This window comes from Carassius auratus, chromosome 2, assembly GCF_003368295.1.
Source record: "Carassius auratus strain Wakin chromosome 2, ASM336829v1, whole genome shotgun sequence".
Lineage (NCBI taxonomy): Eukaryota > Metazoa > Chordata > Actinopteri > Cypriniformes > Cyprinidae > Carassius > Carassius auratus.
Genome location: NC_039244.1, coordinates 17,943,941 through 18,088,119, shown reverse-complemented (window position 1 = coordinate 18,088,119; position 144,179 = coordinate 17,943,941). Strand labels below are relative to the sequence as shown.

Below are 144,179 nucleotides of genomic sequence, written 5' to 3'. Positions count from 1 at the left end.
CTAGAGTAAACATAAAAATTTGATTTAACTCATCTAACAACTACGTGGTAGAACATCAAAAACACAGCCAAATAATGCTTTCAGTACAGGCCAGTCTTTAGTTCATCGTCTTTTGAATTAATTCTAGACATGCACATAAAAAAAACCCAGCCCCATTCACTCGTGGTTTTGTCTGGTGAATTAATTGAACTGAAGTGCCTGATTGCTCATCTTAAATTAAAAGAATCAGGTAAGAGGAGAGGCTTTAGCTCTTAGATGCAACAGGTGTGAACAAAGAGCTGTTCCATCCCATCATCTTTTGTGCAAGGTATCTAATGATTAAACAAAACAACAGCAAAAAAATGTGTGCTTAGCCTCAATCTGAGAAGGCCTGTGTGTCTGAAAAGATATGATTCACAGAGCTTTGGACCAAACCTGTACAAAGAATATAGGATTAGGAAAATTCAAACCCACAACTGAATTTATGCAGTTATTCCTCCCACAGGGACTATTTGATGTTTGTGTAAGATGTTCGTTCGTTGAGTAATTAAACACAGCTATGAAGAAAGACTTGTAAATTAGCAGCAGAACTTTTCATTTCCATGTACATAACCAGCAATTCATTTAGTTACAAGCACTGCAACTTTGCTTATTTAAGTGAATTTACTTCAAAGTACAGCTGAAACGATTAACGTCTCGGTTACATGTGTAACCCTCATTCCTTGAAGGACAGAATGAAGACATCACATCGGTGACTGACGAATTGTGATCTAGCTTCGAGAGACCAATCTACTTTGAGTGTAAACCAAACAAGCTATTGGACATTGGCATGCGAAGATTGCATCCAGCTGCTGCTGATCACAGCATGAGCATAAAAAGGCAGCTGGTGCAATGCATACCAGGTTTTTCCCTGAGGAGCTGACCCAGTGAACCGGTCACACAGTGGTGGTACAGCAGCCGTGGCGACGGGACGTGATGTCTCCTTTTCCTCTTTCAGGAAACGATGGTTACATACAGTACAGACTAAAAGTTTGGACACACCTTCTCATTCAAAGAGTTTTCTTTATTTTCATGACTATGAAAATTGTAGAGTCACGCTGAAAGCATCAAGGGCTATTTGACCAAGAAGGAGAGTGATGGGGTGCTGCGCCAGATGACCTGGCCTCCACAGTCACCGGACCTGAACCCAATCGAGATGGTTTAGGGGTGAGCCGGACTGCAGACAGAAGGCAAAAGGTGCCAACAAGTGTTAAGCATCTCTCGGGGAACTCCTTCAAGACTGTTGGAAGACCATTTCAGGTGACTACCTCTTGAAGCTCATCAAGAGAATGCCAAGTGTGCAAAGCAGTAATCAAAGGAAAAGGTGGCTACTTTGAAGAACCTAGAATATGACATATTTTCAGTTGTTTCACACTTTTTTGTTATGTATATAATTCCACATATAATTCCATGTGTGTTAATTCATAGTTTTGATGCCTTCAGTGTGAATCAACAATTTTCATAGTCATGAAAATAAACAAAACTTTTTGAATGAGAAGGTCTCCAAACTTTTGGTCTGTACCCTATGTATCCAAGAAGTTACCTTTCAGTCAGTCACTCTCAAAATCACATTAGTTTCCCAACGAATTGGGATCCCGACCAAAGCACCATGGATGCTGCCCCTTCCAGTGTCCTGTGCAAGTCTCCTGTGCCCCTTTTTGGTGTAGACTGGGACATGCATCAAGAAAATCAGTCACTCTGGTTGTAGCACTACCCTTTCAGTGAGATTGGATAACACTGGGAAAACATAACCATTCCACATTGAACATGAACATTGAAGAAGCCCCTTCACAAAGGAGGTTTCGGAAGTACTTACACATATGAACAAGCGTTTACATGCATATGGAAGAACAGAGGTGATTGTAAACCTCTTGGAAAAAGGTAGAAAGTCTGCCGACCATAAACTTGGTCCTTTCTGCGCTTCTATTCATTTGAAGTGAGAACGCAGGAGGATACCGCCTCCACACGAAGGCTATAGAATCTAGCGAACGTGTTTGGGGTCGCCCAGCCCGCAGCTCTACTAATATCTGTCAACGAGGTGTTACGGCTGGCTTGTAAACCATAGCATAAACACAAAAGAGACCAAACCCAATTTTTCAACCATAAGCCAATTTATTTTCAAAATATATAAATTCAATAATTAAACAATCACAAACAAACGTCTAGAGGAAAACATGTGTGTTGATAGACACTTTGTGACGGTTGGGTTTGGGAAAAACACAAGGAGAGGGTAGGATCCAATAGCAAGGTATGGGTTTATTAAACAGAAGGAAAAATACAAAATAAACAGTCTTGAGAGACAAACAAAACCAAAAAGGGAACCCGATGAAAACGGGAACTCGGAGGAATGAGAAGGTAGGTGAAGTCTCGGGAGACGAGAGCATAGACACATAGGGTAAGGACTCCATACAGATGACAGAGAAAGACAGCTATACATAGACTAATGACAAAGGATTGTCAGCACCTGTGCGATTTAATTGGAGTGCAATTACTGTGAAGACAGAACCAGACTAGAGGAATTTAAGTGCCTATGGTGAAGGAGCAGTGTTGTGGGTAACGCGTTACAAAGTAACGCGTTAGAGTACTCTAATTACTTTTTTCCTGAAATTTGTAACTTAACGCGTTAGTTCCGTGCGTAAGTAATCAGTAACTTCGTTATTTTTTTTAAAAAAAGTAATCCGTTATTTTAAGGAAAGGAAAATCCCGACTGCAGCCTGCTTTTTGTCAGACAGTAGTCCTAGGTCTACTGTGCCACCTGCGGATGTATCAGCGGAGCCGAAGCTCTGTGTCTGTGATCGTAAAGTCAATGGCTGTGATGCGTCTGTGCCCTGCGCCTGACCCTGTGTGTGTGGGGTTTTTTTTTTTTTTTTTTTTTTTTGAACTCCCGGCAAGATGGCAGAGAGGACAGTGTTTGGTTTATGGAAGTACGCACATTATTTTAAATTTGTCAACGAAAAAGAAAAGAACATAACGGTAAAATGCACACTCTGCTTTGGTGAAAAGCTTCTGTCGACCGCCAAAAATTCTACCTCAAATTTAACGCTACGTTTTAATCACTACTTTGAAGAGTAAATGTAAGAGGACTGTGTTAAAGCGAATTTAGGCTTGTGACTGTGAGTGACACTAATAATAATTAGTTCGGCTATTAAGCGATTTGTCATTTGCCTGTGTGGCAGTGAAGGATTTAATTCAGTTTGTTATCATTTTTGTTTGACAGGCAGCTGTTAATTTCTGTTAGATCGTTGGCTGGCTGGTTGTTCATCATTTCTAAATGGATTTAAATCTGCAAGCCTGTTTAAGGTTGTGTTTACAAGTAAGCATACTTGTACTTTGATAACTGCATTATTTAAAGTTAAAGAAAAATCAGGAGTTATCTTGTGGTGCTCATAATATACAGTAGCCTAGGCTACCCGGGCTGGGTAACGTTAGGTGCGAATTTTGATTAATAATATGTTCTGTGATAATAAATAAATAAAACGCCATGTGGAATAGCCTATTGCTGACTGTCTTTCCTGTTATTGTTATCCTGCAGTGTTAATTTAGTCGGATGACTGACGTTATTCATTGTCGGGAGTCACGACTTCTAGGTGCATTTAAAGGGGCCGGGGCTGTGTCTGTCATGTGTGAGCCGCTGCGAACTGCTTTTAATTTTTGGTAACGCATGAGTACTCTAACGCGTTACTTTTATGAATAGGTAACGCTGTATCATAACTGATTACTTTTAATTGATGGTAACGTTGTAACCTAACTAACTACTTTCCAAAGTAACTATACCCAACACTGCTAAGGAGAAGTGAGCTCACTAGGGAACACCCAGGAAAACAGAGACTGACAGCGTGACACACTTCAGCTCAACAGACTGCAAAGGCTCAAATGGGCCCTGATATAGTTTTTTGATCACCAAAAGGTTGTGGAGGAGGGCCAGGTAGGATTTTACCTTCTCTCCCCTCTAAGGAACCTGATGACCAGGTCACACCTCCCTACCGACTTCCCCTCCACGGGGTCATGGTTTGCAGTAATCGCAGCACAAAGACTTAAAGGGGGGTTGACATGCTCGTTTTCACTCAATATCCTGTTAATCTTGAGTACCTATAGAGTAGTACTGTATCCTTCATAACTCCAAAAAGACTTCAGTTTTATTATATTCATAAGAGAAAGATAGTCTGTACCGTTTTTTCCCGGAAAAACCCGATCGACTGGAGGCGTGACGTGTGGGCGGAGCTAAAGAATCACGAGCGCGAGTAGGCTTTTGCGTTGAGAGCATGTGGAAACTGTGACATTACCGTGAGGAAAAAAAAAACATCATCCAAAACAAACCATGGCTAACAGTCAGATTCAGTCGTATATTTATGATCCAGAAACAGATCCAGAGGCTGAAATTTAACAAGAGCAGCAGCAGCAACGACTACAGCAGGACGTCTCTATGAAGTATGTATTGAAACTATATATATATTTGCTTAGCGGTTTTGGAAAATGACTAAGTTCCACTTTATGTCGTCTTTTTTTCTTTTCTTTTTTTTTTTAAGGTGTACATGTGGAAAGTGCAGTTTGATGACAACATCACATGTTGTTTACTTGATGTGCTTACGCGCCGATAGCTAAGTTAACAACACAGAGATATTTGAAGCAGTTTTACTCACCACATGCGGTTCCAACACACGATCGTGACCCTTTTTCGTTGGGACTGCATTATCCTTAAGAAATAAACGATATGCCAATCCGGCATCAAACTGGGCCTTGTTTGTAAAACAAGCATCTTCGAAATGAAGGGAACAAACAAAAACACTTGCACAACTCCGTTGATGCTCTGTAAAAATAAACTCCATCCACTGGTCCCTTAATGCTGTTTTTCTTTTGTGACATTTCGGTCTCTCGCTCTGATCAGTGAATGTCTGTGCTCTCAGTGCTCTGCTCTACGGGAGCGCGCGCTCTTCCGGCAGACGTGCCCTCAGGACCCATATAAGGAAATTCCGCTCCATCTAACATCACACAGAGCCATACTCGAAAAAAACTTTCCGAAACTTGTGACAAACCGCAAGGAGTATTTTTGGAACAAAAAATACTCCTTCAAACGTACAACTTAATTTTTGAAACTTTGTCCATGTTTAGCATGGGGATCCAACTCTTTAACAGTGTATAAAACTCAGTATGCATGAAATAGCACCCCCCCCCCCCCCCCCCTTAATGTGGAGAGAGACAGCCTTCGCTCCAACCCTTGCTGCAAAAAGGAAAGTACAACTCTGATCAGGCATCTCTGGGGTCTTCTCTGCAAAACGAAAACCACTTGATGAACAGCTTCCACTTCAAGGTGTAAGCGTGTCTTGTAGACAGTGCTCTTGCCAAAGTGATGGCGTCAGCAACCTCTTGGAGTAGACCACCTAGAAACTCTGTGTCCAGTCCAGGGATCAGATTCATTTCCAGAGGTCTGGACGCAGGTGCCACAGGGTATCCCATCTCTGAGTCAGTAGATCCTTCCTCAGAGGTATCTGTCAAAGAGGGGCTTTCACAAGGAGCATTAGATCGGGGAACCAGGTGCGAGTTAGCCAATACAGTGCCACAAGCAGGACCTGCTCCTCCATGTAGAACAACTGGCAGTGAGAGGTTTCTGGAGAGGCAAACGGGTCTACCTGAGTCTCCATTCTCCTGGGAGCGTAGCTCGTGACAGCTCGTTGGCTGTACAGTTGGGCAGACCCAGAATGTGAATGGCACGGAGTGACCTCAGAATTTTCTGACTCCAAAGGAGGAGGTGGCTGAATGTTCTGTTCTGTTCTGTTGGCACTCTTGCCTGGAGAAACACAAGGTCTGAACACATGGTGAAGGTTCGGTGACAGGCTTGTGTAACTTGAACCTTGTGAGTGCCGTGATGCGATCCTGGAGGGCGGCAGCGCAGGTGAATCTTCCTCTCCAGAGAGCTCTCCCTCCGATGCAGTGATCGACATCCAGTCGTCGGGAGGAGCACCGAAGGATAACACTGGTACGTTCTTTGAAGAGGACCCATCACAAAAACTATAGCATAACTTGTTACCCTTTTGGAAAAAGTAGTTAGCTATGCTACAGTTTGCTAATAGAAAGTAGCTTGCTATATTGAAACGAATTAACTAGGCAATATCTATCTTATATTCATAACAAATATATCATATTCAATATCATTTAATCAGAGCTGATGCATAAGGGACAAAAAAGTGGAAACACTTAAGGAGTGTTGAAGTCGTTATCGTATTGGTTGAATTCTACAGGATTTCTGTGAGACGTGTGTCGTGTTCTTAATGTTCCACCTGGAAACAAAGACACCGTGGCGCCAAACCCCCTCACGAAAGAAAAAAGCCATCTTGTTTACAACTGTGATGACGAATGCTTATCAGGATCAACTAAATGCTGGATTTTCAAAAGTATGTGAAATATTTAATGTTTGCGGCATATAATCTTTAAAATATGTCCAAGAGTTTTACACACTGGTCTGTTATTGTGAAATGAACTGTGATTGGTTGTTTGACATGTCTTGGACACCGAAACCTGCCATGAATTCCAGACCTTCAGTCTAAAGGTCTGGTTACGCAAGACTACTGACATTACTTATCTTGAAACACTATGGGCACCAGCACTTTTAGCCCACATCCTCATTGGCTAGTATTCAAATATTTTGCTTTGGTTACTTGCATTAAAAGTAAACTTGTGACAGTCACAAATAGTTTTAGCACCTAATAGCATTTTAGGATAGATACTCTTTCTTTTTTCTTTTATTTACCCTTTCACCAGCCTACATTCCTGGGTTTTTTTGCTCAGTTTGCTACATTTTTAATGTGAAATGTCCAGTGAGGGGTGCTAAAAGTGTGTTCAGTTTTATCTGAAATAGATAAACATGAATCTGGCAACATTATGACACCTGTTGGTTGTACCTATCACTGGAGTACAATAAAATGTCTAGTAAGTGGCACTAAGTTTAATGCTCTCATGCATTCCAAAATAAGTTACCACCTACAGTAAACACTGCCCTAAACCTAACTGATAGTGTTAACAAAAGCAAAGGTGATAATGAAAAACGTATTTGTTGATTGTACCTGATGAACTATCAAGCAAATTTACTTAATCAGAAAAGCCATACATATGGAGCTTGCTATGTGATGCAAACGCCAAAATATATTACCTTACAAATCAAACACTGTGGTAAAGTGTTTTAAGGTCATAACATTATTATGGAACCACACAAAAATAAGTCTATATTAATTGATAATCTGCCTGTGAAATCATAATGTGCACAATTCTGGCATCACTGCCCTAAGCTGATTTTCTATGAGCATAGGAACTATATATTAGGTCTTAATCAGTGTACAAATCCATTTATTGCTATTGGGTGACAGTTTTGGGTACTATACTGAAGTCCAGAATCCTGTCAGCATTGATCTTAACACATTTATTCCTCTTACTTTTCATTTCATAGTGACTTTCTTGGTATGGCCACTGTCATCAAAAACATTCTGAGATGACGCAGCAGAGACACATTTATACTACAGAAACGAAAAAAATTGCTTATTTATAACAATATGTCTTGTGGAGTATTGTTCCCTGAGGTGCTCTGCTTACCTGTTGGAGAAAAGCGACAAATTTACACATGAAGTCCCCAAATATCCAGCCAGGCAGAGGGTAGAGGGTAGCAGTGAATGGCACACAGCACAGCAGGAAAATGATGTCAGTAGCAGCCAAGTTAGCTGAGGAATTAAGTGCATGTGTTAAGGTATGGAAAAGGTGAATGTGTAATGTGAGGTGCTACTGTTCATATTACTTTTATCTCCTAGGGGTATACAGGGATTCTGTCAATGCTTGAAATATTGTGAAGTCAAAAAATAGTTGAAGACAGAAGTGGTGGAAAATGTGAATTGAAAATGCAGTGAATTGAATGCAAGCTCTGACAGCAACACTGAAAATCAATTTGAGCCACTGTGGATGATCTGACTTTATTACCTTCCAAAATTCAATACAAGTACAAATACAGTAAAATTACTACTACTAAAATGCCAACATATAGGCTGTGGTCATATAGCCATATTGTGGCAATGACTTTTTTCATCAGTACTTCACTCAAGATCCATCAATGTTAAGGTATTTTCTAACCTCACAATCTTGCTCAAGAGGTTCCTGTGAAGCGTTCCTCGAGGGAATGCAATAATTCTTACAGTTACATGACAGTACATCATTCTGTGACTAATGATGAATCATTTACCACGAATATACTAACACAAACTCCAGTTTGCTTCTTTACTTCTGATAGAGTACTAAATAATCATATGAACTACTTAAATAATACTTTAAATAAGAATAATTTATTTGTTGCAGCTTAATATATAAGGTGCAGTTCAAAATGCTTTGTTGGTCTGAGCATAAAAAACATTTACAAAAAATAAAAAGAACCAAAATGATAATAAAACAATTAAAATAATGAAACAAAGATATCTCATAACAAACTAGAGAGAGATAGATAGAGAGAGAAAATACATTGACAAAAAAATACTTAAATATATTATTTGAAAGCTAAGAATGTTTTATGTTAAAAGTGCAAGTGCTTAGAACTTGTCTAATGTGAGAAAAGGTTTCAGAGGTTTTGTGCAGAATAAAAAATTGTCTGCCACTCACCAATGTAAAAGTTAGTGGCGGTCCTCATCTGTCTGTGCTTGGAGATGACATAGATCACCAGTGAGTTTCCGATCAGCCCCACTAGCATGATGAGAGAGAAGAAAAGTGGCACAAGCCAAGCATCCGTCAGGAAAGGGTGCTCCTCGTCCTCCATATCCTCCATAGAGGAGTTTCCTATGGAGCTGTTCAGCAGCTCACTTGAGTTCCGGTCTTCACTCGGAAACATAATTTTAGGCTTGGGAAAGACCTTAAAATAAGATTAAAAAAAGCCAAATTTCTTCTTTCTGACAGCGACAAAATCCTCATGCCCACCAATCCAATTAATTTTAAGAACACGCCATTAGAATCTGGTGTCTTTTCATTAACTTCCTGCTACTGAGGCAGTTTTTCAGATAGATCTGTATTTGGAGGAGACGGCTGCCGCAATTTCTCTTCAGCTCTTTGAAAAAGGAGCCCTGCGAGCAGGATCCACTCAAAGGCAGAGTGGATCCGCTCTCATTGGTTTTATACACAGCCCGCACACACGTGGGCAACAGAAAGATTGTAGAATGAAAAACTGATGTCAGGTCGCTTAGCAACAATTTTAGGGCTCTCTCTCTCTTATTCTGTCGCTATGTGTGTGCAGAGAGAACGAAATATAAATGTGGTATTTACCCTGCAGTATACACATAGCCTAAAGTTATGCAAACCTGCGGAATCAAAAAGATCAATGTGATTCAGTTTGTTCTACTATCACTCCACCTAGAAATTACTGACCACAACATGGAAAGACACAATTACTGCTTCTTGAGACTGTGTATCACCACAAATTGCCGTATGGGATCTCCTTTGTTGAGTCCAGGTTACTTTTTTCTTACTAAATGCTATATGCAATCTTGGAGCAAATTGAACCAAGTTCAGAGTATGATCGAGCAATGCAATCAGACCTTAAGTCTGGGAGAATGAGCTCACAATCATGGTTGAATCACACACTGACTGCTCAGATAAGAGCACAGTGGTACTGCTGAGCACTGATGAAGGCATGGAGACCGAGCTCTCCCACAGTCTCCATTCAATTTAATTCAACACTTCAGTCTGCTTGCTCTTTATTGCGTTCTTTGACCCCTACACAATGAAGCCTTTAATTGCACACATTTAATGAAAAAAAAATGCTTATTATTATCAGCACTTTGTTTGTTTGGAAAAGGTAATAATTAATTTTCCAAATTGATTTGAAATTTTAATAGGGTGTTTAAGTCGTGTTGGAAAGATTGTATTTTGAATGGCACCACAAAGTCGTAATCACAAGTAGTAAACTCAGAGCTTTCTTTAAGCTCAGAGATTCTGAGTCGGATGCAATGGATGCAGCTTCTGTATAGATGGTAAATTTGCTAAAATGAAGTTGCATGCACAAAATATGATGATGTATAATTACAATAGAAAAAAAAAAAGGTACATCGACAGTTGTACATCATTCATTGACCTGTGACTTGCACACAATTGGTGTGAAAATTATGACTGGAACACATCATAACATTTTCATTGATTGTACTACTTGATTAATGACTTAGACACACTTTCTGTTACATACAAATTCAAGTAATGCCATTGTGTATCACAGTTATCAATTGTCGGGACATTGGAGGACTTTAGAGTTTTTATATTACTGTTTTACTTTAATATTACTTCTATGTTTGTCTTAGGCCATATGCTTTGTTTATTGTAGTCAACTACTTTTTTTCTCAGCATAAGCTTTAAAGTGTTAGGCTAAACTATTTAACCTCAAAATTAAATATCCCCATATTTATTTATTTGGTGAGTAGTCATGATAATGTGCACAGTGATTCCTGATCACCTTGTCACAGTTAATTTAGTGATAATGATGGGCTAATTGCAGTATCTTTTGCACGTCTTTTTTTTTTTTTTTCAATAAAACAGAATACTAGAGTACATTTTACAAGATAATAGTATTTCAGTTTTTCTCATTCAGAATTTCATGTTTAATTCAATGTTTTATTTGCTGTTTCATTGTAATTGTTTGAGAAACTTACTAGCAGTTTCAGAGTGATAATTGTTTAAAAAAATTTTTTTTTTAAATCTGTGTACAGTGGTTTAATAAAAAAGTGGTTATGCTGCCTGCTTCAGAATCATCCACGTTGGGCATTTAATGTTACAATATTTCAAACATTCAAATCTATGAAGTAGTTATTTTTGTGATATATTTTTATACTGTATTTAAAAAAATTTTATCACTCCATATTACAATAGAAAAAAATAGGTACATCGACAGTTGTACATCAATCACTGACCAGAGTGACTTGCACACAATTGGTGTCAAAATTATGACTGGAACACATCATAACATTTTCATAACATACATTATATACAGTATGCATGGTATCAAAAAAAAGTATATATATATATATATATATATATATATATATATATATATATATATATATATATATATATATATATTCTGCATAAAACAAATCATGAAAGGTAAGTGATTAACATCAGCTGGCTGGTATATAGTGCCTTATGTTATTACTGAAATACAGAACATTGAAAATGTACATAACTTTACACAAGTCGCAACAGACTTGTTCACCACCATGTTTTACATTGTCATACCCCATCCAACGTCACATTTTGAGATCTACAGAATCAGATAACTTTTTTTCTTAAATAGTTCGGTCAGATTAGATGTTTTCATAGTGATAGTGTTTTACAGCACATTTTTACCGAAACCCTTTAGCACACACCATCAGACTCACAATGAAAATGAAATGAATCATTCATGTGATAAGTCGATTAATACTTTAATCACTCTTGCTCTGAACATGGCAGAATGGTACACCTTACAGCACCTGAGGTTTAGTTGAACATTCAGGCTTTAAAACTTAGTATGCCTGTCTGGTGCTTTTGAAGGTCATAGGAAAGCATAAATTTGTATTCTGCCGCTGGCATTCTCTGAGGACTGAGGCCTGCTTCAGCTCAGCATTCAGATGTACTGGACAGCTCGGATTCAAATGTGTCATGTTCATGGGCCATGTTCACAAATCCCCTGGGAGGCCAACCTTCAACACTGCACGGTGCACAATATATCAGTTTCACTGCAGGGGTGGAGTGTATTATTTGTAAATACCTGAAGGTAGAAATAATTGGCAAAGGCATGGCTGCATCGACACAGTTTTTAGTCATCCAGTCATGAAATATATATAGCCTGCGGCAAACAAGACAATCAAAATATATCAAAGATGTCATATTGAGCACATACAGAGCAGAGCCTAAGGCTGGAAATTTACCCAAAGCACACTTTAAACTTGAATTATCTTGCACATGAACATTATATTTTAGACTTTTTTTTATTTATTTTTTTGCCCATTATTTTAACCTTTGTAAGAAAGAGCACTGCTCTGACCTTTTCTCAGTCAGTAGTTGCACCCTGGCAGTGGAATCTAATCTAAAATGTGTCAGTGGTTATAACAGCTGTGGAAATACGCTCTATAAACACTATGTTCTGCTTAGTGCCATTGCATAAACACTATATTTCATTTCTCTGTCCTGCAGTTCGCCTGGCATGGCGCAGATGTCAGAAGGAAGTCACTTAGCTAAGACTTTACATGGGATTGGTGTGCTTTTCAATTTGTCATTCAGAGGAGCCTGTGGTCATGGTTCATGGGACAAAACAATTAAGAAAACTGTGGGGGAAAGTAATTGATGCTCCACAACTTTTTCATTTTATAACAAACTTATGTGTTGGCACTGATAGGATGACAAATATTTGTATGGTGGTAACTGAAGCGAACAAACCAAATTCCTAAGGCTATTTAAAATGTACATTTTTTAAAGCATGTATCTGCTAAAAATGAACTTTGTCAATATTTTGTTGTATATTATATATGTATATGGCCTCAAAGGTAATACACATGAAATACAAGAAAGAAAAATATAATTTTCGATTTAGCAATTCCACAGGTTTGAAATTATAAGAAATATAGTGCACATGCTCAAACAAAAAAGAAGAAAGAAAAAATAAGCCCAGGGAAGGTGGAATGAACACAACATTGTTAATAAATGTGTGTGTGTAAATAAATAAATAAATAAATAAAAATGCATGTTTGAGTAGTGGGATATTTATATATTTTTCATATGCTCACCAAGGATGTGTTTATTTGATCAAAACTACAATAAAAAACAGTAATACTGTGAAATATACTTGCAGTTAAAATAACTGTTTTCTATTTTAATATATATTTAAAAAGTTATTTATTCCAGTGATAGCAAAGCTGAATTTTTAGCAGCCATGACTGCAGTCTTCGGTGTCATATGATCCTTTAGAAATCATTCTAATATTCTGATTTTGTGCTACAATAAATATTTATTATTACCAATGTTGAAAAACTTTGTGCTGCTTGATATTTTTCTTGATACATTTTTTTTTTTAGGATTCTTTGATGGATAGAACGTTCAATAGAGCATTTATCTGAAATAGAATTCTGTTGGAACTTAACTTGATAATGTATTTTATGTCTTGGCCTTTGAACTTATCTTTGTTATCTAGGCTTAATGTCTCACATGGAAAGCAGCATTAAAGGACTGGAAGGGCAAAAAAATAAATAAATTAAGAAAATATGTTGCTTAAAATAGGTGAATAAATTATGGCCATTGTGGTCACTTAGCAACCACTGCCCCTAAGTATATTCTATCTAGTTCAATCTTTATTAACACAGCTCTGCAAAAGTGCACATCCCTCATAATATTTGTATCTCTCTGTTGTGTTTTTCTCCTCCATTGGTGAGATGGCAGCTTCCAGAGTGCTCCAATTTACAGAAACATATATATATATATATATGTTTCTTTTAAAAATATCCCCCAGAGTCTCCTCTGTAACTATGGTTTGGAGAAGACAAATACATCCCCAGACAACAGTAATAACACCAGCTACTATTCCTTAGTGAGTCTCACTTTAATCTCAAAGCCATTGCGAAAGGAAAATCTATCCACCCCATTAAGGCTAAACCCCTGCTTCCAGCTTTTCCTAAACTTACTCATCAGCATCTCCACATGCTCCCCACTGAATTCAATCATGCTGTTTATGATGAGGCTAGCAGACTGTTGGAATATCTGTGGGATTTGTGCAGCCAGCACCATGAGTACAATGTTGATGGATGAGGTGATTCAGTGCTTTTTACATTCTTCTTACTGCTGTGACATAATGATTGGTGAGAAAATATACTATGAAGAAAGGTGATGTCACTTGAATGTCACATCACCAACATATGTGGATACGAGCTCCCATTATCCTTTTGTATGAATTCACATAATTCACATGACAAATGTTTGTCCTAGACTACACATATTATCTAAGATTAACCCTCTACTGCACATATTTTAATGGTACATGATAAAAAAAACACCCCTCAGCCCCTATCCCAAAATATTTTTTGTTGCCTTAGGGCAATATTGTGCAACAATGGTGCAGAATTACAGAGAAAATACTCATTAACAATACTCATATGACAATGTACAGGGAGCAATAAAAAAAATCACAAATCAGTCGAAAAATGCCAAGAAATCATTAAGTGAAAAGGAAAAAACACATGAAACACATTGATATAATGCATTTGATACAGACATAGGTTTGTGCCATAGTGCAGGGCTGAGAAACTTCGAGAGTTTATCTCCAACGCTAATTAAACACTCCTCCTTTTGCAAGCACACATGTACAAATGTGAGAATAATCAACATGCTCCTGAACACTAGTTGTTTCTCTTACTTTCATTTTTTTCCATTCACTTTATTCAAAATATTTATTATTTACAAAAAAAAGCACTTGCAAGCAAACTTCCCGATTAAACATTAAAGCACACTAGTGTGATCAACAGTGCATTTTACATATTTTTTTTGTTTATCTCATATTGTGAAAATATAGCATTATGAGAGATTTATAAGCAAATGATTGTAGGCGAGTCATTTTTGACAAGGAACACCATGAGTATGACTTTTTGCAATTGTTTTTTACAAAATAAATGCATTTAAAACCAAACTTGTTGATTAAACATTAAAGCACACTAGTGTGATGAACATTGCAAATTTTCATAATTTTCTCATATTTTCTCATATTATGAACATTTTACATAAAAAATGCTTTTATCACTCAAAAAATTAGGTGCAGTACCTGATCATAAATAAATGAGGCCAATGATTAACCAGATGCAAACAGAAACACAAAACAATTGAATCCAATCTTTGGATATAAACAGACCTGACTCTCTCCTACCATTCATAGCATAACCCTCGAAAGAGTTGTTTTAAACCAGGTATCATTGTTTCTTTTACAAAACAACAAACTGGACGATAACCAGTCAGTTTCCAGGATTGGCCATTTAACTAACACTGTGCTACTGTCAGTCACGGAAGCCCTGCGGATTGCAAAAGCTGATTCCAAATCATCAGTTCTTATTCTGCTGGATCTATCTGCTGCTTTTGAAAATGTCAATCATTAGATCCTCCAGTCTGCCCTCTCATCACTGAACATCACAGGGATTCCACTTCGCTAGTTTGAATCCTATCTCATTGGTAAGTCTTTCAGGGTGGCCTGGGTAGGGGAGGTATCCAAAACACATCAACAGGTCACTGGAGTACCTCAGGGATCAGTTCTTGGACCCCTCCTCTTCAGAATCAGAAAGAGCTTTATTGCTTGTGCATACAAGGAATTTGTTTTAGTTACATAAGCTTCCAGTACAAAGAGACAACAACAACACACAGACAAAATAATAATAATAATAATACACATATGTACATATAAATAGACAAATATTGTAAAATAAAAAAAAAATAATGAATTGTATGAACAGTTGTGCTATGGATGATAATGGAATAGAATAGAGTGAGATGCAGGGATTTACTAGGATGGAGGTGGTAACAAATACATATAAGGATATTGCAATTTTATTTGTTGCATAAGTGGGGAACATTTAACTGTTCATGAGGTTGATTGCCACGGGGGAAGAAAGTGTTCTTGTGCATGGCTGTCCTGGTATTTGCGGCTCTGAAGTGCTGGCCAGGTAACAAAAGTTCAAGAAAGGGATAACTTGAATAAGAAGGTTCTAGAGTAATTTGAGCCATTTTTCTCACTCTGGATGTATACAGTTCTTGAAGGATGGGCAGGGGAGCACCCATAATCCTTTCAGCAGTCTGAACCATTCTCTGTAGTCTAATGTCTGATTTTGTAGCTGAACCAAACCAGACAGTTATTCCCTGGGTGTCATCTAGTGGTCTCACTTCCCCATATAGTCACCCAAACGCAGGTACTACATTTCCCACAAGCCTTTGTCTGGATTCATCACTGTTAATTTCTCACCTGTTACTTGCACTCAGTTGTTCCCAATTTCATTGTTTTTTACCTGTCCATACATACCATGTTTGTTTCTAACAGTCCTTGTTTTATGTCACCCTGTATTCTCGTCTTCCCTGGCTTGTTCTTGTTTCTTGTGTTGGATTGATTACCCGGATTTTGACCTTGGCCTGGCTGTTTTCTGATTCTGGATTACCCAATTAAAAACACTGCTATTGGCTCTCTCTGTTTGTGTGTGCGTTCGTGACATTGTCCCACTTAATGTCCAGAGATGGTGGTTCCCAGGAATCTGAATGACTCCAATGCTGCCACAGTTCTGTCTATGAACAGTGTTCAGCTCTGGGTTGTTAAGACTGCACCAGACCTCCAGCTGCTCAAACTCTTGAGCAGCTCTATAAGCAGACTCGTCACTGTCCTTTATGGAACCAATCTCATCTGCAATTTCAGGAGCTTGACAAAGGGGTATTTAGAGGTGCAGACATTGGTGTACAGGGAGAAGAGCAGTGGGGAGAAAACACATCCCTGAAGGGCACCAATGTTGGTGGAGCGGCTGTTTGACATGAATTTCCCCAGTCTCACTAGCTGTTGCCTATCTATCAGAAAGCTGGTGATCCACTGACAGATAGAGCTAGGAACAGAGAGCTGGGTCAGTTTGGTCTGGAGGGCTGTTGGGATGATGGTGTTGAACTAACATCCACAAACAGGATCCTCACATAAGTCCCTGTTTTGTCCAGATGTTGCAGGATGAAGTGCAGTTCCATGTTTACTACATCATCTACAGACCTGTTTGCTCAGTAAGTAAATTGTAGGTGGTCCAGTAAGGGTCCAGTGATGTCCTTCAGATAAGCCAGAACCAGTTTATCAAACGACTTCATGACGACACAAGTAAAGCCACCTTTCCACCTCTGGAACTTTACCCAGGAACTAGGGACTTTGGGCTGGTACTCGGTGTGTTTCCACCGCAGGAACTAAAAGTTCTGGGTAAAAAAATGCCCCTCAGAAAGTCCCTGCTGGTGAGGTAGTACTTTTTCAAAGTTCCGGAACTTTCGGGGGTATTTTCACTGATTTCAACCACCATTTATTTGGATCATTTTCAAAATATTACGGTTATTGTGTCATGAAATGTAATTATAAAGACAGCACCTATTTAAAAATGTGTTTGCTGATTTCAGAGATGTTCAGCTCCATGCGATCAGCAGGAGCTCAGTGCTCATGTATCCACTTAGAGCAGTCTCAACTCGGCTAGTCCTTCTGACATTTGCCCCTGGCTCTGATGTCTCTTTAGTGGTTAAACATAAAATATAATTAGTTTTGGGTAAATCTAACAGGTAATCTTTGGTCTGTATTCAATGTATCTACACTGTAAAACCCGACAAGTTAACTTAACTCAAACCGTTTGAGTAAACCGATTGCCTTGACTGTAATACCCGACAAGTAAACTTTACTCAAACGGTTTGAGTAAACAGATATCCTTAATAAGTTATGTTAACTCAAACGGTTTGAGGAAACTGATTGCCTTAAACCATTCAAGTAGAAAAAACTAACAGTTATGAGTACTCTGAACTTAATTCAGTTGAGTTCACTGAAAGAAGATATGCATTGCAATTAAGTAATTAAGCGATTAACTAAGTGCTGATTGAGAATTAGTGATGAACAGCTGCTGTTAACAAACAGAATCACTGAAGAAAAGAGAAACACAAGAACTACTACAACTGACTTCAGACACAGACTTAGATGAAATCAACTGAAATAAAATACATGAAATCTCTCAAGATCTGATTAAACAACCCCACAAACAGCATCACCAGCTCCACTTATTAATAACCAGACTGACTTTATTTCTGTCAGACGTCTACAGAAGATCTTATTGAGAATGAACTAAGGTTTAGATGTTGATTTATTGTTTCATTTGAAGTAACCATGTTAGAGATCAGTGTTTGCTTTAGTTGGGCTCTTGACCCTTGATTTCTGTCTTAGTCTTTTCTCTGGCTGTTATAACCGTGTATTTCTAAAACATATTTGTTGTAACTCAAAAGCCCAGAAGAAAAGCCATCAGGTGTAAACCTGTACCTAGGTGTAGGTTGTTATACTTTATATAGGTGATGATAGTTATTAATTGTTATTCACAGATATTGATCTATATAATCTCTGATGAAACAAATGTGTAATTAGTAGAAGTGGACCTAATAAAAATGACACTAAGAGCCAGCAATTCTGTAATAATCAGTTAATATAAAAATAACTTCATAAACATTTTGTACACATACATTTTTCTTCTACGCCAGTAACTGGTCAAACACAGACATCAATTATCAGAATATGAACCTCAACAATGGTGACGAAAAAAACATGCTGCAATGCATGCTGGGTACTTTTGTAATACAAAACTCATCCATGACTCCCAGCATGCTCTGCAGCATTTTTTTTTTTATTATTATTTTATGGTCACCATTGTTGAGGTTCATATTCTGATTATTGATGTCTGTGTGTGACAAGTTGACACCATAGAAGACCACACTGTTTGAAAAGTCTTAGTATTAACTGATTATTACAGGACCACTTGCTCTTAGAATCACTTTTACTATAATCAATCAAATTACACAACACATATTTCATCAGAGATTAGACTCTGTACAGTTCCATAATTGATGATTATCATCACCAATATAAAGTATTACAACCTACACCTAGGTACAGGTTTACACCTGATGGCATTTCTTCTGGGCTTTTGAGTTACAACAAATGTGTTTTAGAAACACACGGTTATAACAGCCAGAGAAAAGACTAAGACAGAAATCAAGGGTCAAGAGCCCAACTAAAGCAAACACTGATCTCTAACATGGTTACTTCAAATGAAACAATAAATCAACATCTAAACCTTAGTTCATTCTCAATAAGATCTTCTGTAGACGTCTGACAGAAATAAAGTCAGTCTGGTTATTAATAAGTGCAGCTGGTGATGCTGTTTGTGGGGTTGTTTAATCAGATCTTGAGAGATTTCATGTATTTTATTTCAGTTGATTTCATCTAAGGCTGTGTCTGAAGTCAGTTGTAGTAGTTCTTGTGTTTCTCTTTTCTTCAGTGATTCTGTTTGTTAACAGCAGCTGTTCATCACTAATTCTCAATCAGCACTTAGTTAATCACTTAATTACTTGAATGCAAAGTTTTAGAACTTAAAGGGTTTAAATCAAGGCAATCTGTTTACTCAAACGGTTTGAGTTAAGTTAACTTGTCGGGTTTTACAGTGTATATGTTAAAATGAAAATAAAAATTTATAAAAGCAATTTATATGATATTTCGTTTCATTGTAATGGCTGTATATATACATATTTCTCTGAACTAAGTACATTTCTGCTGCTATTATTATTTTTAAATGAAAAACGAAAGGGGGTGGTATTTGATATCCTATTTTGTTTTATTGTAAATATACAGTGAAGAAAATTGCAGTAGCCAAGGCGAGTTGACTGATGTTAAAGTAAAGTAAAATAAAGTACGCTGCTGTTTGCAGAATTACTGGATTTGCATCATCACACTCCAGAGTCGAATGCGCAAAGTCTGAACTACCGAGGATGCAAGTCCAAAATTTGCATACTTTGTATTGAAAAAGGCCCCAGACCCACATCACCAGTCAATTTGCCTAATCTTCACTGTACTTTAGACCGTGGTAAAAACAGAGAAAGCAACAGGTCTGAGGGGAAAATAGTTTTGGGGGAAAAAAGTTCCTGGTACAATTGTTCCAGGTAATTTCGATGGAAACGTGGCATTAGAGGCACATGTCTGTAGTCGTTAAGTCCTGTTATCTTGGGTTTCTTTGGAACTGGGATGATGGTGGAGCGTTTGAAGCAGGACGGCACTTCACACAACTCCAGAGATCTTTTGAAGAAGGGCCAGCTGGTCAGCACAGGTTTTCAGACAGGCGGGTGTAACACCATCTTGACCTGGTGCCTTTCTTCTTTTGTTCTTCCTGAAGACATCATCCTCACTTATTTGAAGTGCAAAGAGGTGGGGAGAGGGGGATTGCAGGAAGTGTTAACGGTTGTGTAAAGAGGTGGTCAGAATGGTTGTGGTGGGTTTAAATCTACAAAAAAAACTCATTCAGGTCGTTAGCAAGTTGTTGATTCACCTCAGTGCAGGGGGATGGTGTCTTGTAGTTTGTGATGGTTCTCAGACCTCTCCACACTGAAGATGAATCCTTCGAAGTTAGTGAACAGATCTTCTAACTTTTTAGCGTAGGTCCTTTTAGCCACCCTAATCTCTTTATTCAGTGTGTTCCTGGCCTGATTGTACAAGACTCTATCACCAGTTCAGAAGGCATCCTCTTTGGCCTGACAAATATGTCTTGAGTTTTGCTGTAAACCATGGCTTATCACTGTTGAATGTTAAATAAGTCCTATTAGGAAAGCATGTATCCTCACAGAAACCAATAGGACAGTCTCTCTGAGTCCATCAAGATCAGTGGTAGCAGCTGAGTGATTGGAGTGTTCATATACACAACATCACTGGATCCCATCATACAGGTACATGGCTTCTCCTACCATTTCTATGCTGATGACACACAGCTATATCTTTTCTACATTTCAACCAGATGATTCAACGGTAGCTGCACGGATCTCAGGAAGACATCTCAGGCGAACATTTCAGCATAGATTCAAGAATATCACCTACAGCTCAACCTGGTAAAGACTGAGCTTCTCATCTTCGTGCCACTCCAACTCTAGAGAATGATTTCACCATCCAACTAGGTTATTCTACAATTACCCCATCAAATTCGGTCAGAAATCTTGGTGTAATCTTTGATGACCAGCTGACCTTCAAAGACTGCATTGCAAAGACTGCTTGATCTTTCAGGTTTGCATTGCACAACATCAGAAATATCAGGCCCTTTCTAACGGAGCATGCTGCACAACTTCTTGTCCAGGCCCTTGTCATTTCTAGGCTAGACTATTGCAATGCTTTTCTGGCTGGACTTCCATCAAGCATAATCAAACCTCTACAAATGATTCAGAATGCAGCAACACGACTGGTCTTCAACGATCCCAAAATAGCTCATGTTACACCTCTCTTTATCTCACTGAACTGGATACCGGTTTCGGCTCACATCAAGTTCAAGAAATTGATGCTTGAATATAGAACAGCCACAGGTTCAGCACCCGCCTACTTCCACCCACTACTATGAATCTACATCCCCTCAAGAAGTCTGAGATCCGCTAGTGAACAACACCTCATGGTACGATCTTAGAGAGGCTCAAAATCACTTTCCAGAACATTCTCATTCACCATTCCTGGTTGGTGGAATGATCTTACCACCCCTATCCGGAATGCAGCAAGTCTCTGCAAAATGATTAAATGTAACTTATAAAAACTTCATAATCTCCAGAAGAAGGAGGCGGGAACCGGCGGACATTCAAAATGCAAACTTTTATAAGAAAATAAACACAAAACAAAATCCAGTCCGGGTCCTCTCTTGTCCTTCAGTTTATTTTTATTTTCAATTTTTATAATTTTTTAGTTTCAACTGTTTTATCATACACCAACTGAAAATCTTAAATTTAGAAAAGTAAACAAATGTTTAACTCTAAATATGTGCTATAGTAATAGCGATGCTTACTGTATATGCCCCATGAATAATACATCAGACTTTGGAGCCTAATTTTCATATTAAAGACAGGCTGTGAATATCATTATTCATAAAGGTAATATGCATATTTAATTAATATCCTAAATTGCTTTTTTGTAATATTTGCAGTAAAGTCTGTGTGGAATTTTCCTCGTCCATATTTAAAGGTGACAAAGATAGAATAATCATTTAGTTCTACGTTGTATTTCTGAGTTAAAATGAAAGTTAGCCATTTTACACATCTATGCTTTCTGTTTGACTTCATTTGAGCTCTCAACAGCTCTTGTTCTGTGTGCTTCTCTTTATTAACAACATCAATGGCTGTATAATGTTCTAAAATCGTGCAGGAGAGCAGAGCCTTTGCTTGATTTTATATATTCTTTTAAAACATATCACAGTAAGGAATCAGAAATGCCTCCTGTCATTTTACTACAGTCCAGTGTGCTCAGTGTGGTTGAGAAAGCTGTGGACCTGAAGCTGGTAACCATGCCAACATTTTCTTTTTCATAAGCCCCACAGTTAAACCACCCAAGCTCATTTAAAAATAATAAAGAGTTAAGAACACCGTGTTTGGTTCAGCATGTTTTCTCTCAACTACAGAACATAAATAGTAACACAATGCATCCTTTGAGAATTCACTTTTGAAACAAAACATTTCAAGGTCAAAATCTAACCAGCTCAGCTATAGTTTGTATTAACAGACATTTCAGTTTGCATATAAATAGATATACACAAGCCATGGATCGTTTAGCAGGTTTTATCATACAAATACTGTATAAAACCTGCTCTCTTGAATACTCAATTTTGATTGGTCAGTCAGGGATTTGCAGGTTTAGATGTTACCTAATGTCTCCTTCGTCCATGGTAATGCTGTATATCAGGCCAACTTTTCTGTTTGCGAAGACAACAGCACACCCACCTTATGTTTCTGTGTGAAAGTAAACTTTTATTAATTTCTTTAATTCTTTTTTTATGTGCAAGACTTCTGATTCATTAGCCACTATAAGTAAATAACTACAAGTATAAAAAAAAGTAAGGTAAACAGTTTGCACTACAAGCCAGTGTGTTTACAATTATGACAATACATTAGAAAAGAATACAAAAAAGAAATACCTGTCTGCAATATAAGCAGCATACAAAGCGGATTTCTGTGTGAGAGTCAATCGCTGTTTGAAATGAAAGAGAAATGTCATAAACTGAATTCTACCTTTCAAAAAAATTCTCTGTGGTTTTTCTTATAAAACAGCATTTGCTTGATGTAAACTCAAAATACTGATCAATCCAAAATTAATGTTGAATATTAGCCAGTGCTGTTTTTTGGAGGCTTGCATTAAAGTCACTTAGTTCAAGTTCACATTTTCTGCACCTGCTTTTACATAAAAAAAAATAAGGTGGATAATGTATAATGGAAAATCTGTTAATATACTGGTGCCTTTAATATTACTGTAATATTTAACTGTATATCTTGTTTGTTTTTTTCTCCAAAATATTGGAATTGACTTTTTTCTTAACAGAAACTTGAATTCAACCTATCGATAAAATAATTTAATCTCAAATCATGCCCCCATATTAATTTAGCAAATAGCTTGCAATAAGTGCTTTTTGTTGGGGTCTTTGTTTTATTTTTAAATAATAACCCCTCCCCCTCCGATATACTGCATAAATAAGAAATAACAAGTTATCAATACACTAGTTAGTGCTCCGAAATAATTGCCAAATATATAATGTGTCCTTTATGATTTGGTGCACAGATTCTGAGGTCACCAGATACATAATGTTTGTTGAATCTGCCAGTTCATTCAACATTCATTCCCTACGACTACCTCTTTAAATTACCTCTTTATCATCCTTAATGACTAATATTCAATAGTTAGGCAAATATCACTCTTGTTGTTGCGTAAATAGTTCGACCTGTGAACTTCCATTCATCTGCATACTCAGACATCACCTTTGTTGAGGTATGTTGATATGGTTTCTATATACACAACACAATAGCAAAGAATTATAATTATTATTATTTATTTTTTTCAGCATACTGTGAAAATATATGCAGCTCATCTGTTTTCTTTTGACTATTCACGCTCAGTAGTAATGAACCTTTGTAGTTGTTCTTCTCACTCTCTGCCCACAACAAAGCGGATTTATTTCAGGCATCGCTTCTCTTTGCTTGTTAAGGTTTTTTCCCTTTCTATTCACTGCAGGAGTATTTCTTTAAATTTAACATAAAAGGAAAACTCAGAATCTACAAATGGAAATAGCTTATACAAGCAAAGAGAAGGTCTGCATCTGAGGTAGTATACGCAAACATTCAGGTGTTTTTTATGTTGTTCTTTCCTGTACAGAAATAGCAGATCATAAATTTCCATCAATTATCTAAAACAGCTCAGTACAAAAGGTAACAAATCTAATAATGATGGAGACATTTGCATTTCCTTTTTTCAACAAAGTAATCTTTAAAAAATAAAAAATAATCAATTTGCTATCTACATTTTGATTTTAGGAGCAGGGGATATCCACTCTAATCTAATGCAAGACACATGATCTGCTATGGAAAAGCGATCAGTGTACCTGTGACAAATAGTGCAGCTGAAATGTTCAATCTATACTCTCTCATTATAGGTTTTTTCTCAGCTGTTGCAAATACTATGCTGTGTCTTATAGCTGACTTTCCTCCTAAAGTGACAGTGAAATAATTGCAAGGAGCTTCTTGCAGCACTGTGATCTCAGACTGTGATCTCTGTGACAGTGTTCTCCAGATGGGTCACTCACATACTTGGGACTAAATCCACATCCTTTCAGTTAGCAGCCCATGATCCTTAATCATCTTGAACACCGCACCCAATTTAAAAACACGAGGCAGCTGCGCTGGCACCGTTTACCTGCAGCGCTGCAAGAAAAATGTCTGTCTGTTGAAATGAGGTGGTTAAGCTGGTTTTGTTTGTCATAAAACTATTACTGGAAAGAGCTGGCCAGCCATCCGAGTTCTCATTCAAGGACATGTCAAAATGCAAATCACATTCCTGGTTAAAATACTTGTCTCCTTACTGAATGGGAGAACGGGGTTCACAGCTTGTGATAAAAAGGCAATTTTCACGTGTCCTTAATTTTAATGTGTGATCAAAATCTCATTCTCCACCAACTTTATGATGTACTGAAGCTTGTTTCCACCACAGAATAAGAAACTAAAGAGGGTTATTGCATTTTTTTCATCTTACAATTTGTAGAAAGTCAGAAAGAAAAGATATACTGCAAATATATATATATTTTTTTTTGAGATTCTGAGAAGAAAAGACTTGAATTGTGGGATATAAACTCCTAATAGAAAGAAAGTCGTCAAAAGTTTGAGATAAAAATCTTTTAACCTTCATGGCGAAAACAGAATTGTGAAATGTAGGATCAGAATTCAGAGATAAATTCAGAATTGCCATATTTAAACTTCTTTAAAATTCTGAATTTATATCTCACAATTCAAGCATTTGTTCCTAGAATTGCGAGCTTATTTCACACAAATCTGATTCAATTCTGAATTGAAAGAACAAAAGTCAGACTCAAGAGTTATAAATGTACAATTACCTTTATTTTTTTTATTTATTTTTTTTATCCTGTGGCAGAAACAGGCTTCTGTAATAATACCTTATCTGTATTATTTTTTTCTTTTTTTAAAAAATCCAAAACAGGTATGAAAATTTTTACATGTTTAGATTTAAGATTAATTCTGGAATTGTGAGCCCAGATCAATTAAAACTTATCATACAGCTCATTACTGAGATGGTTTCTTAATTAATCAAGCACAAAAAGCTGAAGAATTGCATGACTTGATAGCACTGTGGTCTGACAGTACCTGAACACATGTACCATCCACTTGCCTCAGAATGCAGTGATATGACACGACAGCACTTCCGGATGAGCTGGAATAAAACGTCATGTTTGCATCATTCAGCCTTTTATTAATCTGCCGCTCCAGCCCTGCTGATATCGGACATATGTTCCTGTCAGGCAAGTGATGTTCAAATTATGACACATCATGTGCTCTCAGATGCACCCTTGTTTTGTGACTTTCACTCACATATGCCTCACAGGCTTTGACACTCATTAAGTCCTATTTACTAAAGCTGAAAAGCTTTTTACTTTCTGGTTTTTAGCTGTGGAGATGTGCCTAGAATAAATAAAACACACTTAGGACATTGATTTGGTTACACTGTTGTTTGCACTTCAATTTCCCTCACTTAACCCAGGGAGATATTTCATTTAAATTGTATCTCGTTCCCCATCCAGCTATGTAATGTTTTAAACTGATTATATAGGAGATGACTCAGGCTGTCTCTAAGACAAATGCAATCTTTTGGTTGGATGGAATTCAGAGCAAACTTACATAATCGCACAGCTTGCATTCAGTTGTGTGAGAAAGGAACACAATAATACAGCAATAATAGAAAATGAATCAGAAATCTTTTATCATGCCCTGAAGATTTGGAAAATTACCGTGCATTCATTAACAGGAGAATCACCTTGTGTGCTGTCAATCCTTTATTCTAGAAGACCTTTAGTATGAACAATGTTTTTTCATAACTCATAATTAAAGGTTCTGTTTATGCAGTGTACTTATTATTATTTATTTATTTTTTTTTAATACCAGACTTAAAATGGCCCTATTGCTAGACTGATATCACAGAAAAATATGTCCTGTTATTTTTATATTATTTATGTACTATTTAATTATTTATCAACATTTTTATTTTATTATTTTATTTTTATTTTTGGTTATGATTTTCATTTTCATTTATTTTACATTTTAGTCATTTTGTCATGTGTTTTTCTCATTTTTTTATATTGATGTTTGGCTCCATTTTTATTACAGTATCTTTCAGTATTTTTATTTTAGTAACTTTAGTACTTATTTCACTTAGTTGTCAAACTGCATTTCTAATTTTTTTTTTTTAATGTTTAATCTACTACTTAATATGTTCTATTTCAGTACAGAAAATCCATGTTTTTTTTTTTGTTTTTTTTTTTTGTTTTTTGCCAAACAAGAAAAACTCTGCTTTGAGAGTGCTACCTCTGAAGTGTTCGAGTTTGCTGACCTCCCTTTGGAGGACTGGCTTTTAAAGACAATGTCTGATTAGCAAAGTAGCTTTTACAGCACCTTTAATAGCTCATTTATAGCTCTAATTAATAAAACAAACACATTCACACTTAATTAGAAACTGAGGGCTCAATGATACTGTATGTAACATTGCCATTGCAAAATGATAAATTGCATAAATGGGACTGGCCTTAACCAATTTCAAAAGTCAGTTATTAAAATTCAGTGTGAAATAGGAGTCATATTTCAGTATATGAAATGTTTATTATATTGAGTATATTGAGTTTTCTGGCCCCCCAATGTAGAACAATGGATGGATTCCAGGCAGCCCACATGAACAAGGAACACTATCAATAGTAAATGAGAAAGCCTGACTTTGCCACAAGGAAAGAAATCTAATGAAAGCTTGGCCATAGATTTGACTGTTTGCTAAAGTGATGAATTTCTCAGGGACAGACAGGGAAGACAGAAAATGATGTGAAATCACAGTTTCCTCTAGCTCTGAAAATAAGACTCCCGTGGAGCCTATGTATTTACCATTTGTGGAACTGATAAGCTTATTTCAATGTGTGACTGACAAATCATCTGCATCAAAACAATCTCACACATATTTTATTTGTTTACCCACCATCTCACAAGAATTCACAGTTACGAGAGCACAGAGCTTCAGTAGTAATGTCTGATTGAAAAATATGCTGACCTCAGAAATGACATTTGCATCTCCAGTTAAGCATCATTAAACAGACTAAGTGGTGTTCAACTGGACTTGTGAGAATGTTTCTCCTAAGGTTTAGAATTATGTTGCAAGACATTAATGGATTTTCTCTCGACACTAAGCTTGAATATATATTTTTCGCATTATTGGTAATTTACTGCCATCGAATGGTTGAGAGATGAACTACAATAAATAAATAAAAAATCTGCCAGTTTTAAGGACAGAGGTGTCATAGAACCAGTTAATTTTGTTATTTTTCAGACAGTTATACAAAAATATTGTTTATTATATCTATATTCCTCTTATCTTTGCTTAAAATTGGTTTTATTGTAACGGTCATATTTTTGGCAGAACCAAAACAAATAGTCACCTTGCCTTTATTTTCTTTGCAAAATATCGCTAAGCAGAGCATTTAAATTCTATAAATATATTTAAATTGTACATCCTTGCTTTTTTAATTAGACATCGACCAAAACGTTTTCAAATTCAAATCAAAGAGAAGCCAATATATGACCTGAACGGAGATCAGCGCTTTAGATCGCTGAAGGAAGAGTGACGTTTTGAGTCACGTGTACAGCTCGAGCTCGTCACATGATCAGCTGATGACTCCTTCCTCTCTGCTGGATGCAGGATTTCCAGCCATCGCCGCTTTGAAGGGCTCACAGGAACCCATTTCTCTTCAAACCAAAACAGTCTAAGAAAAATAACACCACAGTAGCTTTAGGTTTATTCGCGTTAGAACCTTTAGATAGCAAAACTGGCGCTGTTGGTGGAGTGGATGATGAACGGGCACGCAGTTTTATACACCGGGGTCACTTTGGCCTTCTGGGCGACCATCCTGATCGTCGGTAAGTGCTAATGAGACCAGCTGACATAGGCACATAAATAACACACGCATCTTAACAGAATCGTGTTTTCTTGATACGTACATGGTTATGTTTCTAAATCTTTTCTTTTCTCATTTATCTTTAACCGGATGGCCATTTTATTTTTTTTGTTTTGTTTTTGTTTTTTTGGCTTGGCTAAAGTGACGTTAGCTGTCATTCACTATCACGACTGCGTAAAAAATATGAATTAAATGTCATTTTAATTGTGTTAAAGGCTGTTGTCATAAAGTATTCGTCTAAACAATTGAAAGCGGAGTTACAACGAAAATGAGAATTAGATTTAACTTCCTTCTCTGACGAGGACGTCTTTATTTTGTCAGTTGGAGTTGAAATGTTTTTCTGGAAGGCTGTCTGTATTTTCATCGGTTCTTCTCCACACACTGGCTGTAATCTCACAGGAGCACAGGAAAATTTAGCTCAATGTGTATTTTTATAGTAACATTAGTTATAATGTAGTTGAACATGGTTTTATGACCAAATGAGGAAGATGGCTCTCACATGACTGTGAGCTTTCACACATGCCCTCTGTAATTCTGCAGGAAAAAAAGTGTTTTCAATCCACATTATTCCATTTATTCAGATTATGGCAGTTTACAAGACCTAACAATGTGTTTAAATTTCCTCTCATTTAAGGTTTGAGTTTTTTTTAATTTTAGATGAAAATTGTCACTTTTAACCTTTTTAATTTCTGATTTGTCTTTAACCCCTAACTCAAACACTATTAATCCAGTCTTTTTTTCTTTTTTTCCACAGGTACTTGCTATACGATTTTTGACCTTGGATTTCGATTTGATGTAGCATGGTACGTGTTTTTTTTTTTTTTTTTTTACAACTAATTTTGTTCCCTACAGTAACATTTCTGATATCCACAATACCTAACTTAAGACATGAGATGAATGAAATGCTCCTGACGCAGTCTAGATAACCTAACCTTTTGTGTTGCAGGTTTTTAACAGAGACTTCTCCATTTATGTGGGCTAGTCTTGGAATTGGCCTGGCCATCTCTCTGTCTGTTGTTGGAGCTGCATGGTGAGGCTTTCCATTTCCTCTTTTTAGTCTCTTACAGAAGTTGGAAATTTTGACATTTTGTAGTTAGGGGTGGGCGGGTGTCAAAAATATCATATAACAATTCTATTGTGATACTTGGTTGATTTTACTATTTTGCAAGTTGTCTGAACATTACAGTTATACTATTTTCCCTATTTTAAATACAAAGCCTTACAAGGTAACAAAAAACAATATAAAAAAGAATTCCATATATTTAGGCCAATGAGTGTGAATATGAAAATCTGTCATTATTTTAGAATTGTAAAAACAAAAAAAGAACAAAGATACTCGCTACAAATACACATAATATACAAATAAAACAGTGATTGAGACATCACATTCAAGAAATTGAAACAAATCTAAAAATAAAACACTATATACACTTCACTGTATAAATTATATATTGAATCTTATTAAAGCAAATGTAAAATTATTCTCAAGTCGTTTTAAATTCTGATTGAGGTCCTTTCTTCTGCTGAAAATAAAAGTTATTTTGAAGAATTCAAAGACCAGAAACTGTTTGTTACTTGCATTCTTCAAAATATTTTATTTTGTGTTCAGCACAAGAAAAAAAAAATATTACAGGTTTGGAACAACATGAGAATGAGTAAATCATTTTAATTTTGGGTTGAACTTTCCTTTTAACAGCATGTTTGGTATAATTACTCTGTTTGCTGCTGTTAAAGTGACAGCAATGTACTTTTATGATTATGAAGTGCAGTGTAACATGAGTGTAACTTTACCGCAGAGTTAACACTGATGTGAATGTATGTTGCATTGTACAATATATTGAGATGGAGGTGTCAGAACTGCGACTGATCGAGTGTTCGCTGTAGCACAATACTATGATATTTCTTAAAAAGCAGAATGTGGAGACATTTTAATCATCCACGATCAAAAATCATCATATTGCACAGCCCTAGTTTTAGTACAGTTTTCCATATCCTCTTCTACACTGTTTTAAAGGGCTCCATAAATGCATGCATTCAGCTAGTCTTTTTATCAATAGCGCACTCACCAAAATGAATATTGCATTCTTCTTTTTTTGTATATCTGATATATATCTTGAAATGTGATAAACTAGCAGTCAGGTTAGAAAAAGAAAACAGGAATATTTATAATGCTATATTTTGTCCTGTGACTCTGCAGGGGGATTTACATCACAGGGTCCAGCATCATTGGTGGTGGTGTCAAAGCCCCTAGAATCAAGACCAAAAATCTGGTCAGGTATGTGCAGTTTACTTAATGGTTTAAAGTTTATTTATTATTATTTTTTATTTTTTTAACAAAAATATGCTCTTTTTTTCTATCACATAGAGACAATTTGGGTTCAGAATTAGTGTATATATTTATAAAATATTATTATTGTATTTCATTTATTTATTTATTTTTCAAGTTTTTGCATCAACACCAGTGTTGCCGCATTTATTCTGAAGTTGTCTATTAAAAAAAGGCTGAACTTCAGATGAAGTCACATTTTAGGAAAAATATTTTTTTTATTTGTTCATGCATGTTGCATACATGTACCATATTTTATATATATATATATATATATATACATACATTTTTAGTCAGGTGCGACTTATCAAAATTAATTTGACATGAACCGAGAGAAATGAACCAAGAGAAATGAACCAAGAGAAAACATTATCGTCTCCAGCCACCAGAGGGCGCTCTATGCTGCTCAGTGCTCCTGTATTCTACACTGAAGACATAGAGCGCCCTCACGCGGCTGTAGACGGTAATGTTTTCTCTTGGTTCTTGGTTCTAAATAAATGCTTCTAAATAAATAAATGACTTATCATGACATATTTTTGGACTTATGTGACTTATACTCCGGTGCGACTTATAGTCCGAAATAATATATGATCTCATCTGTCTGGAAACTCTGTTTTATTTGCTTGCCTAAGGCTTTTTTGGCTCACACTGGCACTTGTTGACAGTTTACTAATTTTTTTTATTATTTTTTATTTTTAGTATTATCTTTTGTGAAGCTGTTGCCATTTATGGGATCATCATGGCAATTGTCATTAGCAATTTGGCAGAGGTAAGTAAAAAAATATCGACCCATTTATTAGAAGGGTTTTGTTTTAGAGTGAGTCTTATGTTAAAGACAGTTGTTCTCAACTTTTTTTTTTTCCCCCATTTCATGTCATTTAGAATTTCACTGGTACAACTCCAGAGACTATTGGGGAGAAGAACTACCAAGCAGGTAAATTTTGCTTATAAATGACGTGATTTTAAGTGAAATATGTTCCTTGTCTCTGCCGAGTGGCTGGATGACATATTGGTGCTGTTCTTTCAGGCTACTCCATGTTTGGTGCTGGACTCACGGTTGGCTTTTCAAACCTCTTCTGTGGCATCTGTGTTGGCATTGTGGGCAGTGGAGCTGCCCTTGCTGATGCTCAGAATGCCAGCCTCTTTGTCAAGATCCTCATTGTTGAAATTTTCGGCAGTGCCATTGGACTGTTTGGAGTGATCGTAGCCATCTTGCAGGCAAGTCGTTTTATAAACTATTATTTATGTTTCTTCTAGCCTAGCAATATTTTAATGAGCTGTTGTGGTCATGGTTCACTAAATATAGTATAGCAAAAACAATGTATGTTCTGAGAATGTTTTCTTTGAATACAATGTTTTCTTTGAATACATTAAAAATAAAATAATCTGCCAAACGCATAAAAAGTTTTAGTACCAGTCATTCGCTTCAGCTAATCGTGAGCCCTGAATTGTTAGCATGACCCTTATCAGACTTAGTCAACTGATTTCTACTGACAGCAGAGAATATTTAAGTATAAGACATGTCAGCTTTTCGATTATTTAAAACATTTTGTTATTGTAGCATATTGCGGTTTTTAATTATGAATGTATTTTTTCTATAACTGTTTACTTTAAAAGCATTATGCCTTCATGAGTGGCCTTTATTCATTAAGATAACTCAAATGTCACTGTCATCTTTATGTTAAGGCTTTTTTTTATGCCAAGAGTGAATATTTGTTGTGGATATTGCAAACAAGAATTTATAAATTTCAGTTCAGTTGTTATTCCAACATCACTACTATCATTAAAGTACAGTAGTATTATTGTAATTAAACTTATTATTTATATATGACATTGTCACTGTCATCAGATAGCTTGTATTTTACGGAGTAAAATCTGTATTACCAGATGGATTACATCTTGCATTTAAGCATATCCATGGCCAAAATGCATTTACATTTTTATTTTGCTCTTTGTATGAATCAGCATTTTGTTTCGCTTCTTCATTTCATTCTTTGTGTGAACAGACCTTTAGTTTACCTAACAATAGGCATGGGCCAGTATTAGATTTTGATTGTGTGATAATAATACGATAATTTCATATACATCATTTGATGCATTTAATAACCCAATCTGATGGAAAGACAATGTTCTGACTAGCTTTGTGAAATTATACTACATGCCTGAATGAAACAAACAGCAGACGGGCTGAATGAGACGCAGATTCACTTTCTGACAGCAGGAGGTACTTCTGGACCTGCAGATACAGCGTTTCCTTGGTTACCGCTGTAAACAAAGCAGCGAAACACTGCTTTAATGTGAATTATGCAGAAAGAAGATGAAAATACCATTTACAATTTTCTGAAGACAGTTTAATAAGACAAAAAAAATAAATGGCTGGTTGCCGATTGCATATTTTCAAATCATGGTATACCGTGAAACCGTTAATGACCCATGCCTACCTATGTTGTGATGAAGCATATTCTGTATGATCTTTATTTATTTATTTATTATTTGTCATTGATACCCATCTAGCTACTTTTGGTCGCCCTCTGGAAAATGAATATTTTATCACAATTTCCAGTCGCCGCTGTAAATTGATTTGACATGCAAGCTTAAATTCAGATTGAGATTATTCAGCCACACAAGAGCAGCTCCTATTAAAACAGTCATTTAATTTGGGCTCTGCAGTTTTTGTATAAGACTGTGTGTATGTTTTCTTGACCTGTGTAATCATTAACATTATTTTTATTTTTTTTTCTTCTCTCCATTTAGACGTCGAAAGTAAAAATGGGAGATTAGATGACCACACAACCTACAGATCAAAGATGCTGTGTTGCTGGTGCAAACAGGAGGTGTAAATACATAGTAAATTATTTGAATGTGTTTTCCTTTTGTCTCTGTGTTTAACCATCATTTTCTGAAGATTGAAATCTTGTTTGTGCACCGATTTGTCTTAATACAGTGCATGATGATGTCAAAGGCAGACCTTTGATGACTTACACTTGGTTTAGCATCTCAATTTTTAAAATGAAAAAAATATCACTTAATGTTTTTGGCCATACCTTCATGATGTCATAATATCAAATTTAACTATTATTATTGTTTAAATCTAAATATATTTTATTTATTAAATCAGCTTAATAATATAAACCGTGATCGTGCATATGGTGACAGAACAGACTGTCTATAGATCCAAAGTCAGGGTCGGTTTTGACATGTAAGGCGTTATGTTTGTAATCATCTCAAAATCGAATTTATAGTTCGCTGTGATTGTTCTGTACAGTACAAGAAAAGTGATACATTGCATAAGTGTGGTTCTTTGCACTGGATGGGTGTAAATCATAAAGTATTCTCTTGATGGCTGTATGAAAGAGTGTTCTTGTGTATTTGCGTGATGACACCTGTTGTATCTGGTGTGCTTGACCTGATCTCACTCTCACGTGTTCTTTCATGTAGCTACTGAATTCAAATAACGCTATCTTTGAAAAAAAATGTTAATACCAAAACAATGATGTAAAAAATAATATCAGTCATCTCCAGTTGTATTTCTACCAGTGTAGGCCCTCACTTTGTAGTGCTCTCTTCAGATCTGGTTGGTTAAAAATGAGAGGATATAATAATCGGATGTGTGTACATATGTTTTTTGTTTTTAGGAGCATGAGGGTGTTTGCAATTCTGTATTTCCTATCTGTCGTGTGATTGTTTACCTTGTTTTTTTTTTGTTTTTTGTTTTTAATCCCATCACAGAAACAAGCTTCCTTAAATTATGTTATGACGGCTTAACTTTAAAAACATTATGTAACATTTTCTTTGCTGTTCATCTCAGGTAAACTTGAAATGATCATCTAAAAGCAAGTTCATAGCAGAACAGCACTGCAAACAGCTGTTTGAGGTGGACTTTCATTGGCCACAGATCTTGGATGCTATATTTAAACGCAAATAAAAACGAATCTGTAGATTTAACTGGATTTTAAGATCTCATTTTCACAACCAGTGATTTTGTTCAATTGATATATTTTAGGAAGATGTATTTTCAGTGTTTTTTTCATCTGAAAAATGTTAATGGTACATCCCTATTTATCCCTCACAGCCTCATTTTTGTACATATGGTGTTTTGCCCTCATTTAGGTTACCAATTCTAACGGTACTCAGTCTGAACCACTGTTTATATCCATAATCAAACTTGTAAGATCAGATTAACCCCACTGAAATGCTTTTGTATCTATGATGTTTTTGTGAAGTGGAGGTACATACTAAACATGATTTTACTAACTCCTAATTTCAGCTTCTGTTAAATGTCTGTTTATATTGCAATGATCAATGAAATCTCAAACTCATCTTTAAAACATTATGGTCTTGTGAAGCATTTCCAGTCTAGTGTCAAAGATCATCTGTTTTCTTGCACTGGATCTATAGAGAGATGCATTAATTTGATGTTGTTGTTGGTTTTTTTGATTTTTTTTTCTTTTTTTACATGGATGTTTATTTTTTTTATTTTTTTTTTAAACATTCCAACATAGACCGGGTTGTAATCAGCCCCCTCCTGATGGGTTATTCGTACTAAATTTGTACTAATTAGCCCCCTAGTAAAATATGTATGAATTTATGTGAGATCGGGTTGGTTGTGCTACTTAACCATTTCTCCCGTTTCGGTAAATGTTAAATATGTTAATGTGGTGATTCCATTGTTTTGATGTGTACAGGTGGATCCTCTAGACTAATTGTTCTTGAAGAAATAAAAAGAAATGTTAAAAACATTCCGTGCATTAATTTCAGATTTTATAGTAGTCGATAGCATCACCGCATGACCCAAGCATTAGACGACTAGTTCCCTATCATAGGTCACTTCGATGCTGCGGTGACGTCACCACGTATGGGAACACCTCTGGTGTGACGAATGTCTGAAGCCCTATACCATCCCGCCAATCCTATTGGCCAAATGGCGCATAGCACCACCCTGCGCATGCGCGCGCATGATATACCTGGGTGCAGCGCGCCATTTCGCTCAGATTTCATTCCTTCAGGAATAGCGAATCATCTGTGCCCTATCGTCTCGCGTTCTCCAGCGATCTCTTCGAGCAGTGTTAACTCCTCTTCGCGGACGCGATGAGCTTTCGAAAATGTAAGGAGCCATGTACCAGGTACATCACGGCGGGGGACACTCATGACAGGTGCGTAGTATGTCTTGGTTTACATCACGCACAGGCGGCGCTTAGCGGCCTTTCTTCCTGTTCCCATTGTGATGGCCTGCGGCTCAGAGTACTGCGCTCCAGGGTGGAAGTTTTCTCTAATGTCGCCCTCGAGTCTAACCCCCGTCAGGTCACCTCTGCGACTGCCGAGGCACCGCACGAGGCGAGGGCCTGGGGTGACACGTGCGACATGGATTTTGTGGACAGCGCAGCGCTGGAATATTCTCCACATCGCTCGCTCTCCCCTACCCTGCTGCAGAATAAAACTTATACTGAGCCCGTCGTCTTCTCTAATGAGGATTTACTTCCCACACCGGAGGCATGCACCGCCATCTCCTTCGGTTGTGGACGCTATGACGACGATGTTTTATCCACCGCGGCCTCGGGGTCTGAGGACTTCGCGACCGACACTAGCCCTCTTCCTCCTAGCGGACAGGAGAGGCGTGTTTCCCCCTCCTACAGTGAGCTGTTGGATGTGGTTTCTCGTGCGGTGGGTAAATTGGGGCTAGACTGGGAGGTTGACAAGGCCGAGGCCCAACCTTCTTCCAAGCTGGACGACCGTTTTTTAACCAGTCGGACACCTACACAGCCCCGGAGGCCTTTGCCTTTTTTCCCGGACCTCCACCAGGAGGTTTCGAGGTCCTGGAAACAGCCATTTTCGGCGCGGATTACTAACGCCGCGGCCGCGGATTTCGCCACCGTTTCTGATATGGCGAACCATGGCTATACTATGATGCCCCCGGTGGAAGAGACTCTCGCCGAACACCTTGCGCCTAGTTCGGCCGCGGCTTGGAAGTCTCGCCCCCTTCTTCCTTCGAAGGCGTGTCGAGTCACGTCTAGTTTGGTGGGTAAATCCTACATGGCGGCTGGTCAGGCGGCTGCGTCGCTCCACTCTATGGCGGTCCTTCAGGCCTACCAGGCGGAGTTATTGAAGGAATTGGATGAAGGTGAGGGCATCACACCGGAGGCAGTTAAAGAACTGCGTAGAGCTACGGATTTGGCGCTACGCGCTACCAAACATACCGCTCGTGCAGTGGGCCGTACTATGGCCGGTTTGATTTCGGTTGAGCGCCACCTCTGGCTTAATCTCACCGATATTAAGGAGAAGGATAAATCTTTCCTTATGGATGCCCCTGTCTCCAGGGATGGATTGTTCGGTGAGGCTGTCACGTCAGTAGTGGAGAAGTTCAGGGCAGCGAAACAGCAATCAGCCGCTTTCCGCCAGCTGATTCCCCGCAGACCCAGGGAGGTCGAACGCCGGCAAGCGCCCGTGCGTTCTCGCTCAACCTCCTCTCACCGCCAGCGAGCAGCCTCTCGAGAGGAACCTACACCCATGGCGCCTCCTCGTAAGGACTGGGGCCCTAGGGCTTTTCCTCCGGCGCACCAGCGTCAACGTAAGCGTTTGAACCTGACCTCGACGGCTAAAGCCTCTCGTTCTCGGGTGCCGAATAGCAGCTCCTGATCTTTTTGCTGCTTGCCAGGGACTGTGCCCTCCGCTAGAGAGCGCTGTCGGACCGCTTTCGCGCATCCCACACTCTCATTGCAGTCCCCATGCTCAAACATTGATTGTCTCGCCGCTAACAGCGCCTCGAGCAACATTGGATCGAGCTGTAATGACAGACGCTCCCTCAGACACTCTGCGCAATCCTGCTTTCGGAGTTCGAGGGACGACTCAAGGACCCTACACAAACGGCCCGTTTATGACGGCTCACACAGCCGCCGCTTTTTCGCTAGCGGCAGAGCCCGATGTTCCATCTGTTGGCCTAATTCCTGCCGTGGACACGTTTCAGGATTATACTCAACGGAACGCAACGACTCCGGCGCATACGCTTCCCCGGTGCACGAACACCACGGGTTTTTCGTGTCCGGTCGTTTTAACGCGTATGACGGCGTTGCTGGGAGCGGAAGCTTTGAAACCGTTAATATTGTTTCGGGCCGCGTGGGAACGCTTGCCCGGCATTCCTCAATGGGTGTTACGCACGGTTTGTCACGGATACACCATTCAGTTTCGGAAAGGCCCGCCTCCTTTCCGCGGAATTCTTCCCACTACGGTGAAGTCTACGGAAATGGCGGTGCTGCGACAAGAAATGTCAGCTCTGCTGAGCAAAGGGGCTATAGAAGAAGTACACCCCTCTCAGATGGAGACAGGTTTTTACAGCCGTTATTTCGTGGTACCGAAAAAAGACGGCGGGTTACGACCCATTCTGGATTTACGCCGTCTGAATCTTGCACTCAGACCGAGCAAATTCAAGATGTTGACGGTGAAAAATATTCTGTCTCAGATCCGACCAAGCGATTGGTTTATTACGATCGATCTGAAGGATGCGTATTTCCATATTCAGATCGTCAAGAGACACAGGAAGTTCCTCAGATTCGCTTTAGAGGGCAAAGCGTATCAGTACCGCGTTCTTCCCTTTGGCTTGGCTTTAGCGCCCCGTACGTTCTCAAAGTGCATGGACGCAGCTCTGGCCCCGTTGCGGCTCCAGGGCGTTCGTGTGTTGAACTATTTGGACGATTGGCTGGTGCTAGCGCAATCGCGGACTCAAGCACACTCTCACCGAGATCTTGTGCTGAATCATTTAAACAGCCTGGGCTTACGAACAAATTTCAAGAAGAGTGTTTTAACTCCCTCTCAACGGATAACTTTTCTTGGAATAGATCTGGACTCTCGCGCGATGACAGCGAAGCTTTCTCTCCCGCGCGCTCAGTCGATTGCGTCATGCGTGCGGCACTTCAAAGCGGGTCGCACGGTGACGGTGAGATTGTGCCTCAGGCTCTTGGGTCTAATGGCAGCAGCATCCCCCGTGATTCGTCTGGGATTGCTTCAAATGCGCCCTTTTCAGTGGTGGACGAAAAGGCGGAATATTTCACCCCGTTGTCTCCCGCATCGCACGATTTCGGTGACACGGCGGTGTGTGATGTCGCTGAAAATTTGGATGTCAACCGAATTTCTCCTGTCAGGAGTTCGATTGGGAATTTATGCTTTCCGAGAGACTGTCACGACGGACGCGTCTTTGACTGGTTGGGGAGCTGTGTGTCGAGGGCGACCAGCCCACGGAGTGTGGACAGCGGCTCAGCGCGGCTGGCATATAAACAGACTGGAATTACTGGCAGTTTTTCTGGCTCTCCAGTATTTCTCGGATCTGCTGATCGGCCGTCATGTGCTACTCAGATCAGACAACACAGCGGTTGTGTCTTATCTGAACCATCAAGGAGGATTGCGCTCTCGCCCCCTGTGCAGGCTGGCGAGGCGTGTTCTTCTGTGGTCTCGGGACAAGTTTCTCTCGATCCGGGCCATTCATGTCCCCGGACGATTGAATTTCGGAGCGGATCTGCTATCCAGACAGGCTCTGGAACAGGGAGAATGGCGATTACACCCCCAGACGGTGGATCTTTTATGGCGGATATTCGGCAAAGCGAAAGTGGATTTATTCGCATCGAGCATGACTACGCATTGCCCGCTATGGTTCTCCCTACGCTCCCCATCGCCCCTGGGCGTGGATGCGTTAGCTCACAGCTGGCCCAAGACCAGTCTGTATGCTTTTCCTCCGATTCGTTTGATCCCAGCGGTATTATGCAGATTACGCCGGGACAGAGTGGAACAGCTGCTGCTGGTGGCTCCGCGATGGCACACGCAGCCGTGGTTTGCGGATCTGATCAGTCTGCTAGCGGGCTCTCCGTGGGAGATTCCCATCAGACAGGATTTATTATCACAAGCACAGGGGCTGATTTGGCACCCGAGGCCAGATCTGTGGAAACTGTGGGCGTGGCCACTGAGCGGAGTGCGTTAGTATGTCCCGGTCTTTCTGCTGAAACTACTGAGACTATATTGAGTTCTAGAGCAGCTTCTACGAGACGCTTATATGCTTTCAAGTGGAGACTGTTTACAGCCTGGTGTGGTAATCATAATGTGGATCCAGTTTACTGCCCAGTGGCTTCAGTGCTGGAGTTCCTCCAGGAGCGTTTCTCGGATGGCGTTACACCAGCCACTTTAAAGGTTTACGTGGCAGCCATTTCAGCTTACCACGAATGCATAGGCGGTGCCTCTGTGGGGCGTCATCCATTAGTTTCTCGTTTCATACAGGGTGCGCGACGGCTGAGGCCTTTCCGCCCTGTGCGAGTTCCTTCATGGGATTTATCCATTGTGTTGTTAGGTTTATCAGGGCATCCGTTTGAGCCCTTGGAGACCGTATCGGATAAAATCCTGACATTGAAGACACTTCTTCTCATGGCTTTATCCTCCCTCAAGAGAGTTGGGGATTTACAGGCTCTTTCTGTTTCACCCTCATGCATGGAATTTGCACCAGGCTCTGTGAAGGTGCTGCTGCGGCCCAGGCCTAACTATGTTCCTAAGGTCGCATCTAACCCTTTTCGCTTTCAGCAAGTGGTTCTGGAAGCTTTTTCGCCTGCCGAGGCCGGGTCAGGAGATCTAAGTCTTTGCCCTGTGAGAGCTTTAAAGACTTATGTGGATCGCACAGCTCCTTGGCGTGGTTCTGACCAGCTGTTTGTCTGCTTTGGACATAAAAGTAAGGGCCATGCAGTTACAAAACAGCGCATGTCCCATTGGCTGGTGGAGGCGATTTCTTTGGCCTATGAGGCGCGCGGACTCGCTTCACCCTTAGGGGTTAAGGCTCATTCCACTCGAGCTGTAGCTTCTTCTCAAGCTTTTCTCAGTGGCTCTTCTATGGATGATATCTGTGCTGCGGCAGGATGGTCCTCACCGAGCACTTTTATCAAATCCTACAGTCTGGATGTGAGGATGGCCCCTGGCTCCCGGGTTCTCTCCGCTTGAGCAGTTGCTTCCTCGGATCTCAGTTATCAGGTACGTCAGGCGTTTTGGTATATCGTTCCCATACGTGGTGACGTCACCGCAGCATCGAAGTGACCTATGATAGGGAACATCTCGGTTACGTATGTAACCTTGGTTCCCTGAATAGGGAACGAGATGCTGCGGTTCTGGCCGTTCCGTACCTTGATAACTCTTCATCTTCAGTCATGAAATCTGAGCGAAATGGCGCGCTGCACCCAGGTATATCATGCGCGCGCATGCGCAGGGTGGTGCTATGCGCCATTTGGCCAATAGGATTGGCGGGATGGTATAGGGCTTCAGACATTCGTCACACCAGAGGTGTTCCCATACGTGGTGACGTCACCGCAGCATCTCGTTCCCTATTCAGGGAACCAAGGTTACATACGTAACCGAGATGTTAATCTGGTGCGTTATATCCTAAAGCAGACGTGTAACCGCATGTCCATGATCCATCAGCCACACTTTCATTACCATGTAGCAGGATGTTTTTGAAAGAAGTCTATTTTGCTCACCAAGGCTGCATTTATTTGGTCAAAAATACAGTGCAAAATAGTAATATTGTGAAATATTCTTACGGTTTAAATATTTCTATTTGAATGCCTTTTAAAATGTAATCTATTCCTCACTATTTTCAGCGGACATTCGGGTCACATGACTCTTCTGAATATATTAATCAGGATTCTTTGACATACAGCGTTCAAACAGTCATTTCATGTGGGTTCTGCAGTTGCACTGTGGCCTTTAATTATAATGATACATATGTATATTTTTTCGTGTATGCATTCAATATTAAGTCTATTAAGGAAAATAATTTTTTAGGACATCGGATTGTGTTGGTTAATTTTGTTTTAACAACGTGAAAGTCTTTATTGTCATTTGTTTAAAGCACATCAAAATAAAATCCATACAACGCATGGGACATTTCCAATGCAGGCAACGATTTGGTCATCCATGATTTATTAAATGCGGCATAGTTCAAGCATCAGCGATCAGGTGACAGCTTTAAATATCCATCAGATGGCGCCAAAGGACGCAACAGCAGGTGCATCGATCGTCTCAGCTGCTGCTTGATGCTCTCTCTCTCTCTCTCTCTCTCTCTCTCTCTCTCTCTCTACAACCATTTTTTAAATAAGGTAACCCTTTAAGAAAGACGAATGCACATTGAGCATCGCCTGCCAGTCATAATAGCTTTAAAGTGCGTTTCATTGCTGAACTGCAGTGAACAAAACATTTAACAAATAATGGACCACAATGGATGTTTTTCTCTCGCAATCAATCCTGCTCGTGTAAAACTCAAACTGTTTAACATTTGGAAATTAGCTGCTATTGGGACAACAACAACAAAAAAAGCTTACACGTAAAAGTCAATTTTATTTAAATGCTTGCATGGAAAGACACTATTGAGGCGATATTAACTGCGCCCTCTTGCGGCGAACAAGCAAATCTCCGTTTGAGCCCTCCGAGTCTCCGTACTAAAGAAAACCTGCCTCTCTATGCTTTCATTCGCAGTTCGCACACCCTTCATCTCTACTAGCCAAAACACAAAACGGACAGAGGAAAATACACGGCAAAATATTTAGTCTCATCACTGGAGTGTAGCTGTTGTCAAGGACCTTCAACAAAATGGAGATATATAACGGTCCTGCAATATGGCATAATCCTTTCATTAGTGTGCATTTCTTTCCGAAAAATGAATTGATCGGCGTTGACGGCAGAAAGAAATAACGCTATTGTGCAAGTAACTCCCTCGTTTCATATGGATGTTATGATAAAATAACTGTATTTCACACAGATGACACATTTATGGCTGAGACGGACAGTTCTTCTGAAATAGACAGTCAGCTGAAGTGAATACAATAAAGATGAATCTCTTATAGAGAAGCTCCCTGGATTGCAAAGGATCAAGGTAAGAAAATGGCATGTTTGTGTTCATGGTTTGCCAGTATAAAGCATTTATTATTATTGTTATTATTATCTCTACATGACTTCCTTTGAACGATGCTCTTTGTTTTCCTCTGATATCACATGCTATCTTTATTGCCTGCCATCTTTATCAAGGCGTAGAGATATTACAAAAAGAAATGCTTCCTATACAATCTCAACTTTTGGCCAAAACGCAATAACACAAAATAGTCTTTTTTTTCAACGACATGCACATTTCAGCTCCTCCCAGCGTTGGGATGATGCTGTGTTATGGTACCCACAGCATCCATGGACAGCATCTTGCCCGGTGTCTTCAGATAGGAAGCTGGCAGGACATGTGTGGCTTTGTGGCCAATGACTCGAAATAACAATTTTTTTCAAGTCTGTATGTGTAATGTATTATAATGGTATTTTAATGCATTCTTAATGCGTTGAGAATTCTATAAATCACATTATATTTAAATAACATTATAATACCTATTCACAGTACCTTAATAGAGTGATCTAAAACATGGATAAAGGACATTTTAAATTGATTGCTAATAATGGATAATATTTGTATTATGTATTGTATTATGTTTATAGACCTAATAGAAAGTGTTATTATTGTAAGCATTCTAGAGGTGGTTTATGAATCAAGGCTGGAGTAATTAAAATTTGTTTAATATTGACAAAGGTCAATTAAACATATTAAATAATTTCCTATTACGGTAACCTTTTGATTAGTAAATTATTGAGGAAAACACATGATGGAACTTTAGTCTCATGGTAACTGCTTTTTATGGGGTCCAATTAACATGCAGCTGTCTCCCCTATTTATTTAAGCGATGACTGCAGTATATCTTGTTAATTGCGCATATTATAGTACATTCTGTTTTTAAATAAATATCCGTTTTGCTTATCGTCAACTCATACAGTATGTGGCATTGAGGCAATTCCCCAAAACTTTAAAACATCACAATTTTGATGTTTTGCCGTGTACTGTTATGTTTAAGTTTTTTTTTTTATTTCTTTAGCCTTTCTGAATTCTTTATTAGGTCTGTTTCTGCTGAACATTTTCCATTTTAAAGTCTGTTTTTAGCACTTTAGCAGGTTTTGCTCCTAATTTGCTCTTAATTTGTTCCGCCTCTGTTTGTTGTAGTGTCTTTCTCTCTATCTCTTCATATAATAAAATAACTAGGCTGACTAGCATAGACAGTTATTTCCTATTGTTCTGATTGATTATATACATTTGTATATAGCATACAGTATGAAGGCTTTTCCAGTTGTTCTATCCAGCTTTAACAGTGTTATCATGGTGAAAATAAATACTACACATACTGTATAACTTACAGGATGGAAAGGTGGCAGTTGTGTTTCCGCTTTACTCATTTGCAGTCAATCACTGTGATGTGATCCATTATTTCTCATTGGCTCCAAGAGACTTTCCTCAGCATCTGTATCTGTTCTGTTCCTCTCATTCACCCACACAATCTGCTTTATAAGCTCTCTTTCTACAGCACAATACCTGAGAGTCCAAGGGCAGATTGTCCATTGGTCCATTTTACAGTTTGTTTTAAACGGGAGCAGCTCTGTTTGGCTAATCTACCTCCATCCACCAGAGAAACATGACCTTTCAAGTCAACTGCGATTCTTTTTCTTGCATTACAGGAGTGGTTTTGATTGGAAATTAGGGGCCGGTGTATATCGTGTGATATTGAACAGATGCTCTGTGCAAATTTAGACACTGGATTGCCGGTCATACAGATGAGAAGCGAAATCATTGGGTGTTGGGATTTGCTGTCATGGGAACAGTAAGACCCGTGACACAAAGGTGGCATGAAGTGAACTGCTTTGTTTTGAACAGCCGCTTCGTCTGATTTTTCGTCTCTAGTCTCTCTTAACAGTTTAAAGTCATGAGCATGAAAATAGCAGATTATTTATGATATCAGACAAGTCTAGTTGCATCCAGGAGTACAGAAAGTGTTTGTCATTTGTAGTTTATTTCTTAGGGAGTTGCAAGGGTATTTAGGTGAATGGGGATAATCATTTCTAAGGCTATCCAGATGACAAGTTAGGGGTCCGTCCAAACGAAGGCTTCAGCTGTGGCGGTTTAATTTGTCTCTTGGCTCGGAGTAGAGTGAGCAGCTGGACTTGAGGCAGGCAAAATCTGGGGCCACGGTCTGTGGAGCTTACAAGCTAACAGAGCTGGAGCGCAGCCACCCAAGACTTCTTTCAGCTTGTTTGTGTGCTGTGATATAGACTGTGTTGAGACAATGCTGTCTCATAATTAGCCGCTCGGGTTCATGTGTCAGCGCAATGATTTATCTTTGTGATATACAGAATTCAATATATTTCAAACTCTGAAACGCAGTAAAAGTACTCGATTATGTAACTGATTAGTGTTCATATAAGGCAGCCGAGTCTATGTCAAGCTTTAGGTAGTTTTAAAGGAATATTCTGGGTTCAGTTATGCTTAATTGACTGCGTTTGTGGTATAATGTTGATTACCACAAAAAAAAAAAAAAAAAAAATCAGACATGACTCATATTTTCTTGAGGTTGCAATTTCTGGAGGATTTGAAAGCAGAAATGTGAAGCCGCATTGTTACTGTAAAACAAATACTAGTAAAATGATTTTTGATTGTGTTATAAAGCTGAAATAAAATATTAATGGAAAAAACTTTCCTAAACGGAAATTTACATTGTCTAGGCAACTAGCTGACATAAAATAAGTTTAAAAACTAAAACAAAACCTTAAAATCCTTAAAGGTAAATAGAAATATTACAGTATTATATAAACAGTGCAAAAAAAAAAAAATGATGTGAAGCTTAAAGTTTTATATATGAATTATTTATAGCTCTTAGATTAATTCTTCTGTTAAAGCTTGTATATTATTTGCTCTTTAAAGTGAGTTTTTTACTTTTACCGACTGGCTCAAATCACTTGCATTGTAAGTTCCTCACTGTAACCAAATGTTTTGTTGTTTTCAAGACAAAGGCGGTACAGACTGAACGTAACTAAGAAATATTTATTTAATTTGTCTAGCTGCAAATATTACATTTGCATTGTTTTATCTGCAGTATAACTGACATCTGACTATCATATTATTTTATTTTTACACCTCCGCATTCAGACAGCACATTTTCTGGCATAGTCAGGCTGTTGTAGAGAAGGCAACACGACACAACATAGCACAGCACGGGATCTTGTAAGTGATGTTTAGATCACAGGAGCGAGCTGAATGTGTTTCAGAAAGTGTAGGCTATGCTCATCGTGAGATTGAAAGTGTAACTGAGTGGCACTGAGCACCATTCATTATAATCTGAAATTGATGTCACGTTTGCATCCCACTGAACAGGTGTTTGGCCACAGATTTCCAGCCAGAGGAGGATGGAAGCCTGCAGGCAGAAAAGCTCACTTTTAATGTGGAAAAATCGTCTTAGGTCAGGGAGTTTTAGGCATATATTTTCAATATGTGGGCTCTTAGCCTCCTGTAAGTCAATATGAAGCATCTAATTAAGCTCATTTTAATCTTCAGCGATTAGTGGGTGGGGTTTTTCTTCAGGGATGTTTCGCTGAGTCTGACTTTGTAACCCAATTTGAGCTTGACAGCTTTGACTAGTGTATTGCCAGAGCTGTTTGAAGCTTATGCAAAACAACTTATGTATGTATTATGTTTCTTTTTTTAAGGAAAATTAATTTAGGGTTTTTCCACTTATTCTAGTTTCTGTGTTTTAGTAGTACTCGTCAACTGTGCATTGTGAAAGGATGTTTTTTTGGTGTGCATTTTTCCACTAGTGTAGTTATTATAAAGTCTAGTAGTAATAAAGAGCAGGCAGTGTTCTGTCTGGATCTTGTTGTACTGTACATTTTTCCTAATCACTCCCTCTGTCTACCATTGGCCAGTGAAACAGATAGTCCTGTCCTCAACTAATATATCTGTGTAAAACCTACAGTGTTATACAAAACATTTTTACATGAAACAAGTAATTACATAATCTTAAATATACTTCACAAAATATTGGCAGAATGGAGAACACTTTAGGCTATTAGATTATATTGCTTGTCAATACGGTGCAATGTTCAACTCATAGGAGTGGGAACATGTCAATAAGCTTGACTAACTAAAGTATTTATGTCCCAGATCGATATATTCCTGTAGCAAATATCAATATCTTCCTCTGATTCATTAAGTTTTTATCAAGAGTAAAATTTAGTCACAAAAACGACCTCCTCTAGAGCTGAACAGGATAAAACACTCTTGATATTAATAGAAGAGTAAGTGTTTTATGAAGTGGGATGTAGCATGTGTTGTTTGCAGAGCTCTAGAGGCCAGGTTTAGGGATGTGTGCCAGCGTGAGGTGAATGGTGTCGTGTCACCAGGGAGGCTGATATTCAGAGTAATGAAATGGAAGCCAGAGGCCAGTGACTCTCAGCTCAACTCTCTTCACCTGCCGCCATGAGTGTTTATTAAATCTTTAGTCCTGTATGGGTCTGACATGTCATGCCACTGACCTCTCTCTCTCTCACATCCATGTGGCTGTGCTGGTGACTGAGTGGATGCAATCCCCTTCTTTCTTTTTTTTTGTCACTAGTTTGTGAAAGTGAAAATATAAACTACTATATAGGCCATTGGTATTTTTCACCAAAATAGTGAGTTATTTCTACCATTTATTTCTATCTTCTATATATAAATATAACAAAAAGCTATTAAGAAACATGATTATTTTAAACAAAATACTTTAAAATGTGGATTGTCAAGGTGGGATTTCTGGGAATATCAGTTTATAGTTTTTGAATTGTACATTGATTTGTTCTTTTTTACTTCTAATTTTGTTTTTGTTTTTATGTACTGTACAGTTTTTCCCTGTATATAGTACAGGAACTTACTGTTAGCCTATTAACATTTATATTATATAAGTATATTACAGTTAAAATTACTCTATTGTTTTTTTTTTTTTTTTACAGTGCAGTACTTCAGAGAGATCTGATCTCACTGTTGTTCTGGAATGACATGAAGAAACAGAAAAACCTGAGACAGATTAAATCCAGAAGAACTGTGGCAACGTCTCCAAGACGCTTCAAGAAACCTGGATGATAGTGAGATCAGATCTCTGCTGTTGGACTTCTTGTGCATACAAAAACCTCACTGGATTATTACAATTAATGGCAAAAGAACTGTTTGGAAATGTAAAGTGATATTTCCTACTGACACACTACAGCAAAACATATAAATAACTGGCTTTATATATATATATATATATATATATATATATATACACTAATGGACTTAAATTATTATTAGGGGGGGGGGGCTGCTTTCTTAAATGCAGTCTATAATTAAAAATAAGTCTATGGTGTGACTAATTATATTTGTTTATGGTGTGACATGACAGAGTTTATTACATTATACTCCTTGTGTAATGTCACACCACACTGTTATATGCTGTTATAATAGTCTGTAGGCTAATTGAAATCAACTACTGTCCTTGTGGCATGTCCACTTTCACAAAGCAACAATGCTTTTAATGTATCAATTTCAACACAGAGAGGGGAGAAACATGTTTTTATGTTGTACACTTTTTTTAAACTAACACATCAACAACTTAAAATAAGTTGGAATGGCATTTTTTGTAGTCTGACAAAATTATTTTTTCATATGTAGGATAAGTGTTCATGCAAAACAATTTGATATCAAAGGATTACTGTTTTATATATATATATATATATATATATATATATATATATATATATATATATATATATATATATATATATATATATATATATAATATATATATATATATATATATATATATATATATATATTTATTTATTTATTTATTTATTTATTTATTTATATATAAATAGAGGATAGAATATTATGGCTGGGTACCGAACTTCGATGCCTATGACTTCAATACTATGAGTATCGAAAAATTATTTATCTTTCGGTGCCAAATTTCGGTTCTAAAAGCCAAGCGGGCGGGTTTTTTTTTTGTTTTTGCCAAGCAGCTGTGTCTGTGTGAGCGTGTAGCATACGTGCATGTAAGGACCTAAATTCACTCTGATTGGCTGTCCACCACCACCTTTGGATCAGCAGTGTGCATATATGTCCTAAAATGTTCCCTCCAAAATATATATATATATTAGAAAATAAATAATTGTAATGTAATTGGTTATATTCACACCTCATCAGTTCATACATGCCTTCATGTGTGATAAGTTTCACACTCTTTAGTGTGAGATATCGCTTGGCTTGTTGCTGTCCTCGGAGTGAATTTAAGAGACTAAAAGTTTTACATGCCAGTGTTAAGAGAAAATGAGTGATTGCCATATATATTTTGTGAATAATCAGGTTTATGGTGTCTATGCCAATTTGTTTGTAAAATGTATAGCTAATTAACAATAAATATTTGACAGGTGCCAAATACAGTTTTAAATTTATGGTCAACTTTCTATACAGTTGGTTTAATTTTGCTTGGGAATTTGCTCTAAAACTTTGCACATATTGTATGAAACTAGCTGCTTTTAGTGACAGCCCAGAAATGTTTTCTGTTATTAGGTCACTGGTTTTGCAGCTCCGATTTCACTCTGTGAAGAAATGACCTGTCTTTAGTCATCTGATCAAGCCTAAATCAATTTACCAAAAAATGGAACTTAAGTTGAATTTAAACCACCGTTCTTGTCTTGACATCTCCAGTATATATCTTTTCCTGTGGTGGCAGGTCTCTTAATGGAAAATAATCTCAAAATGAACGTAAAAGCAAAATTGTGGATTGTAGTTCTCTATTTTCAGATATAATATGCTTGAGTAACCCTACCAATCCATTTTTTAAAAGTAAAGCGTTGGAGACAATCCCTTTCAGTTGTTTTGCCCTTTATACTGAGCTGATGATTTGTACTGATCATAGTGCTGCTGACAGTCGCAGTCCCTCACATGTGTATGGTGAAGTTTCCTGTCTGTTTGGTGCTACCATCCTATTTAACATGCTCTTGCTTTTAAACATCAAAGTCAGGCCTGATTGGCGTCTCTAGGCCTAATTAATTTCTCTTAGGAGAAGCTGGATGGGTTGAATCCCCTCATGTCAAGTCTTAACATGTTGTTTGAAAATGAGCCTGATAAGACAGCGCGAGTTTTTCCATCTTGAGGATGAGAAGAGCTCCGAGGTGAATTGTGTTTTCATCTACTGTATTTTGAATGAGAGCATGAGTGTGGCTATAGGCTTTTTCATGCATCCAGTACAGTTTGTTGGTTTGGGCCCAGTTTATTACTTTATTTTTGATTTTTTAAATGCTCCAAAATATGTGGTTTGAAAGTTTTTGATTGAAAATGGGTTAGTCTTCAATTAAGGGGCATTTTCTGTCTCTTATGTTGATTTTAGAGAAGAAATAAAATATTTTTGCCAGTTTTAAGCTTTTTTGTGTCTCTTTAATTAAAATTTTCTATGTTTTTAGCATTAAACAATTACTTTTAAGCAAAACTAAAAAATTGGTTATGATGAAAATCATAAGAGTAGTTTGTATTGGTTATTTTGTTAATATTTTAGAATTATAGTTAATTTTTTGTAGATTTAAACTGATCTGACTGCTAGCTAGTTAGCAAGTTAGCTAGTTGTGTTAGCAAGTTCAAGGCTTTCTTCTGTAAAAATGTCATTACCATCACAAACAGTGGCCATGATCGTGTTTTTATTCTTGGACATATGAAGTTTGATTTGTCAAGGTTTCAAAGGGTTCCCAATTGAATAATCACCCAAATGTATTATGGTACAATTTGTTTATCGATTATAGCTCTCAAAATAAGTTGTCTGACCAGAACCAGAATCTGTGGTTCCCGAGCCATTAAATCTCACAAATATGCCTCGATCTAGCTAGGCAGTTTGTAAATAGTTGACTGATGAGTATTTTGTGAACCGCAGCCATTAATGTCATTTTGAATTATGGAGAAACTGGAGAGGCTGCCCACCTAAATCTCCCAGAAATCTGCAGTCTGTCCATTTTAATGTCACAATAACATATGGAAGTTACAACTGTGTGCAAAAGACAGCATGAGAGAGTGATTAATATATTGTTGGAAAGTGCTTTAGGCAGTGGGAGACTTCTGAATCTGTCATTTCCTGATGCAGATGTGGTTTCTGAAGCGCAAGATATCACTCCCACTCCACCAGATGTTTTTTATGGAGTCACTCATGCTGTGCTTCACCTGTTTATTTTTCCATTCTAGCTGTTGCTTTGTCACTTTGTCTTCAGGAAGGACAAAACACAGTTCCTACATAACTATATCTTTAAATCATGAATAACAGCCTTGAATTACTATTCAGTGTTTAATTGGTGGCTCTCATAAAACTGTTTCTTATGAAAACTAGACTATGGTGTCAATGGACACTACCGTTCAACAATTTGGTGTTGTTTTTCTGTTGTAATACATAAAAAATATATATATATTATTCTGTGGTAATAAAATGTAAGCTGCTTAATATATTTTGACTGTCATTTAAGTCAACAACAAGCTTGTTAAATAACACAGTAAGTGCAATTAAAAAAAAAAAATATTTGTACAAGCATGTCCTGCAAATGCACTCTGATCTCTTCTATTTACTGTTTAGTGATTTGATTGTTTGAATGCTGGGTTGAAGGTCAACATAAATAATGCAAGTGCTACTGTTCAGTTGGTTGGTCATTAAAATTAAGCATGTAGATGCTGAACACATTTTGTTGCCAGTTTATTTGATGGATTCCCTTGTGTCAATGTAAAACCTTGCTCTTTTCACCCATTAGTTTATGGCAGGTGAGATGTAAAATATTAATTAGCCTCTATTTCTGGCCAAATCTGTTATGGGTCAGCCTGAGCTGCTTGAGTTGGTGCTGCTGTCAGTCTTTTTGTAGTTTAATAAGTTAGTCTAATGTGTGACAATATTTGATTCGAACGCTTGGCTTATTATTGATCCTGACTTTGAGACCTTTGAGAATTTTGAGAATTGCTAACTTCTGGAGTGCTCAAAAATGTAACCTCGTTAACATTGGCATTTTCAGCAGAGGCTTTGAAAACCAATGCATGCATAGTAAGTCCCTCTTTGATAAAATGAGTAATATTACAGTTAAGTGGATTTACTAAATTAATGAGCTCAGTCCTGTGGAATTTATTCTGGGGCATCTGGAAGTGTTCCATTTATAGAGGAATTGATTAGATAGCATTTGAAATGAGTGGCTGGTTTGATATTGCCTTACTAATTAATTTTATTCTCATTTTATATTGCCTTATTCCCACATTGACAGTTGAAATTTAGCTATAAAGTGCTTTGATAAAATAAAAAACTTTGTTCTCTCTTATGGCTAAGAGGTGAAGCTAAGGAAATTATGGTCTATGTGTGGTAGGAGCTTTGGAGAAAGTATTTTTGCTCAAACGGGGTCTTCTTCTTCTACAAGGCCTTTGGAGCTGTGTTTAATATTTTAGGAGCTTTGGTATTGGGACTTCAGCATACAGTATTCTTCAAGACAAACTTCTAGTTCATACTGTGGAAAAGAGTAAAGAGAAGGTACTGATGACAGCAAAAGCAAAGATAATAAGTTTGCAAATGTGATTTTGAGAGAAGACCATATATCAATGGAGTAGCAACTTAGAGTGACCTCAGTCTTATTGGGTTAGCGTTATATTGATGTCCTATATTAAGGACCATTACTGTGCTGAAACATCCACCCACAGCTCCAGCTCCAAAGATGCACATACTGCAGAATTTGCAGCCTCCATTGGTTTTCTTTGGCAGTTAACAGGAAATGTGATAATCAGAGAGAACCGTGAGTGAGGCTGATAGATTTCAAGTCTCTTGTTGGACTCTATAATATTAAGTATAATTTTTAGAACTATACTGTATCTTTATCTTTTTTCGTTATCTTTAGTTATGTTGTGAACAGGCCTTAGGTTCTGATTCAAGATGCTGATTAGACTGTATGATTATTGCTCAGGTGTGCCTTAGGCTGGCCACAATAAAAGGCCACTCTAAAATGTGCAGTTTTATCACACAGCACAATGCCACTGATGTCGCAAGTTTTGAGGGAGCTTGCAATCGGCATGCTGCCTGCAGGAATGTCCACCAGAGCTGTTTGCCTGTGAATTGAATGTTCATTTCTCTACCATAAGCCATCTCCAAAGGCAGTACATCCAACCAGCCTTACAACCGCAGGCCACATGTAACCACCCTAGCCCAGGACCTCCACATCCAGAATCTTCACCTCCAAGATCGTCTGAGACCAGGCAACAGGACAGCTGCTGCAACAATCGGTTTGCATAACCAAAGATTTTCTGTACAAACTGTCAGAAACCGTCTCCGGGAAGCTTATTTGCATGCTCTTCGTCCTCAGCGGGGTCTCGACCTGACTGCAGTTCATCACTGTAGCCGACTTGAGTGGGCAAATGCTTACATTCGATGGCGTCTGGCACTTTGGAGAGGTGTTTTCTTCACGTATGAATCCCGGTTTTCCCTGTACAGGGCAGATGGCAGACAGCGTGTATGGAGTTGTGTGCATGTATGGCAACATAAGCGTTTGCTAATGTCAACGTTGTGGATCGAGTGCCCCATGGTGGAAGGATCTGTACACAATCCCTGGAAGCTGAAAACACCAGTTCTTGCATGGACAGCATAGTCACTGGACATGTCACCCATTGAGCATGTTTGGGATGCTCTGGATCGGCGTATACAACAGCGTGTTCTAGTTCCTGCCAATATCCAGCAACTTGGCACAGCCATTGAAGAGAAGTGGACCAACATTCCACAGGAGACAATCAACAACCTGATCAACTCTATGGGAAGGAGATGTGCTGCACTGTGTGAGGCAAATGGTGGCCACACCAGCTACTGACTGGTTTTCAGACCCCCCGATTGTCACGGTTTTACGCTGCCGGAAGGAACACGGAGCCGAGGATAAACGAAATAAGGCTTTTAATATATCCAACACAGGGGATATCCAACATGGAGCACAGAGGTAGACACACGTAAGTAGCAAGTGAGTAGCAAGTGATCACAAGTGAGGAGCAAATGCACAAGTGAGAAGATCCGACAAAACAGAACTGAAGGGACAAGGCTTATGAACAACAGATAATTGGGGAAACACAGGTCGATGGAATCATTAAATTAACAGGGACATGGAACACATGAGGAAGATAATAGACACACCTGGGAACTAATCAAACTAGACACGGAAGACAGAAACTGGGTCACGGGCAAAAACACTAAGTGAGTCCAGGTGTGTGACAGTACTCCCCCCTCCCGGTAGGTGCGTCCTCGCACCGTAGAAACAACAGAGGGAGGCATGGGTGGGAACCTGGGAGGAGGTTCCGGTGGAGGACGGACTCCCAGGAGGGGGCCAGCAGACAGGGACCACAGAAGGAGGAGCCAGGGAGGAGACAGGAGCAGGAAGAGCCAGATGGTCCACCAGAGACCAGCCAGGACGGAGATCCAAGGTGGAGTCGACGGCGGGAGGAGCCATGGTGAAGGAAGGGTCGACGACACCAGGGGGCCGACAGGCGGAGACTGCACCGGTGGGTGAGGAGCCCAAGATGGAGCAGCACAGCCGCAGAGCCAGGGTGACGACGAGGTTCCGGAGGGCCTAGGTGGAGCAGAAGGCTCAGGCGACCAAGGCGGAGGCGGGGTCCTGGCAGACCGATGTGGAGCCGGAGCGACCGAGGATGGAGGTGGAACCGGAGGGAAGGAGGAGCCTGACAGAGCCGGAGGGATGGAGTGACGAGGTGGAACCAGAGGAGAGGAGTCCCGAGGCGGCGGATGGTCGACGACTGACCAAGGTGGAGCCGGAGGGACGAGGGAGCCCGGTGGAGCAGGTGGGATGACAGGCCACGGTGGAGACGAGGGAGCTAAGAGCCAAGGCGGAGCCGCTGGGTCGAAGGACTGAGGAGGAGTCCAGGGCTCGGAGGCTGGAGGCGGAGACAGGGCCTTAACACGCCAAGGCGGAGCTGGAGACTGGCAGTCCAGCGGCGAACCACCGCGCCCCGATGGCGCGGACTGAGGGTGAGCTGCGGGACTGACTGGCACCAGCAGGGATGGCGAGGAACTGGCTGGTCTAGGAGGAGGAGAGAGGAGAAGGATGGGAGGAAGGACAGGAGGATCAGGACTGGACGGAGCCAGCGAAAGAGGAGTAGAGGGACCAGCAGGTTTGGGAGGAGGCGGGAGAGGGAGGCTGGGAGGGAATACAGGAGACACAGAAGATTCAGGGCTGGGCGGAACCAGTGGTGAAACAGAAAAATCATGGCTGGGCGGAACCAGCGGAGACACAGAAAATTCAGAGCTGGGCGGAACCAGCGGAGACACAGAAAATTCAGAGCTGGGCGGAACCAGCGGAGACACAGAAGATTCAGAGCTGGGCGGAACCAGCGGAGACACAGAAGATTCAGAGCTGGGCGGAACCAGCGGAGACACAGAAGATTCAGAGCTGGGCGGAACCAGCGGAGACACAGAAGATTCAGAGCTGGGCGGAACCAGCGGAGAAACAGAAAACTCAGGGCTGGGCGTAACCAGCGGAGAAACAGAAAACTCAGGGCTGGGCGTAACCAGCGGAGAAACAGAAAACTCAGGGCTGGGCGGAACCAGCGGAAATGGAGCAGAGGAAATGACTGGAGGAGGTAGGAGTGGGAGACTGAGAGGGTATACAGGGGAATCAGGGCTGGACGGAACCAGCGGGGAAACAGGAATATTAGGGATTACCTCCGTAGACCAGACCATCAGATCCAGAACTTGCTCCATATGACTTTCAGAGACTGCATATAGCTCACCCTCAGTCGCAGGAGTGTGGGCAGGGCTTTCCTCCACGCCCTCGATCTCCACGAGGACTCCCACGATGCACGGTGTTGCCGGCTCACACACCTGGTCAGTCGCGCTCTCGAGTTCCGGCTCCCTGTCAGTGGATGGCTCGGGCTCTGCGGCTGCGGTGGGCTCTGGCTCCGTGCGGCGTGATGGTGGCTGGCTGGTCTCTGGGTCGGGAGTGGGGCTGGCGAGGTCCTCTATGGGGCAGACGGTGAGAGATGAGCCATTTCTCGCCAGAGTCCACTCCACGAATGCGGCGAAATCCTCTCGAGGACCATCTTCGGACGACAACGCTCTGCATTTGGAGTTCAGGCTGGTGTTGTAGAAGGTGCAGAGCGCGCCGTCCGGGTAGCTGGTGGCATTAGCTAATAGGAGAAACTGTCTGGTATGGTCCTCGAGAGAACGTCCTTCCTGCTTCAGCAGGAGGATGAGGAATTCAGGACGATAGAGGGGATCCATAGAACACTACGAAACAAAAAGACTTTGAAAACACAAAAACAAAACGGAGGGAAAAAAACACGCAGTTTTCTATTTTCTTCTTTTGGTCGGGTCTTCTGTCACGGTTTTACGCTGCCGGAAGGAACACGGAGCCGAGGATAAACGAAATAAGGCTTTTAATATATCCAACACAGGGGATATCCAACATGGAGCACAGAGGTAGACACACGTAAGTAGCAAGTGAGTAGCAAGTGATCACAAGTGAGGAGCAAATGCACAAGTGAGAAGATCCGACAAAACAGAACTGAAGGGACAAGGCTTATGAACAACAGATAATTGGGGAAACACAGGTCGATGGAATCATTAAATTAACAGGGACATGGAACACATGAGGAAGATAATAGACACACCTGGGAACTAATCAAACTAGACACGGAAGACAGAAACTGGGTCACGGGCAAAAACACTAAGTGAGTCCAGGTGTGTGACACCGATATAGTAAAACTGCACATTTTTGAGTGGCCTTTTATTGTGTCTATCAGCATCTTGATGTGCCACACCTGTGAGGTGGATGGATTATTTTGGGAAAGGAGAAATGCTCACTAACACAGATTTAGACAGATTTGTGAACAATATTTGAGAGAAAGGCCTTTTGTGTACATACTGTAGAAAAAGTCTTAGATCTTTGAGTTCAGCTCATGAAAAATGGGTGCAAAAACAAATGTGTTGCGTTTATAATTTTGTTCAGTGTGTGTGTGTGTGTGTGTGTGTGTATATATATATATATACATTCACTGGCCACTTTATTAAAAACACCTGTTCAATTGCTTGGTAACACACATTGCTAACCAGCCAATCACATGGCAGCAACTAAATGCATTTAAGCATCTAGATGTGGTGAAGACTACTTGCTGAAGTTCAAACTGTGCATCAGAATGAGGAAGAAAGGGGATTTAAGTGGCTTTGAATGTGGAATTGTTGTTGGTGCTAGACAGGCTGGTCTTGGTATTTAAAAAAACTGCTGATCTACTGGGATTTTCACTAGAGATGTTCCGATACCCTTTTTCTCTTCCCGATACAGATTCCGATACCTGGGCTCAGGGTATCGGCCGATATGGAGTACTGATCCGATACCTGGGTGTGTATCTGTATACAGCTGTATATACTACTAGCCCTGTGTAAATTATTTTATGGTGTGTTTCAGACTTATCCCTTAATAAAACATGAAGAAATACATGGTGAACTACTGTATTTATTAAAGTATTTTTGTTATTTGACATGAATTTGACAGTAATATTATTTATTTTCTTAAGCCAAAAAGAACTTCAAATGCTTGCAAAAATCTAACACTGCAAACTAAAAAAGGTATTTTAGTTTTACAGTATAACTATAAAAAACTGCAACAAATAAGTCTAGGAATATAAAAAATGATATATTAATCAGATAATCTCTTTACAACAAAACAAGTAAAAAACAACCAACCGTCTAGGCATAATTATTATTATTAAAGGGTTAGTTCGCCCAAAAATGAAAATGATGTCATTAATAACTCACCCTTATGCTGTTCCAAACATGTAAGGCCTCCTTTTATCTTCGGAACACAGTTTAAGATATTTTAGATTTAGTCTGAGAGCTCTCAGTCCCTCCATTGAAGCTGTGTGTACGGTATACTGTCCATGTCCAGAAAGGTAAGAAAAACATCATCCAAGTAGTCCATGTTACATCAGAGGGTCCGTTAGAATTTGTTGAAGCATCGAAAATACATTTTGGTCCGAAATAGCAAAAACGACGACTTTATTCAGCATTGTCTTCTCTTCCGTGTCTGTGTGACAGAGAGTCCAAATCAAAGCAGCTGGATTTCCGGTTCGCGAACGAATCATTCAGTTCACCAAATCGAACTGAATCGTTTTAAACGGTTCGTTTTAAACACTGCCGCCCCGATCTATAATATAGAAGCGGCTTCACTGTCATTTGCAGTTTAGAACGCGATGAGTGATCCAGTCATATATAGATCAGTGCTGCTAAAGCTTTTTCATTTCTTCTTCGCTACTCTAAACAGGGGTTGCTTGTGGCAACACATCACAACTTCCTGTGCTTGCAATGCATTCTGAGCAGCGAAGAAGAACCGTGCAGCGGTTAGGCAAAGCTATCGGTCATAACTAGGTATTTTTTAAGAAAATGATTATTTCCAAACACAATTATTTCCGTTTCCATTTTCAGAAGTTGTGAATGGTACCAAAATAGTGAACTGTACCATACCACTTTTTTGGTACCCTTCCCTTGGGGTACCTAGCACAGTAGTTCAGTAGCTAAAGGGTGGAGCTACATTCACTGCAGAACATTGATTGGTTGATAGAGAACCGCCACTTGCACGTGCTTCAAGGAGAATGACAACACCAGAGGAATGAATCTGGACAACTGCCAGTCCCTGACAACTGCATAACAACACAACACATCACATTACTTCATCATAAGTCTAGAAGTTGGTTCTTCATCAAATTTGATGAAAAAGAGGAATTTAGGTAATGCTTCTGTATAGTCTCTCTTTCTGCTGTTGTTGTCTCCTTTCTGTCCATTGACTCCTTGCACCTTATTTTCCTTTTCCAGTCATCTTCTATTCTTACCTTATATCTTACTTATTCTCCCACCTCTCAGTAACAGTATTTTTGGCTTGTTCCTGTGTCTGCTGGTGTAATTCATTATGGGGGTTGGTGAGTGTTGAGCATTCCGTAAAGGAGCCCAAACCAGGCTGAGCCGTGTGAATTGTGTCAGACAGTGTTGTTGTTGTTTTTTTCTCCCTAGTGCATCAGATGGTTATTGCAGAGGAGTCACACATGATGTGCGGGGTAGTGGACGAGAGTGCAGGTGAAGGTGTGGTTATGGACCCATTCGCTGCAGGTGTTCCGTATATCCTATACTTCCTCCCCAACACGGTCAGCCTGTGTGTTAGTGCTTACAAGCTGCTTATGTTAGCCCCCCATCCGCACTGCCACAGGGGAGCTTTCAACAGCTGGCAATGTGTGAAATCAAGAGGCTTTTCCATTTAGTTTCATCCAGAGATCACGCCAGGAGAGAGTGAGTGGGAGTAAGGTCTCCGACTTCAGGCTGTAGTCTGTTGATTCGTAAACTTCCTTGCCTTTGGCCTATTACACGTAAGGTTGATTGGAAAATCCCGTCAACATTTGAATTGCTCATAGCAACCTGGAGAAAGCTGCAGTTTCTCTTTTGCTGTGTTAATTACAACATTTTATATAGATTTTTCTTACACTTATTTTTGCTTCACACGGTTAATGGAGCTTAGAAGTGAGTTTGGGCTTTATTTATCAATATTATAAAGAGAAATAATGATGTGAGAAAGGAATTTTATGGTAAAGATCATTCAGTGCCAGGGTCTTTTTAAATGCATATGAATAATAATTGCCATTGATCTAAGATGTACAAAGCAGTCTTATTCTATAATTAAAGTGTGGCGTGACCCTAGTGTCCTTCCAGTTTAAATAATGAACTCACAAGATTCTAGATTGTTTATGTTTTAATAAATGATTAGTGATTAAAATCAGTGTTTCTCGGTTGGTGGGGTTCTTCCTGCTGTGGAGGACATGAAACAAACATTAAGTGCAAATAATAAAATGAAGCTAACTATAAAGCCACATTTTGCTAAAATAGCAAAATCAATCTGTTTTATAAGTTTTCCAAACCTATAGTTGACAAAAATGTACCATGTTCAAACCATGGACTTAATATTAATATTTCTGTTAATATCAGTGTTTTACCAAGTACATTTTTGTTTAAAAGTTTAGGGTCAAAAAGATTTTAAACTCTTTTCTATTATAATATATTTTACGATGTAAATTATCACTGTGATGTCAGAGCTGGTTTTTATAGTTAGTTTTCGATGTCACATGATCCTTCAGAAATCATTCTGATGCAGATTTTTGTGCTCATCTCATTTTTTAAACTGCAATAAATTTTGTCAGGATTCTTTGATGAAGAGAAAGTGTAAAAGAGCAACATTTTCTGTGAAATATTAATGAATTGCTTTACATTATACATGTCTTTACTGTCACTTTTGATCAATTAAGAGCACCCTTATATATATATATATATATATATATATATATATATATATATATATATAGTAGAATATGAGTGATAAAGTAAAACCAGTTGGGGACTACTATTTTAAACACTATTAACGAATTATGTAGCATTCAAGTACACACAAATTATTAGCTCATCTACTACTGCAATGTTAGCACAGCTATAGGCAAGCTACTCTGACATAGTATTAACGTAATTAGTGTTTGGTTAAACAGTAATTGTATGCTGCAATAGAGAGCATTTAAACCTAGCCAACAGTTCAAAGCTATTTCTGCATTTGGAATTTTGCATTTTCTTTTGGCTTAATGTACTGCTGAAATTTAGTCTCACCACAAAAGTGAAATCATAAATAGACTGGAGTCTAATGTAACTCCCCTCACTTTTGTTTTGTAGGTGATATTCGTAAATTGCAGTCCAGGAGGGTTCAGCGGCGCGGAGAGGTGACGTTGACCGGATGCGTGTAGCGGAGCGTGCCGTGTGGCTTTGACCATGAGCCGGCTGATGTTGGGCCGGACCCTGGAGCGGATCTGCAAGGCTGTGCTGTTGCTCTGCCTGGTGCACTTCCTCATCATGATGATCCTCTACTTCGATGTCTACAGCCAGCGCTTTGACATCTTCAGCCGTTTCAACAATGGCCGTGGAGTGAACAGCTCACGTGGACCCCACCACTACTACTATAATTTCTCCAGTGGAAGGCCCAACACTACCTTTGCAAGCTACCTGGCCACAGCTGACCATCTTATGCCCAGCACCAAGCCAGAAGCCAACCAGACACCCCCGACCCCTAAGCCATTACCACCATGTCCGGAGGTACCGCCTGGTCTGGGTAAGTTCTTATAGGTGTTGGACATAAAGTATATGAAAAGTATTAGTGTTAGGGTTGCAAATTGACTCAAAATAGAATCAAAATTGTTACATAGTGTCCTATCTTAAAACTAGAACTTATGGTCAGGTACACACTACAACTCAAAATTTTTACAATGAAAAACATACATATTTTAAACTTTATAAACTAGTTTACGCTAACTGATGAACATGGAAGCACAGAGGAGAGAGCAAAACAGCGGTCACAAATTAGAAGAACAACACAAGGATTTGTAAAGAAAAATGTCAGAGGATTTCGATATAAGCCAAGAGGAGACTGGTCTTCCTTTACTGTAAACAAAAGTTGGTTCTCGTCAGACTAGCATATTCTCACCGGAGCTTATGCTATGCCTACATCCTTCGTCATCCACTGGAACACCTCTTCCACAGTTTGTGGAAGCTAGTTTATAAAGTTTTAAATGTGGATATTTTTCTTACACAAATGAATTGCTTAACTTCAGGAGGACTATATTAACTCCCCAGAGCCATGTGGAGCACTTTTTATGATGGATGGATGCACTTTATTTTGCTTCAAAATCTCGACCAGCATTCATTGCCATTATAAAACTTGAAAGAGCAAGGACATTTTTTTAATATAGCTCTGATTGTATTCTGAAAGATCAAAACTCTCAATTAGTGGTCCGAAGAGTTGAAATCTATGAAGCAGAAGATGACTGGCGTGTTATAAGGGACATTTGGGCATCTCAGAACCATAATGGATTCTCTGCAGACTCCAATTACTGTAAAAGCCGATGTCTCGCTCTGTTTTCTGAGCTGACTGGAGAGTTAAAATGGATTTAACATCAGCATGTACTTCAGCGCTCTCATATTTCATCTGCCGAATCGCTTTATTATCAGTCTCTTACGCGGTGCGAGACGTGTTCAAAGAAAATGACCTGTGTGCATGACTAACAGGACTGTACCAATTTACTGTCTCATTACTGTGTCAGTCTATACTTGTTCACCATAGAATAAAATGTATGGAAAAAGGGACAGAACTGCATTATGGCACATCTTCCTAGGTGTGATTATTATGCAACAGGACTGTACATTCAAATTGAAGTAATATACGCCATCTGCATAAAGAAAAAAAAAACACATTAATTACCATGTCATTGCAGTGCAATTTTTAGCTCATAATAGGGCAAACCTTCATAATGAATGTGCAGCAGCGCTATTTGATATGCCTGCAAGCAGCGGGCCTTTGCCACCCATATCCTTCTAATGAGTTTAAAGCAGAGCTCTGGAGGGAGTTGAGCTGTGTCATATGACTCGAATGATGTCTAGCCTGCTCAGAGGTCTCTCTCTTCCTCTGTTTTCATACTTTTTATGCCTACCCTCTTGAGTAATGACAGAAACCCAAGATGGCCATTTCAAAACTTGTTATTTTCACACTCGGGGCACAAAATGCTGAGAGAATTGAATCAATGTCTTAGGGGGCTCTTCATGAAATCAGATTCTGTCTCACATCCGTGTGGCAAAGTGGATTCTGTCATTCACTTTGACAGGAAGGGTTCAAATGAAAACGCTTTACTGTATTCCCAGCTTTTTTTGCATCCTTCTTCCCGTCTTCTAGCTGCTGGAAGTACAAAGCACCCTGTGTCGACCACTGTTTTCAAAGAATAGTGAGTTTTCAGATGCTTTAGCTGTTGAAGTGTGGAACAGACTGTTCATGAGACCATCCCAGCCTCTCAAGCTCAAAGCCACATTTTAGTTTGTCATTTGCAGTGCTGCTTAGTCTTCAATATGCCACTTGTAATGCATATTTGATGTTTGCCATCAAACGCTTGCTCTTTGGCAATTAGAAAACTGTAAACATTTTGAAAAATTGTCTTGATTGAGATGGCATTGAGCCGTTATTAGCCCAAAGAGGTTTCACAAATGAACATTGATTGGATTTGGCGCACCCTTTCCATCATCCTGTTTACGAGCGCTGACCTGTTTATGTTAGTTTAGAGAGACTCTAATGTAATGGAGGAATATAAAGAGCAGACATTTCCAGCAAGATTTTCTGTGGTGGTCCCAGGTGCATGTAGAACAAGGATCTTATTGCGGCAGAGGCCTGCAGGGAAAACCTGGGGTCTGTGGTAGATTGCATCCCAGCTGGCAGGTGTGGCTCATGGCTGATGATGACTCACTGGTGCCGGATTCCCAGAGGGGAATTGTGTCAGCATGGCAGCCACCACACAAACGGCAGGAGGCTTTCTTGTTATAATCACTCACAAGCAATTAAAGCATTAAAAATAGCCAACAACATGGTATTACACACAGAACGTTTTTACATTATAGCTAAAGGTAATATAAATTCTCTCATCACTTACCTACATTAGGGTTCAAAAGTATACACGCACACCAAATTTAATTTGAATATGTTTGTAAACATTTATGTTTTGATTAGGGCTGTCACTTTTAGTTCGAAAATCGATTGCACAATCGATTGGACCAACCAAAAAAAGTTTTGAAAATGAAAATAGGGAATCGATTTTAACCAAATATGTACACTATTAATTTTAAAAGAATTAAACAATTAAAAAATTTAGATATTTCAAAACTCACAAAAAAGCAGAAAAAGAAAATAAAGAATTCCGAAAGTGTAGTATGTGTTGCGAAAGCTAGATATAAAATACCAGGAATTTTACGCGTCTATAAGACCCAGTGACATCGAAAGCGTCCTCTTATGCTGCGTTCACATCAAATGCGAATAGAGCGTCTGGCGCGAATGATTTCAATGTTAAGTCAATGTAAAGCGTTTACGCGCTTCTGGTCTCGCGGCACGGTAGACGCGAATTCGCCTCATTCGCACATCTAGTTACAGAAGATCCTGAGTTATGAAAAGGACCATTGCAAGCTGACAGCGACCGGTAATACCCCCACCTTGCGCAGCTGTACCTGAGTGTCCCTGGGACATCAGTGCGGTCGGAGCACGTCTTCTCAACAGCTGGACATATAGTGAATAAAAAACGCTCTGCTCTGGACCCCGAAATGTTGATCGACTTGTTTTCCTGTCCAATAAATTTGTAATGGTCCTAGCCTACATTTCCTTAAGCCTGCCTATTGCCGCCAAGCCTAAGTGCCGGTTATGTTCATATAAAAAATTTTGAGAATGTTGCACTCCTGTTGCTGTTCTGCACGAAACGTCATGCCAATAAATACGAGATATTGCTGTCTTGTGTGTTTCCAGTGCTCTCTTTGCATTCGTCCGTTATTTGACGTTGAAAAAGGAAACGTTTTTTTTTAGACATGGAAAATCGATTTTACAATCGATTCAATGAACACTTGTCTTAAAAATCGAAAAAGATTTTTTTCACAAAAGTGACAGCCCTAGTTTTGATAAATGTTAGACATTGGAACATTTTGAGAGTAAATAAACACAATGAAGTGGCTATGGATTGGAAGTTGCGATAATGAAACAGAGTGAACGGCTTCTTAAGAAAAAATGTATTACTGCTATCTCATATGAGTGACAGGTTGACTTGTCCTCACTCCATTTTGATTAAAGATTACGAGGCAAATCTTTTGCTGGAGAATCTTTAGCAATTCTCAAAATGAATATCCTTTTTTTGTGTTTGTGTGTGTGATGCGTAAATTCACTTTGATTTTTTGACTATTGATTTTTTGTTTTAATTCATTTAGACAAAATAGTATACAATTTAAATATTAGTCATTTATCGGTTAATAATCGAAAGCCATGAAAATAGATACTGCTTACTGTATTGGACATAATTTTAATATTGGGGCATCACTAAATTAAATGTTAGCAAATTTGTGACATTGACAGATGATCAGATATTCTTTGTTTCATTGCACTAGAAGCTGTTTAGCTTGTTCTCACGAATACTGGATAATGTGATCTTCATATTTTACATTAGTTTATAAAATTCTGGCAGTTTGAGTACTGTTGTCATTAAAGTAGAAGGAGGAGATCAAATACTTATTAATAAATGTGTTAATTTTTCAGTTCAGCTTTTCACTTAGTTTAATTTCACTGATAATTGAATTAGAATTCGATAAATTCAGAATAGAAGCAGTTTCACTAGTGATCCCACTGTCCTAAATATGACTAGTGCACCTGCCGAAGTGAATAGTTCAGTCAGTAACTCATTTAAGCTTCTCATAGAGCTGATGTGTTGGGATGCTGTACCCTGTGGCATTCTGTCTGTGACTGTACTCGAATGAAACAGCCAGCTGGCTCAAGTGGCAGAGGCTCTGGCTTATGGGAAACTGACATCGACTCCATGAGGAGCGACAGACATTCTCTCTGGCCTGCTGGCAACGATCTCTCCCTCAGGTTTCCATCAAGCTAGAGGGGAAAGCTCATCTCAGGGACAGCATTTTGGGCAAAGCCAACACTTCGGCAGAAAGACATTCGGAAACATGTCAGCGCTTGCAGGGGATGGACGGCCCGGCATCCTGGCCCGTTGGCCGTGTAAACAGGTGCGGTTCTCATCCGGATCGCGGGTCCGGCAGCTCACGTCTCTGGTGGCACGGGAATCCCTCAATGCACACCCTTCCTGGACCCACGAGGGCACCAGTTTGCATGCACGGGGAAGAGAACGGTCTCGAGGCGCGTTGGGGTTTTAAACAGCGGCGGTGATGAGGCTCCATTTCCTTAAGGTGTGCCCCATCACGCACTCCAGCCCTGGCTGATCCAGCGCCCCTCCTCTCACACACCCACTCCTGTCGGGAGCCTGGTGAAGGGCAGCGATTTAGTATGGGGTGCCGATGATAACCAGGGAGGAGGCAGCTGACTAGTCACACAATATTCATGGACATTGTACAGTAATGTGTACATGACTCCAGCAGTTTCTCTTCTTCTCTCTGCTGAGTCAGTTGCTTGCTAGTCGTGTTGTCAGGCTACCACAATGTGTTAATATCTTACAGTACAGTAACACCAGAGATCTGTATGTTAATTATTGTAAAAGAGCTTATAAAGCAAACTGTGTTTGGCACAAAGGCAGAATAATGTCTGCTAGTTCAGGAATAGTATCAAGGCGACAGCTACAGCTTCATTTTCCGTGCTTTGTTAGTAGCAGGAGAAGATGTTTATATTTGTATTTTTTGTCGGCCTATTTTCTTTCACCAGGGCAAGCAGTGTTTTCTCTTGGTGTTTCAAGCTGCACTGCTCCTGCACATGTTGTAATAAATGTTTCAGTAAGGGCAATCTCAGTCGACAATCAGTCATGTGTGTAGGATGTGTATGCAGACAAATTTCTTAAATGGTCTTTTTACAGGTACCTTTAAGCAGTAATTGAATTGATTTCCCACAGTTTCCCCTTCAAGAACTACAAAAATTCACACTCATTAAATTATGCAGCTTGTTCTTATTCATCATAAGAAACATGAATATATTAACAAGCGTTATGATCTCATTTGCTTCCGTTTTAGTTAGTGATTTTACTGCTAAATTATTCAAATCGAAAAGCAGTTATGAATCACTAACAAAAATTAATTGGAGGGAAAAATATTAATATTATTTATAATTGATTTATTTATATTTTTTCAATTAAATTAAATTCTTAATTACTTTTTTTACTTTTTTTGTGTTTTTTTTTTTTTTTGGAAGACTAAGTTTGGAAAACTTTGGAAGTCACGCTCGATTCAAACACTGCAGTTAAACTATCTTTAAAGAATCTTGGATCGGTCCCTTATGGTTAGTCCTCCAGGCACCCTTGCCATTTGATCTATCTTTTTTAATTGATGTTCTTATCAAGACCTCCTTAATGAAGGAAGGTCTAGACTAGAGGAAGTCTTGCTAAGAAGTAGTTAAACATCAGCAGTTTCCTCTCTAACTGTACAGCAGTTGTATATTCTTATAGAAAATGTAATATATAATTACAATTTAGAAGCAAAATTGTAATAATCTCAGTTCAACTTTTCATCCACTCTCAATTTTACAAGATAAAGTTAATTTAAAGCATTAGCAAAGACACAATCCACTTTTATTCATCCATTACAGCCTTTTTTTAAGATGCTTCTTGGATCTCTTTCATGAATTATTTATGACCATTATTCAGTTTTCACTGGATTTCTTGTGCCCTAGTAAAAGTAAACCAGTGTTTTTAGTGTTTTTCTAATAAATTTTTGTCTTTGGATGGGCACCCCAAGGGTCTGTGGGGTTCTCTTAGCAGAAGGTATAAATAGCTCTTTGGCATCCCCCTGCCGGGTCCAGGCTCCGCCCGTCACCTTCCCTGCAGCGCCTGCTTGCTTCCGCCAACATGCTCACTGAATATGTGGAAGGACACTTAATGTTCCATGTCTTACAAGAAGAATGCCTTCATAAATTACTTCATAATGGTACATTTTTATCCGCTGAGCAGTACTCAGTCATTCAGCGTCCTTTATGTATGTACATTTAAAACAGGTTATATTGTACAAGGCAGCTTTTTTTTTTTGCAGCTGTTAAGTGCAAGAATGAAATATTCAGTGGTATTTTGCCCAGTAATTTCATCTCTTGTTTTATCACTGTTTACTGCACTTTCATCACAGAATAGGATTAGCTCATATGATCGCATCATGTATTTCTCATCAGATATGAATTGCTTTCAGTGAGATAACGACATATCTGATATTTAAGTGGAGGAAACCGAAATGGAAAAGCTTTGATCATTCAGCCATAATTAGCATGATCAGTCTAATTTTATTCAGGAGTCCTCAAAGAGGCCTGAAAAGGTTAAGGTGGATACCAATACATAAATTTTGATTTGATTTGATGTTATTTATTAGACATGTCATTTTCTTATGTGATGCAACAGCTTATTAAAGATGGAAAACACAACGATGGAAAAGCGCTCTGGAAAGGGGAAATCTGCTTTAAAATTAAGTCGTTTTCTTGCTCTATGTTATTATTTATGTGCTATTATAGTATTTATTAATATTTTGATTAAGCTTTAATTTCTATCTTTTCAGTTTTTATTTAATTTTTAGTAAGTTTATGTGTTTCTGTTTTAAAAAAAAAATTAATATTCCTTTTTAGATTTTATCTAAATGTTTATTTTTATTTCACTTTTAGTTTTATTCATTTTAATGCTTAAACCTTTATATTTCACATAGGAAACAAGTGAGAAAACATAACATTTATATTTCATTTCAGCTTGATTTCATTTGTTGGTTTTTAGTTTTTAATGATTCTAGTTTTTGTTAACAATAACAACACTGTTCTGTGGTGTGTATTTAAGACAGTTTTTTTTTTTGTTTTTTTTATTCACTGCCGGCCTGTTTGGACTCTCAGTGAATCCTCAGAATGTGATAGTTAATGGGGCAGCAGTATTAAGAGTGTCACATGGGTTCAGTGTCTGAGAGAATATTGTAGACAGAATCAATGAATGCCAAATGTGAACTCAAGGAGCTAAGACAGCAAGGCAGGCAGAGAAAATTGCATCCATCCCCGCCATAACACTCGGAAAGCCATTAAGATGTTGGTCCCTTAACTAGACAGGCAGCGAGCTTTTCCAAATGATAAATGACAAAACAGAAGACTAATATTGTCTTCCGGAAGGGCATTACAAAATTGTTGTTTTATTTAATTATTTATTTATTTTGCCATCATCCCTGTGATGGAAAGCTTTGAGCAGAGAGTGTTGAATGTCTGGTGTGGATATTTTTTTTTATTTTATAGGATGGGTATAATTTTAAAATGCAGATGTGTATGCAATGGTTTCATTTCACTCCTCATAAACCCCTCTCAATGAAGCCGTTAATAATATGAAACCTCAGAAATAGAGAATGGAATGTCAGTGTTATTGGTTTCATTTATTTATTTATTTTCAACTGATTTAATTAGACATTTCAGTTGTGTCAGTGTCTGTTGATTTATTCTGATGTGTTTGATTATTTATTAGCTCTGTTTATTCGTGCATTATGTTTGTGTAGTTTTCTCTGGATTATGTTAGGAAAGCTAGGTCTGGGAAATCAGGGGTATGTCCTAAAAGAGATCAAAGGATTTGATGCACACATATTGGATTAGGCCAAGGCCTGTTTAATACAATAAGCTTAAACTGATGGCTATTATTGCACTAACAGGATAAGTGACCTCTCATCCTATCTGGTTTAACCAGTAGACACCGGTGAGATCAATATGAGGTCTCGCAGCCTGTCGCTAATGTCATGTTCCTGCCAACTGGAGACTCCAGATCTCATTTCAAAATGTTTGAAGCTCTGAGAATATGATGATGAATCTCATTGGCATCAAGCTCTTGGCAGAAGTACCTTACTGACTCTCATTATTATTATTTTTAACCCAGGTTCAAGTTTCGCTGAATTCGTAGATTTGGTGGGTATGCAAATCTGAAAAAGTTTTCTATTCAGTATTCCTGCAGGCAAAAAAGCTAACATCAGTGGTAAAAACTTTAACCTCTGTTACTCATCAATGTATTTTGGTATTTTGTGAGTTTTGAAGATGTATATATACACTGCCAGTCAAGTTTTTGACCAGTAAGATTTTGAATATTTTTAAAGAATTATTTTCTGCTCACCAAAATACAACAAAAGCAGAAATATTGTAAAACTGCTTTCTATTTGAATATATTTCTAAAATGTAATTTATTCCTGTGATTTCAAAGCTGATTTTTTTTTGCATCATTACTTCAGTCTTCAGTGTCACATGATCCTTCAGAAATCATTCTAATATTCTGATTTGCTGCTCAAAAAACAGTTGATGAGGTTCATACATGGCTTTAAATAATATATTGATTATATCGTTAATGTAAAAATATAATATACACACACACACATATAAATATATATTCTTGTTCTGATAATGGGAGTAATGTTTATTTAACCATGAAAATGTGACTGGGACATGAGTTTACATTTGATTAAAAAAAAGAAAAAAAAGCTTGCCTTACATAATCTCAGAAGTTGCATAATCTGAAAAGAATTGCTAAACAGAATGGCTAACATCGCCTACGAATGTCTGAGTTGTGAAACATGGGCACCTAAATTTGAGAAGAGTCATGAGAATGTCTCCGATGAGTCAGTGCCCCCACAGTGACATTAGACTGGTGGACCACCATCTCACAGAATACCTGCCAGTGGCATCACATGTCACATTTGATTCATGACAAATGGATTTTGTGCATTATGTAAATAAGAAAAAAAGCCATCGACCACATTTGTCACTTGTAATAAAATAAAACAAGTTTCTACAGATTTTTGTTTAAGCTGCGATCACAAGGTCATCCGTTTACTGCTGTAATAGTGAGAGTTTCCATTTCCCCTTTCAAGAATGAAGGACAGTGTAATGAACGAGAGAGATTGAGGTCTACCATAGAACAACTGCATAGCACAGTAATTGATTTTTAAAAAGAGCAATGTAATCCTTAAGCTCTGGCAAATTCCTTTTTGGCAGAAGGTCTTTTCAAGTTTTCTGTGCTACATCTAGGCTGTTTTTAGGAACAGAGAAAGAGAACGAGAGAAAGCGGGATACTTGATAAATTTGGCTCTGTTAAATTGCCTACTGGTTCCTATTGTGTTCCTTTACATCATGCTCAGTAAAAAAAAAAAAAGATCAACCTTAGATGAAGCAAAGAATGCTGAAAAGAACTAAATATTTACTGGATTATTGTAGTTTTTGTATTTGGTGTTTACAATATACAGTAAACAAATAAATATATACTAGCATATACTAGAACATGAATTAATATGGCTGCATTGTTGGACTTTTTTTTTCTTTTTATTCTTTTTTTGTAGTGTAGTGTTTGACCGATATTGTTTTTTTGACAGCTGATGCCGATACCGATATCTTTAAAAAAAAATATATATATATTTAAAAAAAATAAATTAATTTGACAATGGATTAAAGAATAAATGTGTAAAATAAACATACTTATACTTTAGATGAAAAAGTATTTTCACAAATAAATAATTATTTAATAAAAAATATAATTGAAAAGGCAGTAGTCACTGTTACCAACAGGGCACTCAGTATTCTGGGAAGTTTGTGTGCATTGGGAATCATATTTTACAAATAAAGGAAGGGTAACACTCATTTTACATACGCACACATTGAAAATGGCATGAATATGATGGTGGGCGAATGCATAAAGTGCAGCATAATATGAAATCACGAGTTTAAAGTTTAAAGCATTTAATTCACACGGACCGACCGTCAAACGGAGAACACGTGATCATACTGGATAAAAATGCACACTTCACAAGATCTCACAGCTGGATTCGACTAAGTTTGCAAGGAATGAGAAATGAAATGTTCATTAGTCATTCAAAGTCTTGTTTAAATGATATAAACGCATATTTGCTTAATGCTGACGGCAAATGAGAAAGTATTAAAATGTTTGCCTTTCTATTGCTAATAATACATAAGCAATCGTTATAATACTTTCTGTATACATTTATACCTTTGTTTAACCATTCTATCGGATTATTCAACAGACTTCTATCCATATTAAACAGAACTGTTAACAACGACAGTGAACAAGAGGGATAATGTGTTAGCACTATGTGCTCTGGTACCGTCAAAATAAAAGCCTTGAACACATCGGCCAAGCAGAATTTTTTTTCGGCCAATGCCGATATTTGTAAAATGCCAAATCTCAGCCGATATATCGGTCCTGCCGATATATCGGTCGACCACTAGTCCTGGGGAAGTATGTGTGAGAATGTAAGTTTAAGTGCATATGACAAAGTCAGTAAGTCAAATTTCTTGATCTGTAGGTGAACCCAAAACAGGAAGATACTTGCTTGAAAACTTTAGCAATTGGACCTCCATGTATTTAATGGTTTTTACACTTAGAAGACAGAAGATGCGGTGTTGAACTTGACTGCAAATTTGATCGAATTGTTATATAAAAAAATCTTCTGTTGTCTTCTAGTGTTATGCTGTTTGTTCAGTTCTTTGATGCATATTGATTGTTGCAGTGAAAACTGCAATGAATTGACATTTGGTTCCATTTAAACAGTTTACAGCAGAACAATTTGTCCTTGTTTACAGTCCTTGTTTACCCCTGGCAGGTTTTTCCTCACTGTTATTGTCCTGTTTCATCAGCCAAATCCCAAAGCCGAGGGAAAAGTGTTGAAATCTCAAGTGTTCTGTATACTCATTGTCAGTGGTAGTTAATGTCAGCCACAGATAAATTACTTCTATTAATTCGATTTAAAGACAATATGCAGCGACTTCCACTAGTAAGTGGGCTGCTCATAAATCATGAGGACTTTAGGAGCAGCATAATGAAACTGATGAAAATTTTAATGGCTCAGCATCCTAACTAAGATGTTAACAGTAGATGTTTTACAAGGTGTAAATGCTGCAGTCCAAATTTGCTGTCGCTGTTATGAGACTCTATTGTAAGTTTTGAGCACATGATGTTTTGTTTTACAGCAGCTGTAAATGTTAATGTTACTGGGTTTGAATGCAGTAATACACCAATATCAAATATTGACATGGAATTAACTGTATTTTGACTGACTGTTTTATTTATTTTTTTATAAGGCCACTTGGAATGCTGAGTATATCTCTTTGATTTTGCCATACAACCACTTTAAGGTGCTTTGGTCCACTTGCCTGTTGAAATGGCTGAAGCATATATCCAGTAAATCGCTTGTACCTTGAGGAAGTAGGTCACCACTGTAAACATCCCAGCAGTAACGGTTCCTGCTGTTGTAGCTGTATTGATCATGCAGTCACGGCCTCTGGAGATCTGGTTTAAAGGTTTTGTTTCCCAACACTAAATAAGAGAATGGAATTGTGCTGCACTGATGCACTAGTTACAGGTTCTTCTAGGTCTAGCCTTAAGAAAAGTCTTGAGGATATGAAAAAAAAATGTCAGTTTTCTTTTTGTCATTATTGGATGGGCATGTTCAATAGCACAATGTCCTGGAATGTCTGTCAGTGCAAGGACTATATGAACAATGATTGAGTAGCATTCCTGGTGTTCTTTGTATACTCTGAAGCATTTGTACTGTACCTCCATTCTGACTGAATAAGCTGAAATTAATTTTTATGTTCTGTCTGTCTCCCTTTTCTCTTTCAGCTCTTTGTATTAAATGTGTCTTTTAGACTTAATTCAGAACTGATGGTCAGTACTTTGGAGCTTTCAATCAAAATCATTTTCTGCTATAGGCCTTCTGCTCAGATATCTCTCCAGCTGGCAGTGGAGAGGGGTGCATGTGGCCCAGTTAAACCCCAGGCTTTGGAGCGGCCACAGAATGATAAGGCTGAGCCAGTAACAAGCCTTCAAGCCGCTTGGCCCAAACTCCAATTACACTGGAACCCTGCTCTGAATTCTCAGCATGGACATGAAAGCCAGTTTAGTGGGGTATAATTTCACTGCGGCCATCAAAACTGCCCAGGGTTTCTGTTGGGTCATATTTATGACTCGTTCAAGGAAAAGGGACCAACAAAATAAATAGCAGATTCACAGATTCCCCCTTTGAAAGTCAGCTTATTCTTGTAAAGTATATGACTAGTTGGGTTTTGATAATTTCTCTCTCATTTGAGAACCAACTAAAGTATGTGTGGATTTCTAAAGACTTGGAATCAATTGCTAAATTCCTGAACAAAGACAGGGCTCATTTTCCATAGAAAGGACATGCAATGTTCAATGACAAAGCTGGAGGAAGCGATCACAGTACCTTCTGGGATCTAGGATTTGAGCTATTCAGAAAAGGCTTGCCAAGCTGAAATCTTGCTAATTATTAATTATACACCCAAGCACTTGGCTCAGGGGCATGACATATTTTTGGAAATATGTTGTTCTCAGAAGGCAAAATAGTACATTTTGCCCTTCTAAGTACTGGCGGCCTCTGATACTGCCATCTTATGTTCAGCTAACAGCGAGATAAGGGCTTTTGGTTGTAAAAGACTGTCAAGCAGATAAAAATGCACAATGCAAATGTGCTCTGGAGTGTAATTGTGGTCTCATAGTCTCAGCTTCTGTTAAGAGGATATGAACTCAAAATAATCAGCTGAAATCATTGACCTCAAACAGTAGCACTCTGTAGTGATTAGCATTCTTATCTAACAGCTAATTTAGAAATATTTAAAGTCTTAAATGCAATTATCACTATTGCATGAGGGCTTGAAATGTTTTTTTTTTTGTTTGTTATTTTTTTGGTTGCAAGAGATGCAACAAGTTTCTATGAAAATTTTCAATTATCATTTTTTAGGTCTAGTTGTTGGCTAGACCTATGCAGGAGAAATGTGGAATATCTAAAGAATTGGTTCTGTTCAAATAAATAATAATAATAATAAAAAAAAACTATAAAAAGACTACCCCAAAATGAGGATGATTATTTCACAGTGGGCATTTTTCTAGAGGGAAGCAGGTGTATTATTCTGTTCTGCTATCCTGAATGTTTTAAACATTTGTTGATTCATGTGTTTTTCTTTATAACCTTCATAATAAATAAGACACTCAAAGACACCATACATCATGAAAATGAAGGCTATAAAATACAAAACAATACAAAATACAAAGCTATATGAAACTCAAAGACATAGGGCCCTATTTTAACGATCTAAACGTAAAGTGTAAAGCGCATGGCACAGGTGCACTCAGGGAGTGTCCAAATCCACTTTTTCTACATATAACGGTCTGTGCGCTGGTGCTCATTTTTGGAATGGGTTGTCCGTATTCTCTGTGAGTAATGGGCGTAACATTCAGTACACCAATCAGAGTGTCATCTTCCATTCCCTTTAAGAGTGAGATGCGCTCGCGCCATGGCGGATCGCTTTTTACATGGCGGAATTTGTTGGCGAAAAAGCTGGATGCTTCTCAAGCGAAGAAACCGATCTGCTCTTGCGTGAAGTTAAATGTCCTTTTGTTTTTAATAATTGGCATGTCTGTGTGATGCACATCCCTGTGTGTAATAAGCCAACATGCACTGTGGACCTGCCCAGAGGCACATTTTCTACCAACGCGCTCTTTAAATAACAATGGCATATTGACTTTAGACTTTAGACCAGGTTTGAGTTGGTCTATGGCGCAGTCTATTTTCAGCTCCTTAAAATAGCAATGCACCAGCAATGCGCCTGAACACAACTCTTTTTTAGACCAGGATGCTCATGAGCGCACAAATGGGCGCAAATGCATTTGGCAATTAAACGATGTGGCGCTCGATGGGAAAATGCGAACAGCGCCGGACTAAAACTAGCAAACACACTTGCGCTGCGCCTTGCATTGAATTGTGCCGGGTGTATGATAGGATCCATAGTGTACAACAGTCGAATCACTAGAAGCTATTCTAAACAGATAAGTTTCAGTTTGAGCTTTAAAGACAGAAATAGAATCCTGCTGGTGAATGTTCAGTGGCAGAGAAATCCATAATTTTGGAGCTGCACAACTAAAAGCTGTACCACAAAAGGAACTCAATTTGGAGCTCTGAGTGTTTGGGTGAGGGTCATTGTAAAAGTTTAAATTAGGTTCAAGGATCATTTACTAAATTAAAAGGCTTTGAATCTCACTGTGCAGTGAGGAGTAACGGAAAGATTTTGTGTGTACAGATACATGTAAACAGTACATATATATGTATGTATGTATTCTTTTTTAATATTCTTATGTTTTTAAGAACAAAACGCTAATTAACAGGCCAGAAAATATATTTTATATATTTTAATATGTTTTTGGATGTAATCTTACACTTCTGAATATGCAGTACTCTCAGTGAATAAAAAAAAAAAATCTTTAGGCAACACTGCATTTTCTAACCTTGAAGTATAAAGTGAAAAGGGATTGGCACATTGAAAGTTGTTTTAAAAGCGGTGTACAGAAACAGCACAATTTCACAGCGGTTTGCTTCTGTCCTGGAATAGAACATTGAGAAGAGAGATTTCAGGAATAAAGATAAATTGTTTCATATTGCTAAACTAAACAAACATAGACCAGAAAACATTATCGAAGACTTTTGAGGTGATCGCTGGCGTATCTTTTTTCTGAGAGCAGAGATGTTTTCAGCTCTGCTATTGATAGGCCTGGTTTCATGGCACCCAAAGCAGAGCTTGGCAGAAGTGTGTGTTCCCAGCTCTAGGGTGGTGCTTCCGGCTCCTGCTCATTACCTATGGAGGTAGTGGTGTGAGATTGCCTTCCCCTCTAGTTGGCCCAGCTTCTGTGGTTTCACATGAAAGGCCCGGTTTGACTGAGGGTGATGGCAGCTGGCAGCCCTAAACAAAAGGATCCTTTCTGTCTTCTCTATGTGTCGCTCTCAGCTGGCCCTTTTATTACCAGACTTCTAGCCCTTTTGGAAGTCAAATCTTTTACATGGGCAGTGAGGAAGATGGAATCCTGTTGCCTGGGTTGAGCAGGGCACAAATGGGAAGACTCTTACCACACACTGGGGAATCCATTTGCAGAGCTCCCCAGAATGCACCTGACATCCAGCACTGCTCCAACCTTTTGTTTACTGCTAGTTAATCTTAATATATATATATATATCAGTATTTTATATATAAAATCAGTATTGTATTGTTTTCTCCCTATTTTCCAAACTGTGACAAACGCCAATCTCTCTTTTTTGCAGAATGCGATATATCCGCTCAACCAATCACAGCGCACAATTCTATGCACACTAGACATTAATGGCAGTGCTTTGAATACACCTGGCATCCTAGTTTTCCTCATCTACTTTGAACATTGTGATCAACAAACAAGGGCTGCACGATAAATTGCATGTGATTGCCATGCGCATCTCGTCAGTAAAGCCGGTTCTATGATTAATAGTACCAGTAAATCTCCATTACGTGCTTTCAGATGGAAATTATTCAGATGCATTAATACACAGAGCCATAGATCACTAACAACCTACACAAAATCACATTTATTAGATGAATCACATTCGATTATTAACGTGATATTGCGTAGTTTGTCAGTGTTAGTGTTTTTATTAATGCCATTTATGTTTTTGTTAATATAGCATATAGCACTAGTCAACTTAATTAATGGAACATGGCAAAGTTGAATGCACTTTTGGAAGTTGAATGTAAGGGAAATGTCATTTTGGAATTTTGGTGGTCTTTTAAATTAAATTTTATTGCTGTAATTAAATTATAGCATTAACAAGTATTATACAAATCTGGATTTGTAATGTTATTATAACCCAAAGTTGCTATGTGAAAGTATGAAACAGAAAATAGGGGTTTTCATCTTGCCACTTTCTTGGTGAATTAATCAAAGTGGATTTATAGCATTTTGGAACCAAACTCTTCATATATATATAAAATATAATACATATATGCAGCAAGTCCTGAATTGTGTTATGCAGGCAGAAACACTGTCAGTATTAAAGAACAATGTGATGTTGTTGCAGTTAAGCTGCTTCTTTGCCGTATACAGTTCATTTGTAACACTGAACCAGAATCATATGCCAGTGAGTCACTATTGACAGAAACTGCTGTTCAAAATTCTTAGCACAATTACTAGGCCTGTTTTGTATTTGACTCTTTGTGGTGCGATTGAATTCATGAATTCAAGTGTAAGGCTAAAATAACCTCTCATCTTTTAATGAGAATTACAGGAAGATGTCTCTCTTGTCACATTAGTCAGCACAACAGGAAATAAGAATGAGTCATCATTAATAATGGTTTCTGCCATCTTTTTATTCCATTTCAGATGCCAGTGAGCTATTAGTACTTGATGAACTTAAGTACAGTAGGTGCTTTTGTTCTTGTCTTGCACACTAAGAAATGTTGCTGAATGGATCTACACTATGTGAGAGGATGCTTGGCAGGTCCTAAAAAGGATGTTTTCGTGTATTGAACAAAAGATGTGGTGTATATGAAGTGAGTCTTACGATTCACTTGAAGAAGACAGCGAATATGGCACTGTTGATTTCAGAAATAGTACTGGTGGTAAGTGAGATGTTCTGGGATGATTGACATTGACTAAAGCTTTATTTGAGAGATTTTTCTGTGAGAAATGGCTGCAGCAGAATGCCGTGTAAGGCATAATATACTGTCAGCTGCTTCCCTTCGCTGTTCATTTTTGCGATAATGATCAGCTAACTGTTCAGTGTCCTGCTATTATAGGGCTGCTCAACCATAAATATGTGGACATGAAATTTAAGTTTAAATTATTTTATCACTTATACCTGTATGTTGTTGTAAAGCAAAGACAAACTCTAGTCTCTAGTCTCTGTCTATATTGCTTTGAAATGTGCAGGTGTTGTTGTTGTTTTTTTTTCAGTCAGCCATTGTTCCTCATTATATTCAAAAAGACATAAAATTAAGCAACATAATTAAGTGAAAAGATTGTCCATCGCAATGTGCAAACCAGTCGGCCAAGCTTTAAGACTAGCATAAGTATTATTGCCACTGAATGCTAATAATGGAATATATTCAGTTTCCTTAAACTCTTAAACAACTTAAAATGTGATGTAGTTGTATGCATGATATGTATGTTTTACAATAGACTTTCAAAATCTTTCCTGCAAACTCATTGCGTTTCTGCAAAATTCAGCATTCTGACATTGAAATGTTCGCGTGAATTGTGCAAATCCGATGAGTTTTGTAAAACCATTTATGATTTTGACTCGTTGCTTTTCTTTAAAAAAAATAGTTTAAAGGCTTCAAAACAATATTGTTTTGTACAGTAAAACATGTAGTTTTATTCTAATATCAGATTTTTCAGAAAGTATTTCAGCTTCTGATTTCAGTATTCATATATTTATTTATTTAATTGGAATTAAAAAATCACCCTTTCCATTGGTCCAGAGTTTGCAGGTATATTGTTATATACCAATATACCAATTGTTATATACCAATATATTGTTTCTATATATAGACCTATAATAAACATCTTTAAATCAGAAGTTTTAAATTTTTTTTAAATGTTTTTAATTTTAATAATGTCATTTGCTGAACTTCGTGGGATTGTAGTTCCTTTCCTCTTGTACCTTTGTCTTTCTGTCTGATTTTCAAATACTTTTTTGCTTCAAATCAAAGTTTGTAATGCTGTAATTCACCTAATACCTGCTCTGTTAAGCTCAAGTCATATATCATAAGTACTGACTTATATAAATATAAATAAAGACTCTTTAAAATCCTTATTAAAAACATGAATTCTTCCAAAACGAAGACCACTGTTAAACTGCATCCAAACACCATGAGTGAGTGACCAGGAATAAGAATTGCACACTAACAGGTCAATATGTCCCCATCTTTTAGACATTATCATAGTATCCAACACGATTTGTAAGCGATTTCAAAATGTGAGATGTTCTAGTATGTCACTTGTTTTGAAAAGAGAGATCTTATTAACATCACTTTTCATCTCCTCCATCTCGCTGTTGCCATTGTGCCCTTTTGTCTTTAACCAGTTATTTAGCATAGCTGTTAGCACAAAAATGCTTAAATTCTGTCATTTATAAGCACCTGCATGGACTTGATGCTGTGTCTCGGTCGCAGCATAGCATGCTAGCATTCATCACTCTCAGTGTTCCCCAGTGTCTGCCTTACTTACGGCTGGCTGACACCAGCACTGATGGAACTGCTCCATCAAAGGACTCTGTCAGTGAGTCACTAAGTCACTCTGTGAAATGCCAGTTGAGTAACACGGTGCATCCAAGGATCAGTCCATTTAGGTTGGCACACATGCCGAATAGAGGAGTAAAGGGTGAAACCTTACCCTCTGTGAAAGGTTATCGCCTCACCTCTGTCCTCACCTTTGAAGTCGTGCTGCACTAAACAATGTGTTATTGAGCAGGATGTAATTCTAGAGCACCATGGACCGTGTTGATCTGCCGCTGAGGGCAGAGACTATGAATTATTGAGTCCTGGGGCGATAGATGCATGTTGATGTCCTATTGTGTCGGCCTGTGTGAAATTTAAATTGTGATGGTCAGATAGAGGGGAGCAGAGTTCAAATACGCTGGGATTGAATCTTAAATCTCAAATGAGCAACGTTACAAAAGAGAGAGCTGATTTTCTCTAGAGTTCTGTAAAGAACATGTGACTCCCTACTGCTTTGTGGGTCATCCACAAGTCCAAAAGTACTAGAAATATATAGATAACTATAACAATATTTATATTATCATCCTCTCCAATGCTTAGTAATGATCTGTTTATTATAAACAAGAACTGCAGCTTTGTCATCTGCTTTGTCAAATGCTCAAGCTCTTTAAAGGGTTAGTTCACCCAAAAATGTGAACTCAGGACATCGATTTAAAGTCTCCCCATATTGTGGTATGGACTTCCCTGTTAAAACGATTATTAAAGCATTATATTTATCATCTATGTGAACAGACTTTTGACTTGTTGTTTTGAGAGTTGACTTCAGTTTAAAGAATTGTAAGCAACAGATGTTCAGATCTACAATTTCTTAGAATGTCACAAAGCTGTTTACCGTATTTTCTGCACTTTTTTTCATAGTTTGGCTTGTCCTGCGACTCATAGTCAGGTGCGACTTATTTATCAAAATTAATTTGACATGAAACCAGAGAAATGAACCAAGAGAAAACATAACCGTCTCCAGCCACGAGAGGGCGCTCCATGCTGCTTAGTGCTCTTGTAGTCTCTCGCGGCTGTAGACAGTAATGTTTTGTCTTGGTTCTTGGTTCTAAATAAATGTGACATACTCCAGTGCGACTTATAAATGATATTTAATGGTTCTACATTGTTTATAAAGCATATAGAAAACTTGAGACCATACTCTTTATACTCAAAAAATGCCAAAAGGCAGTTTGGCACTACACAAACATGACTTTGAACTACCACCGACTGAGGTTTAATTAAAGATCCGATTATGAACAGAGCCGAGTATTGCTTTGAGAACCGCTCTGCCCAGTAGCAGTTGGTTGAGGTGGATGAGATGTGTCGAGCAGCTGGTCTGCTACATGTAGTCTGGTTTTTCCTCTCTAAAAGCCTGAAGTTGTGTGGTCTGGAGACTTCTAGGCAATGGCAATAATTGCTTCTGTCTGTCAGCCATTGTTATTAAAATGTTTAATGAATTCCTCGGCTGAAACTGGAACCATCTCCATGGACCATCTGAACTAACCAGCCAAATAAAGGAAAAATGTGTAAAATGTGTAATGCATTTATTTATAAAAATATGCACAAGGCTGCATTTATTTTGTCAAAAATAATTAAAAACAGTAAAATATTAATTTAAACCTAATGCTTTCTATTTTACTTTCTGTTTGAAATGTAATTTCTTCTTGTGATGGCCAAGCTGAAGCCATTAAAGCCAGAAACTTTTTAGAAATCATTCTTTTATGCTGATTTGGTGCTCAAAAAACATTGTATTTTTTATTCAGTGCTTATACAGTTCATATTGTAAATGTCTTTACTGTCAGTTTTGATCAATTTAATTTGATTATTTTGCTTAATAAATGGCAAGGCAAGTATATTTCTATAGAATATTTCATATAGTAGTAATTCAAAGTGATTTACAGAAAAATATTTAATAGTATAATCGTAGTAAAAATAGTAATCATAGAAAAAGATTTAATAGAATTTAGTAAAAAATAAAAAAAGGAACAAAAATTAAGACAACCGTACTGTTTCTGATGTTTCATAAACAGTTGAATCCAAGTAAATTTATTTATTGTAAGTTGCAAAAATGAGAATTATAGTTGGATAAAAAAACAACATTGTTAATGTATTGCAAAATATACTGTATCTTCTAGCCTAAGTGCCATCTCAAATGTTTGAGACATTCATTATAGCTCTCTTCTCCTGCCCACTCCCCCTTAGTCATGTTCTTTCAGCCTATTTCTCTGTCTTTCTTTTTTGTCTTTCTGACTGTTCGCCTCCAGTTCTGTCCTCCCACTCTCTCCTCACCACCTTCATTCTCTCTACTGCTTTACTTCTCATGGCTCTCAGCATGCAGTGTTATGTTCAGTGTCTCCTCCATCTGTTCATCTTTTCCTCTTCCTCTCCCTCTCTCTCTCTTCTGCTTCAGTGGTCACTTACAGCCACGTGGCTCTGCTGTGTAGTTCACTGTGTGGCCAACACTCTATCACCATAGCTGGAGACATAGCCGCAGAACATGAGAAAGTCTTAAAAACATTTGCCGTGACTAATCTCACTTTTCATCCTCTCTTGATTAAATGGCCCCCACAAAAACACACCATGGTACAGTGATGATATCAGATGGAAAACCATGACAGTTTGATATATTTTGAAGGTTAAATGACTACATTATACCAAATAAAATTCCATTATTCTGTATCTTTCAAAATTTAACTTAGAATGCCCTTCAAATTCCAGATGAATTCCTGAAATCGTATTGAATCTGAATTAAGGTAGAGCAAACAGGATGCAGAATTGTGGTTGAAATTTGAATTAAATTGGAATGAAATTCAAAGGAAAGGTCCAGAACCGCCATTGGAATTTGGACAGGAAAAAAGGACAAGAAAAAAAAACAACTGATACATCCTGAGAAATTATGACATTTCATCAGAGGTCACTACAAAAAATATAAGAAATATTATATATATGGATAAGGGATTTCATAATTTGAAATGTAACAATAGAAAAAGGTGAAACACTCTTGTTGCAAAACACATGCTCCCTCCCTTAGATCAGTGTTTTACATATCTTGCTAAAACTCCTGTGCTAAAGGTTACAGCTGGATGGACATTGGTGACATTTGTGTGGGGATGAAGTGGTATTGCTTTTGACAGGATTTGTTTCTCTTACTCCCTTTCTCTCTACAGTACAGTATGTGACTCTCCTTTCTTTATTCCTCCTCTCACTCCCTTTCTCCCATTCTCCAGTTGCCTACATTATTATTTGTGTTGATGTTGCATAACTTTTTTGGCAGTTGGCCTGAGAGCCATGCTAGAGCTCTGCAGGGGTCAGGAGAAAGTGTGATGGAAATAGAGAAGGAATTAGAGAGAGAAAGCCAGTAAGTTAGTGTGTGTAGCCAAGAGATCCAGGTAATAAACCCTTTGTGCTTTGAGGCACCTACAGTACAGAATATTACATTTTCACTGGGCTTATCCCTCATGGTGGCCTGCCTGATATTATATAAGGGCATGTTGGATGCACTTAGTCAAAGTCCCTTTAAGGCAGGTCAGTTCCTTGGTGGCCATTTTGTTAATGCTATTTTCTATAGGTTTGGGAATTGGGAAAAACAAAAGACCTGTTTTTGAATATAATATTTCAATGATATATATATATATATATATATATATATATATATATATATATATATATATATATATATATATATATATGTAAAATTACATGATGCTTATCATATGTATCATATTTAAATAATAAAGTATTATTTAAAATATTACATGTGTTTCCTTCTGAATGTGAAAGTATCTGAATATATATTTTAATATATGTATCTGAAAGGATGTAAACATATATTGCATTCCTCAAAATAAAAATCCAAGTAAATTCAGATATTTTCAAATTTACATTTACACACACACAAAAAAAATTATATTTAAAGACTAATAATAGAGCCATACTTTATGATCCTTGTAAAAATCTGTTTACCCTGGCTAGTTGTCAGTGAGATTGATTGAAAATAGTGTACTTGAGCTCTTTTATGTAGTATTCATAAGACATTCTTTGGGTGTGTTGACTGAAGCTGAGACCATGCTGCACTATCAGTAAGGATGCTATGACGAGCTGGTGGAAGAACTGGAGGCAATTGTTTACCTCCTCCAATCTTATCAGTGCTCTCAGTCATTGCGATCAGACTGCAGGGAACACTCTGTTCGAGAGCAGCTATTGCTGGTGTTTGGATCGCAAGGTATTAATCGATCTAGACCATGGTCCACAAACTATTTGCGGTGTGCACCCCTTTCTAGTGTTTGACATGTCAAGCACCCCCACTACCTTACTCCAGTTAAACACCGAATTTTAAACTGGAATAATACAAATATTCACTGTATACATTACAGGGCTTGAAATCAGCTTTTTAGCTCATCAGCCACTGTGGCTAGTGGTTTTCCAAAATTACTAGCCACTCAGCATTTTCACTAGCCATAATTTTGTTATTGGGAAATTACGTTTTATATGATTAAAGTTACTGCATACCAAAATTTATTGGAGTATATTTCAATAAATATATATATCAATTTATAAAAATTGACTTTCCAGGTCGTTTTTTGCCTTTTTAAAGGGCATTTTCCCCATAACCTTATTCCCCAAGTGTCTTGTTTCATATCAAATTCTTACATTTAAAAATGATGATTTTTTTTAAAGATAATTTTTTGTGTATTTGGTGTGATAGAATATGTTGACATTCTTTAATGGAAAAAAAAAACTGTATTTTTTAAATACTGTACATTTTTGTAGGTCCTCTATTGTATGCCCCACCTGTTTCAAACATGTCGTTTTCCAGAAAGTTCCTTCTTCTGACAAGCACAATCTGCTCTGATTGGCCAACTGACCCAGTGCCTTGTGATTGGCCAATCACCCCAAACACACATCGGAAATGTGACGCCCCTTTCCATAATTGCGAGCTTCATCTTTCAAAATAAATTTAAAGACAGTTAATAATGTCCTTAGTTTTACCAAAGGGAACAGAGTGGCGTGACAGACACAGTGATGAAGCTCGTATGTGTTTGCAGTACACAAGCCACGGACGGTTGAGACAGCTGTGTGACCCTCTCTCTCTCTCTCTCTCTCTCTCTCTCTCTCTCTCTCTCTCTCTCTCACGCATGCACACACACACACACACACACACACAAAAAACACATACATGCAATGCGCAAAACTCTGCATTTGAACATTCAATAGCAAACACTTAATCTAGTAACAAAACATACTTACAGTAGCTGATTCAGAAGCACCAGATTGTTGTAGCAAAGTCAGAATTACCAGAATTACTACTATCTGAAGGCCAAATGAAGTGCTTTTGCTTTCACCTAGATACACAAGCATCTCCCTGACATTGACTGCTTTAACACTAACTGTGGTTACTGAAACCACGCCTACTTTCTTTGCGAGAACATTTGGGCAGCATTATGCAAATCTTCCCACATAGTGACATAGACATGTGCAAAACGTGTGTAGAACGAGCCATTTTAGGGGGGTATGGCATATTCTTAACTTTGATAAAGAATATCTCTTTGTTTTTGAGACTTTAGTATTTGCAACTTTACAGCTGATTGAACTTCCTGAGCTGGTGAAGGAAGTACAGCCTTTGCCGCGTTTCCACCGAAATTACCCGGAACAATTGTACCATGAACTTTCTTCCTCAGGAACGTTTTTCCCCCCAGACCTGTTGCTTTCTGCATTTCCACCGCGGTCTAAAGTACCGGGAAGATTAGGCAAATAGTCTGGTGACGTAGGTCTGCGCGCATTTCTCAATACAAAGTACGCACATTTTTGACTTGCATCTTCAGTAGTTCAAACTTTGCGCATTCGACTCGGGAGTGTGATGTCCGCGACGACGCAAATCTGGTAATTCTGCAAACAGCAGCGTATTTGATAACATCAGTCAGCTCACCTTGGCTACTGCAGTTTTCCTCACTGTATATTTACAATAAAACGAAAAAGGATATCAAATTCCACTGCCTCCTTTCGTTTTTCATTTAAACATAATAATAGTCGCAGAATTGTAGCCTACTTAGTTCAGGGAAATGTGTATATTTGCAGCCATTAAAATGAGACGAAATATTATATCAATTGTCTCTTTTTATTTTCATTTTAACAGAGATAAATTGAATAAAGACCAAAGATTACCTGTTAGATTTACCCAAAACAAATTAAATTTTATGTTTAACCACTAAAGAGACATCAGAGCCAGCGGCACACATCAGAAGTACAAGCCGAGTAGAGGCTGCTCTGGATGTTTAGCACTCAAGTCTCACCTCCAGAAGTTCCGGAACTTTGAAAAAGTACTACTTTATTTAGTTCCTGCTTGTCTGTAAGCAGACTCATCACCTTCCTGGATGAGGTTGATGATTGTTGACTTCTCTGCAAACTTCAGGAGCTTGACAGAGGGGTCAGTATAGGTGCAGTTGTTGATGTACACGGAGAAATGCAGTAGGTAGAGAACACATCCCTGAGAGGGCACAAGTGCTGATGGTGCAGCAGTTTGACATCAATTTCTGTTAGAAAGCTGGTGATCCACTGCCAGATAGAGCTGGGAACAGAGAGCTGGGTTAGTTTGGTCTGGAGTGTTGAGATGATGGTGTTGAAGTCCATAAACAGGATCCTCACGTAAGTCTCAAATTTGTCCAGATAATGCAGGATTAAATTTACACTGCAACATTACAACAGTATAAGTAATGTTATGAGTTATGTATTATGTATATAATTTTTTTTTTTGTAAATATACGAATATTAAATATTTGCAAAGTGCAAAAAAATGCAAAGACAAGCTACTTTTAAATATAAAAGTAAACCGTCAGTAGGTGGCAGCAAGTGTGTCTTACCGAGTGAGACTTGGATGCATTCATTCAAACAATTAATTCAGACAGGTGATTCATTCAAGAATGAAGCAAGTGCCTGTCTTTATGAATGGATCACTGAATCATTGACTCAAATTATTAATTAAAAAAATGCAGAATCATTCAGTAAGGAAACACCGCTGTGTGTTGCTCAGAGATTGTTCTGCTGTGATCTTTGTTTGGAACTATGTTTGTTAACCAAATCGAGCAATAACAGTCAACACTGACAATATTGTACCAAAATATAAGTCACTTAATATTAACTACTCATCTAAACTCTTGTATAGAAACAATTTAAAATGTGCAATCTTTGTTTTCAGGGAAAACTGCACTCTCTTGGTCGTGTCATGTTGCTTAACTAGGCTAGTCATTTTTTTGTGATTTACTGTTTCCAACATAAAATCATCCATCATAAGGAAAAGAACATTCTGTGAAAATGTAACCTTTACATCTTTAATACTGACTGAGTAGGGCCATGCCAAAAAAAAAAAAAAAAATGAAATTAATGGTTGAAAATCAAATTTGATGCTTGTTATCACATAATTAGATTTTGAGACTTTAGCCTGGATTTCACAGAGAGTTTCATATGTTTTATAAACATAAAAACAAATTTTTTTATTTGGCGGGTTGGTAGGTGTTAATGTAAAGCCCTGATAGTATATTAGAAAACATCAACATTTCAGTTATAAATAAAAAAGAATATTACTTACTACATATATTGAGGTGGGCCTGCATGTTTGCACACAGATAATCAAAATCATTCCCTCGCGCACCCCTGGTGGTCAGTCCGCACATCCCAGTTTGGGAACCGCTACTCTAGACCATTTTCTCCATTCCCTTCCATGTATGCCACTTGACTGCTTCCCTTACTCTTACTCACTGCTTATTAAAAGTTTAAAAGTAGCTGATTCCAATGAGCCTTTGTAGAGATCACTTCAAAGGGATCTTTGGATAGATCGAGGGGAACAGCTCATGGTGACGCCACACACTGTTTTTATTGAAAGAAGCAGTTTGTAATTAGGTTGGTGGCTGCATCTCATAAAAAGTGGACACAACAATGCTTTTTTCCTTCCATTCTATTTTTCTGTGTCCATGAGGAGCAGCCAGTTACAACTTATTTATGGAAACAATCCAGGTGAACTCAGGATGAAGATAACAGAACACCGCAGAAGGGTAATGCCATTATAAACATCTGACTATGAAATTGTAATGGTAAACATATCTGATTGACTGAATGCTAGAAATAAACACCCTGATCTTGCATATGGAAGGTTCTCTAAGGAAAATTACCTTTATCTCCGGACAGGAACAATGTCTCAATTACATCCGCAAACAGCCGTGCTGTACCCTGCTGACCTGCTGCTGCTTAGTTTAATGATGTGGCTGATAGGGAAACAAGCACAGGTGCAGCAGTAGGCCTTGTGTATAATCAACTATAAATGTATTTTTAACCGGACCTATCTTCTGGCACCCAAAATAGAGTAGCAGGCTGTGAGATGTTTACACAAAGCTGCTGTTCTTCACATCTGAATTGATGAGACGGTACCTGAGGAGCTGCTTCTGCTGCTGCCAAGGTCAGCTCAGTTGGTGTAAGTTCCATCACTTTCAGGTGTCGAAGGATCAGATTTCACAGAGGTGCTTGATGTTAGATCTTTTATAACTGCTGTCCGTGGCCTATTTATAGTTAATTATACTGTATGCACCTGTATATGAAATGCATACTATTGTATACTGCCGTTTAAAAGTTTTGGGTCGGAAAAAAGTTTATTTCTTAATAAAAGTATTAACGTATTTAATCAAAAGTAAACTTTTGAATGGAAATACAGAGAAGATGTTATTTATTTTCATTTCTCATGTTTTTTCATTATTGATTTCTCTAAATGAATTTAAAAAAAAAGTATTTAAATGCTTCAGGAGAGTAGGTAGCACAAGATTATAATGTACTTTTGAAAAAGGTTTTGCAAAATTTGCAAAGTATACATTAAACTGAATTATTAGTATTTTACAGATGTCAGTAAAGATAATCTCTGAAAACATAGAAGGGACAAATATAAATCTTATATTGGCCAACAAATCCAGTATTGTCTGAGACTTCTTTTTTTATATTATTATTAAATCCGTTTTATCACTTAACCAATATGGTACTGACTTTTTGTGCACCACAAGAAAGCAATCCTCACTTTTGACTTTTTGATAATAAATGTCAATGAACCAAACTGACCAAGCTTCACTGTATTTCACAAGAATCAACTTCAGTGACACAACAGAAACACTTATTATAAATTAATTTTTAACACAGTTTATTAGGTCATTGCTGTGAGTTGATTTAATTTGATTCAGGTCAGGGTTAAAAAAAAAAATCTTGGCAAGTTTAATTATTTGATTGATTTAGCTTTATTTTTTACCCCAAGTCTCAAGTTAATAGCCAATCAACTCGCAGACCACTTGAAATCCTTTATGGACCCCAGTTTAGGAGCCATTGCTTTTGCTCATTGAAGGATCATGGAAAAAACTTGCTTGGTTAAATGCAATCGTCCTTGAAAGGTATCACATTTGTGTCTAATCTAGTCTTGTTTATCTAATATTTTTCTTCATTACCATATTTGATTTGATTACAATAGCTGATTTGCTATGCGTTAGATGTTTATAGACAGAATTAATCTTTATGATCAGATGGGAAAACATAATGCTGTTACCTAAAAATGGCTCTCCATACATATTCAGTAGCAGCATAGACTCCTTTGCTAATGAGTATTGTCGAAGTCCCTGTGGCCAAAACTACGTCAGTTCACCAGCAAATAGGGATTAGATTGTGACTAGGTGTAGTAGCGAAATCTTTCACTGTTAAGACTCCTGCAAAGTCTTTGTGTGAACATATAATCAAGCCTTATTCTGCTTTATTGATTGGTTGTCTCAACTTAAGATCTGTGGATCAATGAAGAGGAAGAGGGAGTCAAGGAAAACATTTCTCGCTCCCTCTGCTGGACAGTCAGCTAGTTGTGATTGTATTATAATTGTAATAATGATTCCCAAATTCACTCTGCTGGGAGTTAATGCTGTTGAAACTTCTAATAAGTCTCACTGAGCCTCTTTTCTTCTCTGCAGTGGGACGTCTCCTCATCGAATTCAGCTCCCAGATAACCCTCGAGCGGGTGCAGAGAGAGAACCCTAATGTGACCGAAGGGGGGAAATACACTCCTCCAGACTGCCGGCCAAAGCAAAAGGTGGCCATCATCATCCCGTTCAGGCACAGAGACAACCACCTGAAATATTGGCTTCACTACCTGCACCCAGTCCTGCGCAGACAGAAGATCGATTATGGGATCTATATCATCAACCAGGTTAGTGTGTATACTGTATGCTTTTGTGTAGGACATTTTCACACTAGAGCTTTTAACAGTCCATATTATCCCTGTTGGAGAATCTGTGTTTGTAGAGCATTATATTTGGTTTCTAGCTGGTTTAAGATGGTTATTAGTAAATCTAAGATATGAATTAGTTGGTCCAAGCTGGCAGTTTGCTTATTGACAACCATAAAGTTTGAAAAACAACTTTACCATCTTAACCTGGTAGCTGGTTTGATGCTGGTCCATTTGACATGGACAGGTACCAGCTAGAACATATTCCAAAACACAACAACCATCTTAATCTGGCTTTTCCAGCCAAGATATCAGAGTTGCTTCATTTGGTGGGTGTGAAAGCTGTTTTCACATCAATGAACCACAAAGGATACGTACGTTCTTCATTCCAAGCCATAGAGTTCACTTTCTTCTTCTGAGTTGTTTTTTTTTAGCTTCAGTGGTAAACAGCTGCTTTTAGTGGGTCTACTCATTGTGGTCCTCACATTGATGAAAACATTACACTTCAGAGCTGAATATCAAAACCTCTACCGTACTGGATGACGTCAAGGTTAGTTTAAAAACACTGACTGGTAATGGGAGCCTAGAGGCTGTGTTTGAATGGAAATCAATGGAGGAGATGCTTTGGCATCTTAAATAAACTTCTTTTGTTCAGACACAGTTTATGAATGAATATATTGTTTGACTGTATGGCTGCTTATCATTAACAGATTGATTATCAGATTTTGTTTTGTTGTTTGGAGCTTATGTATTTAGTTATATATTATATTTGTTTGCTTATATATATATATTTGGATGCTTTTTACAATAATACAGATGTATCCATTTATATCTTCCAAGAAATTTGAGCTGTGGGGGTTGGGGGAGGTGGTTAGGATTGAACTCTGATTTGGGCAGCTTTGCTGTTCTTCCGCCTCCCCTTTTTCGTCAGTCTGTTTTTCTATCTGTGGAGTAACCCTGGAGGGTTGGCAGAGATGTTAAAGGCCAAGAGAAATCATCAGCCTGCTTGCCACATTGCTGTCTGCCTAGGCCCGTGGTTTGGGTTAATGAAAGCGATCAAAAGTTTGCAGCCATCCGTCTTCAAAGTTTGCAGAGAAATGATGTGATCTGTCAAGTGGCAAGTGCTGAGAGATCTATCTGTGGAGTAACAAACCAGCTCAAAGAGTATGTAATGGATGGAGCATCAGCTGAACTCCGGGCTAAGGTTACCGTTCTTTTCTTAGAGGCATCACATCACTAAATGCAGGTTAAATACGTGACAGATTGATGTTCATCTGTACATATGACTTTTTATCTTCAAGATTTAAAACCACTGAACAGAGACATACAACCACGATTTGTTTTTCTTTCTTTTTTTTTTAACTGAATTCTTTAGTATCTGTGTGACAGCTGGAGTTGTTGCAAGGCAGTTGGATCTTATTCAGTCTCAGCTTTACAATCACAGATAACTACAGACAAACGCTGCCAATCAATTACAAATTTAATCAAATTAATTGCAGGATATGCAGATTAATTAATTAAATTAATCACAGTTGACATTTTAAATCAATATTTGCTTAAAATGTCAACTCTATTCTTAATTACTCTATTCCAAACTCTGCGTAGTGCTTTTCTCAGTACATATCCCTTCAGTGTATTAAAAACTATTTTTATATTTTCAGTATTAATTTTTAATTTAGTTTGCTTAAAGGTCCCCTGAAGTGTCCTGAAACAAGCAGCGTTATTCTATGTGGTGACGTAATTTTAACTGAAACAGGAAGAGAGGGTGGGACATATGGAGCAGCTCCGCCCCCTTTTTAAAGTAGCCAATAGTGGTTTGATTATGTCTGCTCAGGCCAGAGACGTTGAGCTCGAGAAAGCTGCATTTGACAGCCACAGTCTAATAGATTTTAGACTTTTGTAAAACAAAATAGTGGTCATGATCAGGATGAGGTGGCGTAGTTGCAGAAGTTTTAAAAAAAATCAAAAGCATATTTACCAATCAAAAGCATATTTACACTGTCTGAATTGTTCCCTATCACCTACAGTGTGTACTACTAGGCATCCACTGTAGAGGAAATACTTCACTGTGAACAAGTGACTGATCTCAGCGGCTTTTCAGTGTCTATTGTAGGGGTAAATGATCATTATCAACGGCTCTGTGTAGTAACAGCTGCTCTATGTGAAATCACGCACCTGATGGAATTTACAGCTGATTAGAGAACCGGCTTTACTGACGAGATGCACATTAATTATTGGCCGATATTTTTTGTGCACCGCTAGTCTATTGTTATAGTGCAGAAGGCGGGTGCTTCGGATTCTAGAGAGCATTTGATTGGTCAGAAGACTTGATGAGAAGATGAAGTATGATGTTACATCAAATAATTAGTTTAGCCGTTTTGGCAGAAGAGATGAACTGCAAGCTTTGAATGCTTATATCTTCTAAATAGAAATTGTGTCACTGTTTTAGAGCACAATGCCTTATAGATAAACGTAAGATTAACATATTAAAGCTAACACCCCAAAAACATTCATTTTCATTTCATGGGGACTCTAAGTAACTTTGTGCCATTTTCATATATATAGCTTTATTGAAAATGTTATTATTTGTAATAGTTTTAGTTAACAATAATGACACTGAGGTGTTCATATGTTATTTATATTATTTACTTAATACTTATTTTAAAAATGTTGAAATTACGTAGAACACAGTTCTGATGTTTTCTGTAATTCTTGAACTCGTAGTCTTTGAAGCCTCTCATATCAAACAAATCTCTTAAAGTTGGGCCATCAGAGATACCCTAAAAAACCTATGCTAACAATCATGGAAAGACACTGTTTGCACATCTGTTTTGTTTGCTCAAGCAGTGCTGTCAAAGTGTGTTGAGAGGGTCTCATCAAAAATGTAATATGTGTAGCTACTAGTTATTTATGCTGTCAGAGCTGAGCAGTGAGGAACACACACCATCTGCACATACACGCTCAATTGTGACATTAGGCACTCTGCATTTTCATTACCCAAGCAGTAACAGGAAATTTCCTCACTCAGCTCAGTGTAATTGAACAAAATGAGCTGTAGACCAATGTTTTGCTCCTTTTCAGTTCAAGCTGTTTGCTAAATGAGTGCATTTCTGCATGTTGGAGTAAATGGTGCTGTACATACCTGTTTAAGTACCATTAGAAGACAAAGATAACAAGACACTTAAAATTTTGTAAGCACTGCATGCGTTATTTAACAAAAGTTTGTGTCTCTAAGTGCCGTACAAAAGTTTTCTTTAATTCACTTTTTAATTCACTTTTAATTGAAGGCTGTCAGTATATATTGATCATCCATTGTGTTACTATAACGCACTGCATCATAAACTGCACTGCAGATACACAGTGCAATTTTCTTCTTCTGTATTTCAGTTGAAGAAAGGCTTTTTAAAACAATTACTTTATCTCTATCTTTATACACTGAGATTTTAGTTTACCTAAAATTAAATCTGAAAAAGTAAATTAAGATCCAGACATGTTCAGATGTCAGATATCAGATTCCTCAAGCTTTCTGATCATCTTGTTGCTTCCTTTAACATATTGTATTTAACTGGATTTAACTAAAAGTCTGAATCAATTTTTTTTATTCCTTTTTTGTCTAAAAATCACTGGACCCCACTTACTTTTATTGTATGGACAAAATCAGATCATCAACATAATTTCTTTTGTGTTTCACAGAAGAAAGTAAGTCACACATGTTTGGAACTGACTATTTTTGGGCTAACTGTACTTTTAAGGTTGCCAGATCCTCTCTAGATGATCTCATGATGATGTTTGTTTGTTTTTATATGGAACTTTATTAAATTCCTCCGTCACTGCAATTTAATGAAAATCCTCTTTTTTATCACATTAATTAGAAAGTGTATAGAAACCTTTTTTTTCTTTTTGAGTCAGAGCTTATGAAATACAGTCTTATTAGATTGAAGTGAAATATGAGCATTATTTTAAAAGTGCCCTTTATGGCAATAGATTTCCCCTTTCAAACATTCGTATGTCCACATGTGATTTGCATTACGACAGAAAGGCTGCCATGCTGACTCCTTTAAGCAGCGAAGGTTACAGATCAGTGAATCTTATGAGGATGATGCATCATTGCTGTGACCTCTGCTGCTTGCCGTTGAACTGAAATAGTTGGAATCTCACTGGATCTCATCTAGTTAATTCAAAGGACAGACACTGAGTTCAGCCAGGTTTTCTCTTAGAGGTTCACGCACACACACGCTGCCTATGCCAAGTCATTCCTCATCAGTATCACCCACTAGAAAACACGCTGTATAATGGGAACACAATACAATGTGAGAGGTGCTGAAAAAATAAAAACCATTTAAGGCAGGTCAATAAGGACTCTTTCGTCTCGCCCTCCCTCCCTGTTTGTCTTTTCCTCTTCCACTCTCACACTTTCTACAGCATGACAGTTGGGAGTACTTCATGAATCATGCTCACTAGGGTGTTAAATGATTTTAAGTGATTTCGTTTTACCCAGGACTGGGGGGAGACGTGCTAATTCATCAGAATTTTGGACTGCTGGATAAATGCTGCCATTTCCCTAGATTGGGTTTGGAAGGGCGTAGTGGTGGGACAGTTTTTTTTATTTCAGTCCTTTTCACATGTGACCACCTCATGATGGTCTGATACACTGACTTAAGTTTAAAGTAGTTTATCTGTGTATAAATCAAGTTTTCATTCACCCTATAAGCATCCTAGGAGATACATAAAAACAAGAAGTTATGTTTTGTGATAGTGTTGGGATTCACCAACCAGCTGTTATTTAGTGAGTTTGACTAGTTCATTTTCAAACTAGACTAGTCCAATGGTTCTCAGTTGGTGGGTAATGACTAATATACTGTACAATGGTAAATGCAAATAATTAAATTTAAAATAAATGTATGCATTTAGCAGACGCGTTTATCCAAAGTGACTTACAATGGATTCAGGCTATCAATTTTTACCTATCATGTGTTCCCGGAGGAATCAAACCCTCAACCTTGCGCTTGATAGCGTAATGCTCTACCAATTGAGCTACAGGAACACTAATCAAAAGGCTATATGTCCAGACAAATGGTTTTTGGATCTGTGGATCACTTCGAAGAATCTGGGCAGATGCCAACATTGACAAGTTGCTTAACATTTCAACATCAAAGAAAATGAAGAAAAAAAATCTTTAGATCTTTTCTAAATCTAATTTTTGTAATATTTTATCTTTAGCATTTTTATATTTGAATCAGGGATGTTTTATAGAGGGTAAATTTAAACATGCTCTTAGACAAACTGAAAGAAGTTGTGTCTGATTCATCCTGAATACTCTTGAAAACAAATGCATCTAGGTTTTTTCTGACCGTATCATTTGAACACGACTCATCATTCAGTCTCAAAATCAGTCCTCTTGAATGTAATAAATACTCACGCCTGCCTGTTCTTTCTCAACCTTCAGACACCCTCCAACTCTCTTTCACCATACTTCTGCTTCACAAGCTGATTGTTGCCATGTCTGGTTATGATAACGCTAAACAGGGTAGGACGAGGACTTTGTGTCGGTATGGACTGCCAGGGACACAGGCCAATGTTTCCCTGCCTCCAATCATGCATATCGTGTTCACTGGACAGTTTCCCAGATGCACAGAAAAAGTTAATATACGGACTGTAAACCTGTACTCAATAATATAACACAATGGACTTCAGTCCCAAAGCGTTTGATAGTATAGACTTTGATAGGATAGACTTTGATAGTACTATACTATAGAGTGAGCTGAGATGTGTTAGCATAACACACTTTGATGACTTTTTAAAGGTGTCCATTAACAAATTAGCCTCTTTGAGCCCTGAATTGCATTTTACTTCATGTTTCATGTCTACAAGAAGTTTTTAAGTCTGTATTAGTGATAATATTATGCTAATACCTCCTTTATAATGTATGAGATTCAAGCTTTGGCATGTATTATGCAAGATTAGCAACCTGTCCAATTTACTAAACAAATTTTAAGTTTAAAAAATGAAACTAAAAACTAAATGTGTTAACACTTAAAATGACAAGAATATTTGCAAATTGTTAATATACTTAGTGCCAGTTTAATTTCACCAGTTGCCAGAGGTGGTTTATTTATTGAGTATCGATAAAGTAATACCAGAGGCTGTTATTGTAACAAAGCCAAAAATTGTGCTATCGATCCAAACCTCTGCAGGATTTAGTGTGTGTTATCTGAGATTTTCAAGTTGATGTTTTTCAGTTATGCAGTTAACAAACAGGATTGATAGATTGGGGGATGCAGGATATTTATGATGTCGCACTGCCGTCACCGCTGACCTTTTAGATGCCGTGTCATCACAGCGGCCCATCAGCATGTAATTTCCTGCTCTTTTCTTTACTCCAATTGCCTGCCTCTTGCTCATGAGGGTATAAATAAGGAATGAGGGTGAATAACAGCTTTTTTTATTACATTATTTGTTTGCAGAGGAGGAAAGATTGGATGTTCAAGTCTCTGTTGAGCCAACAGGGAAAAGGCTGAACATGTTATTGCATGTCACTCACTTGACAACAGCAGGCTTTCTTCCTGTTGTGTTTGTTTCATTGTTTTGTGCTGTCTGTGGTTCTGTTGTCAGGGTGAGTGCTGTATTGTGTGTTGTCATTCTAATGAGATTAGATAAAATTTCTACAGTTTTCAGTGAAACTACTGCCAGCTTGGTAGATGCGTTAGGAGGAAGAGGGCCGCTTGGTGTGAGCTTGACATAGACGCGCTGTCTAATCTTCCCTTGTAATTAGAGTCCAGTTCCCGTGGCCACTACAAATCTGAATCTATCTGTCAGCTAGTGTAGGAGACAGGGAATCTATGATCTAATCATTGGGATATTATTTAGATTAGGAACAATGTCAATATTTTAGTGAATATACAGTATACCCCTTTATTTAAATATGGTATCCATACATTTTACCCGTTAAAAGCAAAACAAATTGTATGCAACAGAACCAAAATGATTTTTTTTAGTTATCTAACATTATTGTTATATATTTATAATGCTACAAATTATTTCTATTTTATCTATCAAATTGGGAAAAAAGTGCATCAGGTTTCTGCAAAGAAATATTAAGCAGCACAACTGTTTTAATTTTCAACATTGATAATAATCAGATCACTGAACACTGAAGTAAAAGCCTGCTGAAAATGCAGTTTTGCCATCACAAGAAAAAATGACTAATTATTTTAAAATATATTTAAATAAATAAAACAGTTTTAAAGTTTAATAATATTTAACAGTATTACTATTTTACAGTATTTTTAATTAAATAAATCCTTTTTTTTTTTTTTTTCAAAAGCAAAAAACCCCAATTCTTGAACAGTATACATGTTGTGAGCAGTGAGTGTTTTTGAACATTCTTGTGTTATTGGCTGATAAATATTAATGGCATACGATAATAAATAGAGGCAGGTCTGCTCAACTGAATTTAAGGTCCATTGTACAAATCGGATATTTTATATTTGCTCCACCAGTTTACATTCACTCAATAAAAACACTGTTTACATAATATACGTACATTTCACTGCTCTTGCTTGCAACTGCATTGCCATGAGTGTTCTTCTCAGTGCACATGCACGTGTTTGAAAACAGTTGCATACAGCTTCAGTCAAAGAGACTGTATTCAGTACTACCGATCATGTAAAATGACTTATATTCTTACTCAGTGATCCTCAAGTCTGGCTCGCGAGATCCACTTTCCTGCTGAGTTCAGCGCCAACCCTAATCAAACAAACCTTCCTGTGAAGACACTGATTAGCACTCTCAGGTGTGTTTGATTAGGGTTAGAGCCAAACTCGGCAGGAAAGTGGATCTCGCGAGCCAAATTTGAGGATCACTGTTTTACACATTACTATTTATTTATATTTTAGTTTCACTTGGTAGTAAAGCACCAATGCTTCTGATATTCCTATTAGGAATCAAAGTAATCTCAGTCTCTTGACCATATTCTACCAAAGGCAGATTAAATCTTCACTTTCCTAGGAGTAATATCAAAAAAGCAAGTCTACAGCCTTGGCCAAAGGTTTTGAGAATGAAACAAATATTCATTTTCACAAAGTCTGCTGCCTCAGTTTTTTTTTTTTATGGCAATCTGCAAATACTCCAGAATGTTATGAGGAGTTAACAAATAAATTGCAATTAATTGCAAAGTCCCTTTTCACCATGAAAATAAACCATTTCCACTGTTTCACAGCCCTGCCACAAAAGGACCAGCTGACATCATGTCAGTGATTCTCTCATTAACACAGGTGAGAGTGGTGATGAGGACGAGGCTAGAGATCACTCTGTCATGCTGATTGAGTTAGAATAACAGACTGGAAGCTTTAAAAGGAGGGTGTGCTTGAAATCATTGTTCTTCCTTTGTTAACTATGGTTACCTGCAAGGAAATGTGCAGTTATCATTGAGTTGTGTCTGTGGTGATGCACACCATTTTTATACTGTATGAGTATACTGTATATTCGCACCATTTTTTCCTCCTCCAAACTCCAGAAGTTGAGACTCTCCTTTAGTCTGTGTGCCAGTTCCTCGCCAGTGTGATCAGCAGGGAAGAACACCGTCTGTAGACAGCGGCTTTTCATGTTGAAGTCACTTGTTATGAATGCACTGTCAAGCTTAAATACAGCTCCATAGTTTGGCTTGACCATAGGTCTGCTGTTGCCATGAAGCTCTGCATATTTTGCAGTTCTTCCTCGACTGTCATTCGACACTGTGTATATAGACCTGGCAGTGCAACAGATGAAAAAACTTGCGAGAGGGCAAAGAGTTGTTCTTGTCTAAAGTTTTTATCATTGCCTTAAATACCTCATTTTCAATGGTGTTGATTGGAGTCATGTCTGTAGCTAAATGACCAGCGATGGTGTTTTTTATCTCTTTGTGCCGCTGGGAACTTGAAGGGAATGGCGATTCTCCATACAACGTGTTGTGGACGTTTGTGTGGTCGGGCAGCAGGTATTTTGAGGTGTGGCTCCTTTGTCTTTCATGGCTAACTCGTACTGTATTTTTCTGATTGTAGAGATAAGTGGTGTTACCTTGAGGTGCTGCGATGATGCCAAAGCACTGCTTACAAATTGTGACTCTTTGTGCATCATTTTCAGGTTTAAACACGAAAAAGTTCCACATGGTGGAATGCAGTGTTGAGTACTCGAGACTCGGACTCGGTCTTGGACTCGGTCTCGAGACCGTATTTTAATGGTCTCGGTCTTGTCATGGACTCGTGTGCATTTTGACTCGGTATTGACTCGGACTCGAACATATTAGGAATCGGACTTATGCCCGAGTCCACTCGAGTCCCAATCAAAATGTTTCATGATTATTACTGTATGTTAATGTTTATTTAAATTGATGTATGATTGACACATCCAATGACTGGTGATTTTCTTTTGACGTGAGACGTTAGGCCAGCAACACACTGGATGCGTGGCGCAAGCGTCTCAGCTGTGTGGCGTGTCTGTTTTTAATTCGGCTCCCATGTTAACAGTTTAGATCTTGCAGACTGCCTGGGTGAGACGCGTGGAAAACCCGTGCATGCTAGAAATAGAACCGACACCTATTTTTCACGCGACACGCGTGCATGTTGGAAGCGTTTCAAGGCAAAATATATTAGGAAAATTTGTTTATATGTCATTTTGTACACAAATACATATTAATTCATGACATTTTGATATTTGAAAGTCTATAGGTTGACATAAATTCAGATATAAATGTAATTTAAAAAATAAATTAATAATGATCGATTTTCAAATATTGCACCTGTCAAACATACTCTATTTTGCCGGCAATACTGTTGACGGTGTCTTATCAGTATGTGTGTAAAAAAAATAAAAATAAATTGATCTGTTTTTTGGCGGCCTCCCTCTATGTCACCTACAGCCGCAGCAGCGCGCCAAGCGCCGCGTGCAGGCACGCTTCTGGTGTGTAAAGACACAGAAAACGCAAAGCAGCCACCACGTTTCTGGCACGCAGTAGAGACGCCACGCAGCCAGTGTGTCACCGGCCTTAAGTTACCCTCCTGCCATCCGCCTGTAGTGATCCCGCTTTCCAGAAAGCCACATTGCTACATTATTTCTCTCAACTGTGTTATTTTTACAAAGTAGGACAAAATGGTCACAGAAAAAAAAACAAATATTGTTTAATTAAATTATATAATGAATACAGACACAGACTGACTGTCTCAACACTAAACATCTCCCCTCAAAAACATGTCTGACAGAATGCATTGAACTTATATTGCATTTGATCCAGCTTTCTTCCCCTGGCACATACACACTTTTGGATGAAATTTTCCTGGACAGTCAGTCGGCTCTTGTGTGTATGCCCTCCGTAACAAAAAAAAACTTCGACTAGTGTGTATTTTACCCTGCATTAAATTTAAGTAATTATGCCCATCTTTAATCTTCACAACATCTAAAGTGCACATAATCCAATACATTTTAAGGATATTAGCAGTCATTAGGTTAAAAGTTATGTAAAAGCTGTTACAGTTGAACATTTACAGGTATAGTGGTACAGTAATGTTACTTGTACTAGAAGTGTTATGTAGAATTACAATATAGAGTCGTACAGTAATATTATGTGTACTAGAAAGGTATGGATGTGTATAGTGGTACAACGATGTTATGTGAAAATGAGCACTTAATATTGACAAGTAACACTTCATAATACTAATAAAATTACCTTTACACCACATACTATGTGGCCCTTTTAAACTAAATTGAAAGAGAACCTAATTTGATTGCTTAAAACTAACAATATATGGTGTGTTTTAAGTGTAAAATTCACTACTTCTGTCTTTGTTTCAAGAATGCTTATGAAATAATATAGAAGGAGAACATCTTATTTTATTTTCCGCTTTGATTCCATTGATATTTTTTTTCTTCTCTTAGAAGATGTGAGCTTACAAAGGAGATAATTTCCCAGTCATACATAAATCTGTTGAACGGAGAGCTTTCTTGCCTTCTGCAGTAAGTGAGGAGCTACTCTTTTTCTCTCTTCAGATATTCAAAGAGCCTCATTTGGGATTGCAGGCATGCTAAACACATACACAAAACCTTTTTCCTTTACTCATTGAAACTAAGTGTTGAGGCTGGTCAGCACCTGGATTGAAGATCTGATGAGAAAAGCTAAAGTTACTGCTGTAAGGAATGATATGAACTCTATTCAACCACTGAAAACTATGCTGCTTTTAACTAACCGTTTATTATTATTATTATTATTATTATTATTATTATTATTATTATTATTATTATTATTGGTCACTTTCCACAAATAGGGCACAAAATAGAGCTTGAAACTCTTGAGAGATTGAGATTGAGATTATATACTTTGCTTCAAGAAAGCAGTGAGCACAGTGTGTACCTAACACAGCACAGTAATGTTGGTTGTTGATGTCTCATCGCTTGGCCAGACTGAGCTCTGTTAGATCTATTGCCTATAATACTGCTGAAACAGTAATGGCATACTTTGAGATAAAAAATTAATAACCGTTTCAACTGAAACTTTTTCCCTTTCTGTCTCAGTTTTATGTTTCATCTTTCTCTCTCAGAGTAGCAGGTGACCTTGCTGGGAAAGCATCTGCCACAACATGAAAACATCCCCTGCTGAGACTGATCTGAGAACTGTTGAGTTGACTCGAGAGCTGAAGTCTGCCAGCTCTGCTTAATCAAGATTATGTGCTCAGCAGTCCCTGCGCTGTCCGCTCTCAGAGCAGAGAGGTGACTGAGTATTCAGGGTCAGTATTGCTAATCAGTGCTGGCGTTTTAGGCTGTTGCCCAGATATAGTGGAGCAGTATGTTGGTAGTGAACGATGGGTCCTGTTTGAGGCAGTTCCATTGTGCTACTGCCTGCTTTTTTTCCCCGTGACCTTCATTTAAAAGTCTTAGTTTTTGTGTATTTGTTGTACTGAACAGAATTTTTATTGTTCTGTACATTGATTCCATTTTCTTTTTTTCATTTTGAATATCTTTTGCTAATATAAGTTAATATAATATAATCTATCTGTTTGTTTCTATCTGTCTACTGTATCTGTCTGTATTGTCTGTCTTTTTTGTACTGTACAGCATATGTTTTTGTTTTTAAGTTTTAATTTTTTTTATTTTTTTTATTTTTTTTTGGGGGGGGGGGGGGGTCATTTTGATTGTCTATTTTTATTTTGCAGTATTTTCATGCCCCTGTGTGTATGTCAAATAAAATGATGCAGATGCAGAACAAATGTGTCTGGAGGCCTACACTACATGGACATAGTGTATAAAAACACTACGTCCATGTTTTTATACAGGGTAAGAATTAACCTCTAACCCATAGACTGTATAAAAACATTGACATAGTGTTTTTTAATTTAAACGGATGAGTTATAAAAAAATCTATTAGCTGTATAGACCAAAACCACTTTTCGAACCAAAGTGTCCACATGTTTTTTTCTCCAGTAAAGTTGGACATTTTAACATGGGGAGTCTATGGGATTGCCTCCCTCTTGCAGCCAGCCTCAAGCAGCCAGTCGATTAAATACAGTTTAAGTCACTTCCATATGGGCTTCAAGAGAGAGAGCGGGAGGTTGCCACTTGCTCTAAACCTACTTAGAATATGAAACAGAGCTTGAATCTGACCTTTTTTATTTTATTTTCTAGTAAATGTTTTGCCCTTTGAGTTAGCTATTTGTAAGCTATTTGTATTTATGGTGAAGAAACATGATGTCAATGCGCAACAGGGTTTGTGTTTGGGCACAGGTTATGCACTAGGTTCCAGGCCAATGCAGTCAATCACTTCTTATCTCAACAGTGCATTATTTTGCTGAATTTAAGCACACTACCCATTGCACGTGAAACTTTGTGTTGGAGTGTAATCGAAGAAAATACTGGAGTTTCTACAAACATCTGGCCAGCATTTAAAATGCTTTGTTTTCAACCTACAAGCATTAGTTTCTCTGGAGATACAATTTGAAGTACTCACTTGTCTGCTTTCAGGGTTCTTCTCAAGGACACATTTCTCAGACTCGGTTTCAATTCTGCCTCTCATAGGAAATAAAGATAATAAACAAACAAACAAGCACATCACAGCTGTTTTGATGTGCGGTGCTTTTTCTTAGATTTCCCAGTCTGTCTGGTTTATATATATTTATATACTCACACACAAACACTTGTGGTGATGTTCACTACTCCCACAATATTTATTCACTGGGAAAATATAAGCATCATCCTAGGTTCCTCTAAGTCAGAGGTTCAGGTTATCAAATCAGGGCTAACCAGATCTTAGACTTAACTAAAACAGGTCTGGAGATAATTTTTTTTGTTTGTTTGTTTTTTTTTTAGCACGGCACGATACTGCTCGGCGGGATCGTAGACATGTCGTTATAGTTGCGCGGCCTCTACTGCTGTGCTGAGCAAACTCCTGCGATCCTCGTTGGCTGTGCTGTTTTAATCTAGCGGGTGTAGTGTCTTGTGACGCAAGTTCAATGACACAGGTAGTGGCGATTCTTTACGGCCAATCAGTCATCAGCAGGGTTTGCATGTCACATTTTGGTAACAGAACGTACCGTATCGTACCATGCAGTGGAAAAGTGTCATAAGACTGAGACTCTGAGGAGACAGACTGGGCCTTACTGGCATCTTGACCTCTGCTTGAGTGGTTCACCCACCTGTTCATACATTTAGCAAGGGCCATGGTGTGTGTGTCAGCATAATCCACCTGCCACACTTGCGATCTAGGCGAGACAGCATTCCTCAACCCTGACCATGTAATAGGCTGTCCTTCAGAGTGGAAACATCCCATGGGCACTACCCTAAGAGCACACAGAGAGAGAGATGGCATATCACAGCGTCGGTCATGAACAGATGGGGCTCTTTGCCTCCGGACCTTGTGTGGCTGGCCTAATCCATCATCTAAGATGAGAAGCCCTTATTTTACTCTCCCATCTCGCCATCCTCACGACTGCCCGTTAGTATTTTTTGTTCACCTTGAATCACCAGCAAACATCAGCTATTGATTACAAGAGTGTGTGTTCCCTTGACTGTTTTTCGCAAGAAGTCTGCAAAAAGTTTCTATGCATGACTACTGGGAAATTGTGGTCAAGTGCACGTATTCTCATAAAATGTTTAATTCTTGGTCTTCATTAATAATAGATCTAGGCCAATACCAAGCTGCTTGTGATATAGCGAGTGGTGAAATTACAGTCCACAAGAGTTTCCCTTGTTGTCATTGAAAAATAATAAGATATTCCAGATATTTTACATCCAGTTGAGAATATCAAGGCACATATCCAGCTAATCGTTGTGCACATCACCAACACGTACCCAGAGGTGGAATGCAAATTGCTGGCTGGCTTGCAAGTCTTCTGAAGGACAAACAGCAATGATCAAGCGTCTTTTTGGTAATTGGCTCATTTTAGTGGGCAAGGGCTCCTAAGTGAAAGTAATGATGTTTTCCGCATATTCAAAGTAGAATGCTGTGGTGGATGTGTGGTAGGGAGTCATGCCATCTGTTTATCAAATTGCCAGTGTAATGCACCGTTTTTAAGACTAATGGGATTTGTAATTAAAGTTAAGCACATAGGCAACACAAATCAAGAAAGCTCTTCCTAAAGCACTCACATTAAATGCACAATTCTATTAGCAGCTGCAGACTAAAGACCATAAGAAAAATGAAGGTCTAATTCTTTAATTGCTTGCCCTCCCCGTCTGGGGCTGTTTTAAGCAGGGACTGTTTTGACAGCAGTTTACGAGGGTGAGCGCTACGCCCAGAGGAGCCGACAGATGAGGGGAAAAATGTGCTTCCGTAAACCTGGCCTACTGCTCTGATAATGCATGAAATATTTTTAGGAATTTACATTTGTGATGTGATATTTTTCCACATTTAACACACCTTATCATTGAAAAAGAAAAAATGTTACAATGCACTAGTCAACAAGCTGCCTTACTATGTTTCTGCTTTTGCATGGCATATTAAGTTTATAGCTGAATAAAATCCAACAGACAAGCAAAAACAGTGCCTCAGTAAATTGTTGTCTGTTTTCTCCTTCTCACAAACAGACCAGCAGCAGTTTATTTGTCTGTCCTTCAAGGGTTCATGATTTAAAGAGAAAGAGTTCTCCCAGAAATGACCATTCTGTATTCATTTTCTTACCCTCATGTCTGTCAATTCCTTTCTTCCGTGAAACACAGAATGAGTTGTGTATAGCAGAATGTTCAAGAAGCTCTATTTTATAAATTGAAAGTGTAAGGTGAACGTGACTGTCCTGCAAGATTTTTAATGAATAACTTGAATAGCTGTTACTTACTGTAGATGTTTCTCTATATGGCCGACAAGCCAAAATGAATGTGAGTTCATAATTGATTTTTTTTTTTCTTCTCATATCCTCTAGGTCCGTTCTTCATTTCTGTAGATAGCTAGCAAGAGACCAAGGCAGAAAGACATCGTCTCCCTGCAGCCTGACCTTTTAAGTTGTGAGAAATTGAGGTCAGGCATTGAGGCAGTCCAATTATTGCTAACCCTAGTTAGATTAGCTGCAAAAGTCCTACATTGTATTCAAGGATTTCAGCTGGCTGAATTTGATCTGGTTTTAGAGTGGAGCATATCAACACAGTTCATCAGAAATCAATTATGCATAACCTGCCAAACGAAGCTGATAACTTTCGCTGATGGCTGTGGAATTCAGAAGCATGTAAAGTATTTTAGTTAAGAACCGAGGAAAAAAAAGTGAAAAAGTGAGTGTGTGTGTCAAAAACTAATATTATAAATAATTATTGCATTTTAAAACCTTTTTCTATTTTAATACATTTTAAATTGTAATTTATTGCTGTAAAGGCAAAGCTGAATTTTCATTCATTAAAGTCATTACTCCAGTCTTCACTGTCACATGATGCTTTAGAAATCATTCTAATATGCTAATTTGGTGCTCAAGAAATTCAGAGTGTTTTCTATAAATGCTGAAACAATTCCAGTGTAAGTTCCATTCACATCAGCTTTCAGCATTTTAATAAGGATCAATTGAGTTACATTAAAGTCTGTTCAGGTCATGCATCCAGACAGATTCCTGCTATTTATTACTACGTGAAACAAGGTTGCTGATGCAGATGTGTTTAACGATTCAGGAGAGCGATTCTGAATCATTAATCAAATGGTTCCTCTCTTTTCCGAGTCCCATGGAGGCATGAGGCAGATGTTTAGGGAGATAATAAGGAGGGGTTCAGAATGTGATTGGTTGTGCTCCAGCTGAGCCTCGTGGGGCTGCATGCTTATGCACTCGGTCTGAATTTTGATTTGGCACGACGCTCCAGCCGTTGTAGTTGGCTAACTTCACTAGATTTCAACAGAACACATCTGTGTTTCTCGTCTCTTTCAGGGCATTCCCATTTTTCAAGATTCTTTTGGAATGGTTGGGGTATAGATGGTTTTTGCTGCAAGCATTGATCATCTCTGCATAACACCAAACAATGTGGTTAATCTGAATTGGAGTGTGGTGACTTCTTCACTTGAAGATTCACTCTTATCACACTTTACAGGAGTCAAAAGTGGTACTTCAGTACTGTTGAATCTTCAATTCACTGTAACAATAACAAGGAGAAATCCAAAGACTGTTGCTCTTTTCAAGCTTCAAAAAGCACTCAAAATCATCATAAAAGTATCATTAAAGTAGTACATTATGACATAATCATGTCTTCTGAAGTTATAGTAGCTTTGTGTGGGAATTGTTAACTGGATCATTGAGTTAGTGAGTTGAACCAGAACAGGATCAGTCTTATATATTATAGGAATTGTTTAACTTTGTATGTGTCTGTGTGTGTGTTAATTCGACCCACTGATTCATTAAAATAATGATTTATTCATGAATCTGACATTTCATGAATGTGCCAAAGATTTTCGATTGATAACTTTTTAATCTGTCTCACTCTCAAAGCTGTTATAATGGCTTCAAAAGTCTCGAGATATAGTGTGTGCCTTGTATTTACCATTTTTAAGACATTTAAATGGTGTTTTTGCATCCTTTTTGAAGCTTGAATGCTTTAAAGTAATAATTCACCCCACAAATAAAAATGCTGTCAACATTTGTTCACTTTCATGTCATTCCAAACACATTACTTTATTTCTTCTGTGGAACATAGAAGATGATCAAATTGTGGAAATGTATGGGAAACCCTGTGGTAATCAAACAAAACAAAAATTCTGTCCAGCTCAGGCCATTGCAAACCCATATTACTTTCTTTCCTATGTTGTACATAAAGTAAGCTCTTTTGAAGAACTTTGGCAACCAAACAGTTTTAGTTCCCATTGACTTCCATTGTTTTTTTTTTTTTTTGTTTTTTTGTCTACACAGTGGAAGTCAATGGGAACCAAAACTGTTTGGTTGCCAAAGTTCTTCAAAAGAGCTTACTTTATGTACAACATAGGAAAGAAAGTAATATGGGTTTGCAATGGCCTGAGCTGGACAGAATTTTCGTATGTATGGGTGGACTGTAAAAAGTCCCCATTTACTGTCAATTCTAGGAAAACAGCATGGAAAAGTAGTAGTTCCAATTATTTTGTGTTCTGCAGAAGAAGAAAAAATTAAAATGGGTTTGGAAAAACATAAGGGTGAGTAAGAAATGATAGAATGTAAATTTTTGGATGATTTGGATCTGTACCTTTAAATAGACAATAGTGCCTCTATAGAAAGGTATCGCTCTCTATCAGTTGTGCACAAAAAAAAACATAAATAACCCATTTAGCATGCTCACTACTGTGGCTACACACTCTTTGCTTAGTGGATTTACAATGGTGGATCAAGGGCTAGCTTTCTGTTACACATGTTAAGAAGAACAATGTAACACATCAGGGGCCTGTCTCAGGAGGGAAATGCTTGGAGCTAAGCCAGCGAAGCATATAGAGAAAGGATCATACGCTATCCAGCACGCAGCAGTGGGTCTCATACAGTAGAATGGTCAGATTGTCTGCAGTGTTAACACTTCGGCTGTAAAACCCATTCAGCCAGCATCGCTGGAGCGAAGGTGGTTTACCATCTTTCAGAACTGAGACTAATCTTACTGGTGTCAGGCAGGTGATTCTGCTGCAATCATTTCGATTCTTGCTGATGATTGATTTGGATTGTTAGCATTGAAAGTTTTCTCTTCAAATGTCATTGCAGTGCTTTCGTAATGTGAGCGCCGAGAGCATTTAAGCTTGACCTGCTGTTAGACTGTAATAAGATTTGGTAGTGTCAGTGAGCTCATGAAAACAGTTGGGCCCTGCAGAGAGTATGAATGGCTGACTCGTTCATGTAGGAAGTCAGTTTTCACGATGGCTTAAGGCAGGTACTTGAAGATTAGGACATAGGCTGGGTGAACTGCATATCCTGAACATGGACTAAGGCAGATTTTCATTGCATTGACATTGGCTTTTAAGGGTACCAGGGTCCACAGACTTTCCTCGATGTCTCAGTGCACAGCCATTCAAGATGGATGAAACCTCAGCAATTGTCTCAGGGGTAAATTAAAACTTGGGAAAGATTCACATTTAAATACCAACTTGGTAGTGTTTTAGTATGTGTAAATTAATGGGTTTTTTTCTTTTATTACATTTTTTATCACAGTGCATCACAAGAATGTTTGCTAGTTTCAGTCCAGCGCTGTTCACATTTTCCCATCCAGCGCCACGTCGTTTAATTAGCAAGTGCATTTGTGCTCATTTGTGCACCCATGGGCAATGCTGGTCTAAAAAGAGGTGTGTTCAGGCGCATTGCTGGTACATTGCTATTTTAAGGAGCTGAAAATAGACTGCGCCATAGACCAACTCAAACCTGTTCTAAAGTCTAAAGTCAATGGCGCAATATTCTTTTGTTATTTAAAGAGCGCGTTGGTAGAAAATGTGCCTCTGGGCGGGTCCATAGTGCGCGTTGACTTTGCTTATTACACACAGGGATGTGCGTCACACAAACATGCCAAATATTAAAGGGGGGGGGGGTGAAATGCTCGTTTTCACTCAATATCCTGTTAATCTTGAGTACCTATAGAGTAGTATTGCATCCTTCATAACTCCAAAACTAATAACTTTAGTTTTATTATATTCATAAGAGAAAGATAGTCTGTACCGATTTTTCTCGGAAAAACACGACCGGCTGGAGGCGTGACGTGTGGGCGGAGCTAAAGAATCACGAGCGCCAGTAGGCTGAAATTTAACAAGAGCAGCATCAGCAATCAGTCTATGTCAGTGGTTCCCAAAGTAGGGGTCGCGACCCCACGGTGGGTCGCGGGACCCCGGCGCAGGGGTCGCGAGATGATTTCGATATAGGCTTTATATATTTTTGTTTCAAGTAATTTAACTCTTTCGCATCGCACGTACAATCACACCGGTGTGATCAGTCTAGGCTAGTCCCTGGAGTGTACGACCACACCGGTCAGTGCATGACGTGAAATTCAAATGTGCTCTCGCGAGTTGGCTGGCGCTGAGCCAGAGACAAGTGCGCTCAGAGCTGTCATCACAACTTTTCAGTGTTTTCAACCACATAATGTTTATTTTAGGTTTCAGACATATAAGTACTAGAAAAAACAATACATTTAGAGTTTGTAAAATACACACTGATGTCAAAGGAAGAGGCAATAATAATCTTTTTCATTATAATTAGACACATTTTATTCATATCAGATACACATTGTGTAAGTAACTTTAAAGTTTACTCCATTATTCTCCCAGTTCACCAGCCACTTACTTTTATGTATTTCGGGAGAAGTGGATGAATTCACGTGTTGTAATTCCAACAGATCTGATTCTCTGAACTGCGTCTGCGGCACAAACTAAGATGGCGGCGCCCATCGCGCATACAGTTCAACTAACGCGATCGTTATAAAGGTGTTTAAACAACAAAACACTTCCACTTGCATATATTTGACAATCGGAATATCAGCTATTTCATGCCATATCTAACAAATTTGTTAATATTTTGAATAAAAAAGGAAAAATGACAAAAGCAGATCATTCAGCTCTGTTGTTGCTGCGGTATGTCACGTGACAAGCAATGACGCGTCACCATGGAAAGCATAAAGTGACACATCTAACGGATTAGCATGAGTGTGTGTGTGTGTGTGTGTGTGTGTGTGTGTGCGTGCGTGAGTACTGAAACTGTATATATTTGCTTAGCGGTTTTGGAAAATGACTAAGTTCCATTTTGTCGTCTTTTTTTTTTTTTTTTTAATTTTCAGCGTACTGAAACTGTATATATTTGCTTAGCGGTTTTGGAAAATGACTAAGTTCCATTTTGTCGTCTTTTTTTTTTTTTTTTTTTTTTTTAAGCTGTACATGTGGAAAGTGCAGTTTGATGACAACATCGCATGTTGTTTACTTGATGTGCTTACGCGCCGATAGCTAAGTCAACAACACAGAGATATTTGAAGCAGTTTTACTCACCGCATGCGGTTCCAACACACGATTTTGACCCTTTTTCCTTGGGACTGCATTATCCTTAAGAAATAAACGATGTGCAAATACAGCGTCAAACTGGGCCTTGTTTGTAAAATAAGTATCTTCGAAATGCTGGGGAACAAACAAAAACACTTGCACAACTCCGTTGATGCTCTGTAAAAATAAACTCCATCCACTGGTCCCTTAATGCTGTTTTTCTTTTGGTAATCTGTGCAGGGTTGTCTTGCCCTGGCAACCAAAAACACACTCCTTTTGTGACATTTCGCGACGCTCTCGCTCTGATCAGTGAAGTCTGTTGTGCTCTCAGTGCTGTGCTCTACGGGAGCGCGCGCTCTTCCGGCAGAAGTGCCCTTAGGACCCATATAAGGAAATTCCACTCCATCTAACGTCACACAGAGCCATACTCGAAAAAAACTTTCCGAAACTTGTGACAAACCGGAAGGAGTATTTTTGGAACAGAAATACTCCTTCAAACATACAACTTAATTTTTGAAACTTTGTCCATGTTTAGCATGGGGATCCAACTCTTTAACAGTGTAAAAAACTCAGTATGCATGAAATAGCATTTCACCCCCCCCCCCCCCCCCCATAAAAACAAAAGGACATTACAGTGTAAAAGAACATTACTGTGAAAGCTACATAAATATAAAAATGTAATGATGGATAGTCATTGCGTGTATTAGAATTAGGCTACCTATTTGCAATTCAACCTATTACTACATATAATGATGAGTGAAATTGGTGAATTAATTGAACAATCGTGCCAATACACACACTTATATATTAACTGACTGATCGCGCGGAGCTTTGGTGGATGCCTGCTTGTCCCATAGATGATCTGCTCGCGCGCTTTAACTTTGCGCACGAGCAGATCGGTTTCTTCGCTTGAGAAGCATTCAGCTTTTCCGCCTACAAATTCCACCAAGTAAACAGCGACCTGCCATGGCGCGAGCGCATCTCGCTCTTTAAAGGGAATTGGAGATGACACTCTGATTGGTTTATTGAACGTTATGAGAATAGGGACAACCCATTCCAAAAATGCGCACGGACCGTTTTTTCATCGTTAAAATAGCAAAAGTGGATTTGGACAAGCCCTGAGTGCACTTGCGCTGTGCGTTTTACACTTTGCATTTAGATCGTTAAAATAGGGTCCTTGGTTGGAGTATATATCAGTTTAATTCTATATATATAAATAGTTTTTTCCAGCACAAGATGAAACTTACAGAGGCAGTCGAGATAAGTTTAATGAAGTTACACAGTAAGGACCTTTACATCCCATTGCCTGCCTTTAGCTATGAATATAGCCCAACTGTTAATATGTTTGACATTTTCACAATTCACATTGTGCAGTTAAATCAGGTCTGTGAAATTCCCCGTCCCCCTAAATCTGAACACTTGCCTGTCAAAGAAGAGCGTTGATGTAACACCCACCTGTCTCCCAGCATTATACTTGTAGCACATTTATTTCAAAAGCCTGATTTATGAAGCCTCTTCATGCTGCACAACTTATCTGAATTCCATAACGGTTGACAGCTGAGTATATATTAATCACCTGCTGATGTGCAGGGTCCCTTTTATCCTACAAGCCCCAATAGCCGAACAGATTAACGAAAATGAGGCCAGCGACGTTATTGCGCTATATTAGCATGCATCTCATGCACACCCACGTCTCAACTTAACATCAGTCCTCCTTCATAAAATCTTGTCTGTGTGGATGTATCCCCCTCAGACATGTATTTTTGGTATTTTTTAAAGTTCAAATACAAGAAAATTCAAATTTCAGTAAATTTCCATTAAATTAAACGTTTGCATTTAACAAGCAAATGACAGATTTTACTAAAAGTTGTTTCATATTATTTTCCATATAAACTATAACGTCTCGGTTACGTACGTAACCCTCGTTCCCTGATGGAGGGAACGGAGACGTTATGTCGACCGACAAATGGGGTCTCACTTGGGAGGCCAATCATCTCTGATTTTAAGAGAAAACGCCAATGAAATTGGCAAGTGGATTAACACACCTGAACCACTCCCCGTGCCAGCGGGTATAAATAGGGCGACAGGTGCATCCACTCATTAGGTTTTACGCTGAGGAGCCGAGAACGTGTCCCGGCAACAGCGAATGGTTCAAGGTTGTGGCATGGGGACATAACGTCTCCGTTCCCTCCATCAGGGAACGAGGGTTACGTACGTAACCGAGACGTTCCCTATCTGTCGGTCACTACGAGTTATGTCGACCGACAAATGGGGTCCTATGGAAAACGCCATAACCTGAACCTCGTCACAACCCTGAGGCGCTGCAATTGGTGACAAGCCTTGGCGTGCCACAAAAGCTACGCTTAAGGTCGTAACCTTCCCAAAGCCCCAGCGCAAATTCACTGACCTTGGTACCGAAGGGGCCAAAGGGTGAGTACATCGCTGCTGGAGAAGGGCATGCTGCTGTTCCGCCCACATAAAGTAAATGGAAGGGATTTCAACCTTCAGTGAAAGATTGCTTCAAATCTTCCCTATTTGTTCTTTCAGCTGGCAAGACAATGGGGAAGCGAGCCTTTAGGAAAGGTCGCTACGGAGACCACATCCTACCCGTAGGGAGGTGACATGTGGATATACCGATATGGACTGACCCAGGGGGCAGTACTACATATGGAAAGGGTCTCTGAGGCAGGTCCTACCTTGGAGTAGGGATGGAACAGCTGCCAGAAGAGACTGACAGAGCGATCTGTCAAGGGAAGACACGGGTTTGCCAAGAGGGAAACCTTACCGTGGAAGAATACACATATGGGATTACCCGTAGGGAACCCAGCCATATGGACACCTAGCCCAGTACAGGGGCTGACCGGCTCCGGGCATGCTAACGGCAGTACTGGGCCTGGCGACAGACTGCTCCGCCAAGTCTGACGCCGAGGGTGCTGGAGGATGCTCGACCAGGGTACGCCAACCGGGGAACTCTACTGGGAGAAGAAGGCGCTCACATCCCCGTGTTAGGGGGAATGGCGCAGCAAGCGAGACACCCAGCCAGCCCTTCCCGCCAATTACCTGTTACCCAACACACGGGAGGAAACTGGCTCTACACGGAGGTTGTAAAACCTCGCAAAGGTGTTAGGTGTCGCCCAGCCCGCAGCTCGACAAATGTCTGCCAGAGAGGCGCCGTGCGCCAACGCATAGGAGTAGGCCACACTCCGTGTGGAGTGGGCCCTCACCCCCAGGGGGCACGGCTCGCCTTGGGAATGGTAAGCCAAGGCGATGGCGTCCACTATCCAGTGGGCCAACCTCTGCTTAGAGACAGCCTTCCCCTTCTGCTGACCTCCATAGCAGACCAGGAGCTGCTCAGAGCTTCTGAAGCTCTGGGTGCGGTCCACGTATATGCGAAGCGCTCTTACGGGACACAGCAACGACAAGGCTGGATCTGCCTCCTCCAGGGGCAGCGCTTGCAGGTTCACCACCTGGTCTCGGAAGGGAGTGGTGGGAACCTTGGGCACGTATCCAGGCCGGGGTCTCAGGACAACGTGAGAGTAGGCCGGCCCGAACACAAGGCACTCTTCACTTACCGAAAATGCTTGGAGGTCCCCGACCCTCTTGATGGAAGTGAGCGCGATCAGGAGCGCTGTCTTGAGAGACAGGAACTTCAGCTCAACCGAATCCAGCGGCTCAAAGGGACCCCTCTGAAGTCCCGCCAGGGCAATAGAGAGGTCCCAGGAGGGAATCAGGGGTGTCCTTGGAGGATGTAACCTTCTGGCACCCCTCAGGAACCTAACGATCAGGTCATGCCTCCCCAGGGACCGACCGTCCACTGTATCGTGATGTGCTGCAATGGCAGCCACATACACCTTCAGGGTGGAGGGTGACAGCCCACGCTCCAGCCTACCTTGCAGGAAAGAAAGCACGACTCTGACCGGGCATCTCCGGGGGTCTTCCCGGTGAGAAGAACACCAATTCGTGAACAGACTCCACTTCAGAGCATAGGCCTGCCTCGTAGAAGGGGCTCTAGCCTGAGTGATAGTGGTAACCACCGCTGGGGGCAGATCACTTAGGTCTGCCGCGTCCCGTCTAGAAGCCACACATGGAGGTTCCAGAGATCTGGGCGCGGGTGCCAAATGGTGCCAGGCCCCTGAGAGAGAAGGTCTCTCCTCAGGGGGATGCGCCAGGGAGGGGCTGTCACGAGGAGCATGAGTTCCGAAAACCAGGTCCGGGTGGGCCAGTAAGGCGCAACCAACAGGACCTGTTCCTCGTCCTCCCTGACCTTGCACAGTGTCTGTGCGAGCAGGCTCACTGGGGGAACGCATACTTGCGTAAAGCCAGAGGCCAGCTGTGTGCCAGTGCATCTGTGCCCAGGGGGCCTGGGACAGGGAATAGTACAGCTGGCAGTGGGAGGACTCGTGGGAAGCAAACAGGTCTACCTGGGCTTCCCCGAATCGACTCCAGATCAGCTGGACCGTCTGGGGATGGAGTCGCCATTCCCCGGGGAAAGTGAGCTGTCGTGAGAGCACGCTGGCTGCACGATTGAGCTCCCCCGGGATGTGGACAGCACGCAGCGACTTGAGCCACGTCTGACTCCAGAGGAGGAGATGACGGGCGAGTTGAGACATGCGACGTGATCGTAAACCGCCCTGTCGGTTGATGTACGAAACAGCCGCAGTGTTGTCCGTGCGGACCAACACGTGCTTGTCCAGCACTAGCGGACGAAACCGTCGCAAAGCTAGATGCACTGCCAGCAACTCCAGGCCGTTGATGTGCCACAGCAGTCGAGGTCCTGTCCAGGACCCTGAAGCTGCCTGCCCGTTGCATGTCGCGCCCCAGCCCGAGTTGGAGGCATCTGTTGTGACAACAACGTGCCGGGACACTTGTTCTAAGGGCACGCTGGCCCGTAGAAAAGCAAGGTCCGACCAAGGACTGAATAGGCGGCGACACATCAGTGTGATGGTGACACGATGTGTACCGCGGCGCCATGCCCATCTCGGGACTCGGGAGTGTAAATAGTGCTGAAGTGGTCTCATATGAAGCAACCCGAGCGGCGTGACTGCGGCTGCGGATGCCATATGCCCCAGGAGCCTCTGAAAGTGTTTCAGCGGTACCACTGTCCTGCCTCTGAAGGAACTCAGGCAGTTCAGCACTGAGTGGGCACGCTCGCTGGTGAGACGTGCCATCATACTCACCGAGTCTAACTCCATACCGAGATAAGAGATTCTCTGCACAGGGGAGAGCTTGCTCTTCTCCCGGTTGACCTGAAACCCCAACTGACTGAGGTGCCGAAGCACGAAGTCCCTGTGATCGCACAACTCTTCTCGGGACCGGGCCATAATGAGCCAGTCGTCGAGATAGTTGAGGATCCTGATGCCCACTTCCCAAAGTGGGGCAAGGGCGCCCTCCGCGACCTTCATGAAGACACGGGGGGACAGGGAGAGCCCGAAGGGGAGGACCTTGTACTGCCATGCCTGACCCTCGGAAGCAAAGCGCAGGAACGGTCTGTGACGAGGGAGGATAGAGACATGAAAGTACGCGTCTTTCAGGTCGATCGCTGCAAACCAATCCTGGGGCTGGACGCATTTGATAACGCGTTTCTGTGTCAACATCCTGAACGGGAGCTTGTGTAGGGCCCGATTCAAGACTCGCAGAACCAGGATAGGTCGAAGGCCACCGCTTTTCTTGGGCACGATGAAGTAAGGGCAGTAAAGCCCCGTCCTCATCTCGGCTGGAGGGACCGGCTCGATTGCATCCTTCACCAGGAGGACAGCAATCTCCTCGCGCAAGACAGGGGCGTCCTGGACTGCCACCGAAGTCTCGAGCATGCCATTGAACTTGGGGGGTCGCCGGGCGAACTGAATCGCATAGCCGAGTCGAACCGTCCGGATGAGCCAGCGTGACGGGTTGGGCAGCGCAAGCCACGCTCCCAGATACCGTACAAGTGGCACCAAAGGGACAGTCGACATACCCGCAGTGGTGCAGCGATGGGGAGTCGTGCCGGAAGGCCCAGAAGGCACTGCGTCCTGGGTCATCACAACCACACTCCCCGTGTTCCCGGAGGAACTGGCCAGAGACGCGTGGAGAGGCGTTGCGTCTCCGAAACCGCGACCTCTTGGCCGCTGGCGAAAGGGGGCGTTGTGGGTGAGAATGAGGAAGCTGTGCGTCGCTCATTGTCAGCCCACAAGCCTTGCAACTCGGAGGAAGGAGAAATTGCTCTTCCAATGAAAATGTGGGTGCCACTGGCCGTTCGACCAGCGGCGGAACAGAACCAGAAGATTCTCCACCCGGCCTTCCTCCGGGGGAGGGAGTGGCGCTCTCTCCGCCATCTCCTGAAGAGCAGTTCTCCGCATCTCCGAGTTGCCCGTGTCAGGGCCGCTTAGTCGACTTCCTCGAGGACTTCGCAGCCGGGAGTGACACGGGGGGCGCCGCTCTCCTGCGCGGGGCTCGACGCGCCGGCCTCGAAGAACTCTCAGCACGGGGCGGAGCTGGTGTGGAGGACGCAGGGGGGCGCCCTCGGCGACGAGCAGGCTGAGGCACTGCCTGCGACGGAATGGTGGCAACCAGAGGATCACGTCGTGGCAAGATGTGCTGTATGGCCTCAGTCTGCTGTTGTTCTGTCAGGAACTACTGGGCACAGCCCCTGACAGCGTCGCCACACAGGACAGCCTGGGACATGGGAGCATCGAGAAAATGCACTTTGTCAATGTCTCTCATACAGACCAGGCTGAACCTGAAACGGCACTACTGGACCACCAGAGTGGACATCGCTTACCCGAGGGACTGCGTTGTGACTTCCGTCACCCAGAAGGGGGAGGTCAGTCGCCATGCGCAGCTCCTGCATCAACCTCGGGTTGGTCCTACCCTCGTGCATTTGTTAAAGCCTTGGCTTGTTGGGTTTGCAGGATAGCCATGGCATGCAAAGCAGAGACAGCTTGGCCCGCAGCACTGTAAGCCTTGGTAGCGAGCGCGGCCGACAGCTTACAGGCCTTGGGTGAGGGGCGCGGACTATCCCTCCCAGTGGCGGCGTTTTGCGGACACAAGTGCACCGCAATCGCACTCTCCTGCTGGGGAATGTCAACACACCCCTAGCTGCCTCGCCATCGAGGGTAGTGAGGACGGAGGAACGAAATGAGCTGCTTCCGGCCGTAAAAGGGGCCATCCACGACTACATCACTTCCCCATGCACATCCGGGAAGAAAGGAACCAGAGTAAAACGCGGTTGTGAGTCGCGCTCCACACCGAGAACCAATCAAACAGCCATGAGCACTCAGGGCTGGCGGTGCATTCACCTCCATCCTGATGCTCACAGCTGCCCGGGCAAGCACGGCTGTCGACTCTGGGTCCAATTCGGCAGTGGCGACAACACCCGAGGGGGGCAGCCCCGCCGAATCTTCATCCACAGAGGTCGATAACCCATCCCCCGATGCTGCAATCGACATCTGATCTCCGGCGGCAAACTGAATGACCCGCTGGGACTGCCATAAGACAGCCCAGCAAAATCACCCAGCAGCTGCACAGGACAAACACTGCGGAAGGGGTAAGAGGTCCGTGGGGCGTGGCCCGGCGGAGAAGCTCTCACGGTCACCTTCAAATCTCCCAGAGCACTAGCCGGCGGTCCTCTGCTCGAGACAGAGAAACCAGAACGGGTAGTGACAGAGGGGTCTGCTCCCTTCCCTTTAAGAAAGGGGAGACGCGATCACAGCGTTGCCATGGTCACACACGCAGTGCGTGCATGAACCATCCACGAACGCGCCTTCAGCGTGCTGAATGCCCAGACACGGAAGAGAGCGAACGTGGCCGTTGTCAGAGAACAGGAAACGACCGCATCCAGAAGGACGCGGACGAAACGGCGTCTTGAAAAAGACGCGAATCGTCCGCAATTTGCTCTTTTAGGAAATCTGCTCTCTTAGTTGAAGCGCCCAGGGGAATCGCTGAAAGGGACACCGCTGTTTGCGCCGTACCGCCAACCAGAACAGCTTCCCGACACAGCAGATGAATGGCTTTGTGGAGTATAACGGCTTTCATACAACCACTCGGCTCCGAAGCAAAAATCTAATGAGTGGATGCACCTGTCGCCCTATTTATACCCGCTGGCACGGGGAGTGGCTCAGGTGTGTTAATCCACTTGCCAATTTCATTGGCGTTTTCTCTTAAAATCAGAGATGATTGGCCTCCCAAGTGAGACCCCATTTGTCGGTCGACATAACTCGTAGTGACCGACAGATAGGGAACCAGTTGTTTCATAGTCTTTTCCATATAAACTATAACCAGGAACAGTCGTGATTCCAAATTAACTTTGTTTTTCTTAGTGCATTTCCCTAGAATCTGTCCTTTTAACAATAAAAGGTGTTTTGCACACTTTTCCATGGAGGATTTGGAGAAACAGAGCCAGACTTTTTTCAGTGTTTTGCTAGTTATTGCCTTGTGATACCGATACTGTCATGCTTTGTAATTTATAATTCACACAGAAGGGAATGAAAATGAGACTGGACATGCATGCTGTCCCTTGTTAGCGCGGAATGATTAATAGTTCCTCATTGTGCTTTGTGATTTCTTGCATGAGATCCCTGAGGTGGCAGCCTTGCCTTGGACAAACAATGAAAAGAAGAGAGAAACATGGCATGTATTCTAAGCCACTGGACTGATACCAACACATCAAAATCTAATTAGTAAGGCCTAGTTGTACTGAGTACACGGAGGACCATAGGGGCAGTTTCTTGAAGAGGAAGAGCTCTCTTCTGCCCGCAAGTGTTACTGAAGACTGCAGTAACTCACTTTGACAGGGGGACTTGCAGCAACTTTCCATGGTTTATTAGCTGACAGCAGGTGTTCTGATAGCCTTAATGTAAGCTGATTGCTAGCAACACCGTGTATGATTCATCCAGTGGCACCCATAGGGAGGTTAAGATCTCCTAAACTGCATGTTCCACCAGACCTGTTCCAACCCTGCTGAAGGCAATGGAGGGGATGTGTTTAACATGTTGTTTCTTATGATGATCAAAACCCCAAAATAATCATGGTTGCAATGCATTGTGGGATGTGTGACAGCACACTGTGAGTATTTCTCTCATTGTGCAGACATGTGTTGGATACTATAGAAATCATCCTTCCTGCGATGTGATTCTGACCTTCACTGTTGCAGTAACTCAACCCAGAATGCCCCGATCTTTCTGTTTGCTCGAAAGCCTGACACTCGGTCGAGAGAAGGATTGGTGAGAGAAGGTAGCCTCAAGGTTTGTGTGAGTGATTTATTTGTAATGAAAAATTCCTAATTCCCTGTGGGCCCTTAGAGTATCGTATCGATTTAGTGTCAGTCGGACAGTGGGAGTGCGCATGTTGCGTATTCTAGTAAGGCTCACTTTAATAATCTGCTGCTCCAAGGCTGATGTACGCCCAGCTATAATCCATATTTAAATGGTGCACTGATAGAAGAGCAATAATTTATTGGCCTTTCACATACAGGAGAGAATAACTATAACCCTCTCTTTTGTATGGTTATTCTCTCTTTTACACTCTAAAATGGTTGATCCTTGACAAATTTATTTCTATTTGCAGCTGCCTGGGAGGGAGAGGAAGTCATGAGTCAGTTAAAGGAAGTGAAAACAAGGAAAGAAATAAAGAAAGAAAGAAAGAAAGAAAGAAAGATTGGAAGGAATTGAATAAAGAAGGGAAATGTAGAAAAAGGAGAAATAAAGAAAATATTGGAGGAAAGCAAAGAAAGAAACATAAACCACAGTGAAAATGTAGGAAGAAATAACTATGTAGAAGGAAGAGGAAGTGCAAAAGAAAATGGAAGCAAAGAATGAACAAAGAGGAAAAAAAGAAAAAACAGCACTAGAGGGAAAGAAACCAAGGAAGGAAGAACAGTTTTAAAAGAATTAAAGATGGAAGGAAATGAGCAAGAAAGGGAAAGGAAGGAAAAATTAAGGAATGAAAAAAAGAGAAAGGAACGATAGATGAAAGCAAAAGGAAAGTATGGGATGAAGTAAAAGAGAAATAAAAGAATGGTTGGGGAAAAGTAAATTTGGAAAAAGAAAGAAAGAACAGAACAGGACAAAGAAAGAGAGAGAGAAAGAAAGATGGAGGCAAGACGTGAGAAATACAAAGAAAAACAGAAATAATGCAAATGGTTTGATGGAAGGAAGGCAGGTAATGAAAAAGGAAGGAATAAAGAGAGGAATAGGATGGAAAAACGAAAACTACAGGAAGGAGGAAGCAATAAGAAGAGAGAAATCAAAAAGGAAAGAAAGAGGGAAAAGGAAAGAATGAAAATAGGTGGAAGGAAGAGGATGAAAGAAAAAAAACAGAAGAAAACTATACAGGGAGAGAAACCAAATAGGAAGGAAGTTAAGAAGAAAATGCATTGATGATATGAAAAAAAAGAATGATAGAAAGGGGGAGAGATAGAGAGAAAGTGTGGAAAAGAACATAATGCATTAAAAAAGAAAGGACGAGGAAGGAAAGAAGACGCAAAGAGGCAAGAGAGTGCTCTAATGAATCCATCTGATAACAGCAGCTTGTTTCGTCTGTCTTCTTTCCATGCTAATCCTTGTGATGTCAGGCTATTGATGAAATGGAGACAAACTCAAATTGAATTCTCAGAAATAGCTGGGGTTTGTATATAAGCTGCCTTTCTTCTGCGCTTCCTCTGCCACTGCTTCATTACTGTAAATTAGTTTGCCTGGCCGGTTGCCAGCACTGCCTCATCCTCTAGCTCAGAGGCTGATAAGACATGAACGCATGTCTGAAGCATGCTTTTAATTGAGCCCTGCTCACGCTACAGTAGCTGTCAGGTGGCAGTGAGAAACAGTAATGAGGCAGCTCTCTCCGAAATCAAAGCAACCTCCAAAACTGTAGCAACAAAACTTCCAGCAGTACGTTAGGAGCTTTCGCTGACCCGGCACAGTTGTTCAACAGTGAGAAACCTCAGCTTAATGCTCGGCAGCCGTTCTGTAGAGAGCTGTTTTTTCCTCTGGAGTATTTTAAAAACAGTAGTGAGTCTGACTATATAAACCATTTCTATAGTAGCGAGCAGGGCAAAAAAGGTCACAACAAGAGAGCCTGTCAAAAGCAGCGCGTTTAAAACACTCATTGTAAGTGGTCTGTTGACTGTAGCATGCTTGTGCAACATATGGTGTCCTCATTTAGGTGAGATTGCGTTTCTGGGGATGGTGTGGCATTGTGGATGTTCATCTGGGCTGGTTAACCAGGCGGTTGCTGGTTTGATCACCTCAAAGAGTGATCTGTGAGTGATTGTGGCCCTGAGAAACCTCAGGTTGCTGCAGGGGGGTTGTCTCTATACTGTAAGTAATGCGCTTTGAGTGACTTACGATGAAAGCATCAGCTAAATGAATACTTCTGCTTCAGTTTTGCAGGATTTTTCTTTTCACTCACATCTGAGAAGAAACCAGAGCGCAAGTGTCATGACGTCCCAGAGGCTGGGCCAGTTTGAGAGAGATTCATTCATTCCAGCTGACAGAATTGGAGCTCATCAGACATAAAGATTTAGTTGTAGTTTAAAACTTTAGGGTAATGAAAAGCTGTAATTTTTCCCCTTTAATTTGTATGACTGATATTGATGTGATGTCTACCAATTAGGCATTAGACGATGTCCGTCTAGCACACAGCTGCTGTCCACAGTCCAATAGTATATTATTTTATTATGTTTTTTTTTCCCCTGTAATTACAATTAATGATATTGAAACAGATTTTTTTGTTTAAAATAATTTTTAATTTCATTTCTGATACTTAGTGACACAATAAATAAATGATAATTAAACTTCAAGAACATCAACATAATTATTTTTAACAAATAGTCGTCTTCTTACTACTAAAATTGGTAAAGATCATTTAAATGCAGAAAACAAAAACACATTTTAATTATAATTATTACAGTTCTAAAAATTAAATATGAAATACAATTAATGTTGTTGTTGTTATTTATGCCAGTATATTTAAAGTTGATGAAGAGTGTCAGGATTTTTTTAAAGAATAATTTACAATTATTTATTTTCATTTTTGTGTTGCCACACATTTCAAACTGAGAATAAATGTATATTGTTACAAGTTTACAAAAACAGATTTAAAAAGTTACATTAACATTACACCAAGAATACTGTTATTAATGGATGCTTTTATTAATAAAAAATATATTTTATATATATATATATATAATGCACTCGTGCCCTGTAACTCTTCAATCCAGTTCACTCCTGATTTTTTTGGTCCCCCTTTCTTTTTCTAGCGTTCAGCTCTGGCATCGATAGCATGCTGGATGATGTGGTCAGCCTGCTGGGGACTGATAATGCAGGCTTTTTTCATACACACGCGCTCACACACACATCCCACACCTGCACAAGAAAACCCACAATGCTATCTCTCAGGATGAGCCCTGGTCCTAATCTGTCTCCATAGCAACAGGGTCCGGGTAGGACTCCCCCAATTGGCCATGAGCGTTCAAAAATAGGGATCCTGCCTCATGACCTAGAGCGAGCAAGGGATTGTGATTAGCTATCAGTGTGATCATCAGATAAAAAAAAATACAGCTAATTGCTTCTCAGAGAGCAAGTATTGAGCAACTGACATGACTGCGATAAGCTTACAGAAGCAGAAGGAGACTCTAGCTGGGGGCTGATGTGACTCTCAGACCTCAAGCTGAGTGGTTTAAGTCTGGGTTAAGAAACAGAGTCATTGTACTTCTTAGTGTGGTACTGATGGAAAGAGGGAGGCTGTTTTATTTACTGAGCTCGAGCCAAGAAGGATTTTCCTCTGCCTCATTGACTACAATTAGGAACCACCTTCAGAGTAGATGCTTTTTAGTTTGGGCTGTTTGTAATGGGTTATATATAACACCACTCTTCACATTTACTCTACATGTGGATTTATGTAACCATATTCATGTATAGTGGACTTTAGTGCGCCAAGGTTCTCTAGAGTGCCATATTATTTCCAAATCCACCAGAATAGGTTTCTCAATGGCTAATGCCAATATCTACTGTGTAAATGTCAAATAAGTAAAAGGTACACAAATGTAAATAACTGCAAAGGAACGGTTCGTATTAAATTACTACCAATTTTTTTTTTTTCTTTTTTTTTTTTGCAAGTATGCACTAAATTGACATTAAAGGCATTTATTATGTTACAGAAGATTTCTATTTCAAATGAATTGTGTTCTGTTCAACTTTTTATTTATCAGAGAATCATGGGCAAGCAACTGTTTCACAGTCAAACCCACTCCATGGTGTGTTGAAACCATACAAAACAAGCCAAACCCCTCACAGCTGAAACTTCAGGGTGAATTCTGATGATCCTTTTTCCTTTTTTTGTTTCGAAACCATCTGCTCATGATGTCCACATATCTGCTGTGTTAGATCTGGTTTCTTGGATGAGAGGTTCAAGTCGTGAGCATGTCCCTATTATGAATCTCATTTTTAGCAAGGTGTATTATTATTACCAGACACCTGCTGTTTTTTTTTTTTTTTTTTTTTTTTTTGTCTGAGCTGCCTGCCACCACACAAGGAATAAATCTTATTAAACTAGTAAAAATGAGCCCAGTGATGTTTAATGAGCACCCTTGCTGATGGAAAAAGCTATTTTATGTCTCTTAAAGATATTGCCTTATCTGCCCCCTCTCACTCTTTCTTCCATTTCTCTCTTATATTGAAGCATCTGGGCCTCTGAGAGAATCGAAGTTAGGATAAATATTGAAAGAAGATAAAAGTCAGTTAGTATTAAGGTTTTTTCCTTCCTTTTTTAGCATTGATGTCGTGAAATAAGATTTCACTCGTTAAATCTAGAGCTTTTCTTGAGAGGTGTTTCTGTTTGCATCCGAAGGTTTTCCTCACTGTTTGCAGACGTGGTTGAGCTGTGAATGCAACACTTCTAAGCCTTACGTAATATGCATCCTTTAATCATTTTGGTAATGCTTTTGTAGTGCACATCCACGGGCATTGTGCCGAAAAGGCAGTAGATTTGTGACAGTACTTCACACCTTTGGATTATTGGGCCAAATCTCAGCTATTACAGGATTACATGGGATTATTGTCACACTGGATTATTAGTTCAGACATCACATGGTGTTGTGGTGTTCCATGGCATCCCATTCAGTATAAATATAGACCTAATTAGACATCTTTTTCTTATTGATTTTTCTTATTCATTTTTTTTTCAATATTATAACTATTGATAATATAAAAAAAATAAAAGTGAATTGTTTGTTTTCTTTCATTGTCCTTCATAGCAGTTTATTTTTTTCTGTTGTGTTTCAGCTTGGCGAGGACACCTTCAATCGGGCCAAGCTTCTGAATGTTGGCTACACGGAGGCTCTTAAAGACGCAGAATACGACTGCTTCATTTTCAGTGACGTAGACCTGATCCCTATGGATGACCGGAACCTGTACCACTGTTACGACCAGCCCCGTCACTTTGCCATTGCCATGGACAAATTCGGCTTCAGGTAACATTCAATATTTAAGGAGCCACAAAGTGCAGTAGTCTGTTGACACATTATATTTTATGTATCATTTTATCTCACTTTTTATCATTCTTGTCCCTTTTGATACATAAATAATCAGAAGCCTCATATAAAGGCTGAAAATGCAATAAAATGAAATCAGTGGCGTGTTTTATATGAATTTAATATCCTTGTAGAATTGTGGCCTTGCCAGATTTGATTACAGATAACGCTGGGCCGCATTTGTTGCTATTTACATACATATTAATAGATGGCATTGTCTGTATTAGTCTTTATTTCTTTGCAGAGAAAAGAGTCTGTTAATCAAACAGCCAGAGCTTGAGGGCTGTCTGTCAAAGCCTGGGCGTTTGATGATTAATTGCTTTTTTTCCACTAGGGAAGATATATGTCTTATGATGCTTTGTCATCTGGGGCTCTAGAATACAGCTGAATTACTATGTATCAAAAGTTCGTTTGTTAGGTGCTGTGCCAGTCTAGACAGACCTGGAGCCTTGACAAGCATATGTATTCATTTTCCAAGGCAGACAATTATTTAGCGGAGACATACTGGCTCTCTTCAAGTGTATTAGCTGGAAATATTTAAACACTGGTGAAGGTTTGATGTATTATGTTTTTTTTTTTTTTTTTTCTCGAACTTGAAATGAATTTTGTCTGTCTTCTGTTGGCAAGCAGACAAGCTGGCCTTTGCTCCATGGTGTTTCATTTCCTGTCTTTGTGTGAGGGGCGAGACAATCTTAACTCTGCCATCCTCAAGGAATTGGTCTAAATCAGCCTCTGTCTTACGATGTATGCTATGTTGGGAAGTTATTCCAAAAGATAATTAGTTACTAATCAGTTGGTATGTGTAACACATTTCATAATAGTTACTGTAAAATTATTTAAAAGTATGATTATTATACTTAAGACAATTATAATGTATATGTTTTTATTATATTAGTAGTAGTAGTGTTCTTAATAAGAAGTCATTTTTATAGTATTTGATAAAATACAAATAATTGATTATAGTGTTTTTGAACAGTTATTTGGTTTTAATTCTCTGTGGACGGCCAGACAATACGTTGTTAAACAAATGCCACTGCCGTTCTCCAGAGCATGAACTGCTTTTAACTGTCAGTGGGCTAATAACTCTGTTTCCTCTGTGAGTCATCTATTGGCATGCGTCTGAGGAGGCCTTAACGTTGGTTTAATAAATGGAGCACCTTTTGAGGATTGCACGCTCTCAGACCGTGAGCATGGGAGGAAACTTCAGTCATATTGTTTCTGTGAAGACTGCTGCTGTAGCAGATGGCCTCATTAATTTCAGCTTGTTGTCTTTTAACGTGTGGTTGCAGCGCGCACGAGCACTTGTTTGTGGATGCATGTTTGTGCGTGTTCATGTAAGTTTTCGCTTCTCTTTCTGCCCTTATGTCGCACATTTGTTTGTGTGGGTGGATGTGGTTGCTGTTGTTGGCAGCATACACTGCTGTAGCCCAAGGCAAACCCCAGGCGGCTACCCATGATGCACCTGCCAGCCCACAGCCCAGTGGGCCTTTTAAAAGAAGAGACACTGAAACCATGTTTTCAACTAAGTGGACTTGATGCTTTTCCAGACTGTTCATCCAGTAGAGCATTTGTTTGAAGCCTTCGAACACTTGCTTGAGATATAATAACTCTGTGGTTTCAATTTCAAATATATGACTTAGTTCTGAGAACCGCCAAGGACTTTTAATTCAGCCTTTGACCTGCAATGGAGTGTTTATATTTACATCAGCCTTTAATCCTGTAGACGATGATTCCTCAGATAATTCTCATCTGACTTCTGTACCTTGAGCTGTGTGATGAGAAAACGTAAGCTTTTACGGGGCGTCCTTAGAGTTGTGTAGCTCAGCCGAGGGGCCTAAGGGTTGGCAAATAGGAGAGAGGTGATGAAAGAGAGTTGGGAGAAGGATCAGATAGCATTTGGAAATATTGGATCCCCTGTGGGAGGACTCGGTGGCTCTCTAGAATCACTCATACGAGGTGTAATTTTGTTAAATTCGAATGCTTGAGTTGACTGACTAAAGAGCTCAGTTCAGAGAGGGCCTACAGAAAGGATGTTTAGCTGTAGACTTGAATCAAAAAGAAAATCGAATGGGAATCCAAAGCCTTTAGCGCTACATTCCAAATGGACAAAAATCATGAGTAGTCAATTTAAAGTAATATTACTGCAGAAAATGTTATTGGTGATTATAAGGTCCTATGCATTCAGATTTAAGGCTTTATTCTAATTTGTCTAATAACTGAATAAGAATGACTGAGGTCTGTTCCCTCTTTGCAGGCTGCCCTATGCGGGGTACTTTGGAGGGGTGTCCGGCCTTAGCAGAAAACAGTTCCTCAAAATCAATGGCTTCCCTAATGAGTACTGGGGTTGGGGAGGTGAAGATGACGACATTTACAACAGGTAAGGCCATGAATTCACTGTCTTTCTCTTTTATAAGTGCCCGAGGTCTGGTTCTTTAAAGTTGGGATAAAACAGAAGTAGGTTAGGATCTTTGACATACATCTGAGTGTAATGGATTATCGAAAAAGAAAATATGTAGGGCGGAGATGTGGGAGTTGCACTCAAAGCCTAAGGAGGATGCAAGTCTGGTTTACGACACCAGAGAGAAGTCTATCGTATCATCTGAAGATCAAGTCAGTTTGACTAAATTATTACTAGATTATACTAGATTATGAGGTCTAATAAAATGTAAAAAATTACACGCATGCATCGATGAGTTGTTTGCAATAGGATCAATAATGTGCATTTATCAAATAGATAGCTTAATTTTTTTTTTCACGTTGACTTTAAATTAGTGGTTCCATATTGGTGTCTGGAGAGTTTGAAGGAAATTCACAAATGTATCCATTTGTGCAGCTATCTGAGAGATTAACTGTAGTTAAATAAGAATTGTCATGTCTCCTTGATGTGAAAAAGCTTTAAAACCTCTACTTAATCATTTAATAAATACCAGTTCTGCTTATTAATTTTTTAACATGATGTCAGAATTTTTTTCTGACCAATAAAAAAGTTTACTGTATATGGTTATCCCGCTGTGTTTTAATAAAGTCTAATTCATTACTTTTTATTTAGCTATAGACTCATTTGGTAAATGTATTTAGCACTTCTCCCACAAAAACATTGTCACTTCAGTTGTTCGGTTGGTTAATAAAATACAGCACCACAGTTTGAGGGAAATGGGCAGCAAAGGAGAGGCTATTAAAAGGGAAAAAGTCTTCAAAGGTTTTATTTAAATTATGTATTAGTTTATGCTCTTTGCTTTAGTTTAAAAGAAAGTAAGAAAAGTAAGTTATAATGTCAGTGTTACTTTGACTAGTTGTTCTTTCTGGTGGTTCTAGAACAATCCATTTTAAAGACGACTGATATGCTGACAAATGGAAGTTAACCATGAAATGCACATATTTTGAGTTATTTATGATTGTCGTAATTGCTGATACTGTATGTCTAAATGTGTCACTGTGATCCGTGATAACAGATTGCACATTTCCAATCTACTTCTTCAAAAATCATTTGTGACACATTAACAGCTTCTGTGAGAAATCTGAATATTCAAATACTGTACATTTAAGAGAATATGGTTCTTTATTTCTCTTGACTTAAATGAATAATAACGCTGAAAGTTTTTAGATGGCTGCCCATGTGCGCTCTTTAGAAAACTTTGAGCGACTTTCTGGGATGTCATTTAGTTTTGAGGTCTGGTAGACAGGCCTTGAAATGTGTTAGACAGGCTTTAAAAAAAAGTCATAAGTATGCGTCATCAGAAACAGACGCTTTGTCACTGAAGAGTGTTCTTGCTCTGTTTCTAGGTCTTTTTTTATTCTCTGGGATATGCAGCTCTGCAGGGAGCAGCTGTATATTCAGTGGCCACTCACAAATCTACACCATGTCCAGACAGAAACGTGTGAATAGATGACGCTCTGCTGTCTGATGCCTGTCTTTCCAGATAATGAATAGCTGCTTGTTCACTAGCTATCATTTTCCCCTGCTCAGGTGATGAGAGAGCAAAACCTGCAGAATATCAGGGCACATGTACGCTCTTGCAACAGCGATAACACTCGTGGAGATATGCCCCATATGTCACTCTTTAAAGTTGTTTAGGGTCCCAATGACAGTAGATAGTGGAAACTGGATGGTGTGATAAAGCACACCTCTCAAATTATTTTTACCTGCCTTTGCCCCCTGTTTTTTTTTTTTTTTTGACACAATGGATAGATTATAAAAGTAAAAATAGGCCTTATAGCTTGATATCCATAAAAAAGCTGCAGCTTCCCCTGAGCTCTATATCTGAAGTGAGCTGTTTTTATTGGGGGAATATAAAAAGCTTGATGTTGTTTTGAAGGAGTTCTAATTATGTATTTTGCATGCATATTTAGTGCACATTAACTGTTAAACTTCTTGGATTTTCTCGCTGCTAGTTTTATGTTCTAGGTGTGTCGAAATGAGCACCTTTGATTTTCAGCTTTTTTAATTTATCATTACTCCAGTGTTCAATGTCACAGGATACTTGAGAAATCATTCAGACATGCTGATTTATTCCATGTTTTTGTGGAAACTCTGATACATTTTCTTTGTCAGAAATCTTTGATGAATAGAAAGTTCAAAAGACTGCATTGTTTTAACCCTCTGGGGTCTGAGGGGGTTTTGGGGTCCTTATCAGAGAATATTTGTTTTCGACATAACTAACTTCATTTAAAAGTAGACACTTTGAGCCACTGTAGCTCACTCAGTCTGTGGCTTTGAAATATTTCTAAAGTATGAATAAGTTCTTTCTTTACAGACAGGGAGCAGTCAGCTTTTAGCAGTCATTCAGAGACAAGATGTAAGAGTGAATGGCATGTGGACCCAGCTGTGTGTTCAGCTTCAAATTCTCTGTCTGACTGGTGGAGAGACACAGAGCCCATTTAGATTCCTCTGGGTGGAAGTTTACTTGAACATACTGTCAGTTCTCTGGAACCAGTTTGCTTGGGCTCCAGGGACTCCCAGTCCCTGTCAGAACAACTTCCTCTCTTCCCATATCTTTGAAGGTCAGCGGTCTGACAGCTTGGGTCCAAGTGCCAATGGACATCCTTCTCTGCAAGCTCGAAATTCTGCAGCCTGGCTTCTTGAAATCTGTAAGTCTGTGCGGATGTACCCCTCTGTCATTGCTGCTTTAGAAGAGACACATTGTTTGTATCTGGCCTGTCTCTGTGGACTGGATTGTTAGTTATGCGTGTGAAGGCAGCTGGCATTAGTGTGCAGAATCTTTGTTTCTTGCTGTTGTTGATCCTGCAGTAGTAGTAGACTTCTAGCTTCAAGTGTCCCTTCTAGCCAAGGAAGAAGTTAAGAATTAATACGGAGTAGCTATAGTCACCCGCTATTGGTGAGAAGCTCCTGCAGCCAGTTCTGTCCTTGGTTTCTGACAAAATACATGACAAATTCAGAGGGGTCATTTTCCAGCTACGCTGAAACTGTGTTGAGCTTTTGTAATGGTCATAGTTTGGATGAAAATGTTTTTACAAGTGTCATATTCGTGCATTTAATTGAGCTTTTGTTCTATTTTAATATATGTTTAAGTGAAATGTATTTCTGGTGATGGTAAAGATGAGTTTTCATCAGCTATCACGGTCATTTCGGTCTACTGTCTACTGAACATAATTTATTTGAAACAGTTTTGTGTGTGTGTGTGTGTGTGTGTGCGTGCGTGTGTGTGTGGAAGTGTATTCTTTGCAGTCACTTTTCATCAATTTAAAGTTATTATTTAATATAAAAAAATCTGAATGAAACCAACATTTTGCATAGTAGTATTTTTGAATGTATATTTAGATGACTATTTTAATGCAGTTAAATACAGTGTTGTTACAAAAAGAGTGCATTTACCATACGACAAACATTCTAATTAGCAAGTGACTTAACTGAGGTTCATTTGAGCTTTCACATTTAATACAGAAAAAAAAAAATGTTTTTGGCATTCAGTTTTTGTAGTTTACTGTTAGTTTACTGCACATCAAAGACAAAGTGCACATTTAATCCATTCTTTGCTCAATATTTATCTGTTTATGATCATAATCTAGACAGCAGCCATACAGTATCAAACTCCAGATGTAGACAATCCTTTGTTTTCGTTTTGGATTTTGGATCATTTTATGGCAGTTTCATAATAATGATTGCTTTAAAATTATAAATCACCTAAAGAGGCATTATCTATAAAACATTCTTAATGGAAAGAGCAACCACTATCATGCTCTGCGAGCTGGACAGAAGGTCACCGCTGCATGCACTGGTAGGGTGAAGTCATTGTGGATAGAAATAGCCCAGAGGGATGTGTGTGAGGGAGGATAGTGGACTCAGATGACTGTGTCCTGGCCTCATGCACAGCAAATGTTCCATCACGCTGGCTTGAAACAAAAAGCAAAAAAAAAAAGCTTTTGGAGAGTTTTGCTCTTCCCTCTGGTCATGTGGACAGAGAAATAACCCGTCATTCTTTCTTTGATTTTCAACATTTGTGTAGTTGGAGAGGATGGAAGCCCTGGAGGGACATTTCCCTTTACATTTCAGTAAGAACGAGACAGTGGAAGGCAGTAGACAGGTGTGCTCTACTGTGATTTTTAAGTTGAAATTGAAAAGTTATGAATTACTCTTGAGGAGACTGGACTAAAACGAGGAGTCTATTTTTGACAGCATTCAACAATCACAGTCCGAGTCTGTCTAACTCCATGGGCATGTGGAGACACATGACTTCAGCATCAAGAGTGCAGCTTTTGGTGCCGTTTATAGCAGACATTTTTCTTGGCTCATTATATTAATGTGCAAAGTAACTTTATATTTCCAAGATAATATTGACGACTACCTGATTTTAAGAACATAACCAACATAACCTGGTCATGTCACCTGATTATGGAGAACACAAAGTAATTAACTAACTAAATAAATGCATGTATGTATGTATAATATAAGGGGCGAGTGAGAGAGAACTTTACTTGAACCGACCGAATCAGTCGAATGAATGACTAAACGACTCCCTCATTAAAACAGTCATTTGCCGCCACCTACTGTTGCTTTAATTTCATATTTAATAGTATCACTGCATTTCATTTGTATGGTAACAACTCTACAGTTTCATATTATTCTTAACTGATTTTAAATGAAACAATGTAAAAATATTATGTGAAAGATGACACATTTAATAAGGTTATGGGGAAAAAATTTATAAACAGTGGGAAATTACATCTGTTTTGTTTTACACAGCTGTGTTTTGTTATACACAGAGTTAAGTGAGAGAACATCTGTATTTTTGTATTAGGGATCATGCAATATGTACTCTCCAGAAGTCAGTACAGTAGTTTTTTTTTTATTCCACACATTTAATGGGAGAGAAAACCAGTTGGGGAGGGCTGTAATGGAAAAAGAAAACCAGACAAGGTCAGTCAGTCTGCCATATTGTATGACCACTCCTCTGTCCCTCCCTTTTTCTCTCACTTTTTCCCTCACTTTCTTCACCTTGTCTCTCAGCCTGTCTCTCTCTCCCGGTGTGTCTGACCTGTCTTTTTTTTCTGCTCCTCTACCATTTTGCTTCACCAGTAAGCCATGAAGTAATAGTAACGATTCCAATTCTCCTCCAAACTAAGAGGCTAATGCAATTCAATGAACTGCAGGAAGAAAGAAAGGACTTAGTTAATCCAATCAAAGACTATGGGCCAAAACAGATCAGTCAAAATGATTAATTATTATATCAGCGTTCATACAAACATTCCCTTAATCACAAAACTGATTTGTTGGCTAATAGAGACACTGAGTTATTTCATCATGTACTTCTGTTATGGTACAATAGTGATGCTGTTTGCTTTTGTTTTGGATGAGTAATGAGTGTTTCCCCACCTGTTTTCCACATTCGCTCTCTTCCTGCAGGTGTTTTAATGCTTTTTTTTGCCTCCAAGGCTGAGGTTAATTTAGTAGCATCTTTTGTTTGTTGCTAACCAGAAAAAACAAACTCATTTTTCTATGCAGTGGAAAGGAAGTCACAAAACTTTCACGATTTTCAAGGTCTTTAATGGCACAGCATTTTGCACCCCCCACCCCCCCCCCAATCAGACAGCTTTTAAATCGCGGCAGCCCCAGAGTAATCACAGCTGTCTGAGCCAGGTGTGAAAGGCCAGAGGTTCAAGGAAAACTGCTGCGAATTAATCGCACAATAGGATCTGAGAAAATGCTGTAATATGTGTGTATAATGTGCATAATAATGAACACAAATCCAGCTCCAAGGCATTTAACCCTCATCTTACCCGAGGCTACGGCTGTTTAGCCAAATTACTGCAGGTGTCCATGAACATGAGCCAACCAAACAGTAATTTCCAACATGGACACAGTTATTGGAGTTATTATTATTATTATTATTATTATTGTATCTCCTTTACATACCTGGAGCTTTGCTGATTCCAGCCAAAATTCAAATCAGAGCAGAGGAGAAAAAATAGCTTGATTAGAATCAACCTCATACCGGGAATGGGGTTGAGCAAGATTCAGACATGAGGAATTTCACAATTTGGCAAGGTTCTTACACTGCAAAAAAAAAAAAAAAAAAAAAAAAAAAAAAAGTTTACATATTTGTCTTATTGTCCAGTAAAAACATGTACAATATGTTTACAATTGTGTAAGATACAGGTATATAATGTTTATTTGGACATTTAACCATATTAATACTTCAGTACTGATATCATATAAATACCATGGAATGTACTGTATGAATATGATTATCATATTCTGCATTAAATGAATTTGGTGTTTTCACTCAGATATGTAACAAGTAGTTGTAAAGTTTTAAGTTTATGCATTTACCAGACACTTTAATCCAAAGCGACTTACAGTACATTTTTTACCTAACATGTGTTCCCTGGGAATCGAACCCATAACCTTGCGTTGCTAAGGCAAAGCTCTACCAATTGAGTCACACGAACAGGAATGACAGTAAAACATTGTGAGATTGTAAAGTAGAAGTACTGAAAAGTTTTGTTTTTTTTCTTTTCTAAAACATACTCTAGTAATCTTTTATTTACACCTTTAGGGGTAAGGTAAGGTGAGGTACTTTATATCATCCTTGATGTGCCATATTGTGTACAGTTGGTTTTATATTTTGAATGAACTAGTTAAAAATCACTAAATACATTTATATGTAAATATGGTCACTATCACGCGTTTAGTTTGGTCCTCAGTGACATTTATAAATCCACTCTCTATGTGGATTTATTCTTCATTGTTTACATTGTCTTTTCTCTCATTCTAATCTCGGGCCCTCAGAAGTCTCCTTTTGCTTTCTGGGTCAAGAATCCTCCCAGCTGCATTATTTATAACAAAGGACTTGCTCTTGGATTATTAGGATGATGTATATAAAAATGGAATAAATCAAAAATCCCACACAAACACACAGAAATAGGCATGCTCTTATTCTCTTCGGAAGGATTTCCATCTAATCAAATAAAGGCATCATCCGTCAGAAATGCAGTGCGGGGCTCAGAGCTCAAACAACACAATGCTCACATGACAAACATAAGATTTGCGCTAATGCCAAGACCTTGAGCCAAGCAGGGAGATTAGAATGGTTGGATTGTTCAAGCAATCCTGAGTCGCTCTAAGCTGTAGTTACTCAAACAAATGAGATTGTACTCCAGGCGGGGTGTGTGTGGAGCTGCCTGGTCTGGCTGCTCTCTTAAGCAAACCTTCCCGACACAGTTCTCAGATACTGACTTTTGTTTTGTTTTAATTCTGCATTGTTTCCTGCTTATTTGACATTTCCTGGTATTTGTGTAGAGACTTTGATTAGCTGTTGCTGCTTGAAGTTCATCGTTTGTTCATGTGTCAAACTACAAACTACTGTCCACTTCAATACCACATAGGAAGTAAATTATCTTTTGAGTGCACATTAAAGATGTGTCTGAATATGCATATATTTATTTCAACATAATAATAATAATAATACATTGTTTTGTTTTTTTATTATTAACATTATAATAAAATTATGAGAATGTGGACACACAAATGAAACAAACAGAAAGTGTTTTTGAGAATTGGAGCTGGGTGATGCTCTCTCTTCTCTAAACCGTAGCTGTGACAATCAGTAGACGATGTTGTGACTGCTTGAAGCCAATCAGTCAGTCGATATGAAACCTCGTACACTCTAACCATTCGTTTTCTCCATTGTTCTCCCCCTTTCTGTCAGAATCACACTAAATGGGATGAAAGTGTCCCGGCCCGATGTGAGAATCGGCCGCTACAGGATGATCAAGCATGAGAGAGACAAGCACAATGAGCCAAACCCCCAGAGGTAAGACCCTTTTCTCCCTCCACCTCATCTCTGTGTTGTGTGAATACAGCCTGAATGCTTTCTAGTTTGTTGCATTGCAAACTTTATCCAGCTTTTGCAACTCGGTTGCCTGGATCTGCAAGATAGTTTGATCTTTAAGACCTATTCAGCCTCCTAAATATGATTGTGTGTGTTGATGCCAGCTGGCGGAGGTTCTTAATGCATGAATAGCTCAAACGTCACTGGGTGTAAAATAGCCCAATCAATAAGCCCATCCGCGGACGCTGGGCTGCGAGCCAGATCGTTCCCAGGTAGAAAAGCTTCACAGCAGAGCAACTAATTGCAAAACGATTCCTGCAGTTGCAGGTTGGTCTACTGTTTCTTGGTGGTTGTCAATCTTTGGAAAGCGCTGAGCGAAATGGCGAGATGGAAGCAAAAGAAATGCCATTAAAAGTTAGGATTGGTCTTTTCTCTGGTAGGAGGTTTCACTCAGCTCTCACTGTGCAAAGATAAGAGTCAGTGATTTATTCTCTTTTGCTCAGTTTCATTCTCATTCTTTTTTTCCCCCTTGATCTCTTTCTCATTCACTCACTTACTGTCTTTCCATTTATGTCCTGCTCTTCCTCATTCTTTTTGTCTTTTTTCCTACAAGTGGCTCAGACAATTGAAGTAATGAGCGCGGCCCACCCCGAGAGCCACTAGCGCATGCTAAACTCATTTTTGCTGGAGAGGACAGAAGAACGCTGGGTAGAAATGAATGGGGTGTCTGTGCTGAAGTTAATGAATTGAAACATGTCACGCTAAACCGGGTCGTTTGTCACAGACAGGTCGTTTGTTTGTGTTCTGTCTCAAATGGGAAAAAAGATGCGGAGTCGATTGCTGAGATCCACATTTGGTACAAGCATCAGACCGGAAAATGTGTACTTTATTGTTTGCGGAAACATTTTTTTAATGCTCTTCAATTAAGCCAGTGCTCCTCTAAGGAAACCTGAAGGTTATATACTTAAATATTAAGTATTTATTATTATAATTGAAAATATTTTTCCTAATTGTTCACTGAAATTTCTTTTTTTAAATGCTCTTCAATTACCACAAGGCTCCTAAGCTTATATACTTATTCAATAAATATGTATGTAAGTCAGAAAAAGCTTTACTTTAGTGCACCATTTACTCTAAGTGTGCTAACATAGTGACTCCACAGACTGATGCAGACATTGGCTCAGTGACAATCAATATATCAGGAAGTGCGGTCAGAGGTTGATGAATCTCGACGGCATCCTCTGAAACACTCTGACTTCACCAAGGCTGATATAACCCTGAGTCACAGCTCAACTGGGAATCTGATTTATAATTGATTAGCGCCATAACGGGAATAATGGGAAGTCGTTTAGAGTATGATCCCTTCCTCTCTAGATTTTATTGCCTCCATTAGAGGCTTGTGGGGGATTATTCTAAAATGGCTCTTTTGTATGTGATAAGAGGTTTAGTCTCAAACATAACTGCCTCTTAAAACTGAGCTGGAAATTTGATGGAGAAAGCTGATTCGGGGAATGCCGTGGGTTACTGGATTTTATTTATACAGTTGTGTTCCCCATACATTCTGTGATAATATATCAATTTTTTTAAATGATAATGTGTGTTTTTAAATGATAATGTATGTTTTTGTAAAGGGCAGAGTTGTGGTAACTTCAAGTTGCCGGCTATTTAAGTTTTGTCTTGTTTTATTTTCCTGTCACACAGGTTTAGGTCATTTTGTTTTTTAAGACTTGCTGCATGGAGATGAGTAAGTGGCTGCGTTCTCCAAGCAAACCCTTATTTAAAAAGAAGAGTTGTTGGACTTGATGAATGGCTGTCCTCTCCTCAGCTCTGTTACTACCACAGCCATCTTTGTTTAGTCACTCCGCAGAAGAGCATCAGCCTTCATAATGAGATGTTTTGCACGCCGGAGGAACCAGGCTTCTATTCATCAACTTTCCTTAGTGCTGCTGCACACCGGTCCACATGAATTTTAATTCTAGTTCAGTGTGAGCCCTTTCAGATACACTTATTTCATTCAAGAGGTGTACATTAATCATTATCTGCAGACTCTTTAATGGCCTTCATGGCACCTACATTGATATGGAAGTTGATAGCTGCACATAAATCAAACTACCCTTTAACGGACAACTTGAACTCTCTTTCCTACTTTTGTGGCATTTTTCAGAGTAGATGTGCTATTTGTTAAAACATTTCTTCTTTGGTTGAGACTGAAATGTATATCATTTTAGGTGTCTTAAGGGATGGAAGGTTAAGATGTAATGTAAAACGCTGCTGGAGAAGCAGAGCTGCTGAATACTCCTGTACTTTTCTTTTTTAGCAGAGCTCAGTGAACTTAAGTAACTTCTAATTTTAATGATAAACCATGGGAGTCTAAAACTCTCATCATATCTCTGTTTCTCTTGTCTTTCAGTGCCTACAGCACAAAGCTTGTTTTTTCCTTCTTTTTTTATCTGTGTCACAGTGAAAAACTCTCCTTTTATGTAACTTAAGTGTTTAAATATGGTCAATGTGGTTTATAGGGTTAATGTCTGTTTTGATTCCGATGAAATCTTGTGAGAGCTATTTGTTTTTCCCTTGCAAGAATGATGCTCTGTGCACCTTTATAAATGTGATTTCACCCCCTGCTGGTTGACACTGGTATGTAAGTGTATGCAGTCATCCATATTATTATATTTACATTTATTTGAGATTATCATTTGTAAGTGACTTACAAGATGTGTTTTATTAGCCTGACCATTCGTTTGGAGACAAACAAGTGCGTTCTAGCTCCAAAACATTTCCAAAAAGAAAACAGTTGTTTATATTATATTTAGTGATGGGTCGTTCGCGAATGAGCCGACTCTAAGAGCCGGCTCTTGTAGGTGAACGACGGGAGCTGGCTCGCATATATGAAGAGCCGACTCTATTTAAAAAAAAATATATAGCCTATAGAAATTAAATAATTAGGTAATAATGAAATAATGGATGCATTTTATTTTATTTAAAATAAATGACTAATTCAAAGAACAAAAAAAATATTATATTTTGACTGTCTGATCAGCCTCACGTCACATTCTGTTCCTGTCAATCATACACGAGGTGTCAACCAATTATACGGCATGAGGTAGGGGCCGAGCCATCACACACACACACACACAGTGTCAAACACGGTGGAAATGAGAGGAAAAACACAACAGCTTTTGAAAACAAAACAAAAGCAGAAAAATGAGTTGGAAGCACAGCCGCCTTTTTAAATCATTTTAATGATCATTAGCCCCTCGAAAATAAGGCAGCTTGCATTTCTGAATGCAAATCTCTCATAAAATAAAATTATGATCAGCATTGTGTGTGTTTTCATGCTAGTTATACAAAACATAACTAGTGAGATAGTTCATGCTGACTATATAACATGCCAAAAAAGAGGGACCAGTTTAATCCTTTCAGTTATTTATTGTTCTTTAATATGGGTTCTATTATGTTGTTCAGATTCAGATTGTATTTGTTTTGTAATGTTGTTTCTATATATTCGAAAGTTGAAATTTAAATGCAAATGTTTAATAGTATTCTTTTTTCATAACAAATCAATGCATTTTTAAAGAAATTGTGAGAAATTGTGAGTATGATTTAATTTAATAATTTAATTAGAATAGTTTTCACACCAATCATAGTCAAAACATTATTGTTTTTTTAAAGAGCCGTTTGTGAGCCAAAAGAGCCGGCTCTTTTCAGTGAGCTGAGTCAAATGAGCCGGCTCACGAAAAAGAGCCGAAATGCCCATCACTAATTATATTATTATAATTAATGTTGTTTATATTATATTATATTATATTATATTATATTATATTATATTATATTATATTATATTATATTATATTATATTATATTATATTATATTATATTATATTATATTATATTATTATAATTAATGTTGTTTATATTATATTATATTATATTATATTATATTATATTATATTATATTATATTATATTATAGTTCCAAAGCTATATGTTATTCTTTCCTTGAAATACAAAATATGAATTTTGAAAGAAACCACTTTCTTTTTTCTTTTTTTAGAGTGAACATGGGCTTTCAAGCTCCAGAAAGACATAAAAGCACTATAAAAGCACCAAAAAATAAGAAACCAAATTATATTTTTATAATTATATGTGTTTTTCTTCTTCATTACCCAACAACCCAACATGAATGCTTTGAGCTGATAATCTTAACTTAAAGCTCTCAAATCAAAGAGGCGCAGGTTATGGAGTTTAGTTATGAAACAGTGTCATCGAGGTTATTGACTTTTAACCTTCACCATGGCTGCCATATTTAATCTGAGAGCGGGAGATTAAGAAAGTGAAGATTATTAGTCTGTTAAGACTTTTATGGTTAGAAAAAAATGTGCTTAACATATGTTAAGATGTATGGTTTGTTAGGATCGGTCAATATTTGGCTGAGATACAACATTTTTATTTGAATATATTATTCAATATAATATAATTATATAATATTTGAAAATCTGGAATCTGAGAGTGCAAAAAAATCTAAATACTAAGAAAATCACCATTAAATTTGCCCAAATGAATACTTAGCAATGCATATTAATAATCAAAAATGTAATTTTTATATAATTACAGTAGGAAATTTACAAAATATCTTTATGGAACATGATCTTTTCTTAATATCCTAATGATTTTTGGCATTAAAGAAAAAAAAAATATATATATTTTTTTTGCTATTTGTAAAAATATACCCCAGTGACTTAAGACTGTTTTTGTGGCTCAGGGCCACATATATGGTTTATTTGCACTGCTTTATTGTCCTTTATGAAGATGTACTGTAATTTTTAAGCCCTTTTGTATCCTAAATGTTTCTGAAAACCATGACGCAGCTAATACTGTTTGTGTTTCTTCTTCTTTTTCCAGGTTCACTAAGATCCAGAACACCAAGAACACCATGAGGAAAGATGGGATCAGCTCACTGATGTACAGAGTGGTGTCTGTGAAGAAATACCCGCTCTACACCAACATTTCCGTAGAGATCGGCAAGCCTCCTCCTAGACCTCTCAAAGGATAGAGAGCAACTGGGTCTTGACCGAGGATGCCGTGACCTTCTTAAAGTTCAGCGCACAAACACACACACTCAAGCTCTGCCCAGGATCACCTTCCTAAGATAATGCAGTGAAATGCTGAACAGGTTCGTTCTCAGGAATACGTGGAAGCTTGATGTGGATCCATCGATGTGCTGTTGATTCATATGCTGATCCAGATCAAGATGTGCAGTGTTTAGAGGAACAGGAATATTATCATCATACTCCACTGGCTGTTTTATTCAGACCTTGAGGATCAGTACAGGATTTTAGGCTCTTAACGGGAAGGTTGTTGAGTTCTGGTTTTGGTAAGTGATGTTTATCTGCGAAGAACAGCCTGGTCAATTGATGTAAATCAGTCCGAACATACACTACTCTACATTTCAAAAGCGAATGTGTCTTTGTACCTGCGATGCTTGCAGCGTTCAATCTCTTCTTTCGTTTCTCAGATGTTGGTTGATCATGTGAGGTTGATAAATCAGTGCTTGAGTTGGCTCCTTCGGATTGTGTCCATATCTCTCTCTTGCGCTTTTATGTTGTTTCCTCTTTTGGGACTAAGCTGAAGTTCTCACTTCTCAGCATTTCTGGGGGTGAAACCCTCGTTGGGATGTCTTCTTGGGAACTTGGGGGACAATTTTGTGTGTGATTAGACTGGATCTGGACTAGTCCTACAAGCACATGACTGTGTCAGTCAATCTGGTACGAATGGCTGCCTTGTAGATGCCTGGAGAAACAGCGGTAACATTCGCTGAGAGTTGAGGAGCTTCTGCAGAAGTTACTGATGATCAGACCTCTGTATCATTCACCACCTGCTCAATACTGACTGTGCTACAAGCCACTCTTTCTTTGTTTACTTTGATTTGCCTGAAAGATTCATATTTAGATGTCATATATCAAGGCTTTTTTTAAAAACTTGAAGTATGAAGTTAGCAATGAGTGCTTTGATCAAATAATGCCCATATCATTCAGAGTCCAGGGTCCAAAATCAACATTTTTCCACACCTTTCAATTCAAGTGAATTAAAAACATTCACCATAGTAATTATTTCTTACAGGCTATAACTCATATTGCCATTTTTTTATTTAAAAAAAAATGTGTGTCTCTAACAAAGGAATTGTTATTAGCTGTCTTTTATGCATATTTGTAAGAGCACAGTTCACCAAGAAGTTTGTTCGGCCTTAACTGTGCAATAATAACGAGAAGTCCTATAATTTTGTTCATTTATATTTTTGTTTTGATAGCTTAATATGAAGATTTTTTATAAACTACCCTTCAAATGTTTGGGGTCAGTAAGATATATCTGAAGAAATAACACTTTTAGTCTATGAATGCTTCTACATTTTTATAGTTTAAATTTCAGATAAATGCTCCTTAGAATTTCTGTTCATAAAAGATGAATTACATGTATGAAAATTCATAGCAGCACAGTGTTTTTAACGTTGGTAACAATGAGAAATGTTTCTTGAGTGCCAAATCAGTTTATTAGAATGATTTCTGATGCATCATGTGACTGGAGTAATGGCTGCTGAAAATCTATCACAGGAAATCAATTAAGAATATGTTAAAACAAATATATATATATATATATATATATATATATATATATATATATATATATATATATATATATATATATATATATATATATATATATTTCCAATTCTAATAATATTTCACAATATTACTGTTTTACTGTATTTTTGATCAAATAAATGCATTATTAGAGACTTATTTCAAAAACATTAAACAATGTTACCAGCCCCACACTTTTCAACAGAGTTCAGGAGGACTGAAAACGTCAAAAACATAAATCTAGTTTCCATAATTTTCATCATCTGTCATTTTCATGTTGATTTTCACTTGCACTTGGTGTTTGGCTAATGTTAAAGGGTTAATAGTTCACCCAAAAATGAAAATTCTGTCATTAATTAATCATCCTCATGTCCACATGAAATTTACACATCTCCAAACCTTTAAGACCTTCGTTCTGTAAGACCAGAAATTACAATATTTTTGATGAAATCTGAGAGCTTTCTGACCCTGCATAGACAGCAAGGGAACTATCAAGTTCAAGACCCAGAAGGGTAGTACATTGTTAAAATAGTCTATGTGACATCATTGGTTCAACTATAATTTTATGAAGCTACAAGAATGCATTTTGTGTGCATAGAAAACAAAAATAACAACAATCCTTCTCTTCCCTGTCACTGTCTGTCCTCTATTCACTTCAGACGCATGCCAGAGATTGTCTCACTATTACTATTGGAGAAAGCATAATGGTCAACTTGGATCATGTGTGCCTTAATAACCAAACACATTACAGCCTTGATGTCACTGAGTTTCAGTCAGAGTTGTGCGATACTCTAGTGCTGTTTACGGATACCATAGGAATGAATGTGAAATTCTGTAAACTGAATCCAACTTGTCGCAAGAAGTCAAAGACTTCAGCCAATAGGCTGTCGGTTCATTAAATGATAAGCTATTTCTCTAAAAAGCTGTTTATTCAGCGTAGTGAAGCCTCTACTCCATTGACATCAATAAAAAAATAAATAAAAAAAATAGCCTGATCTCCTTTTGGACCTACTGGCAAAGTGGAAGCATTAGCATCAGCAGTTAACTGTTTTTTTTTGGGGGGGGGGGGGGGCTAAAAGTTGCAGGCTTGCCTTCTAGTGGCTTTGTATAATGCATATGCATTGTAAACATGGTAGTCTTGTGAATGGCAGCGGACAGTTAAATAGAACAAATAAAGTATTTATTTTTGTTTTCTTTGCACACCAAATGTATTCTTGTAGCTTCATAAAATTACAGTTGAATCACTGATGTCATAAAGATGTCCTTTCTACCGTTCTCGGTCTTGAACGTTTTAGTTGTGTTGCTGTTTATGCAAGATCAGAAAGCTTTCGGATTTCATCAAAAAAAAATCTTAATTTGTTTTCCGAAGATGGACGAAGGTCTTATGGGTTTAAAAAGACATAAAAGGTGAGTAATTCATGGCAGAATTGTCATTGTTGGGTGAACTATCCCTTTAATTTTGGACCCTGTGTTCTCCTCTTCTGAATGATCTGGACTGCATTGAACTGCTTTTATTTACAATACTTTGCAAGCCTCTTAAAGATGTTTTACCGTTCCTTATTCCTTCTTCACCTTTTATTTTACAGCCTGAAAACACCAAGCTGATGCCTTCAGATGTTTTATGAGGGGTAAATGTGAGGGGAGTTCAAGCTCTTTTTTTCTCTCTTATCGGCTTTTCTGCACCATGTGTGGACGGTTCTTTGTGCTATCAACAATTCTTTCAGCCCAGCACAGAGGAAGTCATTAATGAGAGCCCAGTCACTCTCTCTGTCCTTTTTAAAATACACATCTCCTAGTCTTTCCCCTCATGCCTTTCATTTTAGCCTCACCAACTCATTTCATTTCTGTGTGTGCATTCATGTTGTCTTAACTGCTGACCCAAGCAGTCACTAACGTTGTTTCCTTTTTTAAGTAATTTATCACCTCTGTCTCATGGGTACCATGACCTGCAGTTATAAGTGCATCACTTTTGCAACACTGATTTTACATTGGTCATCAAGCAAAATAACGGTTAATACTTACCTGATGCAATATTGCCACAAGCCCATTGATTTTGCCTGTAATAATAGCCTTAAAAGTTGACATCCATAGTTACCTTTATTTGAAAGATGCCCACTGTGTGCAAATAGTTGAGTATATTCAAAACTATTCATTGATCATATTCAAATCTTTTTTTTGTGTTTACTATAGCTGTGACCTGCATTTTAAGTGCCGAGAAATATTGTTGTAGAATGCAGTGAATCCTAAACCTTCAACACAAATGGGATTTCATGCCAGTATCCTTATTAAAAAGACATTATGCTTGTCCTGAAATGTCTTGGCAAATGAAATAGAAATCTGTTTCTGTTGGAGCAAGATGAGATTATTTCCTTTCTCGAGGTTATGTATCAAGGCGTGTATTAAATTGAAAGAAATGTTGCAGAGTGCATGTCATTTACATTATCTTAATTTTTTCAAAATGAAAAATGCAGTCCACATGGTGTATACTGTGTGAGCAAAACAAAGTTCAACATATTGAAGTTCTCATGTACATTGTTGCACGTAATCTTTTAGGCCTGATACAGCATAATAATCTCTAGTCATTCTTCTGAAACTTATTTCGATATCTCTCAAATTTAAAGGTGTACTTAGTTATTTTTTATTGGTTGCACTGATTGATATGGAAGATTTACACTACCATGACTAATTTAAATGATTCAATAGGGCAATCATTCTTATAACATTCAAAAGTGTTTTTTAAATATATATACTTTTGACGTAGGTACTTTTATTCTGCAAGGACGCATTAAATTGATCAAAAGTAAATGCATTTTTAATTTAACTTTCAAATAAATGCTGTATGAACTTTCTATCTATCAGTGAATCCTGTATCACTCTTTCTTCAAATATATCAAGCATATTACAATGATTATTGAAGGATCAAATGACACTGAGATTAGAGTAATGGCTGCTGAAAATTCAGCTTTGCCATCACAGGAATGAATCATATT

At 38.9% G+C, this 144,179-nt stretch overlaps 3 protein-coding genes across 3 annotated transcripts in view; 2 read left to right on the top strand and 1 right to left on the bottom strand.

Moving 5' to 3' along the window:
- LOC113118785 (G-protein coupled receptor 54-like) overlaps positions 1 to 9,105 on the bottom strand; it is a 14,453-nt gene extending 5,348 nt beyond the window's left edge. The window contains exons 1-2 of the mRNA XM_026288202.1: positions 8,647 to 9,105; positions 7,600 to 7,724 (exon numbers count right to left, since the gene is read on the bottom strand). Of these exons, the coding sequence (XP_026143987.1) occupies positions 7,600 to 7,724; positions 8,647 to 8,872 (351 nt within the window). The 5' untranslated portion in view covers positions 8,873 to 9,105. The remainder of the gene's footprint in view (positions 1 to 7,599; positions 7,725 to 8,646) is intronic.
- Positions 9,106 to 27,983: 18,878 nt separating this feature from the next.
- On the top strand, positions 27,984 to 35,354 carry LOC113118774 (V-type proton ATPase 21 kDa proteolipid subunit-like). Its single transcript, XM_026288193.1, has 8 exons — positions 27,984 to 28,251; positions 29,044 to 29,092; positions 29,236 to 29,319; positions 30,487 to 30,564; positions 31,315 to 31,384; positions 31,498 to 31,549; positions 31,643 to 31,833; positions 33,370 to 35,354. Exons 1-8 carry the CDS (start codon positions 28,182 to 28,184, stop codon positions 33,394 to 33,396), a joined length of 621 nt encoding a protein of 206 aa, XP_026143978.1. The 5' UTR covers positions 27,984 to 28,181; the 3' UTR covers positions 33,397 to 35,354.
- A 6,705-nt stretch (positions 35,355 to 42,059) lies between these two features.
- Positions 42,060 to 141,144, top strand: b4galt2 (UDP-Gal:betaGlcNAc beta 1,4- galactosyltransferase, polypeptide 2). Its single transcript, XM_026288184.1, has 7 exons — positions 42,060 to 42,502; positions 60,246 to 60,678; positions 89,127 to 89,362; positions 124,016 to 124,203; positions 126,518 to 126,640; positions 134,430 to 134,534; positions 139,454 to 141,144. The coding sequence occupies exons 2-7, from the start codon at positions 60,342 to 60,344 to the stop codon at positions 139,602 to 139,604; spliced, it is 1,140 nt and encodes a 379-aa protein (XP_026143969.1). The 5' UTR covers positions 42,060 to 42,502; positions 60,246 to 60,341; the 3' UTR covers positions 139,605 to 141,144.
- Positions 141,145 to 144,179: the final 3,035 nt, after the last annotated feature.

What these genes read in the sequence shown, in the direction of transcription:
- LOC113118774 (XM_026288193.1), top strand. Translation starts at nt 28,182, where the DNA reads ATGATGAACGGGCACGCAGTTTTATACACCGGGGTCACTTTGGCCTTC. An exon ending in TTTCGATTTGATGTAGCATG is followed by an intron (nt 29,093 to 29,235) that starts GTACGTGTTTTT and finishes TTTGTGTTGCAG; the next exon opens with GTTTTTAACAGAGACTTCTC. An exon ending in TCTGTTGTTGGAGCTGCATG is followed by an intron (nt 29,320 to 30,486) that starts GTGAGGCTTTCC and finishes GTGACTCTGCAG; the next exon opens with GGGGATTTACATCACAGGGT.
- b4galt2 (XM_026288184.1), top strand. Translation starts at nt 60,342, where the DNA reads ATGAGCCGGCTGATGTTGGGCCGGACCCTGGAGCGGATCTGCAAGGCT. An exon ending in GGATCTATATCATCAACCAG is followed by an intron (nt 89,363 to 124,015) that starts GTTAGTGTGTAT and finishes GTTGTGTTTCAG; the next exon opens with CTTGGCGAGGACACCTTCAA. An exon ending in AATGAGCCAAACCCCCAGAG is followed by an intron (nt 134,535 to 139,453) that starts GTAAGACCCTTT and finishes TTCTTTTTCCAG; the next exon opens with GTTCACTAAGATCCAGAACA.